The following is a 144179-nucleotide window of genomic DNA, read 5'->3' as shown; positions in this document are numbered from 1 at the left end:
CAATGAATATTTTAAAAATTTTAAGCATTTTTTTTTTACTTTTTTAGATGCACCTTACTTAGATGTATCTAAAAAATAAAATATTTGTAAAAAAATATTTTAAAAAATTAACAAATACGAAAAAATACGAAAAATATACTAAATTTTCGTTTTTTTTTTTTTGTATTTTTGGTATTTATTGAATTTTTAAAAGATTTTTTCAAAAAAAATTATACTTTTTATGTGTATTTTATGTTAAGTATGTCTAAATTTTTTTAAAAAAATTGCTTAAAATATTTAAAAAATTTAGTTAAAAAAATACGAAAAACAAGAAAGCAAAATTTTCTGAAAACTATTTTTAGAAAAACAAAACCAAACAATTTTTGTCATCAATCACAAAATGTATAACCATATCATCAATTGACGTAACAAAAATATTTAAAATTTTAGAAATAATGGTTTAAGATGTTCTAAATAAGTGCACTTTTTTACTTTTTATAATAAAAAAAAATGTGTAGAAAAATAGAGAGGATATATTGATTGATATGACTCAAATAAATACATTTATGCAAAAAAATGCACTTATATAGGCTAACCTAAATCAGGTCGCAAAGTTTTGTAACATAAAACACAAAATACGTAACCACATCACTAATTGGCTTAACAAAAGTGTTCAAAATTATTAGAAACCAAGTCACAAAATTTCGTAACATCAGTTACAAATTGCATAACTATCTACTAATTGGCATAACAAAAACATCTAAATTTTTTAAAAATCACATATTTCATAACCAACTCACAAAATTTGATAATATCAACCACAAAATGCATAACTGCACCACCAATTGGCATAATAGAAATAATCAAACTTTTTAGAAATCACAAATTTCGTTACCAACCCATAAAGTTTCGTAATATCAATCACAAAATGCTTAAAAATGCTACTAATTGATGTAACAAAAATGTCTAAAATTTTTAGAAGGCACAAATATCGTAATCAATCAACAAAGTTTCGAAACAACAATCCTAAAATAAGTAACCAACCACTAAAAAATCTTAGAATCACCAATCAAGATTTCTCATGATACAAAGAAAACAAAATGAAATAATAATCATTCAATAATTTAATCAATGACTTGAAGCCATGGAATAGAAAACAAGAGTCAAAGAAGATAAACCGGTAGAGCGAAAGGAAATGCAAGAGAGAGGGAGATGGGACAAGCTTACAACTTTTGAAAGGGACGTCGGAGGTGGTGCCATTTCCATTTTAGAATGGGTGGTGGTGGCGAGGGCAGTACACCAATATAGCAATGGTAGCAGTGGTGGTGGTGGTGTAGTAATAACGGTTGTTTGGTTGATAGAGTAGAGAAGGTAGTTTTGGTGAGAGATAAGAAGAGACTAGATAAATTTGGATATATAATTTGAAATATAGGGCCAAAATGTTTTTTTTTTAAAAATTTTTCCATTTAAATGTAACGGTATGGAGCAAATTGATCATGATTTAAATAGGTGATGGGGTAAATTGATAATATCAAAAGTTCAGGTATGAAATTGATCAAAAAGGTATAGCTTTGGGAGGAGGGGAGGAGGGAAAGGAAATTTCCTCGACAGGCTGGGCTATAACTCTGTATCACAAGTAGGAATGGCCATGGGGAAGGTTTGTTATCCCCCACCCCCGCCCCCGTCCCTACCCCTGCCCCCATCCCCGCTTTCAAACCCCACTGCCGCCCTTACCCCCACTACGAGTGGAAATTTTGAATCTCATCTCTACCCCCACGGATACTTGCGGATGCCCGACCACATTTCAAATAGCCAAAAAAATTGAGAACCATTTAAATCCTTAACACATTAAATAATTTCTCTTGTCTCAATATATATAAACAGTGAGACTTTTAGGATTATTATTTGTTTATATTTAAATAGAACCACAAACTTTTAATATTCCTTTTTTTATCTAATTATATTTTATTTATATCTTATTAATTATATCGGGTCAGGTTTGGATCAGGGGAGGCGATACCCGCCCCCGCCCCCTCCCCCGCCCCACTCCACCTCCGTTGTGGCGACCAAAATATAATCCACTCCCGTCCCACATAAGTGTCAAGTCGGGAAAAAATTTTCCCATTCGAGCGGGGTATGGGCGAACCCCCGCAGATCGGATTAAAATAGTCATCCCTAATCACAAGCCTTGCTCAAATATTAATGGGACACACACTAGTAGTTATATATACCAAAAATAATTTTCCAACAATTCTATAAAACATATGTGTGTATGTACAAATTGACAATAACAAACCTTTCAAATCAAAACTAGGCCAAAGGTTTGTGTATGTATGACATATTAATGTGAAACAGCTAGAGTTTCAAGATAGATGCATTTAGTAGATAGATAAATATCACCATCAATATGGTTGAAATAGCCAAAGAGAGCAGTGACGAGCTCAAAGATCTAGTACAGAGACACAGGAGTCAAGAGAGGCAATCGAGTTGAAAGAGTAAGAATCCAGCAAAGAAGAACTATCAACGTTGGTCGTTTGATAATCTGAATGAGAAATAAAGAGAGCTCAGGCACAACTAGGACAATCGAAAGAAAGAACATAGAAAGAAAAGAAGAAAAGTTGAAAAAAAAATTAGGAGGAAAACGATTAGTAGAACAAAATAAAATCACGTTGTAGATAAAAATTTTCAACATATTTTTTATTAAAATTTTGTTAAATTATTTATATATATGTCTATATGTGAATTATGTATATAGATATTTTAAACAGCATATTACTATGTCTATTATATTAGTAGAGATATTATGACTAAAAATAAATCTGAAATAGAGATATGTGATCAAAATTAGTTATGAGATATGTGTGTAGTGGTTATGAGATATATGATGTTGGTTATGATAAAAATAGTATGATTATGAGCTAAAAAGTATTGGTTATAAGATATGTGATTAGTGGTTATGAGCAAAAATGATGTGGTTATGAGTCAAAAAGTGTTGGTTATGAGTCAAGGAGGGGGTATTGGTTATGAGATGTGATTATGAGGTATATAATTAATAATTCTGAGATATGTGATTAATGATTATGAGATATTTGATGTTGATTATGATTAAAGTGGTGTGATTATGAGCCAAAGGGTATTAGTTATGAGATATATGATTACTAATTATGAGATATGTGATATTGGTTATGCTCAAATTGGTATGGCTATGAGTCAATAGGCGTTGGTTATGAGATATGTGATTAATGGTTATAATATATGTGATATGGGTTATGAACCAAATGATGTTGCTTATGAGATGTGGTTATGAGTCCAAGGATGTTGGTTATAAGATATGTGATTAGTGATTATAAAATATGTGATGTTGGTTATGAGCCGAATGGTGTGGTTATGAGGCAAAAGGTGTTAGTTATGAGAGGTGATTATGAGATATGTGATTAGTGATTATGAGATATATAATCAAAGTCGGCCTTAGGCATAGGCCCACTAGGCTATGGCTTAGGGCCCCTCAAAAAAAGGGCTCCATCCTATTACAGTTTAGTGTAATACATTAGGTATGTTTTAAGTCCAAAAAAAAAAAATTAATGAAGACCCAAACTAACTTAAAATAATTTGACCTATTAAAAAATTAAAAGGCTCATTCTCTCTCCCCATCTAATTCATAATCCTAACTCTTAAGTCAATAAACCAATTGAAGTACTCAATCATCTGCAGTTGATGGCAAATTGTTTCCCAAATTCATGGGTTGCTTATAGGATACTTTCGACTATTATGGTTACAGTTGTATCGGGGGAAAAAGGCTTTTCAAAGTTGAAAATGATCAAAAATTACTTTCGATCAACCATGTCACAAAAAAGATTGAATGTATTAGTATTGTTATCCATTGAAAATGACTTTGCAAAAAAAAAAAAAAAAACTAGATTATGTAAGTATGATTGATTTATTTGCTTCTAAAAATGCAAGAAGAGTAAGGATCAAGTAATACTTATTAATTGTTGTAATGTAATGCTAAGTATTTTTTGTGACTTTGACACAAATCTTTTATCCTTTACCTTAAAAAAAAAAATTCATTGAACGAAAAAAATATATATGTGAAAGGCTCCGAATGATTTAGTGATATTTATTAATTGATTATCGGTTTTGGACCCTGGAAATCTCAGGGCCAGGCCTGTATATGATACTGGTTATAAGCCAAATGGTTTTTTTTATGAGATGTGATCATGAGATATGTTGTGGTGAATCATAAGTTATGATCAATTTAATTTTAGCTATGAACAAATATAATTTTAACTCATAACTATAAAAAGTGACCTATTAACGGGCCATTTTTAATGATGTAGCTCAATTTTAATCATTCATTTTCTATATACCATACATTGTTTGAAGAGAATGTACTATGGTATGGGCAACGTTTTGATGTGCGCATAGGATGAGTGTACACCACCATATGAAGACTAAACGATTTGAAAGTATAATATAAAGACTAAAAGATTTTTTTTTTTTTTTTTAAAAAAAAAATTAAACTATATTCAGTTTGAAAAATAATGCACAAAATTAGATCGAAATGACCAAAACAAACAATTGCAACATCAAAGGAACATAAGAAGTCCTCTTTATATTATTAGTCTTCAAAGCAATGAAGATAAAATTTTCGAATATACCAAAAATAGATCAAGTTAATGAGTGCTCTAAGAGTCTATTTGATTGAGCGAATTATAGGATACGATAAAGATTATTAATTGATGGAACTCATATTCCAGTGTGTAATTGTAGTTTTTGTTATTCAAATTAAATTGGAAAATGTTTGATAGCTCAACTTTTTGTGGCTCAAATGGCTCAAATTTGTCAAAACGACGTCGTTTTACACTCAAAATCTGTCAAAACGACGTCGTTTTGACAGATTTGAGCCATTTGAGCCACAAAAATTTGAGCTACCTAGCATTGTCGAATTAAATTTTGATAGATATTATATCCAACAAAATTGATAGATTTTTTAATCCTACAACTAATAATACAAAATGAATATATTATTGGAAGTATATATTTTCATATTCATTATAAAACAAACTTGAACAAGAAAAAAATAATTATCTCACTAATTTAGCTGAATAATCAATCTTATAGTAATCACATGGATTATTGGCAATACCAATAAAAGTGAAATCATTTGTCATATTATAATGCTTCAAAGGTGTTTTTTTTTTTTTTTTTCTTTTTTGAACTGTAAATATGGGGTGCGCCTTAGAGAAATCATTGCACACCCTAAGCTCAGGATTTTGGCTCCGATTTACCCCAACTCATAAGAAAAGACCCACCACCACTGAAGTAATAATGGACCTCACCTTCCATCAACAACTTAAGCCCATAGTTTGAAAGGGGTATGAACACGGTGCCCGAAGGCGAAACCAGCATGTGCACCCCGAGGAAATTGACCCCGTATCATGAGCGTAGAAGGCAAGTGCCTAATCCACGTTACCACCACCGCCGGTGGTGCTTCAAAGGTAATTGGAAAAGGAAATTACTCGAAAAATCTATGCAAAGGGTGGAAAAATCATAACATTGATTTGTGGTATGGACCACTTAAAATAACGTGACCATTACGCTGAATATGTTTTCATCGTGTCATCCATACAATGAAAGATGATAATGGGTGGGGATTGGGGAATTGAATGACCTTATCCAAGATGATAACGGGGATTGGGGGGAATTAAATGTCTCCACACAGCACAATAGTCTAGTGCTCGTAAACTTGACACTGATATTTTTTTTAATGTTGGAATTGTCTCCCATTGCTGTTGTGGATTTTCATCGTACCATCCACACGATTTGTGCAAGATGATAATGGGTGGGGATGGGGGAATTGAATGTCCTCCATATCATAGTCTGGTACTCGTGAAATTGACATAGATTTTTTTTTTTTTTTTTTTTTTTTTTGAGGTTGGAATTGTCTGCCATCGTTGTTGTGGATTGAATACTGCAATTAAGGCGAGATTATATTTTGTTCCTGGGGCAAATGCACCTAATACCCGAAAGGGTCAAGTAATAAATAATAAAAACTAATACTTCAAAATCATTAAATAATCACTCACAATTCATACCACTAAACCACCACTAATGATGTGGCAGTGAGTCCTACCCACTGCCACAGTGTGTGCTGTGCTCTTTTTTTTTTAGCCTGGCTTTGGTCCAGTCCATCATCGGACTAGACCGTGCTATTGGGCCCGTGAGGGCCCACCACGGGTCCCATTTTGAAAATATAAATCGTGCAATGTGTAGAACTTGTCGAGTACTATATCTTGTGAAAAATCACGTTGATCGGATATCGATAGCTATGTGATCAAAATAGTTTTTTATCAACAGTTAATTTATTCACCGTCCATTTTTTTTATACAAAACTGATTTGATCACATAGCTATCGATATCCGATCAACGTAATTTTTCACATGCATATTATACTCGACGAGTTCTACACATTAAACGGTTCAGATTTTCAAAACAGAACCCGTGGTGAGCCCTCATGAGCCCAACAGTACGGTCCAGTCCGATGGCAGACTGGACCAAAGCCAGACCCTTTTTTTTTCTTCTTTTTCTTTTTTTTCTTTCATTTTCCACCTCATTAGTGGTGGTTTAGTGGTACCAAATTAGTGGTACCAATCACTACTATTTTAATATATACTAGGTTGGTTGGCACGGGCAAGTTGGTACAATTTTTTTTAATTATTTTAAGATAGTATTTTTTGATAAAAATATAGTGGAATGATTAGTAGAGGTTAAAAAAGTATGATTATATAATATTTATTCCTTTAGGTCGTGTTTGTTTAGGCGGACATGTGCCTGAAATTGGACTAATAGTCTAATAAAATTATTAATTCGATGTTTGGTTAAAAAATTAAAATACGGACTAACAATCTATCCGGATATAGTATCCCACATATGATGGACTATTTAATCTCACATAGGGGGTGAGTTATAAATTGGAGGACTAAGTCAAAGTCTGGACTAACTTATCAAATGACCATAATATATTGGATGTCTCATATCCTATCCATTCCAATCCTCTTAAACAAATATCGGATTGGATAATATTTTATTAATTTCTCCTTATAATTCTAACTCAATCCAAATATAGGATAAAATACATAATCCAAAAGATTCATAGTCCTAGGACTATTAGTCATGGAAATGCTAATTCAACCTAATCCAATCCGCCCAAATAAACATAGCTTTAGAGATTAACATTATCCATATATATATATATATATATACATATATATATATATATATATATTTATTTAGTTATTTATAATAAGAATGCAAATATATAGAAATAGTAATAACAATTTAAACTAATAGTTGTTATGATTTCTAATTTTATTTTTTATTTATATGTAAAACATGACAAATTTCACAAATAATTTTTAATGATTTCTAAAATTTATGTTACATGAGATTTTATTTGTTAATATTTTAATTGTGTCATCTAAAATAGTTAATTCTCATAAAATTAGAAACTCGTAGTTTAGTTTGTCAAAAGGGTCAAATCTAAGATTTTTCTTTGAAATTTCCCTACAAATAATTACAAAATTATGGGAAAAAAACACATGCCTATTCGATTTTATTTTTTAAATTGGTGTTTAGATGAATTTTTGTTTATTTTGTAGTGAATTAGGCCCGTGCAAGGCACAACGACTAGTTTTGGATTTTATTTTATTATTATTATTATTATTGGTTAATTTGATTTTTTGGGAGAGATTGAAGAAGAATAATTTAATTTCAATTCAGTGGTAGTTAGCCATCATTTCAATTAATTAAATATTATTTGAAATTATTATTATGAAAAAGATTTTGCTTTCTAGTAGAAAATTAAATAAATTAAATCATTAATATTATAAGGTTCGTGAAACATATTATCTATTTAAAAAAATAAACTTAATTGGACATGTGTAACTCTATAATTAGGTCCTAATTGTTCGTTTTGGCAAAATTAATTTAACTTTCATCATTGGAATTACTATTAAGATTAGATGATTTGAGAAAAAAATTGACTCATAATTTACCATATCATTATGAGTAAATTGTAATACTTAAATTGTAACTCTCCAACATTATTCAAACAAAAATATGTAAAAAAAAAATTTGAATATCACCACAAGTTGCGAATACCACCCCATAATGCACAAAGTCACAACATATAAGACCATCTCCAACGTTGCATCGGACTCAGCATCAAATTTGAATTTGATGAAAAAAGTCACATTTTTCCTCTCCAATGATTTCACCAAACTGATATCAAACTGAGAATGAAACAAAAATTTCATCAAACTAAGAATATGCGTAAGGTTTCACCATTTTATTGTGCAGGAACGTTGGAGGTGAGGCCACCGGTCAACCGGCTCCTTTCATATAAGTAGGTTCAAACAGGGTCCACAAGGTTCAAATAGGTTAAAAAAAAAAAATTCTTCGCCATATCGGTCGACCGGCCGGTCGTCCCACCGGTTATCCCCAGTCAGTATTATTTTGATGCAACCGTTGGAGGAGATAATACCAAATTGTAAAAATCATCAGATTTGATAAAAAAAAAAGTTCACCGTTAAAGATGCTCTAATAGTAGTTTTTGGTTAAATTACTTCTTTGTCTGTTTTGTATTAACACTATTACAGCTTATATGTTAGTACGGCTCGTTGTAATTTTGTTTGTTTTTCAAGGTGTTTTTTTCATAAAGTTTTGATGGCTTTAATTATTTAAACAGTAATGCTACAGAGCCCGAATATAGGGGCTCGAATTTGGCTCGAAATTAGGGGAAGAAGAAGGAGGAGGAGGAAGAGAAGAAGAACTCAACTGGAGGGGCCAACAAAATCGGGCGGAGGTGGAGGTGGAGGTGGAGGTGGAGGCGGAGGCGGCGGTGGGCGGAGGCAGAGGTGGAGACGGGGCTGCGATGCCGACGAACGACGAGGGACGAGCTGCGAGATCGGCCGACGAGCTGGGACGCCGACGGGCTGCGATGCCGACGACGACCTGCGTTCTCGCTCTCGCTCTCGCTCTCGCCTCTGTGTTCTTCTCTCTCTTGCCTCTGCAACAAAGAAGAAGAAAGAAAAGGAAGAAAAGAAAGAAAAGAAAAAGAAGAAAAAAAAAATCAAAACCCAAAACGACGTCGTTTTGGGTTTTGAGCCAAATTCGAGCCACTAATTTCGGGCCCTCAAACATTATTCTTATTTAAATTTACTAATTTAACCGTACTGCTTGCTTGATGTGATCTCATCATTATATCTCAATCATCATCCATGCCAGTGCCATTTCATACCATGCCAATTAAGTATTGGCAAATTTGCTATTTTCTTTTTTAGATTTATTTATTACTAGCCTATCACCCGTGCTATGCACAAAATAATAATAGATATTTATATTTATTTTAGATTTTTTTAATGTACAAATTATATTTTTTATAAAAATAATTTAACAATCTTATCACTAACCATAACGTATGGGAGAAGTTGAAAAGGGTACTACAGTAACTATATATGAATTTTATCTATAATTATTTGTATGAGGAGATTTTAATTGCTGATCAAGGAATTGTATCAATAAATACAGGCATGTAGAAAGATATGTGGATTGAAAAAAGTTAATAGATGCTGATCAGAGAGATTTTGACCAAATCAATAAATGCTGAATTTTTTTTAATAAAAAATTTAGAAATTTCATATTGGGATATTGAAACTCCCACAGGCCTTGGGGGTTAAAAATCTCATTTTGCTTAATATATAGTACTAGCCTATCACCCATGCTATGCACGGGATAATTATAGATATTTATATTTGTGTTAGATTTTTTTAATATATAAATTGTGTTTTTTAAGATTTTTTATAAAAATAATTTAACAATCTTATCACTAACCATAGTGTATGGGAGAAGTTGAAAAGGGTACTGCAGTAACTACACACGGGTTGTATTTATAATTATTTGTATGAGGAGATTTTAAATGCTGATTAGGAAATTTTGACCAAATCAATAAATGCAGGCATGTAGAAAGACATATGGATTGAAAAAAGTTAATAAATACTGATCAGTGAATTTTGACCAAATCAATAAATGCTGAGTTTTTTTTCTTTTTTAATAAAAAATTTAGAAAATTCAGATTGGGATATTAGAGCTCTCACAGGCTTTGGGGTTAAAAATTTCCTTTTGCTCAATATATAGTATAGATAGTTTTTAGGTTAATTACACTTTTTACTTTTATAGTTTAATTCAAATTTTACTTTGGCCTGTATAATTTTAATTTACATAATTTAACCCTACACTGTAAATCAGTTTTAATTTGGTCATTCCGTACAAATTTTTATTAATTTTTTTTTAACATGTATACACTTGACAAATGTTACAAAATTATTAATCTTAGGGCTGATTTGAGAAGATGGCTAAAAGCCAAAAGCCAAATTTTAACCTATTTTTGGTCATATCACTTCTCTAATTTTTTACACGTTTGTTTTTCAAAAGAAGTCAAAAATTCAACTTTTAATCATCTTTCCAAATTAACCCTTAATCTTAATTGAAACTAGATTTAAAGTATAAAAATTAAATTGTTCAATTTTAAAACAATAAAGACAAAAGTGAAACTTAAATCAAATTGAATAGGTTAAAAGTATAATTAAACCTATTTTTATATATGTATACTTTTTAAAGCAATAACTATTTTCTCTCTCTGGGTTAAATAACATTTATCCTCTACATGAAATCGAGTAGAAATTTAGAAAAAAGAAAGAAAAATGCAATGAAAATACAAATTAATTTTTTCTCTACATTTTTCACTTTGTTCTTTATCTGTTGAATCACTTCCCAAATCTATCTATCATTTAAAAACAACCTTACATAATTATATATTGCATTAGTTGATTCTTTTATCTTGTATCTACATATATAAGCGGTGCTATGGGATGGAAGGCTTGCTTTTTTGTACCGTTTTTACCCTTCTATTTTGTTGAGGGTCAACATTGTTTTGTTAGGAATGGGTCCAGATTCTGTCAATGAATATTAAGGGTGTAACTTGGACGGGTTGAAAAGTTGTCCAAACTCAATTCAAGTTGTACTGAGATCTACTCAGGCCTACTTAAGGCCTAATTGTAACCCGAAGTTGCATGTTCAAACTCGACCCGAGTTAAACTAAAATTGACCGAGTTGCAAGAATTGTATTTTTTTTTTTTTGCAGTTACATTATTAAATAATTAAAATTTGACTCTATTTACATTTTTTTTTATATATATAGAAAATCATTAATACCATCAAAACAAATAATTTATATAATATAAGAGAGATACTGCTATAGTAGTTTTTACAATTTATGAGTGAAAATTAAAAAAAAAAGAGTAAAGATTTTATGTTATTTATATATATAATATATATTCAATATGATTTAATAATCTAAATTACTTTAATATCATGTAATAGCTAATAATTTATATATATATATATTTATTTAATATTTTTTTATATCTATATACGTATAATTCAGGCTTCGAATTATTCGGATTATTTGATGTCTTTGCTCAAATCTATCTAAATTTAATTTAAACTTTTAAATTTTTGTTTAAATCTATATCGAATTTAAAAATATCTTATTTAAATTTAAAAAAAATTTAAACTAAATTCAAATTATTCAGGCCGAATCCGCCTAAATTACACCCCCACAAGCAAGCAAAGGAGCAATAAAATCAAGTTGCAGAAGCTGAAATTTTCGTCATAGTGGTATTCGCCCTTTATGTATAGGGGTAGAAATGGGTGGACCCATCTACGATATGATGTTTATTATTTTTTTTTGTTTTTTTTTTTCGCTAAAATTAAGACTATGCAGTCGTGTGTCACTTTTCAACATTGAAATTTGGGACAATGTAGAGAGGTTGTTGAGGAATTTACAAAATTGAAATATGGGACAATGTGTATGAGATGACATGGGATGGTTGTAATGAAATAATAATGGTAGCGAGCAAAGGGGCAATGAGGTAATTTCGGCAAGACTGAAAATTTCATCCACCGGTATTCATGCTTTATATATAGGAAGGATATATATATACTATTTATTATATATACATATATATTTTTGAAACATTTAACATTATAGATTGGGAAAATTGGCCTAAGGTCCCTCCTCTACTTTTGATATGAGGAGAGGTCCTTTATAATATGTTTTGATGGCTAAGGTCCCTCAAATTTATTTTAGGTTATAAAGTACCTAAATTACCCTTCCTTTATAACATAAATTTGTTTGAATATTATATGGTTGAGTTAACTGATACATTTTGGAAATCGAATTTGAAGGGGAGATTTTGTTGGAGTTTTCGTCGGAGATTTCAATGGAGATTTTATGGTGGAGATTTCTTCGGAGATTTCAGTGGAGTTGACGAGAAAGATTGCTACGATCGTGTAGATTTTGTTGGAGATTTCGTCGGAGATTTCAGTGGTGTGATAGTGTATTGATCGCGTAGATTTTCAGTGGAGTTGAATCAGGTTTGTTTTCGATGGAGATAGCACGTGCATTTTGATATTTGTTTTGAATTTTTGTGTAGAGAGAGGCCAGCTTGATAGAGTTGATTTTTATTTTTGGAATTAATTTTTTATTATTTGTTTTTTAATCAATTTGAAAGAGTGTTGACAGTGTGTTGATCGCGTAGGTTTTTGAGTTGAGTTGAATTAGGTTTGTTTTCGATTTAGATTCCAAATGTATTTTTATTTTTGTTTAGAGAGAGGCCAGCTTGATAGAGTTGATTTTTATTTTTTGAATTAATTTTTCATTCTTTGTTTTTTTGATCAATTTCAGATAGTGTTGACAGTGTAGGTGATTTTGATGTTTAGAGTTCATTTTTGGTGCTCTGTTTTTTATCAACATGCTGATGAATTATAGTTGTGTTCTATGTTTTTTCAAACCAGAGAAATTTCATTTTCTGCACTATTGTTTGTGTAGTCCAGAGGAAATTATAAGTGCATATGGACATATTATTAGAAGTTTGTAATGGCGATAGAATATGAGAAAGTGAATGTAAGTTCATAAATTTTTCTATACTTGTATTTGTAGTTCAGAGAAAATTGTAAGTTTGTTACTCACTTTCAGTTTGTAGTTCAGAGAAAAGTATTTTTCTGGACTTGTATTCTATGTGATTTTTTTTCTATAATTGTGTTTAATTGTTAGCAGTAAATTTCTCTGTGATTCATTAAGTTTCTGTGATTTTGTTTTTTATCATCTTGAAGGTGAATATCAGTTTGTAGATGTCTTTGGAGTTTTATTTTAAGTTCAGAGAAAATTATAATTTTTAGAAATTTCTCTGGACATTTATGTTGTTATTGTGAAGTGTTTGTGTGATTTTTTTTGTTGTTTTTTGTTTCAGTTTTAATGGACAGTGCAGTGTTGTTGCTGTGCAAATATGGGAATGATACTATTGTCATTAATGTTTCATGCGAATTGAATTTTGAGGAATTGGTTGGCATTTTGTGTAAAACATGGGAGAATTTGAAACCTGAGACTGTGTATTTCATATTCTATTTTGGGCCATCCGAATTGTATGGTTCGAAATAATATTGATTTTCTGAATATGTTGAGGGTTGTTTGTGCACGCGGTGTTGATATAGTTGATGTTTCAGTTAGTAGATGTAGTACTTCTGATGAAGAGGATGAAGTGGGGTCTAATTGGGTAGATGTTGTGGATGGTGAGTGTGATAGGCTGGTGGATGTTGAAAGGAATTCACTCTCTAAGTTTTGTTCTCACCAAGAAAAGGTGTTATTGTCGGCTAGTTGGCGGAATAATATTACGAGTGTTGGACAAAAGTTTGAGGGTGGTGTGGTTGAGTTCCGTACTTTTTTATGCAAGTATGCTATTGAGGTTGGTTTTCAGTTTACGTATGTTAAAAATGACAAGCTGAGGGTTACGGCAGAATGTGCATATAAGGAATCAAGGGGATGTATGTGGCGTGTACATGCTTCTGTTGAAAAAACAAATGGGTTCTTCTACATAAGGACTTTGAACAATGAACATACGTGTGGTGTGGCGGTTCGTACGAGTAAACATTCGAGGATGACTTCCAGCTTGGTTTCTGGGCTGATACTTGAAGAGGTAAGTGCAAAACCTTTAACTCGTCCAGTGGATGTTGTGAAAGGAATGAAAGACAAGTATGGGGTCTCAATTAGTTATAACTGTGGTTGGTTGAGTGTTGAGAAAGCAAAATGTAGTACATATGGGGATTCTTGCTTGTCATTTGATCAATTACGGTGGTATTTTGATGAGGCATTGAAGAACAATCCAGGGAGTCGTTTTGAGTTAGATTTTGAAGATAACAAGCGTTTCAAAAGAGTGTTTGTGGCTTTTCATGCATGCATTGCTGGTTTCAAATATTGTCGGTCATTGCTTTTTCTTGATGGAACATTTTTGAAAGGACGATACAAAGGAGTTATGCTTGCTGCAACGAGGAAAGATGGGAATGAAGGTAATTGTAAATATATCTATTTTTATCTAAGTATGTGAATTTTCTATACATGTAGGAATTGAGTGAATGTGAATTTTCTCTGGTTTTGGCCACTGTGTGGATTTTCTATTGTTGTGGCCACTGTGAGAATTTTCAATGGATTTTTGTCAGTGTATGAATTTTCTCTGGATGTTGTCATTGTGTGAATTGTATCTGTAGGTGGTCACTAAGTGAATTTTCTCTGTATATTATGATTGTGTGAATTTTCTCTGTAGCTGGTCACTAAGTCAATTTTCTCTGGATGTTGCCAATGTGTGAATTTTCTCTGGATGTTGGCAGTGTCAAACTTCTCTTGTTGTTTTATTGTTCTATTTTTCTCTGTTGTTTTGTAGGTGGTCACTAAGTGAATTTTCTCTGTATATTATGATTGTGTGAATTTTCTCTGTAGCTGGTCACTTATTCAATTTTCTCTGGATGTTGCCAATGTGTGAATTTTCTCTGGATGTTTATTGTTCTATTTTTCTCTGCATGTGTGTACCTAATATGCTTGTTCCTATTTGTTTTGTAGGTTTTTTTCCTGTAGCTTTTGCTGTTGTTGATGCTGAGAATAAAGACAATTGGTGTTGGTTTCTTGAACATTTATATGGAGTATTAGGATCAGAAAGGGTGATAAGTTTCATATCAGATCGACATTGTGGAATTGTGGAGGGAATTGCTAGGTTTTTCCCTAACTGCTTTCATGGATTTTGTCTGGAACATCTAAAGAGAAATTTGAGGGATAAGTTGTCATGTGGAAACACAAATTTGGTTAGGGAGACGATTGTGTCCAAGTTTTCAGAATGTGCATATGCTCCAACAAAGGCATCATTTCATTTCAAGTTAAATGAGTTAAAAAGTGAGGGAGGAGACATTGTGAGTGTTTTCTTGAGAAGTTTACCATATGAAAATCAGAGTGATGCATATTTTGCAGGGAAACGTTATGGTGAGATGTATTCAAATGTTGCTGAGTCATTCAATTCATGGATACGAGAAGCTCGGCACTTGCCAATAACAAATTTGGTGGACATGATACGGTTGCAAATCATGAATATGAGGTCTGATAGGAGGCTGCTCTCTAGTAAATGGAATAAAATTTTGTGTCCTCGTATGGATAGTGTGTTGGAGAAGTCTTTTTTGGACGGGAGGACATGGAATGTGAGTTTATCATCTGATAATGTCTTTGAAGTGCATTGTTTTCCTTCGGTTATGGTTGATCTTGGGTTGAGAACTTGTTCATGTCGAAAATGGGAAATAAATGGGTATCCATGTCAACATGCTGTTGCTGCAATTTTTAGGAGTGGAAAGAATTTGAATTCATTTGTTGAACCATTTTTTCATGCTGATATGTATCGTCAAGCATACTCCTTTTCGATTGGCCCAGTTCCAACTGTTGAAAAACCTGTGTGTAGCATTGAAGATGCTATGATTTTACCTCCATTGAGCAAAAGACCTGCTGGGAGGCCGAAGAAGAACAGAATTGCTTCTACTGGAGAGTTTAAAAGGGTGATTAAGTGTAGTCGTTGTGAGAGTATTGGTCACCATAATAAGAGGACATGCAAGGAACCTTTGTTAAATAGTTGAGGATTATACATTTTATTGATGGAATAATACGTTTGATGATTACTTTGTGTATTTTGTTTTGTGAAATTTATTTTTTGGACAGTGTATATAATAATATCAATCAAATTCATCCAGAGAAATTTTTCAATATGAGTTAAAGTGTGTTTGTTGATATATACTATAGGCAGTGGGTTTGTAGTACCTGTAAAATTCATCCAGAGAAATTTTCCTATGGCAGAGAAAATTCTGTGTGTTGTGTTTTGAAGCTTCATATTCATCCACATAAATTTGACAATGGCAGACTAAAGTACTGTGTGGATTGTGTTTTTTCAATTTGATAATTGTTTTGTACTAACACAGTGCATTAGAGATTGAATGATCATATAGGCACCTTCTTTGGTGAGATATGAGTTAAATTTATCTGTAAATTTCTGGTAGCTTCATATCAGTCATTTCAAGAAATGTGCACAGCAGACAGAGAATTCAAAAAATTTCTCTGAGTTGAGAATTTCTCTGGACCAGGAAAGAATTTCTCTGGACTCACTTGAACTCAGAAATTTGTGTCAAAGCCAGAGAAATTTTCATCCAGAGAAATTTTTCACCAACAGAGAAAACTATATGGGCATTGTGGTCTGAAATTTGAAATTCATGCAATGAAATTTTCCAGTGGCAGATAAAATTATTGTGTGCTTTGTGTTTTGTTGAGTTTGATGATTGTTTTGTACCAACACAAAGTTTTACAGATTACATGATCATATAGGCATCCCCTTGGGACGATACAAGTTAAATTTCTCTGTGAATTTCTGGTAGTTTATACCAGAGAAATTTCTGCAGACAATTTTCTCTGGTAGACAATTGTTGAAATTTACATTAGTCGAAATAAAAAAAAAAAAAATGAAATTTAGATTAGTCAAGAAAGGATATATACATATACGTCAAGGATCATCATTCCTTCAATGTATGAACAAGAAAGGATATATACATATATGTGAGACAATTTTCTCTGTGTGGATATGTACATTGTCTTCCTTTCACTAGTTTCACTATTACATTTGTGGTTCTTCTGGGGGTATTTCAAGTGGTTCAGTCCATGACCTGCCAACTTCGGTCACAAATCTCTCTATGAGTTCTGCCCTCATCAACCTTATCTCTTGTGTGGATAATTTGGATTTGATAGGTTCATGCTTGCTATATTGTTTCATTATATAGCAGACAAAGAGGCCACAATCCAGACTGCATACAAATTATAGGTATGGTTAGTTTTAAGAAACATGCAACAGAAATTATCTTATTTATAGATGTATGAAACTTACGAATCGCTTTCTTGTTGTGGAGCATTGTTGACATACTCAAAGTCATAACTTGTGTTTTGTGAGTTAATTAATTTGAAAGAGGGTTGTGATTGAGCGTCTCTTTCAAGACAAGCTTTCAGAAAATTCTCCACGTAATCTTGCTGCAAAAAAATAATTTTTATATAAGAGAGAAATTTACGGACAAGTCAATGGGATTCTATGAAAATTATCATCACATAAAGATGATGATGGATCAGAGAAATTTGCACTCGTTACCAATTGTTTTGCATCTTTGACATATTTGTCTTCTGCATCATCCCTCCTTGGCCTCAATGAGTTGTAGAACCTCCATAAATTGTCTTGTTTGTCCAGGACAAGCAAGGTCCAGTGATTTCCATGTGTGGACTTCTCATTACCTCCAGTATTTATTGGGAAATGGAGGAACCTATAGTTCCTCCATGCTGTTTCAATATGCTTGTCAAATAAGGACACTCGAAAACTTTGATTTTCTGTCATGTTGATGAAATTCTGTGCTCAGAGAAAATCAAAAAATGGTTTTGTTAGTGACACAACTGACTTCAAGAAGTATATTAAGAAGAGAAAGTAGAAAGTAAATTCCAGAGAAAATCAAATAAAATAGTAGTAACATACTAAGCACATGGATGTGAAAAAAAATGAGGTTGGTTGTTGTTTCTCTCTGATTTGGTCAGCCAAAAGGATCTCTCCATAGCCATCAATGACCTGAAAAATATGATTTATAATTGTAATATTTGTTTTATAAAGGCTGATGGAACATTGCAGAGAAATGTTGATGAAAGGGAAAGACTTACATTGTTGGCAATTTCTTTTTGCTTTATGAGGTTTCCAATGTCTTCAAAGGTAATGATATTCAACTCACTTGTCCAAATTAAAGCTCTACAAGATGACAAAGAAGGGATTGAATTGTTGTTAATGCAACATAAGTTTGTAATTTGTTGTTTGTTATGTTCTATTTTGTTTGTTGTACTTACTCAAGCCCAGACACATTTGATATGTGCTGCAAGATGTCTTTTATATGATCTTTTATCAATCTTGAAATGGGAAGAGTTTGTGGAAAGACCCAAGATTTTGTGATGTTTATAGGTTGAGGCAAGACGTATGCATCAGCATCAAGCACTTCTTTGTCCTTTGTGCTTTGCTCAACTTGTTTTGCAGCTTGTTTTGAAGCTCTAGTCACTTTCGCAACTTTCAGATATTGGAATTCTGGATCATGCTGCTTTTCCTTCCTTTCTTTTGCCTTTAAATTTTTTATCATTGAGGTTGGATCTTTTTTGACTATAGGCAGTGAAAATATTAGGAAAAGTGAAATTTCTCTGAAGCAACAGATGATATTTCAATATGTAAATTTATTTAATTCAATATTTTGTAGTTACCATAGAGTTTCTTCTTTTGTTTCGGTTGTTGTTTGTGTGGGATTTGCTCTTGTTGGGTTGTTGGTTGTTGTTCCAGTTGCATTTCAACTATACACAGTGAAAATCAAACAAGCCCCAAAAATGGAATAAGAAAATATACAGAGAAATGAAATGAGCAGTAGAAATATAACTAATGTGTTGAGAGAGATATAACTTCCAGAGAAAATTACCAATGACAGAGAAAATTATAATAAATAGAAATTTCTCTGAGTTATGATGGCACAAGGACATAACTTTTTGTGGCTCAAGATTTTCACTGACCTTGTGGTTGAAGTTGTGTTGGTGTTCGGTATGGTTGTGTTGCTAGTTGGACAGATAGTTCTTGAACTTGTTCATGCAATTTGGCATTTTCAGTTTCAAGCTCCGAATTTGAACACCTCAACTGTTGAATTGTTTTTGCATCGTCTGCTTTTTCAACCTCCAACATCCTTAGTTTCATTCGGATTGTGCTTTCTTTTTCTTGAAGTTCTGAGTTATGTGATGTCAGGATTCTTATTGAAATATCCTTTTCAGCAAGTAATTCCATCCAATTTCTGTCTTCTTCTTTTTTAGATTGAGACAGTGCCTTCAGTCTTTGACGTAGATCAGCAATTTGGGCATCCTTTGATTCCTCAAATTCTTCAGGCTGATGCATTGTTGAGCCACAAATGCCATCATGTTGTTGGTCCATCTGCTCATTATTTTCTTCTTCATCACTTTCATCCTTGTTCTCTTCTTCTTGTTCATCTTCATCTTCATCTTCTTGTTCACTTTCTTTCTGTTCATTTTCTTCTTCATCACTTTCTTCATCATGTTGTTGGTCCATCTGCTCATTATTTTCTTCTTCATCACTTTCTTCATCATTTTCTTTCTGTTCATTTTGTTCTTTGTCTTCTGGTTCTATTTCTTCACTTTCTTTGGTGGTTTCTTCTTCTGTGCTGCTTGCTTGATGTTCTTGTCCATTGCTGGTTTCTTTGGTGGTTTCTTCTTCTTTTTGTTCATTCCCTCCATCTTCAGATGGATCTTGTAATTTCTCCTTGAATATGACAATTGCCTTTTTTAATTCTTTCTTCGTCTTTTTGCCAAGACAAAACTCCTCAGATGGGTTTTTGACTAGCTGCTTGTTATCAATCTGTAACAGGAGTCTCTTTTATTAGAGAAATGTTACAAAATTCACTCAGAGAAAAAATTCAAATAAGGAAAATAAAATTCATTTAAATGATACTAATTGGAAACAAACTTCAGAGAAAATTGTATTGGGCCAGAGAAAATTAGAGGCATGGAGTTAATTGTATGGGGCAGAGAAAATTATGAAACAGTGAAATAAACAGTGTTTATAAGTTAATGTTTTACTATATTTGTGTCAGAGAAATTTGAATTCCAGTGAAAATTCATTAGAAGGGTAAAAATAAACAGTGTTAATCAAAGATGCAAGGCACACAAGTTATGGGCAGAGAAAATTACACACAAGGAGATAAAATTTGATGGGCCAGAGAAAATTATGTGACAAAGAACATAATTCAGATATTAGAGAAAATGAATCAGGGCATATAAGTTAATGTGTTACAATTGTGGTCAGAGAAATTTGGATGGGAGAGAAAATTGATTACAATGGCAGAAATAGACCAGTGGTTAACAAAGAAGAAAACAGAAATTGATATTTCAGAGAAAATTAATCTTAATCAATCAATGCATAAGGAGGGAAACAAAGCAGTAGTCAGAGAAATTTTTGAAATTTCACTGAGATTTCGGTAGCAATAGGAATCTAACCTGTCGAGGTGCAAGAGAGTGGACTGGTGTCTTCTGCAGCTGTTTCGTCAAGGTTTGAAGGTTCCACTTGGCACATCTTGGGAAGTCTGTTGTGTTACTGTCTTCTGAGTCAATGATAGTTGCATGTTCACATAGCCAATACTGTGACGAAAATGAAAGTAAATAAAATTTTGTAAACGCACAAATTTGTAAGTATGATAACTGCAAATTTGAATGGATATTATACTTACCAGCAATGCAATGACACACCCCGTAACTTTTTCTGGAGTTCTATGCAATGCCATGATAGAATCAATCAATGTTGATGTGATTGCTTCCGGCCAATCATACTGTTTCATTGATTCAAGAGGTTCCACATACTTTATAAAAACCCAACCTATTGAATTCCCACTTGTTGCAAAAAATAGGGTGAGACACAAGTACAATGTAACAATGATTGCTACATCTTTGAAGTCAGTTGGTTGCTTGCCTTTCATTGCTTTGACCAAGGCATTTTTAAGAACAGGACCAGTGAGCCTTGTGTCCTTTTGGAATCTTCTCCTGAGGAATGCAGATTTTGGCTTTTTAGAGTATCTTAATGACATGGCTCCTTTACCTCCTTCCAAACCAAAAATCAAGGTCATGTCATTTGTTGTAAAGGTCAGGTTCTTCTTCCCAACTGTGAATGCTTTTGTTTTTTCATTGTAACATTGGATTATGGCAACTACATCATCATCGGATTTCCTAGATTTCTTTGGATCCATCCTTCCAGTGGTTAGAGCTTGAATCAAATACCAGAATGGGGTCTTTTGAAGCTCTAGAAGATGTTTTGAACTGAATTTAAGTGTTTGAAAGAAGGAGACGACAGATGAGAGGTTGGATCGGTATTGAATGCTGTAGTGAGCTCTCTTTCTGTGGAGTTTAACAGGTTTTTTCCCCCTTGAGCTTGAGTCTTTTGAAGTTGGGGTACTCATCTGGATGCTAGTTGCTTCATCAGCTTGGACTTGTGTGTTTTGGGAAGGAGTTTGTGGTGTTTTATTGCTGGTTTTTGATCTTAGATGATAAGAGGACTGAGAGAGTTGTTCTTGCTTCCTTGGTGTTTCTAGTGTTTTGCTGCTGGTTTTTGATCCTAGTGCATAAGAAGACTGAGACAGTTTCTGTTTTTTGCTTGGTGTTTCCGGTGTTTCGCTGCCTTTACGTTTTGCCATTTCTAGACAATGATTAAAGCATAGAGATGTCAACATTAAATCCCAGAGAAAAATGGAAATGTCAGAGAAAATTACAGATAAGGGAGAAAATTGGAGATGCCAGAGAAAATTACAGATAAGGGAAAATTACAGAAAATTTGACATGTCAGAGAAAATCAACTCAGCATCATAAACATGGGAGAGAAATTTTCAATAATTGTTTAAATTACAGATAGAAGTAAACATACCAGAGAAAATGAATGATAGAAAAAAGTAAACATGGCAAGTGAAAGAAAATTTGCATTCCACAATTAGCAAAGATAAAATAAACAAAGTAATGTAAACATGGCACTGAGAAGTATACCATATTGAAATCAAGAATTGAACAAAATAAACATACCAGAGAAAAATGCACATTCTGGAAAAAATTACACATTCTTGAGGAAATTTCCATTCCAGAGAAAATTTCAATTCATAATATTAAAATGCAAGAAAAATTTACATACACAAGCAGAGAAAATTAACCATGATAGAGACACTCAATGGAGGAAAGTGGTGCGATGTGGTCAGAGAAAATTATAAATACCAGAGAAACTTAGACAGGGGCAAGAGTGTTATTGACATTGCAGAGAAGGATACATATTCCAGAGAAATTTACAAAGCAGAGAAATTCAGAGACAAAATGACAAAACATATTCAAGAATAAGATTATAATTTAGAGAAATAACTTTTTCTCAAAGTACATATGGCAGAGAAAATTCCAAGAAGAAACATTCATTCCAGTCCACAATATTAAAATTCCAGAGAAAATTTAAAATGACAAAGACACAAGGGAGGAAAGTGGTGCGATGTGGTCAGAGAAAATTGTAAATACCAGAGAAACTTAAGACAGAGGCAAGAGTGTAATTGACATTGCAGAGAAGGATACATATTCCAGAGAAATTTACAAAGCAGAGAAATTCAGATACAAAATGACAGAAACATATTCAAGAATAAGATCAAAATTCAGAGAAATAACTTTTTCTCATAGTACATATGACAGAGAAAATTCCAAGAAGAAACGTTCATTCCAGAGAAAATTATAAATACCAGAGAAACTTAAGACACAGGCAAGAGTGTAATTGACATTGCAGAGAAGGATACATATTCCAGAGAAATTTACAAAGCAGAGAAATTCAGATACAAAATGACAGTAACATATTCAAGAATAAGATCAAAATTCAGAGAAATAACTTTTTCTCAAAGTACATATGGCAGAGAAAATTCCAAGAAGAAACATTCATTCCAGTCCACAATATTAAAATTCCAGAAAAAATTTAAAATGACAAAGACACAAGGGAGGAAAGTGATGTGATGTGGTCAGAGAAAATTATAAATACCAGAGAAACTTAAGACAGAGGCAAGAAAGCAATAGACATTCTAGATTAAGATAGACATTGCAATTAAAAATACATATTACAGAGAAATTTACGGAGCAGGAAATTTTATAGACAGAATTACAGAAACATGTTCAAGAATAAGATAAAAACACAAAAAATTGTTGTGAAAATAAACTTGCCAGAGAAAATTGAAAGAAGAAAATTACATTAATCAAAAATCAGAGAAATTCAAATGCCATAGAAATTTACAGATAAAATCAAACAAACATGTTGAAGAATAAGTTCAAAATACACAGAAATAAATTTTTTCAAATGCAGGTAGCTTTTTATTACGAAATTGAAACCCTAATTTATGAAAGGTTATTATAAAATGCTATTAACTGTGTTTTCAGAGAAAATCTAGTTGTATTGTAGAAAAACTGACCAGAGTTAGGATGAAACTTGAATGATGAGCTGATATGGTCCGCGATGAAGATGCGACGTGACGAAGATGGACTGAGATGATGATGAGCAGTGAAAACGAAGCTTTAACGTAGGTCAGAGAAATTTGTGAGGAAGGAATGGGAATGATTTTTGGAGAGGATAACGAAGCTGTAATGTCGATGGTGCAGATGATATTGAAACCCTAATTCTGCTGGTCTCCTGTTCGTGAAGATGCTGGATGTTTGGAATGTAACTGAGACGTCGGAATGAGTTTGGTTCTGTGTTGATTTTGGCGAGGGTATTTTGGTCCACAAAATAATTAAAAACGCGCGCCAAGTTGTTTCAGGGACGTGAGGCATCACTATCTTTTTGTGTGTCCTTTAGCCTCTAAATTGTTATTATTAGGGACCTTAAAAAAAAATCCCCTTATAGATTTAGGTAGGAATTTATTTAGATTTAATTAAAAAATCACTAATATATGATAATCCATTAAAAATTAGTGTAAGATATGGACTAAAAGCTCCAATTGGCATCATGTCACTAACTTGTTATCTAAATAATAGCTATAAATGAAGAATGAGAACGTTTTTTTAAGGTTTTTTATCCAGATTATCTCTTTGGTAGTGGTTTTTTTTTTTTTAAGATGGTCTCTTTTGATAGTGTTTGATAACCTAAAATATAAATTAAAAATTAAGAAAATTTTAAATGATAAAAAATTATTTAATTTTGATTTATAAATATTTATAAGACAAATTACACTGGTGGTCTCTACATTTTGCCCGTTGTTTTATTTTGATTCTTACACTTTCAATTGGTACAATTTTGACCCTTAGTTTTAAATTTTGTTTCAATTTGATCCAATTGATAATATCCTTAATGTTTTTGACAGAAAATAATCACTGAATTAGTTGAGGTTAACTAACTGAGGTTAGTAAATTTATAATTTTACTCTAAAATATATGACACATGTACTTATATACATATTTTTCATAAAAATATGCTAAGAGTTATAATTAATTAGACCAAGTTGAAACAAAATCATAAACTCGCGGTCAAAATCGAGTCAGTTAAAATTATATATACCAAAATGACACAAGGACTAACATACAGAGATTACTATCACAATTTATCCATACTTGTATATATATATATATATATATATTAATATATCCCGTTATAACGTCACAACCGTCGTCATGGGCACCACCACCATCATCATCACCATCACTGCCATCCACCACCCTTTTTAATGACCATCACCTTCATTACTATTGTCAACATTACCACAAGCACAACCATGATTTCACTATCATCACCGTAGTTGCCACTATCATTACGACCATCATAACAACTACAACCCTTCACCTCTACCCTCTACGACCATTACCATAACCACAACCATCATTACACCACTTCTGCCATCCTCTTTTTATCTCCACTGCATTACTACTCGACTATCGCAACAACTACTATCTCTTTATCTCCACCACCACTATTATTCATTCAATAGTCACCATTGTTGCATCTACCATCACCATCAACCTACCATTACCATTACCATTACCAACTCATTATCACAATATAAAATTAAAAATTATAATTATAATTATAATTTAAAATAATAATTTTCAAATTTAATGTTATTCATATAGATCAATATATTTTAATTCGGCACTTAAATTTTGATCCAACGAATTTTCAATTTTAAAAAATTCAACATTCAAATTTCATGCTAAATTTTTAATTTTTAATTTTTAATTTTATCAACCACCACCTCCCTTTCCCTCATTGTCAGTAATGAATAGAGAAAAAAAAGACAATTTTGGCAAATCCCAAAGGGCAATAAATAAATAAATAAATAATAAGATAAATTACAAATACACCTTCTAAAGTATACTTAAAATATGAATTGTCTCTTACGATTTAAAAAATTACAAATATCCCCTTGTAAGAATTTTTTTATTAAACAGAATAAACTGAAAAAATAAAATTCCTAACTACTCTCCTATACAATAATAAAATTACTTGAATTATTAATTGAAATAATTTCTGACATTATTAAAAATTATTAATTAACTTGATAATTTATTGATAAAATTTATTATAAAATTAAAAATTTGAAAAGATGAAATGTAATTTCTAAAATTACAAAAATAATTTATATTTGAAATAAATCTGAAAAAGTATACCTAAATAAAAATACCCACCGAATATTCAAACCTTTAATTGCTTGTGAACCCTAGAATTAAGGGGAAATTATTAAATGTTTTCGGAGTACCACGTGTTTATATTCCTTAATCAATTATCATTCAATATATTTTTTCATGTGTTTTAAACATTGAACACAATACCACATACTCACATTCTCTACCAATCACAATATTATAAAATATTACATATTTATATTCTGAAATTACTGAATAATTATCCAAAATCAAGATAAGTATTTAATATTCCGTGATGCTGCTGCCTGCAAATTGTTAAGTAAATCTGAAGAGGCATACCTAAATAAAAATACCCACCTACCGAATATTCAAACCTTTAATTGCTTGTGAACCTAGAATCAAAATAAGTGTCGGTGTGTTATATAAATATATTTTTTAACTTTTTATTTTTTTAGTCATATTATTCTTATATTTTTTTGTATTTAAAAAAAAAAACACTTATTTAAATCATTGTAACCCGTGCCAGCAAATTGAAAATTGTAATCGATTTGATACAATCGATAAAAAAAAAGCTTAAATAGTACACATTAATATATATTTAGGAGGAAAAAACTTGAGTATATATTTAATTTTTGGCATAGTGCATAAAGTGGTTGTCCCGAGACTTATACCCATAATCTCAAGATTATTAGACCTGGATTTGCAGGTTTAACACAGTCGTTATTTGAGTAAAAATAATCACCGAATTGTTCATGTTAGTTTTATTATTTTGAGTACTGATACAAATTGCTTCTCCCGTTAAACCACACCGAACCGCACCGATTGAAGTTTGGTTTTGTTTAAGGGGTTTTTTTTTTAAGGTCCTTGATCTTATGATTTTATAGCATAAAGGACATCAAATATTTTTATGATGTCTAAGGTCCATCAACAATATTTTCATAATGTCTAAGGTCCCTCAACCTTGATCCAGAGAAATTTCAGTCCAGAGAAAATTGGTCCAGAGAAATTTCAGTCCAGAGAAAATTGGTCCAGAGAAATTTCAGTCCAGAGAAAATTAGTGCAGAGAAATTTCAGTCCAGAGAAAATTGGTCCAGAGAAATTTCAGTCCAAATTTCTCTGGAAAATCTAATTATTCTCAGAATTTTATGCAGAGGGAGCCACACATACACCATGCATATTTTTGGTGAATGTTTGTGCACTGATAATCAAGAAATGTCTTTTTTATCTTGAAGAAGTTTACGAATGATTTTTTTTTGTTTCCCCTTCCCTTTTATCACTTGATGCAAGTTCTTCCCAATTCCTAAGAAAAAACAATGTATTGGCTGTAAATTCAAAATTCTTTCTACCATTGTGTTTCGTATACAATTCGTGGCCTTTATATTTCCGCTTCAGTCTTCCATTAATGGGAGAGTTCTGCAACTTCTTCAGCGCCGAATCATGACCATTGTCATCATCTCACGTCACAGAGAAAATTGGTCCAGAGAAATTCTGGGAAGAATTTCTCTGGACCAACCCTAATAAAATTTAGTTCAAAAATCAAAGAATTTCTCTGGTTTCAACCTAGAGAAAATTCAATTCAAAAACCAGAGAATTTCTCTGGTTTCAACTTCAAATGAAAAAAAAAAAATTCAATTCACAATTTGCAACCTGGAATGCTTAATTTGAAACCCAGAGAATTTCTCTGGACTAGCATTGCTATTGCTTGTGGTGAACCCAACACAACTGCAATTGTTCCAGCACTTTTCCATACAATCGCTAATGCTTAAGCCCGAATTATCGTCACGGTCACTGGATTCGGCCGAGTTGGAAGTGAAGGCTCGGAGCAATAATGAGATGAAAAGGACTTTTACTTGACTACTTTGCCTCTTGTAGAACACAGAGATGCTGTGGTTTTGAACTCCAGGTTTATCTTCTTGTTCGACATCTTCATCAACCTCTATATCAGTAACTAAACAGCACAAATGCTGCACAAACTTTATTACCAAGAAACAACAACAATACCAAAAGCACACATATACAAGAACACATCATTTGTGTAGTTGACAGATATAATACAAGCTGTAGAAGGGGAAATTGAATCAGTTAGACTCAACTAGTCAGAGAAAATTCGATCTAGAGACTCTAGACGAATTTTCTCTGGACTTCACAGAGAAATTCTAGTTTACAGAGATTTTCTCTGGTCCAATTTTCTCTGAACTTCACATTTCACAGAGAATTTCTCTGGTCGAATTTTCTCTGGACTTCACAGAGAAATTCCTCTTCCATTTCTTGTTCTTTTGCATCTTGATTCCCAGATTGATCATCACACTTGTTCATTGTAAGGTGCAAATCTAAAGCATTAGGGACAGAAGAGTAGGGAAAGTGTATGAAATAGACTGTAAAAGCTTGACGGAATAGTAGGGAAAACAGGGGATGATGAATTAAAATGAAATTAAAGGGGTTCAAGAACTTGAAACCCTAGAATGAGAAAGTGTATGAAAGAGGAGGAGGAAGAGGAACCTCGTTGATTATCGCCCTACATGTCCACAATTCCACTTCTTGGAGACCAATTAAGCATTCGACGAACGATGAGAGTGATGATTCATCGCCGATTGCATAGCAGCTTCGCAATTGGAGTTTCTTGAGCTGTTTACAACTCCTCCAGAGCCAACTGAGGCCGTAATCGCAGTGTTGAATCCCGGACAAACCTAGGGTTTCTAATTGAAGTTTGGTTTCGGAGTTTCCGATCATTGAATCGGTCAAATTGAGTTTGTGTAAATCGAATTGTCCAGTGTTGAAGACGATCGAGAGGTCTTTTAGTGAGTGGAAAGAGATGAGCCAGTGAAACTTTCATCTGATATATGTTTAGGGACCTTAGACATCAAAAAATAATTTTGTGGATCTCTTCCATTACGAAAAGTGGAAGATGGACCCTAGACCGATTTTAATTGGTTTAGAACCTTTCAAATTTGAACCACTTTTTAATATATTCACTAATTTATATAAAAATATTGAATTAGTTGTTTGTCCACCACTTTAAGCATATAAAATCTATCCATTTAATAAATATTTTTCAATTCCTAGATTAACGAAAATACAAACAAATTTTTTTTTTAAAAATACTAAAACTTCTAGAATAATGAGTCAGAATTAAGATTATATATAATAAGAATTTACAAACTTTAGAATATAAAAATGATAAGGTTACTTAATTAAGTTAATAATTTATTATACTCATTAATATCATTATATTATATATATATATATATATTAAATGTAATATATGTTAAAATAATCGGTTTCGATTTAATTTGGTACAGAAGGTAATTGAATCAATACTAAATCAAAAAAAATAAAAAAAATCCAAATTTAAAAATCATAAAGATTAATTTTTATTAAAAAATAGATAAAATATAATCATTTCAATTTGATTCAATTGATTTGATCGTTTTTAAAATTTTTCTTATTGATAATTCACATTATTTCAGATGGCACATGTATGGTGGCAGAGAAAATCCACTCTTCTAGTAGTATTGTTATTGACCTGACAATTGCATTGTTTCAGATGGCACGTGTATGGTGGCAGAGAAATCCACTCTTCTAAGTAGTTACTGTTATTGACCTAACATGGATATGGAAAATTACCAGCACTCCCTTCAGCTTGCCTAAAATATAAATCATCATTATAATTCTAAAATTTATACTTTACTCTTGTCTATCTTTTTTATAACAATTGCATTATTTCAGATGGCACATGTATGGTCGCAGAGAAATCCACTCTTCTAAGTAGTTATTGTTATTGACCCAACATGGATATGAGAAATTACCAACACCCATCAGTTCGCCTAAAATATAAATCATCATTATAATTCTAAAATTTATACTTTACTCTTGTCTATCTTTTTTATGACAATTGCATTATTTCAGATGGCACATGTATGGTGGCAGAGAAAATCCACTTTTCTAGTAGTATTGTTATTGACCTGACAATTGCATTATTTCAGATGGCACATGTATGGTGGCAGAGAAACCACTCTTCCAAGCAGTTATTGTTATTGACCTAGCATGGATATGGAAAATTACCAACACTCCCTTCAGTTTGCCTAAAATATAAATCATCATTATAATTCTAAAATTTATACTTTACTCTTGTCTATCTTTTTTATGATTAATATTACGTATCATTAAATAAATATATAAAAACTTTCATAAAATTAATTTAATAATGATTGCATAACATATAATAAAACACTACAAATTAATTCAAGAGTTGAGAATTTTTATAAATTTTTTTTTAAATAAATAAATTATAAAAAAAAATTGATTCAGTGTCATGGAGCAAGTCATAGTAGGCCACAACAATCAAATTGCAATACAAATCGATGGGTATATTACACTTTGTATCCTTATACTTTACATCAAATCTCACTTTAACTCGTACACATGAAATCATGACAGTCAATCTCCTATACTACGAAATGAGAGTAAAAGAGAAAAATCATTCATGCTTTCCACTAATACACTTTGCCCTACGTGATAAGTATATGGGAGTTAAATAATACAATATATATATATATATATATGTTTGTATGGTAAAAATTAGGATGAAAAGGCAAGAATGTAGAGTTTTTGAAATTCAAAAAAAAAAAAAAAAAATACGACAAAGAAATCAAAGAAAAATAAAGATGAATAGATAGATGACTATATTATCGTGAAAAGCAGGGTTTCGTGATTCCAATTTATGCAAAATCTTGGTTCATCTTCTTAATTGTTCACAATCTGCATTTTCTTTTAACCTAATACAGTCATATTTTGATATAAATTTTGAGATAAAGTGTGTATTAGTGAAAAATATAAATGATTTTCCTTTCTTACCCTCATGTCGTAGTCATATTCTTATCATATGACTAGATTCTGTTAAAGATTTAACAATTGAATAACAGAAAAAGAGACATTGACACTTGTATAGGGATTAAAGTGAGATTTGACCAAAAGTATCGGAGGTTGACTGTCACAATTTCATGTACATGCACTAAAGTAGGATGTAACGCCCCAAAATAACTTAACACAATCAGGTACATCCACCAACATCCATTAAGGAATAATATCAAATCTCCAACATCTACATCATTAATCAATAAGGTTTGTACAAAAGTCCCATATGCGAATTATACATTCAAGGGTATGGAAATACATGAATCTATAGCATGTAGAACATCAAATCCCAAAATAAATAAAATGCCCTTAAGGGCTTACATGTTTCAAGGCTTAAGCCCGGTTACACAAAAATGGTTTCACGAACCCATACATTTATAGCCCTTGGCTAGCAAAATAAATCACAACAAAAATAGAGTCATTTACTCCTCACAAAATATGTCCACGCCTTCAACTCAGCGGGATCACCACATCTTTTATTGCACCAAAATCCCATAGGGGTGAGTGTAAACCCTAGTAGAGAAATACTTAACAAAGTATATACATTTTGTACAAGCCTCATAAAAAGAAATACATATGTCATGCAATGCTTCTGACATGAAAATCACATTGTCATCTTCTAAAAATCCTTTATACTGAATGATATCTTGATGTCTTAAAAAGAAATACACAAATTATCAATTTAATTCGGGAGGGGGGGGGGGGGAGAAGGGGTAAACACAACTCAGGTAATCCCTAGGTTAGTGTCTGCAAGTAAGCAAAACTAGCTCTACCAATACCCCACGTTACCGGTTGCTAACCGGAAGGGAAGTGGTACATCCTCCGTGCGTGTTTTCGGTCTTTCACCCCGAACACTCAGGCCAACTTAACCAATTTTATCTACACCTCTTATTCGGATTTACCAATGTATTTACCCCAAAACATTTCAATAATAAATAGATAAATAAATTATTATAAACTTCTTTTCTCAATGCAAGTTTCCAAACTTGAATCAAAACATGTGATAACCGATTGAATGGATGAGCAAAGCAACAAATACCATTCCAACAATAATTTTTTCTCCATATTCAAAATACTTCAACAATAATCCCACGAGAATCAAAACCCCCATTTCTCCTTTCCATGCCATTTCACAAATAGCCACATATTTATCTAATTTTATCGATAATAGCAATATTTCTTTATTTCTTATTTCCCTCAACATTTTAGCCCTCACAAGACTACACCAACACTAAACAACAACTACAACATTCACAATTCTCATGCCCCATGAAAATCATCACTTAGTACATAACAATAATAAAAGAGTTCTAATCCTTTACTCATTTTGGCCCATAAAATAACTTATTAACAATGTCAATCACAAACACCTTTACAACTTTTGAAAGCCCAATTTCAAGGTTTTTCTCAACCACACCACACACACACACCAATCTTTTCAAAAAATTTCCTCAAAATCATTTCTCCCTAGCCAATGTAATTTAAAACGCTCAAGAAAATTATGTCATGGAAAATGAGGAGCAAAACCCCTCCTAAACTGCCCACATTGTTGAGCCAACCATTAATACTCAATATTTACAAGAGAAATTCCAAAATCAACAATAAATCTTGCAAAATATATATATGACTCAAGGGAAGTCCCTACCTCATGTTTGACGGGGAGATTTGATGAAACCCTAGAATTGGAAGTTGTAGAAATTCGATCTCCACCGTATAAGGTGAAGTTGTTGCTTTGCTCTCTAAGATTTTGTGTAAAAGATAGATCAAAATTCAATGGATTGCAAGAAATCAAAGGTTCTTGGTGTTTGATAAGAGTTTTTAGAGAGAATGAGGAGCAAAAGTGTTTTTAAAGTGAGAATGAAGGGTTAAAAGTGACACACACTCAGCCAAAAGAGAGAAAAAAAAAACGGAGTTCTTCGATCCAGCCTGTCTCGCACGTGCGGCACTCCTCCCCCGTACTAGCCTCTGTACCTGCATATAATGTAGTGTGAAACCCAGAATTTCCCCCAGATTCCTGCATGTGCGGCCTCACCTCCTGCACGTGTGGCTGTAGACGTCCCCGAACGCCCGGGAGGATGGGTCCCGTTCTGTTCATATTGGGGTTCACTACAGTTCGGACTCTTAAATTGTCACGGTGCTAAATCTGAACCAAAGAGTCCAAATCCGGCAAATCGTTTTGAGAAAACAGATTTTGAAAGAACTGCCAAACATGGACTGCTTTGCCATATACAGAGTCGCCACCTAAATATTTTATTTTGGGGGAATTTAGGAAACCCTGACTCATTGCCTAAGGCCACGTGTCTGTCATCACCAAAGTTGCCTCGGCTCGGGAACTTGGGTACGATTGGGGAAGGTCACTTCGTGAGCACCCTCGCTCGCCCGATCAAAGATCGGCCTCTACTAACTATGATAGCTATTTTTGAAAACATTATGCGTTCTTATTCCGGTTATTAGCCTAGATTTACTATGTGATGCGCACAGCATACAAGTATAGACTGAGTCGCCTGAATTAGAACAAAACATGTGATGTTTGTTTATTTGAAAATGGTTTGATGGTGCTACCTGCAAGTAGGCTAAGACGTAGATTTGCCACCCTCGGGTGGGCTTAAAAACATGATTTTGCCACTATCTAGTGGGCTTAAAAAAACTCACAGTCAACGAATTGTTCCAATTCAAATAACCCAACCTTCACCCACAAGCATTCAGGCAGATATATCATATAAGCAATTAGCCTCATGGTAAGCATGCTATCATGGCAGTCACTCACACACATGCAAGGATGCTAAAGCATAAAACTTACCGAGTACTCCAAGCCAAAACAAAAGCTATTTAGAAATCCATGCATGATCCTAATTATATAGAAATGCCTAATGCAACACATGCAAAAATGTAACTAAGATAGGCTCGGCTATTCTAAAGATGGCATGTGAAATGCTACACCTAACATGTATTCAACTTGGAATTGAGATACAAATGCAGTTAGTATGATGCGCCGAGCCCGGTGCATGCAAGACAGATGAAATGAATGCAAACATGCTATCATACTGTATGCTAATTGAAACATGCCCTAATCTAACCATCATAAGCTGGTAAATAAAAGGGAGAAAGACGTGGGGTTGGAAGACATACATCACACACACGCACACTTATTACAACATTGCCTTCGCGCAGAGGGTCCGAATAAATAATATACAGTCCCAAATGAATAATTACAGTCCAAATATGTACAAAACCCTAATTAATTAACAAATTAAATTGGGAAAGCAATAAATTGGCATGTAAGCCAGGGACTATCTCAAATCTGCTCCGGATGATGAATGATGCATGTTCGGGTTGCCTTGTGCGGAGAATCCCTCGCGATGCCCCGGTTTGCCTCTGTTTACAATTGTTCTTGGAATGCGTGTCAAGCTCCAGAAGGCTGTCGATTTCTGATTTGCTGCAACAGAGAGCAACAAAGGGGCATGGCAAAGTATTTTCACATATGTATGCATGACTACACTTCAGGGAGTGTGGTCCTCGATCTTCGTGCCACCAATCACGCATATCGATGCATGATGGCCGAGGAGTCGAATTGCACGACTCAATATGAAATGAATGCACATATAAACACAACAAGACCTAAACTCCATCATGGATTATTCGGAGTGTCGGTGACTGGGAATTGAGACACGTTCCGTCACTCGAAGTACGAAACGTCCCTCGTTTCCCGTGCTCGGGCTAACTCCTATCCCAAATGCAATGCAATATGCATGACATGCATGAATGCAATTCTAACATGCAACCTAGCATACACAATGCTATGAAATGGCATACACGATGCACGAGGTAACATGGCATACACAATACGCTAACATACAACTTAGAATACACAATGCTATGAAATGGAACGGCATACATAATGCACAATGGACTTACACTAATATGAGTGGACCTCAGCCACACTCACATTAGTAGCCATTAGATGAAAATGAGACACTCGAAATGCGTGCACACATGCACGCGAACCGAGTAAGCCTAAGGCATCAAATGAAACTCTACCCAAAGCATGGCAAGGCATGGAACATGATATGCAAACATGCAAATTTCAGCGCTGGAATATGATACAAAACAGCCCCGAAACATGGAAACATGGCACCCGATGCATGGAACGAACCCCGAAATTCGAAACTAGGCACATGGAATGACTTACAGCTATACAAAGCATGCATTATTTGATCATGAAGCATGAAGACAGATGCAAGACAGTCCCAAAAAATGAATATTTCCATTTTATAACAAGCCTAAAAAATGAACACAAATAGGGCTAATCTATCATGCAAAAATGGCCCTAAAAGAGAGATTAAACACAAGGGACAGCAGCTGACCCCAAATGGCAAAGATCCCTTCAAAAAAGTTGAAGAGAGGCTCAAAAAAAGGCACTTTATAGTTTACATCAAGCCATGAAAATAATCACAAATAAGGCCAAACTATCATGCAAGAAAAGGCCTAAAAGACGGGTAAAGAGACAAGTGGTAGTTTTTGTTCTCAAACAGAGGAGAGCCCTTCAACAAAGTTGAAGAGAGGCTCAAAAAAAGATATTTCACAATTTATGAAAAAGTCCAAAACAGCTCACAAATAAGCCTAAAATACTATGCAAAAATTGGCCTAAAAGAGAGATAAAGAGGCAAGTGATAGAAGGAGACCTCAAACCGAGGAGAGCCCTTCAACAATGTTGAAGAGGGGCTCAAAAAAGTTATTTTATAATTTATGACCAAGTTCAAAACAACTCACAAATAAGCCTAAAATACTATGCAAAAATTGGCCTAAAAGAGAGATAAAGAGGCAAGTGGTAGTAGGAGACCTCAAACAGCAGGAGATCTTTGATCAAACATGAAAAGAAGCTCAAAATATAACTATTTCCAGTTTGGGTCGGAGCTCAAAAATGCAAGCAACAATGGCTAAGAAAGCATGCAAAATAGAGCTAAAAGAGAGGGAAATGAGACTTACCCTTGAAGACCAAACTTCAGCAGCTCTTAGACCAAATTTCTGAGCTCTCAACCTCTTCAAAACAGTCCCAAAATGCTGGAATGGAGGATGGAGGCCTTGTCCTATGGGTTGGTGTGTAAATGGCCAAGAACCAAGGTTCACTACAACAAAAAAGGTCTATGGTGACAGAAACGCGTGACGAAAAAATAATTCGTCTCCAAATATACATGTTTTAGTGATGAAAATAAGATTTCGCCTCCAATTGTACTATTTTTAGAGACGAAAACCAAATTTTGTCACCAAATGCTTAAAATTAAATAAAACAATAGCTGACGAAAATTTTATTCGTCTCTAAATTTTATTTTTCGTCACAAAACAATTTCCCGCCCTTGGAAAATTTGGTGGAAGATTTGGCGCCATTTTGGAGATGAAATTTGTCGTCACCATTGTAAAAAAATTTAGAGAGGAAATAATTTCGTCTCCAAATGTATTATTTTTAGAGAGAAAAACCAAATTTCGTCACCAAATGCTTAAAATCAATAAAAAAATACAAGAAATCTAGGCTATTGTGACAAAATTTGGTGACGAATTTTTTTTTGTCATAAAATTTAAGCCAAAGATGGCGAAATATTAATTTTGTCGTTTGTTTTAATTTTTCTCAAAAGTATAGGAGACGAAAACAAAATTTCGTGTGCAAAAATGAGGCGCCAATTTCATTTGCATTGGCGCGAATTATTTTAGCTCATTGGAGACGAATATTTTTGTCACAAAATATTTTTTTTTTTGTGACAAGCGTAATTCGTCGCCAATAAATTCCATACCTATTAAACGATGTCGTTGCATATTTCCATTTATTAGGCGACAAATATATTTTTGTCTGGGAAAGATAAGTTATGGAAGACGAAAATATTTCGTCACCAATAAACACTCCATCATGCAGACAATATCATTTCATCTTTCTATTAAATAGGCGACAAATATATTTTTGTTTCAGAAGAATAAGTTGTGGGAGACGAAAATATTTCGTCACTAATAAATTCTAATTGATTGCGTGACGAATATATTTTTCATCTCATAAAGTTCAGTTGTGGAAGACAAAAATATTTCATCACCAATAATAAATTCTTTGTTCTGGTATTGAAGGATACAAAAATATTTTATCACTAATCATTTCTCTTTATTAAAATACCATGGTTTTGTGTTTCGAAGCATTGAAACGGTGACCCCAAGAGATACACTCTGACGCTTATCACTCATTTTCATGTACACGGACCTTGAAGTCGTGACCCAAGAAGACACTTTCAACAAACCCTCATTTCTCTCTCGCACTTGAGTCTACTCCTTTCTCACAAGTATTGAAGTCGTGACTCAAGAAGACACTCTATAAACCATTTCTTCTATTTCGCGCAAAAGCCCCTCTCTTCTGTCTCACACTTAAGCCCTTCATGCATGCCAGCATTGAAGCTATTATCCAATAAGGCACCCTATGTACGCAAGCACTTTTTCTCATTGTCTGAACCAACTCTGCCCTTTCCGTCTAGAACACCCATTTCAAAAAAATCAAAGGTCAAAACCTCTCTCCACAAAAAAAAAAAAAAGATAATTAATGTAGCTATTTTTTGTGAGAAAAAATACAGAGAAACAAATAATAAAAAATTTGTAATTTTCAAAATTAATAGAAAACATTATCTTGCTTAGTATGGAGTTTTCAATAATTAATTTTTAAAATTTGGTGATAAAATTTATTTTCATTTTAGAATGTAACCCAAACATGACCAAATATTACTTTTGTCGTTTCTTTTAATTCTTCTCAAAACTGTAGGAGACGAAAAAATAAATTCATCAGAAAAAAAGAGGCTCCAATTTTTTTTTCTTGTTGGCGCCAATTATTTTAGCTCATTGGAGACGAACATTTTTGTTACAAATTTTAAAGTTTTTTGCGACAAAAGGAATTCGTCACCAATAAATTCGAAACTTATTAGACGATGTCGTTTCATTTTCTTATTTATTTGGTGACAAATATATTTTTTGGCTGGGAAGGATAAGTTATGGGAGACAAAAATATTTCGTCACCAATAAACTCTTCATGCTCATTTTATCTTTCTGTTAATTAGGCGACAAATATATTTTTGTCTCGGAAGGATATGTTTTGGGAGACGAAAATATTTCGTCGTTAATAAATTCTCCATGTGTCGTGTTGCATTTTGAGTGATTGTGCGACGAATATATTTTCGTCTCATAAGGTTAAGTTGAAGGAGACGAAAATATTTCATCACCAATAAATTCTCCATCCCCACACAACGTTGTTTTTGTATTTTTGTTGATTAGGAAACGAACATATGAGTTTGAGACGAAAATATTTTATCACTAATTATTTCTCTTTATTAAAATATCGTCAGAAACTAAGAGATCACTATCACCTTAATCACTTACTTTCACACACACACAAATACTAAAGTCGTGACCCGAAAAGACACTCTCTACAAACCCTCATTTCTATCTCGCACTTGAGTCTCCTCTCTTACAAGTATTGAAGCTGTGACTCAAGAAAACAATCCACTACAAGAAAACTGGGTATATGAGACGGAACTATTTGCAACGGCACACTTGCCGTCTCAAAAAGTCACTTTTTGTGAAGGCAGAAAATGCCGTCTCAAAAAAGCAGAGTATTTGCGACGGCACCATTTGTCATCTCAAAAAAGCAGAGCATTTGCGACGGCACTATTTGCCGTCTCAAAAAATGAGAGTATTTGCGATGGTATTTTCTGCCGTCGCAAATACTCTCATTTTTTGAGACGGCAAATAGTGCCGTTGCAAATGCTCTGCTTTTTTGAGACGGCAAATGGTGCCGTCGCAAATACTCTGCTTTTTTGAGACGGCATTTTCTGCCGTCACAAAAAGTGGCTTTCGTGTTTTTTTTTAGTGAATATTTTTAAAATTTTAAATATTTTTTTTAGATGTACCTTACTTAGATGTATCTAAAAAATAAAAAATTTATGAAAAAATATTTTTAAAAATTAATAAATACATAAAAATACAAAAAAAATGTATTGAATTATGGTATTTTTTTTGTATTTTTGGTATTTAGTGAATTTTTAAAAGATTTTGGTGATTGTGGTTTTGAGATAGCTTCATATATATACAGTCACAAAATGGTTTAAATAAATTCAACGGTATTTTTCTGTCGCAAAAAAAGTTAAAAAAAACAATGTCGTCTTACTATTTTGATATAACATTTCTCTTTTCATTCATTTTTTCATCTTCCTGTCTCTCTGTCTCTATCTCTATCTCTCTCTCTTCTCTTTATCTCTTTTCATTCATTTCTCTCTATCTCTATCTCTCTCTCTTTCTATGTCTGCCTGTTTCTCTCTCTCTCTCTCATTTTCTCTCTATGTCTCTCGCCTATCTCTCTCCTCTCTATCTGTCTCATATGTTTTCTCTCTCTGTCTCTCTCGCTCATCTCTCTTATCTCTATTTCTCTCATTTCTTTTTTTTTTCTCTCTCTTTTATCTTTCTATCTCTCTCGCTCATTTCTCTTCTCTTTCTGTCTCTTTCTTTTTCTGTGTCTCTCTCTCGCTCATCTCTTTTTGCTCTATTTCTCTCTTTTTTTGTCTATCTCTCGCTCATCTCTTGTTTCTCTCTCTTTTTCTATCTTTCCATCTCTCTCTTTTTCTCTCTCTCTCTATCTCTCTCTCCCTATCTCTCTCTCACTCATCACTCTTCTCTCTCTCTGTGTCTACTTGTCTATTTGTCTATTTCTCCCTCACTATGTTCGCCTTGCTCACTCTCTTACTCCTATCTTCTCTATTTATGAGCTCCTTCTCGATTTATCGATCCACTATAAGAAAATACACTTTTAGCAACCACTTTGTCTATCTCTCTCTCTCGCTCATCACTCTATCTCTGTGTCTCTCTCTCTCTCTATTTCTCTTCTTTATCTGTCTCTCACAAAATTAAAATATTTAAATATTTAAAATATTTAAAAAATTGATTTGAATTAAGTTTGAACAGAGTTTTGAATTATCTGTCTTCTTTATTTATTGAGCTCCCTATCGATTTATCGATCCACTACAAGAAAATGCACTTTTAGCGACCACTTTGTCTCTTTCTCGCTCATCACTCTGTCTCTCTATCTCTTTTCTCTATTCATCTCTCACTCATCTTTCTCTCTCACTACCCATCTTCTCTACCACATTTACCACTACTGCAAATGCCATTCAACTACCACCACTCTTCTCTTTCTCTCTCTCACTTATCACTCTTATTTCTCTGTCTGTTTGTCTATCTATCTGTTTGTCTGTGTCTTTCGTTCATCTTTCTTCTCTCTATCTCTCTCATTTGTCTTCTCTCTATGTCTCTCTCGCTCATCTCTCTTCTTTCTATCTCTCTTATCTCTTTTCTCTCTCTGTCTCTCTCGCTCATCTCTCTTCTCTCTATCTCTCTATTTTTCTATTCTCTCTATCGTTCATCTCTTTTCGCTCTCTTTCTATATGTCTCTCTCATCTCTTGTTTATCTCTATTTTTCTATATGTCTCTCTCTATCTATTTCTCTCTCTGTCTCTCTGTCTCTCTCTCTATATCTCTTTCTCTCTTTATCTCTCTCTCGCTCATCACTCTGTCTTTCTCTCTCTCCTCTATCTGTCTCTCACTCATTTCTCTCTCTAACCACCCATCTTCTCTACCACCTTCGCCACTACTGCAAACACCATTCCACCACCACCATTACTTCTACTGTAGCCACTTCACCTCTACGACTACCATTACTACTACTATCGCCACCACTCCACTACTACCACTACCACTACTACTACCATTACTCGCTCTATTTCTCGCTCTGGAACTTCTATTCTCAGAATGAGGGACGAAGAGAGGCATTAATTTCTCTTCCCAGACAACTTGCTCTCCATGTAATTTCTCTTTCCATTTTCTTTTCAAAATGTTGTTTTTTACATTTTCCTTTTTTAATTAATATCTTCTTCTATAAAATCTGGTTTTGATTGGTCTCATTTCCTATTAATTTTTTATTTTTTAGATTCTCAAACATTTTTGATTATGCTTAGAATGAGTGGTTTGAAAAAATATTGGATAAAAAATAAATAAAAATTTAATTGCAATTGCATTTGATGCATGTTTCATTTAATGTTATTTTTCATTTATTTGATTTGATTTAATTTTTTTTGATTAATTATTAATGTGGAACCCATTTTATTAATTAATAATTATGTTTGTAATATGATTGAATTTTCAGTATCATTTGGATGTTTGCAGAGGAAACAATTGAAGATTTACAATTTTGGGTAGGTGAAGATGGAGGGTATGGTGAAGAAATATCAGCAAAAATTTAGAAAAGTGAAAGAAGAGATGAGTCGATGGGATGAACTTCAATCTAGGTTGCTTTCCCAGTTCCGGAACTCATCTTTTAAAATTCAGAGGTTACATGCCCCTTCTAATTCACCACAACATACTTATAATATGAAATAGCTTATGAATTGTTCTTCATATTATAATTTGTGTTTTGTTTTTTGTTTTTGTTTGATTACAGGTTATCCAAAATCCCAAGAACTATGGTGCCTTGAAATGTATTGCTGGCATTGAAGATTTGGTCTTGAGAAAGCAGATGGAATCTTTGGAATCTATCTTGCTTTCCATGAATCAGACTCTGTAAGTTTTTGGGTTTCTATCTTTTGCTCTGTGCAATTTGTTGAGAAAATCTTGGATAAGAAAAAAAATCTCAACTTTTGAACTTATGATGATTATTTTTTTTATATTTTGGTAAAGCGAGCATTGCATTATCTTGCTTTCCATGAATAAGACTCTGTAAGTTATTGGGTTTCTATCTTTTGCTTTGTGCAATTTATTGAGAAAATTTTGGATAAGAAAAAAAAATCGCAACTTTTGAACTTATGGTGATGATTTTGTTTATATTTTGTGAAAGTAAGCATAGCAAGTTGGGATTGGGGCTTTTAGTTTTAGCATTTTTTTTTGAAATGATAGGAACAAAATTTTTAATGGTTGCATACTCTCCTTGAAGGCTTTGTCAATGGAGAAATGATTTAATGCTCTCAAATCAACTCTTGAATAAAATCGTCATTGTTTTTAGAGAGTAGATGTATTTCACGATATGTGATACATTTCAAATATTTTATGTATTCTTGATCATGATAATGTTGATCATATTGTTTTGCAACCAAGAGCGATTTTGCTCATTGACTTCTGAAGTACTCAAGTTATTGGGTTCATCGACAAATGTATGAATTTTTTAGTTTATTGTGAACTATTCCAGGGAAGAGTTTCATGGTATCGTTTTCTTTCTCAATAAAATTCTTTGTGATGGTAGACAGCTGGTTAAAGCAGGATCTATTCAGGCAGCCCCAAAACAGCTACAACAACGAATTGGTATAAAACCATCTCTAGTAGATTGTCTGGATGGGCTAAGCCTTATTTACGAGATGCACCAATCAGAGTATGGAAACTACTCACTACTCAGTGTCTTACATTTTCCCCCTCCCCACTGCAAGTAGGAATTTAGGATGGCTATGGGTAGTTTTTGGGTAGGCAGAACATTGAGTTGAAACAAAGACTTTTGTATTCTTTTGTTTTAGTTAAATTGATTTGGATTCAGTGCACATTTATGCTTAAAAAGTCATTTCATATTCTTTTCTCCATTCCTGGATTGTTGCTAGTATGGGTTGCACATCACTTAAATTGAGAAATTTAATTGATTTTTTTATAACATTCATCACATGCACTACTACTATCTCATTGTTCATAACCTCTATTTATTTCATGCCAGCGAGAGACTAGGGTTTCTTTCTTCTCATTCCACCATCTATTCTCAATGGAGTATGTTTTGTTTTGTTTTTTTAGTGTGCTATATCTTGAATTTTTATCACTGCGGTGGCAGTGATCTAGGTGCTCTCCAGCAACTCTTGGTTGATCAACCAAACATCCCCAAAGAGGAAGGTATGCAGACTATTTAATAACGAAGCAATGAAAATTATATAAAACCATAACTGAACTGAACTTCAGTGTCAAGAATGTCCACGAGTTGGAATATCAATAGCAAAAGATTATGTAACTCTGTTTGCAAGAAACAATTCAGATTTAAAGCCATCATGAAATTGATTAAATTGAGAAATAAACTAAAAGATATGGGAAGTAAGATAATCATAAGAAATGGGGATGAAACAAAAGAATAAACTGATGTACTACTTTCCATGGTCCACTAGTGGAACTCTAGGCTTGACATTGAGTCTGTTAAGATTACATCAGTTCATCTAGTATTATGACAATAAAATCAGGTGAAGTCAAAGTTCGTGATTTTGAAAATTATCAAACCTAGAAAATCTCGATATGTTGGATTGAGTTTTTGCTTCAATTACCTTTTTGTATTCATAATTTCTTGGATTGTTTTTAGCAATTCATTTGAGTTGGGAAACTTTATAGCAACTTGATTTAATGACTAGAAATTTGATTTGTCCCACTATGCTGATTCCTAGAGAATTTTCTTGGCCTACGGGTTTCTATACATATAAAACAACTGGTTCCAGTTATAATTTGCATATCACCTATGCTGGCCTTTGTTGAAATTTGTCATTAAAGCTGAGGAACTATGTAGTTATTTTCTTCTTGTTCCCTCCACAACCCCCCCCCACCAAAATAAACTTTTTTTTAACCTCCTATTTGGATCCATACAACAAACGCCGTGCGTATATGGGGGTACCATTTTATTCTGGGGTGTGTCGTACGTGTTCATATGGTGTTTGTTGTGTAGATCCACGTAGGTGAAAAAAATGGTGAAATTTATCTGGTGACAAATATCTTTTTTTTTTTTTTATTTAACTGCAGTCTTTAGCACCATCTTACTGTTAATTGATTTTCTGCAAATTCACAATATTTCTCATCTAATTGCTATGTTTTCGTTGCAGTGCAATCCATATTTGATATCGTGTTTGCTGAAGAAATATGTTGATCTTCTGCTTCTTGATGATCACAAATCTTGGTTGAAGAGACAAAGTTTTATTTTAATGATGCCTATAAACTACACTAGATGTACAAATTTCATGTTGGCTTTTTGCCAAACCAGGAAATTGTAAAGGTTGAGAGAGGAAGACAATAAGTAGACCATGATTTTGTGTTCACTGGCTGCCCAACTACATAATGACGGCAACCTGTATTCAGTGAGTGAGTCAGTAACTAGTATTAGATTAGAGAGTAGTATAGTATAGTGTAACTTACCCTAAAACTTTTCTCCATAGTCACAGATCCATACCCACCATAGCTTCCCACCTGCCCTACAGCTACCATTCCAGGTGATGAAGATGAAGATGGCAATGGAACCGCTGCAAAATCACACACACCACCAAACTAATATTAAAAATAAAAAATTAAAAAAAATTAAAAATATCAAATTACATTTTTTTTTTCTGGGTGTCAAAATTAGTGGGTTAGTTAATTAGTTAGTAGTAAGTTAAATTACTACTTATAAACATTCGATGCTTCACCATAAATTCAAACTCAGAATCTCCCCCAATTTATTTCTTAGAAATCAAGAGTATAATCACTTGAATGTTTGAAAAAAAAAAAAATGAAACCCAAGGATCTCAACTACTTGACCTAAACTTAAGTTCTTCATAAAACTATCAATTGATCCATATCAAAAATAGAAAATAGTTTAGTCTTTAGCATAATTTGAACAAAGTGACAAATGTAAAGCAATAAATATATACATATTGTAAGTACATCTACAAAAGCATTTTGTTTATGCCCATTATTCAATATTCTACCTAAGTATGTAATGTGATAGGGGATGGGTAGTGGCAGAAGAAAGATCGGTCTTTAGGTCTGATGTGTGGGGATAGTTTCTTCGTTCTTCGGTACCTTATTTTTTCTTTTGTTCACATCCCTAGTTATTTTCTTGTTTACTTTAGGCCTTGAGTGTGGGTTTTTAATGGGGTTGATGCTGGATGTCTTACCTGTGGCTCCTTTTGGTTACATAATAGTATATATGTTGAGCAACAGTGGACTTACTTCTTGTGAGTTAGAATATCTGCAAGGAGACATCAAATGGACCGGAATCTCAATTGAAGGGATGTTCATCCATCATTCATTTCGTGCTGGATTCTATTACCTTCAGGAAGGCTCCTAATATGCTTTACTGTGACATTTCTTCCTTTCAGCCAATGGAAATTTATGCTGATAACGAGGCGAAATTGACCCTTCATGGTCTTGTACAGGTATTGCTTTGGAAGTTTGGTTTTTGGTCTTTGCCTTATTTTTAACCATTATCTTACCTCTCAATTTTAGGTGTTCCTCTTTTGTTAGGTTTTCCCCTTTTCTGACATTTGTGGTCGTTAGTTCTTCCTTAACTTCATCTCTGTGAAGATGCTGAGCATTTTTTACTTCCATCCGATCAGGCTGAGGATCTCCTTCACCGTTTTTTGATTTTCTTAGTGCTCCACCCAAGGTGATACTCTTCTTTGACTCTAGTAATTTCGCTATCAGTAGCCGTTGTCTTGGAGCTCATTTTCCCCAATCAATGGTTTTGTCAAACGTTTAACTATTCTGTATTTTTTTTATATTTATTTTGTGCAGTTGTGGAAAGTGTTTGCCTTTTGAGCTTCTCATGTGGCATTGTGCTTGAGTTTATTTGATTATAGTTTTGTTGTTACTAATGCAGGTAATATTATCGCCAGATGCAGATCCACCAGTTGTCAGAATAATGGATTGCAAGTACGACATGCACTCACAAACATTCTTCGGCTTTCTTTTTTTAATGGTGGATGCACTTTGATGCTTCGATAAAATCCTACTCTGAGATCACGTTGATATTAATTTCTTGATGGATACATATTACATTCTACTAATATGGGACTAATCTTCAGAAAATTTCATGGTGCATATTTTATGAAGATTTATGTGATCTTCACATTATTATTGCAATTGACTAATTTACTTTAGGCTACTATTTTGGACAATTGCATATAGTTAAGGGCATTGAAAAACAAACATTAAATTTAAGGCTTGGGGGTGAGACAATGGTTGAAAATATAGATGTCGAAGTTGATGTTCTATCCCTTACCTATATTTTCTATGTTGCTTATCTGTCTTGTGAATGGTTAGACTTGATGGACTAGTTATTGTTGGATTTTTGGTGGAATTGATCGAGTTATAACTTTTGGATATTTTGTGGATATTTCACTATTTTATTATATTAGGATGAAATTATTTGTAATGATGAATGGATATCTTCATTTTGTTAATTCGTAAATGTGTTGATAACAAGTTAGGTTAAGTTGTGATGGAATTGTTTTATTCAACAGGTTTCAACATGAATAGGGTCATATTTGTGGAATTAAAATTTAGATTTTGATAAAATAGGTATATAATGTGGAAAAAAATATTATGGAATTATTGACAAAATTTTTCATCCCTAAAGAAGGTTTTTTTGTCTCTTATTTAGCTTAGGTGGATGATTAATTTTGTCATGAATTCTTTATTTCGTCGCTAAATGAATTTGTCATGACAAAAAATATTGTCACATTTTGTCACTATTACCCTCAATGTGTGACGAATTTTTTTTGACATTATTTCATTATTTTTAATGATGAATTTGTTTTTTGTCTCTATTGGTAGCTTCTTTGACAAAAAATTTTCGTCTTCGTTTATATTAAACGTGACAAAATTATTTTGTCACCATTTCTTATATTTATGACAAAATACTTTTGTCTCTAATTTCTCCTTTAATGAGAAAATATTTTGTCGCTAATTACTTCCAAGTATGTTCCTAACAGAGTGTATTGGAGACAAAAGAATTCGTCACAAATTTATCATTTTTAATGATGAATTTGTTTTTGTCTCTATTCGTAGCTTCTTTGACAAATTTTTTTTGTCTTCGTTTATATTAAACGTGTCAAAATTATTTCGTCTCTATTTCTTATATTTATGACAAAATACTTTTGTCTCTAATTTCTTCCTTTAATGACAAAATATTTTGTCGCTAATTACTTACAAGTATGTTCCCAACAGAGTGTATTGGAGACAAAAAAATTCGTCACAAATTTATCGTTTTTAATGATGAATTTGTTTTTGTCTCTATTGGTAGCTTCTTTGACAAAAAATTTTCGTTTTTATTTATATTAAACGTGACAAAATTATTTCATCTCTATTTCTTATATTTATGACGAAATACTTTTGTCTTTAATTTCTCCTTTAATGACAAAATATTTTGTCGCTAATTACTTACAAGTATGTTCCTAACAAAGTGTATTGGAGACAAAAAAATTCGTCATAAATTTATCATTTTCAATGACAATTTTTTTTTTTCATCTCTAAGACCCTTTAGCGACGACCCTTTGGCGACAAAACGGGTGACGAAAAATGTTCGTTGTAATTAGTTTGGGTGACGAAATATATACATTTTGGGACAAATTTGTTTCGTCTTTAAATCCCAAATTTGTTGTAGTGGGTGTTTTAAGTCTTGGAAGAGATGGAGAGGGAGGATTGTATGCAATGGCCTTAAACAATTTTTGTAACCCTTCAAAATGGAGCTGGGGTGCTGGTTTTAAAGAGGGAGAGAGGCAAGGAATGGGGGGGAAAAACAAATTCAAATTTTCCCCCCAAAAGGCAGCCCCTCGGATACAGGATCTGGGGGGAAACAAATTGCACAGCTGGAATACACTTAGAGAGAGGATCATGGCCGGCCAGGTTCAAAAGGTTCAGGTGGTCGGCCGGCCACCCCCCATGGCCGGCCGACCAGGGGTCAAAAGGGTCAATGAAGATTGCTGGTCGGCCACCTCAAAAAGGTGGTCTCCCATGTGTGCACAACACAACTATGCGGTCAAAATCCAGAAAAAGTGAACCAGAAGAGAGAAAAGACCATTTTTTAGAGGGGTTCAAAAGGGTCAGGCACAATTACTGGTCGGCCACCAAATATTGGTGGCCTCCCAGGTGTGTACAACACAAATATGGGGTTTAGGGTTCAAGAAAGTGGCCCCGGGGTGGTCAACATTAGCTTTCAAGTGAGAAAAACGGGCGTTGGAGAGCGATGAAGAAATAAAGCTGGCTTTTCAGAACAATTGCTGGCCTTCCGCCCTCCTACAAGCTTCCTAACAATGAAAATAAGGTCTCCACCAAAAATGAACCAAAACGGATGCAAAGCGAAGGTTCGGGGACCAAAACACGCGGCCTGGGGGCCCCGAAAATAGGCTGTTAAGCACCGGAGGTGGCGTTCGACCACGAAGTTGGTCTCTCGGGCCATAGTGTTCCTCAAAAGGGAGGAATAAGGTGTATGCCAAAAATCGGAGCAAACGGAGGTGGTTAGGCGGTCTCGAACCGAGGCACACGGCCGTCGGCTCCGAAAAATCGGAAACCGGGCTCCAAACGGGAAAAAATGGCCTACGACCACGAAACGTAGCCTATGGCCACTGAGAGATGATCTACGAGACCATTCCCTCCCTTCAGGAAAAGAAAACAGAGAAAACAGAGCCTGGTTCGCAAACCGAGGCAAGGCACGAAAGAGTCCAGAAATCCGGAGGCAAGGCTTGCAGCCGGGACTCTGAAACTTCTGAACGAGCACAATATACAATATCACCGAGCGCTCAATCAGTGACGTCTGAGTCTTAAGGTCGGTCAAAAATGGGGTGTCTACAGCGGCCCAAGGCCTCGCACGTGCGGCTTAGCCCCTAGTCTTGAAAAATTCCAGCTTAAGTGAAAAACCCCCTGGATTCAGCATCAAACCTCCCGAAACAAGTGGGACTCAGAATTGAAGTTAAGAGAGACGAAAACCGAGAGATAGATTTCAAAAAGTGTTGAACCTGACACGTACAAAATAAAGTAGGGCGGTTTACGTACCCGGTCGTCACAACCTCCCCACCATAGGAAATTTCGCCCCCGAAATTTGATTGAACTACCCAAACAAGATAAAGACGCCAAGTGGTCAAAACCATGCGAGATATTTTTTGCAAATCACAATATCTATTTCCAATCAAAATTCGTTATTCTCATCATAGTTTCCACACATCTAGTCTCAAGGCTAACAATAACGGTTCATAATATCATATAAGCATGAAATATTTAGATCAAAAACAATGGCCACACATATCAATCTCATACTTAAAACAACAATACTTATAATAACACGTAGTTAATAATCTTAATGTGTTTCCTTCAACACTAAGGAATATTACAATTTAAAATCACTTAAGCATTCACAAACAAATCCAGATACTTGGATCGGACCTTAGCTTCCCATTCTCAAGTTGCCTCCTCAACCCTATGGTGCCTCCACAACACCTTTACTAACGGTATAGTTTTGCCTCGTAGCACTTGCTCCCGAGTGTCTAGTATTTGAACTGGCCACTTTTCGTAAGGAGCATCCTCATCTACCTCCAATTTAACCCAATCAAGCACGTGAGAAGGGTCGGGTTCATACTTCCTAAGCATAGACATATGGAACATATTATGAACCCTCGAAAGTTGTAGCGGTAAAGCCAACCGATACGCCAACTCCCCGATTCTCTCTAATATCTCGAAAGGCCCAATAAACCTCGGAGACAACTTACTACTCTTACCGAATCTCATCAAACCCCACCTAGGTGAGATCTTGAGGAAAACATGGTTACTCACTTCGAAAGATAAAGGCTGTCTCCTCTTATCGGCATAACTTTTCTGTCGGCTTTGGGCCGCAGCTAACCTCTTCAGAATGAGTGCAACTTTCTCGGCTGTCTCCCTAACAACTTCCGGACCCGACAACGGTGCATCTCCCACCTCTGCCCAACAAATTAGTGATCTATAACGTCGGTCATACAAGGCCTCAAACGGTGCCATCTCGATGCTAGCTTGGTAACTATTGTTATAGGCAAACTCAATCAATGGTAAATGCCTCTCCCAAGACCCCTTGAAATCTAGGACATAAGCTTTAAGCATGTCCTCTAAAATCTGGATGGTACGCTCAGATTGCCCATCGGTTTAAGGGTAGTAAGCGGTGGTCAACTTAGTTCCCAATGCCTCTTGAAGGCTTTGCCACAACCGGGCAGTAAAGTGAGGATTCCTATCCGATATAATGGTTACAGGAACTCCATGAAGTCGAACTATCTCTCTAATGTACAACTCTACCAAGTGTTCAACTGAGTCGCCGGTACGCATTGGAATGAAATGCGTAGACTTAGTCAACCTATCAACAATCACCCAAATGGCATCATTGCCCCGTTGTGTTCTAGGAAGCCCAACTACGAAATCCATGGTAACGTGCTCCCATTTTCACTCGGCTATCAGTAAGGGTTGTAACAAACCCACTGGTCTTTGGCGTTCGGCTTTCACTTGTTGACAAGTAAGGCACTTCGACACAAAGGATATGACATCCCGCTTCATACCCCTCTACCAAAACTGACGGCTAAGATCACGATACATTTTGGTGCCTCCCAGGTGTACCGCAAGGCGTGAGTGATGGAACTCCTGAAGCACTTCCTCTCTATAAGGTTCTGGTACAAACAAACGGTCAAGGAATCGCATACTCTGATCCGAGTGGATGTTCAAACCCTTCTCTTCTTTCCCGTTGGAGATTCTATCACGGATTGACTCTACTTCACGGTCTCCTTGTTGTGCCTCTATAATTTTACTAATCAAGATAGGTTGAGCACTCAAAGTAAACAAAATTGCACCCTCTTCAGACTCACCCAAGTGCAATTCAAACTTGCCGATGTCACCCAACCCATTCCTGAATGGCCACACTCAGATGATAGTGTAACTCAAAGTCATAATCCTCTAAAAAAATCATCCACATCCGTTGGCGTAAATTCAAGTCTTTTTGGGAAAACAAATACTTTAGACTCTTATGATCGGAGAAAACCTCAAACTTCTCGCCATATAAATAATGCCTCCAAATTTTCAAGGCAAACACTACTGCCACTAACTCCAAGTCGTGAGTAGGGTAATTCTTCTCATGAGTCGTCAATTGCTGTGAACCGTAAGCTACCACCTTTTCCCCTTGCATCAAGACACAACCAAGTCCATCCCGAGATACATCACAATAAACGGTGTAAACCAAACCACTTTCCAGAATTATCAACACCGGTGCGGTAGTCAATCTAGTCTTAAGATCTTGGAACGACTTCTCACAAGCCTCACTCCACACAAACTTAACCCCCTTTCTTGTCAATCTAATCAAAGGCGCATCGAGTTTAGAAAAGTCCCTTACAAAGCGTCGATAATACCCCGCAAATCCCAAGAAACTCTATATTTTTGGGTTGTTCCCAATCTTGAACAACATCTATCTTTGAAGAGTCTATAGTTACCCCCTCTCTTGACACTACATGACCCAAAAACTTTACCTCGGTAAGCCAAAACTCGCATTTCTCAAATTTGGCATACAACTGGTGCTCCCTAAGCAAGTCAAGTACTACCCTCATGTGAGCCTTATGTTTCTCCTCGGAGGTTGAGTAAATTAAGATGTCATCCACAAAGACGACCACAAAATAAACCAAGTATTCTCTAAAAATTCGGTTCATCAAGTCCATAAAAGAAGTCGGTGCATTAGTCAACCCAAAAGGCATTACAAGGAATTCATAATGGCCATAACACGTACAATAGGCCATTTTCTGGATGTCCTCCTCCCAGACTCTCAACTGATGGTACCCCGAACTCAAATCTATCTTTGAAAAGCAACAAAACCCTCTAAGTTGGTCAAACAAGTCATCTATTCTGGGTAAGAGATACTAGTTCTTGACGGTAACCCGATTCAACTTGCGGTAATCAATACACAACCGTAACGACCTATCCTTCTTCTTCACAAAGAGAGCCGGCGCTCCCCAAGGAAATGTACTAGGGCGTATGAAACCCTTGTCTAAAAGCTCTTGGAGTTGACTCTTCAACTTATGCAACTCCGCGGGAGCAAATCTATAAGGTGCCATGGAAATTGGTACCATTCCAAGCACTAAGTCAATGGTGAACTCGATCTCCTGGTGAGGTGACAAACTAGTAAGATCCTCGGGAAATACGTCTGGGTATTCGCAAACTACCCTTGGCATCTCAACACGAGTCCCGTCACTCTCACTATCCAAGAGCATAGCAAGAAGGCCACTAAGCTCATTTTTACGAAGACAACCAATCGATGCCTAGAATGACATCAAAACTCGACATGTCTAGCAACACAAAAGCAAACGGAAGTCAATGCCCGGCAACCTCTATCTCACAACCACGATACCCCTGATCTAAGTCAACTGTACCCCCAACTGGTGACTCTACTCTAAACGGAGACGTTAACCGTGCCATCCTTAATTCCAATGCAGATGCAAATGCAGTAGATATGAATGAATGAGACGCACCCATATCTATCAACACATTAGCCAAAGAATTGCATACAACAAAAATACCTCTCACAACTAAGGATCTCGGCAACTGCTCTGGTGTAGTAACAGTATACACACACCCTTGTGGCCTCTAATCAACCTGCTCATCTCTCAGAGCATAGGCCTGCTGCACTGACCGAGCCAAAGTGGCTCCCTGATTAGCTCGCGAAGTCTGGACTGAGTGAGCCTACTAGTGGCTCTGAGTCTGCCTCGACCCTGATGCGCCAGATGCGCCTCCCAACTACGGGCAAGCTCTCTTCATGTACCCTGATTAACCACATTGATAGCAAGTAGGCCCCTGCCCCCTACTTTGAGACTGACTCTGAGATTGGTTAGGTGGTGGTGGTGGCAACATCTGCTGTTCTCCTCTTTTCTGCGGACATGCAAAGGCCTTGTGACCTAGTTGGCCACATTTGAAACAAGAAAAGCCACCTGGTGCACTCTTCCCCGAGCTCGCACTAGGCAAGGGAAAGGTGGATTTAGACTGCTGTGGTTGGGACTGGGATGAAAATGTGTTTCTGCTCTTCTTGTTGGGCCTATAGTCCCCCTGTGACTCTTGACCCCTCGACCTTGACCCTCGGATTCTCTCATCCTTGGCCTCCACAGTAATCTCTACGTGGGCCGCTGCTTCCACAAGTTAGTCATAATTTTGGATCATGCTTCCGGCAACCTTGAACAAGATTTTGGTCCTTAGCTTCTTCTCAAACTCAATGCAACGACGCTCTTCCATTGCTACCAATTCCGGTGCAAATCGGGACAAACTAGACAAAGTCGCTTCGAACTCGGCCACGGACATGTTGAGTTACTTAAGGTCCTGGAATTCGTGCCTCAACCTCTCCGTAGTGGGAGGTAGGTACCTGTCTTAGAAAGCCACCACAAATGCTTCTCATGTCAGTTCTATTCGGCCTTTGGCGTATTTCCACCATTGGACCGCATCTCCCTTGAGATAGTAACTCGCAAGAGTCACTCTAAGCTCATTGTCTTCGATGTGAAGCATCCCAAATGTCTTCACTGTCTGTTCAAGCCACTCATCCACTTTCTTAGGCTCAGGACGACTATGGAACTCATCCAGTTTGGCCCGCAAAAACTCCCTAGTGAGAAAGCTCACCCTTGTATCTATGGTGTTCTCTATAGCTTGGTTCTCCACCCTTAGCAGGTTCATCGACTCCCTCAAAGCCCCTGTCATTTCTCGGGCTAGGGCCCTCATTGCGGCTTGACTCGCTTGTCTCGAAATTTCCGCTTGCCCTCCTTGCTCGGCCATATTAGCTTGGCCCAACCCTTCCTCTTGCACCGAAACCTCATAGACGGGTACCTTGTGCACACCCCGGCGAGCCCTGCCACGCCTTCCACCTCTACTACCTCTTCCGTCACGGGTTTGACCCCTTCCTGACATTCTAATTAGGAATAAGATAAACAACTTAGCACATAATCTCAAATGTGCTCGTGAATCCTCTCACTCGTTTGAATATAACAATTCTATACAATTTCTATCGTACAACAATTCAATTCACTCCACATAAACACTTAGTCACATAAGCACAAACGGATTATTCTTCTGTGATGAGATTCATCCTATGAAAAACCAAGAATTCTTAATAGAATGAGTATTGATCAGGTACCCTTCTAATAAGACCTCAAGGAATTTAATAGGCATAAATAACATCCCAAAAGTCCAATCTCATACCCATATAGTTACATAAGCATGTTATCACATAATCATGAAAAACAAAACATTTCCTAATCATGCGAAATGAACTCACAGTGGCAAAACAACCACTTCTCGCGAGCCCCAAATATTCAAACCCAGTAGCTCTGATACCAAGTTGTAACGCCCCAAAATAACTCAACACAATAAAGTACATCCACCAACATCCATTAAGGAATAATAGCAAATCTCCAACCTCTACATCATTAATCAATAAGGTTTGTACAAAAGTCCCACATGCGAATTATACATTCAAGGGTATAGAAATACATGAATCTATAGCATGTAGAACATCAAATCTCAAAATAAATAAAATGCCCTTAAGGGCTTAGATGTTCCAAGGCTTAAGCCCGGTTACACAAAAATGGTTTCACAAATCCATACATTTATAGCCCTTAGCTAGCAAAATAAATCACAACAAAAATAAAGTCATTTACTACTCACAAAATATGTGCACGCCCTCAACTCGGCGGGATCACCACATCTTTTCCTGCACCAAAATTCCATAGGGGTGAGCATAAAGCTCAGTAGAGAAATCCATAACAAAGTGTATACATTTTGTACAAGCCTCATAAAAAGAAATACATATGCCATGCTATGCTTCTGACGTGAAAAATCACATTGTCATCTTTTGAAAATCTTTTATGCTCAATGATATCTTGATGTCTCAAAAAGAAATCACAAACTATCAATTTAATGCGCGCGCCGGGGGGGGGAGGGAGGGGAGGGAAGGGGGGAGGGGCAGTAAATACGACTCAGGTAATCCCTAGGTTGGTGTCTGCAAGTAGGCATAACTAGCTCTACCAATATCCCACTTTACCGTTTGCTAACCGAAAAGAAAGTGGTACCTCCTCTGTGCGTGTTTTCGGTCTTTCACCCTAGACACTCAGGCCAACTTAACTAATTTCATCTACACCTCCTATCTGGATTTACCAACGTATTTACTCCAAAAAATTTCAATAATAAATAAAAAAAATTATTATAAACTTCTTTTCTCAATGTAAGTTTCCAAACTAGAATCAAAACATGTGATAACCGATTGAATGGATGAGCAAAGCAACAAATACCATTGCAACAATATTTATTTCTCCATGTTCAAAATACTTCAACAATAATCCCATGAGAATCAAAACCCCCATTTCTCCTTTCCATGCCATTTCACAAATAGCCACATATTTATCTAATTTTATCGATAATAGCAATATTTCTTTATTTCCTATTTCCCTCAACATTTTAGCCCTTACAAGACTACACCAACACTAAACAACAACTACAACATTCACAATTCTCATGCCCCATGAAAATCATCATTTAGTACATAACAATAATAAAAGGGTTCTCATCCTTTACTCATTTTGGCCCATAAAATAACTTATTAACAATGTCAATCACAAACACCTTTACAACTTTTGAAAGCCCCAATTTCAAGGTTTTTGTCAACCACACCACACACACACACCAATCTTTTGAAAGAATTTCCTCAAAATCATTTCTCCCTAGCCAATGTAATTTAAAACCCTCAAGAAAATTATGTCATGGAAAATGAGGAGCAAAACCCCTCCCAAACTACTCACATTGTTGAGCCAACCATCCATACTCAATATTTACAAGAGAAATTCAAAAATCAACAACAAATCTTGGAAAATATATATATGACTCAAAGGAAGTCCCTACCTCATGTTTGATGGAGAGATTTGATGAAACCCTAGAATTAGAAATTGTAGAAATTCAATCTCCACAATACAAGATGAAGTTCTTGCTTTGCTCTCCAAGATTTTGTGTAAAAGATGGATCAAAACTCAATGGATTGCAAGAAATCAAAGGTTCTTGGCGTTTGATAAGAGTTTTTAGAGAGAATGAGGAGCAAAAGTGTTTTTAGAGTGAGAATGAAGGGTTAAAAGTGACACACACTCAGCCAAAAGAGAGAGAAAAAAAAAACAGAGTTCTCGGATCCTGCATGTCCCGCACGTGCGGAGCTTGCTTCCCGCACGTGCGACATTGATCCCGCACGTGCGGTACTTCTCCCCCGCACTAGCCTCCGCACCTGCATATAATGCAATGTGCAGCCTAGAATTTCCCCCAGATTCCCGCACGTGCGGCTCAGCCCCTAGTCCAGAAAAATTCCAGCGTAAGTGTAAAACCCCCCGGATTCAACGTCATGCCTCCCGAAACAAGTGGGACTCAGAATTGAAGTGAAGAGAGATGAAAACTGAGAGATAGATTTCAAAAAGTGTTGGACCTGACACGCACAAAATAAAGTAGGGGGGTTTACGTACCCGATCATCACATAGGATTTGACCAAAAGTGCAGGGCATTGGCTGTTATGATTTCATGTGTACAGGTCAAAATGAGATTTGATACAAAGTGCAGGAGTGCACAATGTAATTTACCCCGAACCAATTTAACTTGCTGTATATAGTGTGCAACAATGTTGCACGGTCAATTGAGCTCATTACAAGACTCATTTCAATAATTCAAATCGTTTACTTTTTAAAGTATATCGAGTAAAATATATTTGTAAAAAAATCAAGTTGATCGGATATCGAAGTCTTTTCATCAAATTATATTTGTATTTAGTTTCAAATACAAATGTCATTTGATGAAAAGATTAACAATGTCCGATTGATTTAATTTTCTAAAAATATATTTTACTCGATTTTTTAAAAAGTAAAATATATAGATTATCAAAATAGATCATGTAATGAGCACAATAGGCCACCCCAAACCATTTCTTCCTTTGTCATGCTAAATTATTATCAAGAAAGAAAGTGGAAGGAAAGTAACTTTAAAAAATTGTTAAAAACTTTATGAAAGTTGATTAATATTTGTTGAAATATTTTTAAAATATTTAAACATTGTTTTGGATTTTTGAGTTTTTCAAAACTTTCATTCTTATATTTTTTATTACCTTACGAAGTCTTGTCCCACATAGGAAAGAGAGGGCAAACAATTTCTTATCATGATCGGGTGGTTAAAATGCTACAAAATACAATCAAATGGTTAGGTTTCAAATTGTTAATAGTTTATGACTATTATTAATGACTATTTTATTCAAAATCAAAAGGAGAGACGTGACGGTTAGGAACAATCATGTTCTGATCTATATAAAGATCCGATTAGACATTCAGAAATAACCAAAAAAATTCAAACTCTCCCTATTTTCTCAAGGCTTTCTATAAGACAATCTATTATTCTTTATCTTGTTCCAAACTTGTTCTATTTCGTGCATAAATGAAGGTATTTGGGATAATTTTCATTAAGTGCAAAATGCAAATTGACAGACAATTTTGGTTGGATTTCATTATATCCTAAAGACGATTTTCTGTCGCCACTATTTATGGGAGCAAATAACATCTTAAAGATAACGACGTTTATAACATGTCTTGAAGTGATTTTCTCTTTTGTTCTTGACATCATTGCCATACCTATTAACACTATTGTCAATGATTCGAGTTGGTGGTTTTTTAGCCTTTTGTACGATTATTTTTGAGTCAATTATGAACTCTCATAACAAATTCGAGTGCGTCTTGAGCAATTCACACCATGATTGAGCGAATCAAAAAAAGGAAAAAGAACAAGTACCAAAAATTGGAGAACAACCACCTTCGCTAATTATTACATTAACGTTGTGTTTGATTAGAAGACTTGAGAAAGGATTTAGAAAAGAAAAATAACAAATGTAAGTGAAATGTGAATAAAATATATTTATATTTCACATAATTTCACACATTTTTTCTCTTCCCATTTCTAAATTCTTTCCCAAATCACTCAACCAAACACAACATAAGTTGTGTTGGGTTTTTTTCACTATCGAGTAATTACCACTCCTATTAGTCCTAAAGTGGAACCGTGGCATGTGAACGTGGGCTCCAAACCATGGAAAATTATTCAATATTTCTGAAGTACTATGTGTCTATACTTCTTAATTAATTATCATTTAATATGTCCCATCATGTTCTCCTATCACCCAACATAATATCTCACCTATATACACCTTCTCTACCAATTACAATACTATAGAATACCACGTATTTATATTTTGGAATTACTGAATAATTACCCACAAACCAATGGATGGGACGAATTTGTCTACCATTTAGTAAATTAGACTGGGCCAAGTCAGCTCCAATCATGCATCCGTTACTACTATTTTAATAATCAAAGACCACAATATGAGCATGCTGAATTATTAATAGAATTTAATGAATGCACTTTAAAACTAACACATAGAATGATGGCTGAGGATATGTATGTATGTATGTGTTTCAATGCTTGAGGAATTTAGAAAGCATGTATGTATGTGTTTGTTTCAATGCTAGAGGAATTTCGAGAGAAGACAAGAAAGAACGAAAGGCCAGAGCAGTCATAGACATCATTTTTTTTTTTATCAGCAAAGAAGTGGTGAAAAATAACATATATTACATATGAGATTACGTCAATAAAGGAGGAGGTAATGAATTAGGCCTACCCTAATTAGTCACTATGACTTTTTAAGGGTTTAGTCTTTTAGGGGTGGTCGTGGGTTTAACTCTCTTTTGGGGGAGTTGAATTAAAGTGTAAACACTTGGTGCTTCGTAAAAGTGAGGAGGTTAACTACATACGTACTAATATAATAATTAACAACTGACTTTCAACGATTAAAAAAAAATAAAAACAAAAGAAAAGAAAGTGCAAAAATTATCAAAGCAAAGCAATGCGATCCCAATTAAATTTACACCAAGAAGAATGTCACTAGCACAACCTTAAAGGTTGGTGAAAAACCAACAAGAAGCAAATTAAAAAGCAACCAAAAGGCTTACAAGCAACCAAACACCTATGCAGCTGACAGTGAAGTCACCAATTTGCCATTCCAATACAGCCAAACTAGTAGCTGCAACAATCACACACCCCTCCGTCTCTCCTCCGTCTCTGCTCCTAGATTTTGTTCTTGCTGCATAATTTTACTTCTTGTAGGTCGTAAATAATGGCCCCGTTTAATAGAGTTGCTGTCAAATTTGGTACAGCTGTGGAATTATAAATTTAAAAAACAGAATAGTGTTTGGTAAATAAGCTGTAAAATAATTTTTTACTGTGTAATTGTCATTTTTATCCTCATGAACATAACGATTGTTATTTTTTCATTCTCTTCAGTTTTAATTTTTTTTAAAAAATTATTTCATTAATGAAAGTTAATATAATTAATATCAATTAATATAAAAATTGATACATTTCATTACAACAATTGTTATTTAATTTTTTTTATTTCATTTAATAAAAGTTATTTCATTTTTATTCATTAATATCAATTAGCAACAATTTTTTTTATTTATTTATTACAATACCAAATATAAAATTCTTTTAATAGAAGTTATTTAATTGAAATAAATTTATATTACTATTAATTGTGAAATAAATTTATATCAATCTTTTCTTTTTCTCCTTATTTTCTTTTCTCTTCTTTTTTTTTCTTCTTCTCTTCTTTCTTTGTTAATTTTGTTTAATTTATTAATTCATTAAAATTAATACCAATTAATATTCATGTTCTAATTCATATTAATGTTGTGTTTTTTTTACATATTATTTGTTATTTAATATAAAAATTGTTATTATATATATATATATATATTTTTTTTTTCATTATATATTATTTGGTATTTTTAATATAAAAATTGTTTTAGTGTGATTTAATATAAAAATTGTTATTTTATATATATATTTTTTATCTTAATGTTGGGTATAGACTGGAGATGGCTCGCCGTCGCCGTCACCGTCGATGACCTAGCCACCGTCAAAACAACGCTGGAGATGCAAAAGAGAGAGAGAGAGAGAGAGAAAGAGAGAGAGATCACGGAGAGAGAAAAGAAGAGAGAGAGAGCTCTGGTTTGACCATATCGTGACCAAAACCCTAGCCTAGTTGTCCGACCAGATCGCGAAGAGAGAGAGTTCTGGTTCGTTGAGAGCTTTAGTTCTCTAACTAGATTGCGATGCTCCGGTTAGGGTTTCAGATCGCGATGGCAATGGTGAAGGAGAGAGAGTTTCAGATCGTGAGAGAGAGAGAGAGAGAGAAGAGAGATCGTGAGAGAGAGTGAAAAGATAGCGAAGAGAGAGAACTCTGGTTTGCCTCCGCCAAAAATCACTATCGCCGGAAATCTCTACCGGAAATCGCCTCTGTCTCTCTCTCTCAAGTGAGCAATGAACTGTGTTTTGTGAAATGGGATTTATATAGTTGGGTTTTTAGTAATAGTTGGGTATTGACGAGGGCATTTAAGTAATTTTAGCCTCCCCCCTCCCCCCCACACTAGCTACGCGCTTAAGTCGAAATCTTAAGCACTCCCTGGCTAGTTTTTTGAGATAAGCTGAAAAATAGCTTGATTTAAGTTATAAGCTGGTTAACTTAAGCTGCACCAAACACAATATTTTAGTTTAAATTAAGTTAAAAACTAAAATAGGTAGCTTATAAGTAATACCAAACATGCCCAATGTCATTAACGGAATAGCTCAAGGAGGGGCATGAAGCTTTGATCCACATTGTAATCCTTTGATAGTTTCACACAACCTTAAAATCCAGCTGTCACTACACCAAAATTGGGCTTTAGCGGCGGTTTTTTACCGCCGTTAAAGGCTGTAAAACCGCCGTTAAAGCCTTTAACGGTGGTATTAACGGCGGTTTTGTTACCGCCGTTTATGCGCGTGTCGGAAAAAGTACAACCGTCGTAAAAAGGTAAATTACCGTCGTTAAAAGTCGACCAAAAACGGCGGTATATAGGACCAAAAACGGCAGTTTTTTACCGCCGTAAATAGGTTCAAATTTTTCAAAAAATAATTTTTTCTTCTTGCACTCCCCAAGTCTTGAACCCTCAATCTCTCATCCACCCACACTAACCACTCTACCATAGCCACTCTTTATGAAATATATTTCCTAAATAAATATTTAAACATTACTTTTACTTTATTGTAGATGGTTTCGCCGGAGCACGCCGGAGTTTCGCCGGCAAAAACCGCCGTCATTAACGGCGGTAATGATTGGGCATTAGCGGCGGTTTTGTTACCGCCGTTAAAAGTGGGCATTAACGGCGGTTTTTTTAACGACGGTAACGAAACCGCCGTTAATGATACCTTTAACGACGGTTTTCGTTACTGCCGTTAAAAAAATCGCCGTTAATGCCCTGCTTTAGTGTAGTGTGTGAGTCATTAAAATATTGTCATTTCTATGTTTCCAAATGGACTAGAGCACATCCAAGGAGATGGCTTTCCCGATCATCTTCTCCTTTTTTTAAAGTTTAGTACCAGCCCACCAATGAAATAAGCTATTCAAAACCCAGGCATTGCCCATTGCAAGCCTCACCATCTCATGATATTGGACCAAATCTGCCAAACAAATGGATTTTCCCTCTAACTCCCACATTCCCACACGTTAATGATACATATCTTTTCCATCTCCCTATAATTCTTTTCTATTCTTTGAGAATTACAAGGTTTTTTTTTTTTTTACACAATTAATTAGGTAATTCCTAATGATGATTTTGGTCAACCACTCGTGAAATCTATCTATCTATTTATATAAAGGGAGGCTTGAGATGGTGTTGATACGTAATATCACAAGAAATGTTAGGACTCAAAATTAAGACCTTGAGCCTGGTATCTTACCACTTGAGGGATACATAATATGTGTGGCTTTAAATCAAAATAAAAATTTATATTTTTTAGATTTAACAGTATACTTATCGGGTTAACACACTCGGACACACACCACTAGTATATAAATTGCTAGCAATCACCCGTGCGATGCACGAGATTTTAGAAAATCAATAATCATTATAAAAAAAAATTGCTATTTTGTTGTATTCTCTAATATGGATAAAATAATTTTTTTCAAGCAACAGGAGATATTACATTAATCATTCCACACAGTATAATGAATTAAAATAAAATTAATTTTAATTCTTATTATATTCAGTTAGTGGTTAAAAAGTTTTACATGTTTTTTTTTTTTTAATTTTAAGCATAAATAATAGGTTTGAAAATATATTAAAGTTGAACAGACAACCATAAATAATAAAATTGTTTTAATTTTTTTTTAAAAACCTAACATTTGCATTTGCTCAAATTCTAAATCTGCATAAAAAGACATTTTAAAAAAAGAAGAAATTTGTGACTTAGGTATCAAAAGAAATGGGTTCATAAAAATTAATTTAATCATGAGTTATTTTAATGATTAAATTTAAAGTATAAACTCATATTCAAATAAATTCTGATGCTCTCTTCACTTCCAATCTAACATCTATGCCCAAAAAAATTAAACGCAAATAGTCAATAAGTGAGAGAGTCACAAATTAGTAATAGTAGCACTTCAAAAAAAGAATGAAATTTCAATTAAATGACGCTTTATTAGTAAAAAAAAGAAAGAAATAAAAAAAATAAAGATTATAGGGAAAAAAAAGGAAAAGAAACAAAAACAAAAACAAAATTTAAAGAAGAATAAAATAATAATATCCATTTACATAAATTTCCTTTCCCACACATGCAAAAGCTCATGTAAGCACATATTTCAAATATAAAGTAGATACAATTGAAAGGGAAAAAAAAAAAAACTTTTGACTTAACTTTAATGCAAGATTTTTTAGGTACCGTGAAGGGAGTTGAAAATGTCTCAATTGTAATTGTGAGTTTTTTTTCCTTTTAATTTTCAATCTCTTGTTCGTGGCTTCTTTTGCAAAAATTTGTTTTTATATGGAAAAGATTTAGTTTAGGCAAAAGATATACTTAAAATTCTATCATATTTGAAATTTATGTAGATAATTAGTTGATGATTTTAAAAGATAAAATATTAAGTTCAACTTGAAGATAAATTTTGATAACATTAAGTTGAAATATATGGATATTCTACGATGGATACAACTCCTCATCAATAAGTGGAGGGTGTTTGGCATTGTTGGACCTTGATCTGGGCCCATGGTGATGGCTTAAATCATTCAATGTGTAAAACCCATTGAGTACATCATCTCTACAAAAAATCACGTTGATCGAATATCGATAACCACTTGATTAAACCATATATTTATCACAATTTATTTTGAAAATTCCATTTGCAAATTATATTGAAATGTGATTTGATGATGTGATCTGATCAAGTGGTTATCGATATCTGATTAATGTGATTTTTTGAAGAAATGATGTACTCAACGTGTTCTACACATTAATGGCTTGGATAATTGTCATGGGCTCGGATTAGGGCCACCAATACCGAACATCATCCTCTAGTTATTGGAGAGGAGTTGAGACAATCAAGTTCAAATAGAAAAAAAAAATCAAAATTTCAAATTAGATTGGTTTAGATAAACTTTGAAGATTTTTAAAATTCAAAATTAAATATTGAGAGGCAAAATAAAGATTTTAATTGAATAGATAGAGATCAAATTTATTAATTTTATTTATTTACATATTTGATTTTTATAATTTTTGTTATGTTTATTTTAAATAAAATTAGAAATTAAGAAAATGAGTAAAGGAGACTCTAGAGAATGCCATCTAGAAAAAGGAAAAATTACCAAGAAGTTTTCTTTGAAAAACATGTAGTCTATTTAGTTCCATAACTTTTTGTTGTATCAAAAAGTCCAATAACGTTATTCTTCTTCTCTGCCTTTCTTCTTCTATGGCCTTCTTCTCTTTGTGATTTATGGCAATCATTGACGAGTAACCATATCTTGCTTCTTCTCTTTCTCTTTCTCTTTTTGATATATAATCACCGACGACCAACGACTACCATCGATTGGGATTCACCGGCAACCACCGACGGCCGATTCCTTACTTCACCGACGGTAACAAAGATATGTTTCTGACGAAGAAGATCAAGAAGATGAGTAGATCTGACTAGATCTGAACAAAAAATAGTTGCCGGAGTACAATCCTCTCTCTATATCTGCCTCTCTCCTTCGATCTCTTATTTTTTTTTACATTTTCTCTGCTATACACTTTTCTTTTTCTGTTCTAATGGAGAAAATTTTCAAGTTCTGAACAAATTGTTTTCGAGTTTTAGTTACAGGCAATGAAAACTGTAAAATTTTGCAGTTTTAAATTTTTTTGGTGCTGGAATGAATCATGGTTTAAAACTATAAAATTTTACAGTTTCAAAATTTTTTGGTGCTAGATTGAATCATTGTATAAAACTGTAAAATTTTGCAGTTTAATAACATTCTCTAGAACTTTAAAATTTTGCAGTTTCATAACATGTTTTTCAGTTTGATTAATAAAGATAAATGTTTAATAGATTTTTTTTTTTGAAACTGTAACATTTTACAGTTTGAAATCTTATTTTTCAGTTTGATCAATATTGGAGATTATTTGCTTAAACCTTACAAAAATTGAAAAATAACATATGTTTTCCCCATTGTTGCTGTTTTTTGTCGTTCTATTTTTTTTTTCTTTTAGTTTATCAATATTTAGCACATTTTCCTATATTTTTTCGCTCTAATTTCTTCATTTATTCTCTCTTTTTTTTTTTCCCGGCAATATTGTGCACATTCCGGTAAGTCTCCAATGATGTTCTTAACGTCCAGTGAACGTTCTGAACATTCCGGCGACTTCCATTAATGTTAATAACACTCCGGTGAACTTTCGGCAATACTCCGACGACTTCCCAGTGATACTCCGGTGACTTCCTGGTGATGTTGAACATTCCGACGAGTCTCCGGTGATCGTCGACGGAAGTCCGACGATAGTAGGATGTAACAACGGCTGTAAATTTAAAAAAAAATAAATAGGATTTTTTGGTAACAATTAAAAATATATAGGACTAATTGGTACAAGTGTTTTGTTTGGGGATTAGATAGGTCTTGAACTTTGTATATGAGACTTATTGGTAAGTTCCCATTAGAAAAAAGGGTGTTTGAGAATTTAATATTAAGAGTATGGAAGTTTCTCAAGTTCTGCACTACATTCTTATAATATACTAGCGGTTACCACACGCATTCTAATAAATATAAATATAAATAAAATAAAACATTTATCATATATTGTGTGTTAGTTAAGTGGTAAGAGTCTTATTCATTTGACAAAAGTCTGAGGTTCAAATCACTTTATAATGGTACTAGCGGCTGGACACACGCGATGCGTGTGCAAACTCATTTGAAGTTATAATACAAAATTGACATTTTTTAAAATAATATACATATATATAATTATGTGTAATGTAACATTTGATATTAATATAGTTGATATTTGATATTTGATATTTGATAAATAATATATATATATATATATATTAAAATATGTACAAATCTTTATAAAGAAAGGCACACATGAAATTAAGGAAACAAACAAATCAATTTTTTGGAAACATAATAAACCCACAAACACAAATTTTGATAAAAAAAAGAAAAATAAAAGTCAATTTTTTTATTTTTATAACTCGATAACATAATGAAACATTTCATTTTATAGAAAGTATAATTAACAGTATTACATAAAATGACAAATACAAAAATACAAATCCAAGGCACTTAGAGCACTGAATATTTTTTAAGAACACTGAATATTTTTTAAAAACACACACAATTAAGTAACAAACAAACCAAATTTTTAAAAACTAAATTTATACACAAAAAATAAACAAATAATTGAAAAAGTAAAACAGGAAAAAAAAAAAAACCCAAAGTGTTTAAGTCTAAGTCTAAGTCTAATCTAAAAAATTTCACACATACATGGTGCCAAATTATTCAAAGAAGCCTGCATAAATATGAATTAAGACCCAAAAAATTAATTTAATGAAAATACAAAAAACACTGATTTTTTTTTTTTTTCAAAAATACACACATACAATTAAGAACACTGATTTTTTTATTTTATTTTTTCGAAACACACAGACAATGAAACTTTTTAATGAAGAAAAAAAAATACATAATAGTGTTCTCACAAAAGTAAACAAACAAACAAATCAAATTATAAAAAAACTGAATTTATACACAAAAAGAAACAATAGCTTAAAAAGTGAAATAAGAAAAAATCCAAAACTATTTAAGTAACTTGCATATAGGTGTCAAAGTGTTTAATTAAAAACACTTACAAATATTAAGAACCTAAAAATTAATTTAATGAAAATATAGAAAAAACCCCTTTTTTTTTTCAAAAACATACACACACAAAATTATGAGTACTGATTTTTTTTTTTTTTCCAAAAACACACAATGAAACTTTTTAATGAAGAAAAAAAAATATATTATAATGTTCTCAATCAATATATTTTTTTCTCCAAAGAACCTAATTACATAATGAAACTTTTTATTGAAGAAAATAAAAATATAATTAACAATACTACACTTACAATGTAGGATAAGCAATAGATATATATTTCAGATAAAGAGAACCATAAGATTGCAATGTTCTTGAATAGTATTTCTCCCAAAAAAAAGGAAAGAAAAAAAATCATTGAACAGTACATCTTGACTGGTTGTTTGTGCTATTGTTTCCATTCCCTATTGAACAGTTATTTATGCTTTGGCCATTGAGAGGCTCTGTTTGGATCAATAATTTAAGGGAGGGATTTGTGATGAGAAGAAACAAAAATGACGAAAAAAATGACTAAAATAGAAGTTAAATCTCTATTTGAATATTGGATTGGTTGTAAAAAATAAATAAATAATTAAATAAATAAACGAACACTGAATTTTATTTTAAATAACAAACACACAAAATTAAGTAAACAAACAAATTTAATTTTAAAATACTAAATTTATACAAAAAAAACAAGCAAAAGCTTAGCAATAATATACTTACAGTGTTAGATGATTAGTCCATAAGATTGAATGTAGTTAATTAGTCTTTCTTCACCAAATAAAAGGAAAAAGGAAAAAGTTGTTTGAATAGTTGAAAAGCATTTTCCCAAAAGAGAAGGAAAAGTTTGTGAATAGAGGGGGAACTCAGAAAATGGCTACCAGTAGCAGTTGTTTTGTAAATGTGGAACTGCAGCATTTTGTGAAACGTAGGTAGTGGAGGTTATTCAGTTTGTGAATTTGTAACATAAGAAACAAAGGTTTCAAGACACTATAAGAAGTGTTCACTTTATAATAGTATAGATATGTGTAGGCGGTTATGAATTTCATCATGTCTTGCGTCAATTTATATTCTCACCTTAGCTTTGAATAATTTCTATTTTCAACTTTTTATTGCTGTAGTATTGGTACCGTTTGTTGAGTTCTAACTAGTTATTGTGTGTGTTAGCTATGACAACAATGAGAACACCGTTTATGAGGTGGTGTCGGTGGTGGTGGTTGATGGCGGTCATGGTAGTAGTTGCATTTACGTCAGAGTCGGCCATGTCAGATTCAGAAATCAATCTTCTGAACAAAGGTTGCAGTCAGTACAACGCAACAAATCTCTCGAATTTTTTTAGCAACCTGAACGCGACATTCTCAGACCTGAGGAGTCAGATATCGAGCCAAAACAAAAAGTTTGCAACAGCGCAGAAGGCAAGGACATCGGACCCTGTCTATGCCATGGTTCAGTGCAGGGACTACCTTTCTGTGGCCGACTGCGTGTCCTGTTTGGATGCTGCTGTCTCTCAGATTCGCAACTGCTCCGCCGCCAACGGTGCTCGTGTCATTTATGATGGCTGCTTCCTCAGGTTAGGCTTCCACACATCAGATCACATTTCCCCCACCTTACAAATTTCTCATCTTTTCATAGTTTGGAGAGTAGAATTGTGTCAAATTCCGTCTTTTCTTAATTAACTCTCTCAATTAAATTTTCATTCAATTAAGCCCCCTCAATGGTTATCATAAAAATTTCATATTTTTATGAATAATTTCATCTGGTAAATATTATTATGGACAAAAATATTATTTTTTTCACACGAAGGAGTTGTTTGGGATGACCTAAATAAGTGTACTTTTTGTCTTTTTACGAAAAGATGTGCAGAAAAGTAAAAAGGTGATGTGATGAAAAAAAGATAAAAAGATTGATTATTTTAATGTTGCCAAACTTGGCCTAATATTTTAACTAAAGATGAAATTTTTTAACATTGGCACGTTAATATGATATTAATTTGATATGGATAGAAAATGACACGATATGATAATACGAAAAATAAACAAGTTAGATTTGCTTTGAGATTACCCAAAACATATTAAATATATATACATATATCATCAATTTTAAGCTGTAACTGATCGTGAGGCAATACTTTATTTATTTATTTTTACTTCAAAATATGAACATCACTGTTATGTTACGCCCGCAAGGCCTATCATGAATCTTGTTTCAATTATTGAAACAATTCATTTTGTAGAGTTTTTCATTTATATCATTTACGGAAAAAATTAAGTTTATGTTAAGCCCGTATGGCCTACCATGAATCTCATTTCGATTATTGAAACAATTCATTTTGTAGAGGCTTTCATATATATTATTTACGGAAAAAATTAAGTTCATTTGATAATCTTAACGTTTTTATTTTATTGTATTTGTCTTTTAAAAATGAATCATTAATATATTTTTTAAATTCGAATATCTATTTTTTTTTTAAAAAAGTGACAAAATGAAAATATTATGATTATCAGATTCAATTATTTTTTTTTAAGAAATGATACACACAAAAAATCTCACAAAATGAATGATTTTGATTATCGAAATATGACCTATGGTAACCTCCATAAATCCTAACATAACCATCAAATTTAGATTTTAAACCTTAGAAAATTCCTATGCTTTTAATTAAAGGGAAATTATTATTTAGTGTAGATGTAGAAAAAAAAAAAAATACACAATAATGATAAACTTATTGATATTAATAATTAAGATTTTAAACTATTTTATATATTTATAAATATTTTTTAAAAATTGCAATTCTCCCTTAATTAAATGGTGAGGCTGGTCCCACGCCTTACCGTGGCTGTCCATCCATCTATGTTTTCGTGAAGGAATTCGAATGAGATTCAACTTAACGGAGAAAAGTATTAATTTAGCTATACAATTGATATTTTTAGTTAAATATTAAAATTTTTGATATGATAGGAATCAAATACGGATCGAAAATGATATAATATAATAATACTGAAAAAATAAATAATTTTAGTTTATTTTGAGATAATGCAAAAATGAATCCGAAACATATTAAAAAAAGGATTGGATTCCTGTAGTCCACACTGGAGGGTCTTGCCTCGGCCTATGAGACTCACCATAGGTTCTATTTTAATTATTTGAACTGTTATTTATTTTTATTTTTTTATAGCAAACGTAATAAATTAATTAAGTTACGATTATTAAATGACTTATTCTTTTTACGACAAATTATGACAATAGTCCTTATACTTTGGTGTTTGCGTCATTTTAGTTCATTTAATTTCAATTGACTCGATTTTGACATTAAATTTATGATTTTGTTTCAATTTAATTCAATTACAACTCTTATTATTGTTTTTATATAAAAAATATGTATATAAATATCATATATAATATTTTCAAGGATAAAATTATAAACTTATCATCTTTGGAACAAATTGGACCACCGCACCAGCATGAAAACTTTCAGATAAGTCCCACATACTCTCATGTAAAAGTTTTATGCATTTTGTGTACATATCTCATGTGCATCGATGCAATATTTCATTTTCCAAAAATATTTAAAGAGGATATGTAAGCAAAGCCACCCACTCCAAAACCACATAAAAAAGGGGACCGTTAGCATTATTGATGTCTATAATTGATAGGAGAAAAATTATTTTGTTCCTTAAATTATCATTCAAAAATCAATTTAACAAATTACTTTTACATCTAAACTACTTGATTTTAGATCAATTTTACCCTATCATTAGTTGCCATTTATAATTAAACGGAAGTTGTTGACGTAGTACTAAAATTTTGTTTGTAATTTCATTTTACCCCTAAAACTGTCTCTAAAATATGAATTAGACTCTCAAATTTCATTTTATTCAGAGTTTTAATTAATATTTTGAGAATAGTTTGGGAGGAAAAATAAAATTTCAAATAAAGTTTAGAGGCCATAACAATAACTTCTGTTTAATTATAAACGGCAATTGACAATGGGAGTAATACTAATACAAAATTGAATAGCTTAAGTATAAAATTGATATAATTAAAAGAGTAGTGAATTGATTTTTTAGTGATAATTTAGGGTACAAAATGATATTTTCTCTAATTGATATGCTTGATGTAGGAATCAATGATAGAATTTTGAAAAATAATATACAAGTCTACTTTTCAAACTTACTTTCTAGACTTAATGACGTATAAAAGAGATGATTAGTTACTGATTAGAGAAGATATAAGAGAGATAATTACCTTAAATATTCTAATTAATTGTCACATTATTGAGTTTGTAAAGTGAATTTACTTTTTGGGCTAGAATAGCAACGCCCTATAATTTTTACTATTTCATTAATTGGATGTGCAATTGCATTTTCATTTTATCATAAATAGTATAATACACGTGCAATGCACAAACAAATTTATAGATGTTTGTAGATTCGTTCTTTTTCTTTTTTCTGTTTTTTTTTTCCCTAAATCAATATTATATAATAAAAAATATAAATTATTATTATTTAAATTGTGTTTGAATCTAGATTTATGTAAGAATTTGTCGAGAAAGACAAAAACATGAGAAAAATGTAAAGAAAGGGGAATGGAGTTTCATTCATATTTTCCCACTGATTTCTTTTTCTCTATAAGTTTCTTCACAAATCTTATATTCAAACACAACTTTGAGTATAAATAATCTCAATTAATAAATTATATTTACTGTGAGAGCCCAAAATGGGTTTGTCCGGGTTGGTAGCTTCATTTTGTTCTTCTTTAGAAAAGGCTTTAAGCTAGTTAGGAGGAGTTAATCAACTTATTAAGTGGGCTGTGGATGCCTCTTAGACCGATGTGGGACAAACCCATTTCGGGCTCCTACATAAGTCCCGTTGACTAGCTCCAAATGCCACGAGACTTACATTGGAGGAAATTCCCACAGATGGCGCCAAATGAGGCAGCCAACCCAACCCCACTAGCACAATATTGTTCGTTTTGGCCAGAGCCTCACAGTTTTGTTCTTCTTTAGAAAAAGGCCTCATGCTAGTTAGGAAGAGTTAGGCAACTTATTAAGTGGGTTGTGGATGCCTCTCAGATCGATGTGAGACAAAACCATTTCGGGCTCCTACATTTACATATTGAGAATTTTAAGTCTCATAATTTATTTACAATGACATGGTAAGAAAATTTGGTCTTACATAATTAAATTATTGACAAATCAAAATTTGATACATAATTTAGTACGGCATTGTAGGTATTATTGTAAAACTTGTTTTGTGTGTATCAATCTTTTTCCCTTATGTATTATATTAATATTCAACAAATATATTAGTAGAGTTAAACCAATTGATGTTTGACATTAGCATCACCTATCTTAATAATTTTTGTTACATTTCAAAAGTTATAATTTTTTTAGACTAATTAATGTTCAGTGCAAACATTAATATGGAAGAACAATCTAGCCATTGTGAATTTATTTATATAGGTAGATTGTGTCAACAATATTGAAAAGAAATACATATGTTCTCATATGAGAAAATTTGGATTTAAAAATAAAGACAAATTACATTGATGGTCCCTTAAATTTGCCTCTTGTATAGATTTCATCCATATAATTTTATTTGTATCGATTTTGATCTTGAATTTTTTTATGTTATGTCAATTTAATTCAATTTCTTTTCATTTTGGAATATTTTTTGTATCAATTATTGGGATTAGTGTGCTTGATAGATGTTAGGTTTTTGGATATGTGTCATTGGATTATAATTGTCTTATTTAATATATTTATTTTATATTTGTAATTAATCTCTTATAGAATGGCTGAATCACAATGAATAATGTAAGATGTCCTTTTCTGTGAAAGACTTATAATTGTATTATTAATTTATATATATCAAAAAAATAAAATCAACAATATGAATCAATAAAATAAAAAAAAAATAAAAAAAGCCTTACATACATAGAAAACTGCACGCCCAAAAAAAAAAAAAAAAGAAAAAAAAAAGAAAAAAAAGGTACACAGTTAAAAAAAGAAAAAGAAAAGAAGAAGCTTGCACTCAACTCCTAAAACAAAGATAGTTAAATACTTATATCTTTATTATTAATTTAGTAAAAAAAAAAAAGTACACAGTTAAAAAAAGAAAGTTACACGAAAACAAAAATCTTAAATATATATATATATATATGTATATATATTCAACTAAGTTTGGACTATTAGCTTAAAAAATAAGACTAAGGCCTCGTTTGAGGAAAATGTAATTTAGTAATTTTTTGGCTATTTAGTTAAAATATAAGTTAAAAAAAAATTAGTATGTTTGGGATAATTTTTTGGTTTTTTACGAAAAGATGTGCAAAACGTAGAGAGAAAAGAGAATATTTGACTTTTTGGTATAAGTTGTTGACTTTTTGACTAATTTAATAACTTTTTAACTTTTTAGCTAAGAGGGTGGGTTCCCAAACGAGGCCTAACCTTTGCAATATTACATTTGGAGAGAGTTGGCCAAAAAAATCAAATAGAAAAAAAAAATGAATCACATAGAATCAGAAATTTACGAGAAAAAAAAAACAAAAGAAAAAGGTTTGAACTATTAGCAAAGATAGGAGAGAGAAAGAGACAAACATTTACACTATTACACGAGAGAGTTATCTGACTTTGGAAAAATATTGAGTATGGGATACACCATAGGGTTTTCAAAATTTCAAGTTTTATGTTGTTTTGATTGTTTTGATTAATATTCAGTGTGTTTGGTTTTAGTTTTTTGAAAATTGAGTATTTTATTTTTCGTGTTTTTTTGGTTTTTAGTAAATATTTTTAAAATTTTAAGAAATTTTTATACTTTTTTATATGCACCTTACTTAGATGTGTCTAAATAGTAAAATATTTATGAAAAAATATTTTAAAAATTAATAAATACACAAAAATACGAAAAATGTACTAAATTTTTATTTTTTTTCGTATTTTTGGTATTTAGTGAATTTTTTAAAGATTTTTTTCACAAATATTATACTTTTTAAGTTTATTTATGTTAGGTGTGTCTAAAAATTAAAAAAAAAATTGATTAAAATATTAAAAAATTCATTGAAAAAAAAATACAGAAAATAAAAGAGTAAAATTTTTTAGAAAGTGTTTTTTAAAACCAAAATCAAACAAGCTGAATTATTTGTGGAAAGATTAAGGGTGAGTCATCATATTGTTTTGAATTTTAAAATTCAACATTATTAGTTGAATCGTTTTGTTCAGTATTATTTTTAAAAAATGTGAGAGAGACTTAGGATATTGGTTTGAATTTTGAAATTCGAAATCATAAATAATCAAGGCATTTCATATTTTTTTTTAAGTTTAATTAACTAACCAATGGAATTTTTTCTTTACATTTTAAACTATAAAAATCAAGAAGTTTTGTTTACGAACTTGGCCACATCTCTTCCCATTAGAGAGCTCATTTCCCGCAATATATATATACGGTCTTGCTACAGACCCCCACTGGGGGTCGACCCCCAGTGAGGTGGCAGCCCCCCATTGGTCCAAATCACAAAAAAAAAAAAAAAAAAATATAGATAGATATGGACAAATCAAGTGATTCTAGAAGCCTCATTGTATCCATTAGGTCAACTATGATGAAATGTATAACGGATCTGGAGAGGAGAGTTTAGTATTGGTGGGCTCCAATTCGAACATGTGTCCATAATTTAAATCGTGGAATTTGTAAAATTCGTCAAGCACATTATTCATGCAAAAAATTATGTTAATTGTATATTGATAACTATTTGATCACATCGTATTTTTGTCTTAATTTAATTGGAAAATTATATTTGAAATTATTTTGAAAATGTGATCTGATGAAATAGTTATTAATATCCAATTAACATGATTTTTTTAAGAAATAATATACTCAACGAATTCTACATATTGAACAATTTGAATTATCGACATGGACTCGAATTTTGTTGATTGGATATTGATAACCACTTGATCAGGTTGTATTTTTGTTGTAATTTACTTGGAAAATTATATTTGAAATTATTTTGAAAATGTGATCTGATCAAATGATTATCAATATCTAATCAATGTGATTTTTGTAAAGAATGATGTACCCGCCAAATTCTACATATTGAACAATTTAAATTATCGACATGGGCTCGAATTAAGGCCTACCAATGCTGAACTCTCCTCTCCAATTACTGAAAAGGAGCAAGGTCCATTTTATAATGAAAAATAGCTTGTAGCTCGAAAAGTGAGAGACTCGATTGGCCCGAATCGTAAAACGACGTTGTTTTGCAAATTTTTTTTTTCTTTCTTCTTTCTCTTTTGTATCTGAAACGGGGAGGGAGGAAGAGACAGAGAGTGAGAGAAAGCGAGAGAAGAGAGAAGAAAGAGAGGGAGGGCGATGCGACGATGGCGTGCGAGACGGTGATGGACGGTGATGGGCGACGATGGACGGTGATGGGCGACAGTGGGTGCGAGATCTGTTTGGTTTTTTTTTTTTTTTTTTTTTTGATTTTGAAAATCTGTGTTTGATGATGATGATGTTGTGTAGATCTGTGTTTGATTTTGAAAATCTGTGTTTAATTTTGATTTGTTTGGTTTGTTGTGGTAGATCTGTGTGTTGTGTTTGATGATGATAATGATGATGATGGTGTTGATGATGTTGTGTCCCCTCCCCTGCTCCATCTCTTCTTCTTCTTTCTTCTTTCTTCTTCTTTCTTCTTCATCCTCTCTCGGTTTCAGAACAGAGAGAAGAAAAAAAAAAAGAAAAAAAAAAAAGCAAAACGACGTTGTTTTGCGATTCGAGTCATTTCGAGCCTCAACTTTTTTGAGTTACAAAACGGGATTATTTTATAATATGCCTTCTTAATTAAGTTTATGAATGTGTACGGCATACACAGCTTGATTTGTTTAATTAGTTTGATTTGATCACCGTTAAAAATGAAAAAAAAATAATTAGTTTGATTTAACTCTTCAAAGAAAATAATATATATAAATCCACTCTTTAGACTAAATTAAGTTAGAAAGTTATTTTAGATATTATAATAGATTGTCATATCACTAAATTTGAAAAAGTAATGGTATCATTCTTTGTTTAATTACGTGTGGTTTTTCTGTACCCTACCCACAATCCATGTGAATTTTCTAGACTAGTAACTTTAATAATAAAAAATAAAAACCAAATTGCGCTTAATACATCACACGTATGTAACCTTAATCCTTAATAAAAAGTCTAACTAGTCCCTAGGCATGGGAGGCTCCCCAATATGGATGGAATTCAACAATTTCAAGCTCAAGAATGGAATTCCTATTCACCAAGGATCCTCTAGAGTGAAATTTCCTTAAAGTTTCCTAGAGTGCTCCATTGTGTGGTTGAGATTTACTGGCAAATCACATCAGAAAAATTGATGTGACTTGCCAATAAATCTCAACCATACAATGGAGCACTCTAGGAAACTTTAGGAAAAAATCACTCTAGAGGATCCTTGCTCCTATTCCTATTAGCCTAGAATGAATAAGGAAAAGTGAGAAAGAATTGTAATTTTGGCATTTTAATTAAAAATTTGATAACATCATCATATTCTATCTTATATATTAACGGTAGACTAAAAGCAGGAAGGCAACTACAATGCAAATGTAAAATATAACGGAGACTAGTGTAATTATCACATATTATTAGGTCAACTATATAATTAGAAAAAATTATATCGTAGTCCTCATACTTTAATTCTTATAGTATTTTGATTCTTGTAATTTTAATTGGTTCAATTTTAACCCTTAATTTTTTACTTTGTCTAAAAATTGATCCAATTAATTTAAATTGTTAGCATTTTTATATATATTTTTTTATGACAAATACACACATAAACATCATACATCATGCTTTTAATGACAATTGTAAACTTGAGCAATTCAATGACTTAATTTCAACCAACTTAGTGATTATTTTTCATAAAATAAAATAATAATAATAATAATAATAAAGAACTAACAGATTTATCGATTTGATCAAACTAAGACAAAATTTAAAATTAAAGATCAAAATTGAGCCAATTAAAGAGTATGGACCAAAATGACACAAACAACAAAATACAGGGACTGCTGATATAATTTATGCATATATTTATTTATTTTTGTGTGTGTGTTTGTAAGCAACTTCTTTGCAAATATAAATTTCTAATTATATATATATATATATATTGTTAAGGTATGAAAGCAACGGCTTCTATGACCAAGGCACTCTCCCTGGAAATGTCGGTGTATGTGGCAATAGGACTGTATCCCAGGCTACGGCTTTTGACACAGCTGTGCAAGGACTGTTAACTAATCTTAAAATCGCAACGCCAAAGATAAATGGATTTTTTGCAGCGACAAAGAGTGAAGTGGTTAGCGGCAGTACAACCGTGTATGCGGTGTCACAATGTGCAGAAACAATAAGTGAGAGCAGTTGCCAAGATTGCTTGACAGTGGCATCTGTCAACATACAAAGTTGTCCTCCTAATGCAGAGGGTAGAGCTGTTGATGCCGGTTGTTTTCTTAGATACTCGGATACTGCCTTCTTTGCTGATAACCAGACAACTAATGTCAGCCCCTTTCTTGGAGGAGGTAAGACCTCTTCCCTCTGTACAATAAAATTAAAAAAAAAAAATGAAGATAGAGAAACACAATGAATTAGTCAATTTTTGTATTGTGCAGGAGGAGGCTCAAGCAAGAAGAATGCCATTATTGGAGGAGTAGTTGGAGGTGGAGGTGGTCTTTTGCTTATAGTTGCGATGATATTATGGCATCGACTATCAAGAAAGTCAAAGTTAGCTCCAAGAGGTAAATCAATATTTACAAATAGCAAAGTGTACCAAAATAATCCTGGTCCAAAATTATTTTAAGTTTGATGACTTTTTTAGAGGCGTAGTGAAACATATTTTTCCCATGAGGCGCTTGAATTCCACCAAGTTCAAGCTCGTTTAATCTCTCCTTGACCATCAAGTATTGAATCTTAACCCATCTTGTTAAATGCAAGCCCAGTACTATGTCTAGTAAGAACAACTCCTACAAAGAAGCTCCGGCTTCCATGCCACAAGTGGACTATGCATCTATAACTGCATCCCGCGTGGGTCATGTCGCTTCATGGCACCAAACTCGCCCTTGAGAAAGGCATCCACCCAACTGAGGTCCATGTCAATCAAGGCGTGAAGAAACTAAGAACTTCTTTTATTATTTAATTTTCAGAATAATCCAGAGAATGAATTACAATGCTGTATTTATAAACTTGTAAGTAAGTACTAGTTTGTTACAATGGAGTGATAGTTATAACTAAATGGATGAGGTGGAAGTAACTTCGAGAAGCTTCTTTCCACAGCTGGAATAACAGAATTAGTTAGAGCAGTTTTTCCTTGCAGCAGCAGTTGTACCAGAATCTGTTGAAGCAACAGTGGTACTACTAGCAGTTGAAGCATCAGTGGTATTGCTCTGTAGCTCAGTATCTTCAATAGTCCCCTGCAAGCTGATGGGGCAATCAAGAACCATGAGCTTGGACTTGAGATATTGAAACCGAGAGACGCTGACAGGTTTAGTAAACAGATCAGCAAGCTGATCCATAGTTGGAATGTATTGCAACTGAAATTGCTTAGCCAAAACCTTATCTCGGACAAAATGACAATCGATTTCGATATGCTTGGAACGTGAGTGGAACACGGGATTGGAAGCTAGAGCTATTGCAGAGAGGTTATCACACCAGAGTATGGGTGTAGTAGGGGAAGAAATTCTCATTTCAGTGAGTAGCATGGAAATCCAACTTAACTCAGCAGCGGTATTGGCTAAAGCTCTATATTCAGCTTCAGTGGAGGAGCGAGAGACTGTGGCCTGCTTTTTGGCAGACCAAGAGACCAAATTGGACCCTAAGAAAACACAGTAACCAGTCGTTGATTTTCTATCAAGAACATCTCCTGCCCAATTGGAATCGGAATACCCATGCACATCAAAAGTACTGGAGGAGAAAGACAAGCCATGAGTGACGGTGCCTTGAACATATCTAAGAATTCTCTTCACGGCAGCAAAATGTCCAATGGTAGGGGCATGCATATGTTGACAAGCCTGGTTAACAGAGAGAGACAGATCTGGTCTGGTAATGGTGAGATGTTGTAAGGCACCAACAATACTTCTATAAAGAGCTGGATCAGAAAATGGTAAAGCAGCATTTGGAGGAACACTAGGCTTGATTGAAATAGGTGAAGGGCAAGACTTACAAGATGACAAGCCAGCTTTAAGCAGAATTTCTTTGGCATATTTAGACTGAGATAATAGATATCCTGAGCTGGTAGGCTGGACTGAAATACCAAGAAAATAAGCGATGTCACCCAATTCCTTCATGGAGAACACGCTGTGCATCTTTGTAATGAGAGATTGAATATGAGAAGAGCTATCACCAGTGATCAAGATGTCATCTACATAAACCAACAGATAAGTGACTGAAGTGGATGTCTTTTGAATGAATAAAGAAGAATCACTCTTGCTATTAATGAAGCCTTGAGACAACAAGTATTGAGAAAATGTGGAATACCAAGCGCGTGGTGCCTGTTTCAACCCATATAATGCCTTGTGTAGTTTACATACTTGATTAGGTGAAGAAGAATTTGCAAAACCTGGAGGCTGAAGCATGAATACTTCTTCGTCAAGACGGCCATGGAGAAATGCATTGGAAATGTCTAACTGTTTAAGTGACCACTGATAGTGAAGAGCAAGACAAAGTAAGATTCGGATAGTGGGTTGCTTAGCCACTGGACTGAAAGTCTCATGAAAATCTATACCCTCTTGCTGCAGGTACCCTTTAGCAACCAAGCGTGCCTTATACCTTGCAATAGTGCCATCAGAATTTCGTTTAATCTTGAAAATCCATTTACAGCCGATGGCAATTTTGTTAGATGGAAGAGACACTAAAGGCCATGTATGTTGTTGTTGAAGAGCAGTCAATTCATCAAGCATAGCTTGATGCCAAACAGGAGACAGCAAAGCTTCTCTGTAAGGAGGTTCAGTAGTAGTGTAGGAAACTGAGGCTAGGACAGAGGAAGCAAGCAAATAGTGAGGAGGAACAGTAGCAGCAGATTTGGATCTGGTAATCATAGGATGCTGATTAGACTGAGAAGGAGGTAGAGGAGGTAACTCAATAGAAATAGACTGAATAGGAACTACAGGTGTGGGTAAAGAAGAAGGAGGAACTGCAGAAACTGGGACAGAAGGAACTGCAGAATCTGAGACTGCAGAATTTGGGACTGAAGTAGGAACAACAGAAACTGGGACAGAAGGAACTGCAGAATCTGGGACTGCAGAATTTGGGACTGCAGTAGCGAGAATCTGAGAACCAGTAGAAGAAGAGAAAGAAGGCCAGAAAAAAGAATGAATCTCAGGTAATGTGGTTGGTAAAGATGTTGAAGAGGATTGAGGAGATATAGAAGAAGGCAGATGAGCAAAGGGAAACACGTGCTCATTAAAGACCACATGTCGAGACAGATAGACTCTACCAGTGAGTGGGTCAAGACATCGATATCCTTTAGCAAAAGGATGATAGCCCAGAAAAACACAGGACACAGATTTAGGATGTAGCTTGAGAGGCTGATAAGGCTTAAGCCAAGGGAAGCATTGACAACCAAATATACGAAAATAAGAGTAATCAGGAGTGTATTGAAAAAGCTTTTCAAATGGAGATTGATGTCCAAGATTAGAAGAGGGAAGTCTATTAATAAGAAAAGTAGAAATAACAACAGCATCAAACCAGTATTGTAAAGGCACAGATGCATGATGAAGAAGTGCAGTAGCAGTTTCAGTAATATGCCGATGTTTTCGCTCAGCAATACCATTCTGAAAAGGAGTGTGAGGACAAGAGTGTTGGTGAATAACACCTTGAGTACTCAAGAAGGTCTTCATTTTATTAGTAAAATATTCAGATCCACCATCAGTTCGCAGAATTTTTAATGAAGTATGAAATTGGTTTTCAATATAAGCCTTGAATTCTATGAACTTGTCACATACTTCACTTTTATAAGATAATGGAAAAAGCCAGGTAAATCGACTAAAGTCATCCACAAAAGTAAGTAGTATTTATAACCAGATGTAGAAGAATATGGCCCCCATACATCACTATGGATAAGAGAAAGAGGAGCATTTACAGTAGTATTAGACAATTGAAACGGAAGTCTATGACTTTTAGCTATGCAACAATCAGTACAAGCAGAGTCCATTTTATTATGGGAAACTTTCAACAATGGTTTCAGATGATTATACTTCACTAAGGAAGGATGACCTAATCTATTATGCCAAATAGAGGAGAAACAGATGTCTGTGATGTAGTAAAGTAAGAATGATGGGCAGCCGGCTGCATGGATGAAGAAGGAGAGTAAAAATGGTATAGACCATTAGTACTAGAACCCTGATGAAGAATTCTCCTCGAATCCTTGTCCTGAATCACAAATTTAGAATCATCAAAGGTAATGAGGCAATTATTGTCCTTAGTAAATTTGTGAACAGACAAAAGATTAGAGGAAATGGACGGTGTATGTAAAACATGATTCAAACGAAAAGAACAATGAGGTGTAGGAAGCAGTCCCTTACCAGTGTTGTGAATGGGAACTGTAGTTCCATTACCTACTGTGATTTGATCAGAACCTTGATAAGGCTGTGTGTGACTGAGATGATGAAGATCATGTGTGATATGATCTGTAGCAGCAGAGTCTAAGTACCAAGGCGTGTGAGGAGTAGCAGTTGCTGATTGAGTTGCAGCAACAAAGGCTCGGGAGTTGAACTCAGAAGGATGTTGAGAACTAGAGGAAGACTGATACTGAGAATCCATCCGATACCAGCAGTCTAATGCAGAGTGACCAGAATTGCCACAAATCTGACAAGTTATAGATTGACCCCTGCTGGGAGAAAAACCTCTGTGATCAGAAAAGTTCCTTGAATTGGTGAAATTAGAGCCAGATCTACCACTACCGCGAGGATTGCCTCTAGAAGAGTGACCACCTCTATTGCCTCTGTAAGAATGACCTCTGAAGCCAGAAGAACGACCTTTGAGATTAGCATTGAAAGAACCGCGAACTGAAGAACATGCCATAGTAGGTTCAGAAGACAGTTTCTGAAGTTTGGAGTCCATATGAACAGCTTCAGACAGAAGAAGAGCAGTCAATTCTTCCATGCGAATTGACTCTGATCTGGCTCGAATGGTAGTCTTGAAGGCATCATACTCATCAGGAAGACCATTCAAGGTAAGCAAAACAAGATCTTCATCATCTATAAATGAAGAAACAAGAGCCAATTGACTGACCAAGTCTTTGATCTTGGAAAGATAATTCTCCATCGAATCTGTTTTCTTAGAAATGCTGTTTAATTTGTTCTTCAACTGGTGAACATGAGATCGAGAAAGTGAAGTGAATTGCTTATGTAGAGCAGTCCAGATCTCAGCACAGCTATGAAGATGAAGAACAGAGGAATAGATTGCAGGTGACAAAGTTGCAGTAATGCAACTGAGCAGGTGTGCATCGATAAGCTTCCATTGCAGGTATTCAGGATTGTCTTTCTCTGAACCAGAAGAATCTGTTATTCTCGATTGTGGACATGGTATAGTTCCATCAACAAATCCAAGAAGACTAGTAGCAATGAGTATATTCTGCACTTGATTTTTCCATATCAGAAAGTTGGATGCATCAAGCTTGATAGTGATGAATGAAGAGAAGTTCGAAATCAGTAATGAGAGATTTGGAGGAAGTGAGGTTGAAGCCATGAGAGAAGATAACAAAGGAGTAGAAGGAACCATGGATCAACTCGTAAGAGAGAGCATGCTCTGATACCATGAAGAAACTAAGAACTTCTTTTATTATTTAATTTTCAGAATAATCCAGAGAATGAATTACAATGCTGTATTTATAAACTTGTAAGTAAGTACTAGTTTGTTACAATGGAGTGATAGTTATAACTAAATGGATGAGGTGGAAGTAACTTCGAGAAGCTTCTTTCCACAGCTGGAATAACAGAATTAGTTAGAGCAATTTTTCCTTGCAGCAGCAGTTGTACCAGAATCTGTTGAAGCAACAGTGGTACTGCTAGCAGTTGAAGCATCAGTGGTATTGCTCTGTAGCTCAGTATCTTCAATAAGGCGTCCCGTGTCAGTGTTGTCCATAATTGACCCAACACACTATTGCCTAACTATGTACCAATGTAGAACCCTCAATCTAGCTGACTAGGTTTCCCTCTCTTGAGTTGGGTCTCTTGTTGCACCTATCTCGAATAACCATAGATGAGTGAGGTCGCATGTACAGCCATAACTCAAATCCTCATGCATGCATTGACATGGTAAACCATCCACCAAGGGTCATTGTGCACCTGAAGTGTTGCACTAGCATGTAATATGAACATGACAATGTATGTCCATATCCCACTATTAGCATTTTGCCTTCCCATAAGCTTGCACAATGTGCCTCACTGATGGAAATGTTTCATGCCATTCAAATGATCACACACATATTGTCACTAAATCGCTAGGTAGGCTACATGACCCTCGCATTCAAGGTAGAATCCAAGCCAATGTTCATGAATTAGCACACAAGGCCTTAATAATGGTGCCTCGATACCCCAATCCGTTCAATCTAAGACGACACCACAATATGTTATAACGAGCGGCATAACGAGTGCATGCCTAAACTTCCCGCTAGAATATGACGCAGAGTGTCGACACCCATGCTCCTCGATGACACTGTCCATGGGGTTCTCGAACCCATATGGAGACTAACGACAACTCTTAATAGTATGTCAGAGGCTTACCCTTTGGTTGCCCAAAGGATGTCCATTTGAAACGCATCATAGGTTAGGAAGGCAAGCTGAAGTACATCATGCCTCCTCATAATAGCATCTTAAGTCATTTGCATTGGGACAAGGAAACATCCTACATGTTTGAGGAGTCTTAATGAATAATCCAATAATTCCTAATAAATTTTAATAATAGGAATTTATGAAAATGCCACTAAAGGATTTCTTGACACCCACCCACTAGGATATTACGTGTGTTGGACTATTTGGGGCCAACCCATCCTGTTGGGATGTCATGCCACATGCAAGAGTTGTGAGATGAAGTCAAATTGTCAGCTCGTGACATTCACCTCCATTCCAATCATCAACATCCTCGTTAATGTAGCCCATCAGCGACCTTTGCATTGCATTTGTACTGGCTCGTCTAACCTCCATGTCGACAACTGCTGCAGAGTGTTTGGCCATAGAATCTCTGTAACTCATGGACAAACAAGGCAAAGGCCAAAAGTACTAGTAGATGTGAAATGACACATGCTTAGAATAGTTTGAGATTTGGCCGAGACATGAAAAATGGCGTCACGATCAATACAATCACTTCAGCATGGTGTACAATGGATTTTAGTCGAATTTCACTAATTAGGCCACCAATTGTGCGATTTTGCCATTTTAGGAAATATTCGTTTCTTTAATTACTTGGTCTAAACGAATCTTTTTAAGACTAGTTTTTTTGCAACATGTTTAGTTTTTATTATATTTTCAAGATTTGAGCTTAACTCAAATCTTTCTATTTTTTGAAAATTTCATGTTCTCTTTGATTTAAGCTCGATTAGCAAACATTGCCCTTTTAATTTATTTCCTATTGTCATTAGACATTTCCTCTCACTATAAATAGGAGTTGTAAGCCTTAGGGAAAATCAGATTATTTTGGAGAATTAATATATTTCAAGAGAGAATATATCTTTTATTCAAATTTGTGGTTGTTCTTTGTGTTTAGTTTTCATCCCTTACAATTCCCTACATTAACAGCCTAACACCAACACCCAAACTCCTTTTGGCCAAATAAACACATATCATTTTAGATGCACTGCGTCCAACTAAGACTACTCCCAGTTTGATGAACACCTCCCATCCTGAAGCTCTACTCCTGAGCAGATGAACTCACAAACCGTTTCCTCCAAATCAAGCAAGTAACTCAAAATGACACTCCTTCCTGGATGCAGATCCAACCTAAAAAAAATTTTCTAAGTTAATTTCATGCTTACTCCAAACAATGCTCCTCCTGAGGAAAGCATGTCGAGTCGTGGCATCTGTTCTCCTCTTTAGCAGAGCCGATGTCCCCATCAACCTTGCCCTACCAACTGTGTAATGCTCCACCTGAAAGGAAACTGCACACACTTTGCACGAGGAAGTTGCAGCGCGATACCATCTCTCACTCAAAGGTGTCGATGGTCCCATCGACTATAACCATTCAATGCATGTCATGGCACGACATTCTCCCACATTTAAGAAAGCAATGCCCTCACTGACCATGCACAAACCAACTTTGGGATTCCCACCCAAAGAAAATGATGTGTGACGCGATATCTCTCCTCCTCTCCAAGGACGACGATGCCACCATCGACCATGCTAACCAATCGAAGTGTGATTCACCTCTAGAAAATGTGTGGCTCAAATGACAATCATCCTTACCTGATGGAATCACAAGGCCCTCTCAGCTTGACATCTATCTTCCAGGCCTACTGGCAAGATGATGTCCCTCAATGTCATTCATGGTAAGTGCTCTCAAAGCACAAATGAAGCCCACCGGCTTAACCCACAAGGCGCGCTCCCCTTGGCACCGAAGTCATCTTGACTTTACCATCTCGCTACATGGTTGTCCTCCTAACAACAGTGACATGCATATTCACCCCAACTCTTTGCAGTCGGCATGCACTCTACAAGATACAAATGACCCTTAAATTAGGATCAACCCAACTACATGTAATTGCTGACCAAACAAAGCACACATGTAGAACTGACATCCTCCAATTTGGTAGAGACATCCTTCCACCAGAAAAAAACCAATGATAGTGCCATATGCACAAGCTAGACTACCAACCATTTTGCCATCTTCATGATGCAAACAAGTAGTTTGCAAAGCCCACTATGCACGTCTCCCATCTTCACCCACACTGTGGTAGCAACCCACTTAGCCAACAATACAACCCAATTGCTGAACCGTGCTTGAGACGAAGCAAATGCAACACCTAAGTATCAATTCGTTACCACAAAGTGCCTTATTGATGAACAAGCTCACACCAAGTTCACAACATAGAAAGGCATCCTCACACAAGTACAACCAACATTTACACAACTACTGAGTAGCTCAACATAAGTACAACTAAGCTACTTAACAAAGGCATCTCTTCTGATATTTCAAGAAACACGAATACCCTAAAATCAACCGAAGGAGCACTCAACCCAAAGAAAATCGCAATGTCTTCCATTGAACTATGCAACCACATAACTGATCTTGTTATAGAGTCTAGGATGCAATGCCAACACATTTTCCACTTTGAAGCTCCAATGCATTACTCCTTCAAACAAAGGCATCGGGGTTCACGGATAAGGGATATATCAACATTAAGCACACACATCCACTCTAGAAAATGCCCATAAAGATGTAACACCAATTGTGATTGCAACTGTGCCAAAGCTGATATGATTTGCGCCCACAAAATCATTTTAACTTCACCACCAACTGTGTCATAGCTGACATAAATCTTACGGTAGCAATGTTGTAGTAGATACCAACTATTATAGAGTTGATATCATTTTCAACAAAGCACACAAGTTATCTTTGGCTCTAAAATCCCAACTATAATCAAAGCTGCCAATAAGTACATATATTTTTTTTCTTTGAAGCTCACACATTCTAACTCTTTACAACTATGAACAGAGCTGCCATGAAGTTCTACCAAGTTTTCTAGGCTCTAATACCAACTATTATTAGAGCTTAACTTGAAACTTGCTATGTTTTCTGACTCTGATACCAACTGTTATCAAAGCTAAACGTGAAGCTTGTTACATTTTCTGGCTCTAATACCAACTTCGAGAATAAATTTGGAGTTCGTGTTTCTTTGGTTATTTTTTGAGAAATGTGGACGTAGTTTTAATGATATTTACGGACATAATTTGTCAATGTCAATTTTTTCCTATTCGGTTAACTTGAAATTGAGATTTTAGAAACAAAAATTTAAGTATAAAATCACTTTTTTAAGGAAGAAATGTTTTTGTTGCTAAAAGTGTAATTATTGTATTTTTAGCAATGAAATTTGATATTTAGTGATGACGTACTATTTTTTTTAGACCAAATTTTTTGTCTAAAAAAATAAATCTTTTTTTGGAGGACTAAATTTTTTTTTGTATTTATTAACGACATTTTTAAAATTTTGACGTTAAAATCATTTTTTTGACTTTTTAAATGACCCTTTTAGTGACTATGCTCGTGACAATAAGAATTGATCCCGAAATATTTTTTTATAATAAATTTTTACATTTGAAGACAATTTTAGTCCATAAAACTTTTACTGTTGTAGTGACACTATTTGCCAAATTTATGGCATTGGTTAAGATGAGTCATTTATTGCTTTTCTTTTCAAAACAATTGAACTAGAATGTAACCGTATGACACTGGCTTCCAATTCTAATGGATCATTCTAGAATACACACTTTTAAAATGAAGTGTACTATGAGTAAGTTATAACATTTGTGATATTGATTATTCCAAATATTATAATTAAATCCTCATAACCAAACACAACATAAGATAAATAATCACAATGAGTCATAAATAAATACTACAAATGTTATAATTAGAACATATGGTGTGTAATATAGAATTTTCCCTAATTTCTAAACCATGTTTGCCACTTCCTTTTCAGTCTTCTATTATTTACTTCCAAAACCCTTTTATGAATTAAAAGCTTTATCTTCATTCTGTTTTCATTTTAGAACTTTTGCTGATCTGATATGAAATGTGAATTACCTCTATAACAGGTAACATATTAGGGGCATCAGAGCTGCAAGGACTAGTGATTTACAGTTACAAAGATTTGAAATCTGCAACAAAAAATTTTAGTGAAGAAACTAAACTAGGAGAAGGAGGTTTTGGTGATGTATACAAGGTAAGATTAATTTCATATATTATGCATCCCAAAACCAAATCCATCATTTTCACTTTTTTTTCCAATTTTTTTGATTCATAAATTGAATGTTATGTTGCATATTTATATTCTTAATCTCACCATTAAGTCATTGAACAGGGCACTCTTGAAAATGGAAATATAATTGCAGTGAAGAAACTAGCTATAAGCTCGAGTAGAGCAAAGGCAGGTTTCGAAAGTGAAGTGAAGATTATTAGTAATGTTCATCACCGAAATCTGATCCGACTTCTAGGGTGTAGCAACAGAGGACCAGATCTACTACTTGTGTATAAGTACATGGCAAATGGAAGCCTTGATAGGTTCTTATATGGTAAAAAAAATATAAAAATAATAAAAAAGAAAAAATTGAGAAGACATTGAATTTATTTTTCTTATATATTAATTTCTACTTCATGTAGGAAAGTTTCACATTCTTAACAGGTGAAAAAAGAGGTGCCTTGAACTGGAAACAACGGTTTGACATAATATTTGGGATAGCCCGGGGTCTTGCCTATCTTCATGAGCAATTCCATGTTTGCATCATTCATCGAGATATAAAATCTAGCAATATTCTACTAGATGATGATTTCCTACCCAAAATAGCTGATTTTGGACTGGTAAGGCTTCTACCTGAGGATCAGAGTCATCTTAGCACCGGATTTGCCGGGACATTGTAAGTTGGAAGCCAACTATTTCCTAGTTTATTAATCCCTATGTTCATAAGCCTTGTATTTCATGGGTATATATGTTAGAAAGAAAAGGAAAAAAAAATGGCATTCATTTGTTGTGTGCATACCGAATCCCGCACTACATGAAAGTGGATTGGAGCTCCGCAACTGAAATGGGCTATTCTGGAACTGGGGACTTGCAACACAGAACACCGCCAAGGTTGCCCAGCCAAGATTGGCAGGAAAACCTCTCCGGCATGGGGATGAGTGATCAGAGAAGATGAAGGGCTCTCTCTAGGTGTAAAGAGAAGGAAAGAAAGAGTGTTTAAGTTGTGTTGAGTTCAACCAAGTGGAGTTAAGTTATCTTCAGTGTGAAGAGAGTGAGGCTTATATAGAATAGTTTACTTGTTGCCCAAGATGGTTTCATGGAGCTTTGGTGCCTCAAGGCTTCCTTTAACATTGCTCAAGGTTGGGGACTGGAAGGTAGTTAACTATGGATACATGTGCTTATTGTAACCATGCATATAACAAATCACATTCCTTTTGCTATTTGTTTTTGTGATTTCCCGAGGGGGGGACCAGCTGAGGTGGCAACTTGCACATATATGTGTTCGTAGCTTCCACGTTTTCCTAAGAGGTTCCCTTAGCTCGGTACCGATGTGCCTTGGCTCAGCCTTTTATAAGTTTGCTTGTAGAGATGGGTTGATCCATTTCGATATCGGTGTTTGGGATCGGCCCACTTCGGTTCTGATGATGGGTTTGGTTCATTAGTTTGGTCCATGAATTAGGTCCAGCAGCTCAGCCTAGCCCAACATCACGGTTGGACTGGCCTTTCCGTTGCATGTTGGGCCCAAGTACTTGAGGACTTTGGAAGATCGTTCTTCATGGAGATGGGCTTAATAGACTGGCCCACATACTCATCTGGCCCATTTGGGTTTGGGTTTAGTGGATTGGACCGGTCCAAGGCTTGGATCCGACCCATTTATATTTTGTCCCTTCATTTGCCCCCTAGCTCCTGCTAAGGTTCCCCTTGGGGGAAGCTACTGTTTAATATCCCAACCATTGCATTGTTTCGGTTTTGCTATAGTTCGGCCTTGGTGGCAGTTTAAGTCTTGACACACGCGCTCTGCATGCGTCATTGCATAGTGACATGTGGCAATGTGGTGTTGGTGTGTAGAAGTAGCACACCACTTCTTGCAAAAGGATGTGATTTGTACCATCACGCCGATCAAGGGTTATAAATACCCTAGGGTTGTCTTTTCAACCTCTCCATTTGCTCCAAAGTTTTGAAATCCCAAAAACCTTTTCATTCTTCTTCCTTTGGTTCTGACAGTGCTTTACTCCGATGCTTGCTGCCATTGCTGTGGGGTTCTAGACGCATTTGTCTTCCTTCAATTCCAATATCCAAGACCTTCCTTCTTCGTCATTCTTCATCAAATCACTTTAAGTTCTTCTAAACCTCTTCTTTTCTTTTACTTTTCGGTCTTTATCGCCATTATTGGCCTTCACTCCACTATTTTTGACGGTTCGTGTTATTTCTCTACCCTTCTGTTAGTGTGGATTTGGCTTTGTTAGTCAAGGTTATGGGTAAGTTTCATGCTTTAGTTGACACCCCTAAGGCAATGACACTGTTTCATCACGACCATGGCATTCTAGATGACGTTACCCTTACGTTGGCTACAGTTAATGCTAAGCGTATGGGTACGAGAAATACTTTTGCGTTTTCGGTCATTGCCATTGTTAAAGAAGGGGTTTGGTTCCCTTTGGACCCATTGGTCCGTCGTTTTCTGCAATAAGTTCACCTTTTCCTAATGCAAGTTTCTATGAATCTGTTCCGCATTGTTTGCGGCGTCTCCACCCTGAGCAGGCGGTTAGGCTTGAACCTAGATGTTTGGGACATCTTAGGCTACTATACATAACAAAGACCATATTATTTACTACCTTCGTGTTCGTTCTATTGACTCCCATTTTGTCACTAGTTTGCCTGATTTTGACAAGCATAACGATGACTTCTTGCCAGTTAGGGAGAACTAGAAGTTCCCTGTAGGAACGGAGATCCAGTCCGAAAGAATGCCCCAAAAAAATGGTTATCCAGGTTTGAATCCTCTGTCTTTGTATTTCAGTCCTTGTATTTTCAATATATGTTCTGTTTGAATGCTATGGGAATGTTGTTTCTTGTTCCTGCAGAGTCTTCCTACTACCAAAGTAGATCAACTTATCAAAATACTAAAGAAATTAATGTCGCACTATGGTACAAAAATAGATCTGCCCCTAAGCTATTGGATTACCAAACTACCTACCGAACTACCATTCCCAAGAAGGCGAAACTTGTTGCATCTTTGCTCGATTTTGACATTGAAACTAATACACCTCTTGCCCCTTTGATTACCAACTGTCGACGTACCCGTAGTCAATCTACTAAGAGGACCCCTTCTCTTTCCCCCAGTTTCGCAGGAGGCAGATATATGTCAAAGAGAAAGGTGCTTGTAGACTTGGAGGCCACCTTTGGCTCCTCTTCGGCGCTGGAGACTCTCGTAGTCAAAGCTGAGCTGAAGAGTCTAATGGAGGTAAAATTAGAAATGAGGGCAGCTAGCCCTTCTGTTTCTGTTCCTGAATCCGATGCCTAACTGCTGAAAAGGAAAAAAAGAGAAGGAGAGAAACCGGTAAGGCTAAGGCTGGTGAGGCTTCTGGGGAGCCTATCATTGATGAATCCTTTAAACAGTAGGAACCGCCCATGCTGCACTAGGGCAAGCCCATTTTGACTTAACTAAGATATTTTGTGTTTCCAGTGGACATGGCAGACCACAATGGACCCCGCGACATCCCTATTTTGAAGGGAACCCTATAAATGATGACTATTATAAGTACCATAGTAATTCCTTTTCTATTATTTCTTCTCTGTACCATTTCCTTTCCTTGATGCCTTTTGTTGCTGCAGTGTATTCAAAAGATGCACCTATTTATCACCATACTGAGGCATTAAAGAAGGTCATACCGGAGGTCATGATGAGTTCTGAAAGGTTAATGGTGAGTCTGGAGGCTGATAAGGAGGGTCGTAAAGCTGCAGAGATGGAGGTCTTTCGATTGAACAAGGTTGTTACTTCTACTAAGAAATCTAAGGATGATGTTGTTGATACCCAACCCAAGTTTGAAGGAAAGGTTGCCGAGTAAGAGGCTTTTATTGCTGTGATGGCCGCCGAGCGCTCAACTTTGAAAGCTAAGTATAAGCAACAAGGTTGGGATGAGGTTGATGATGCTTATAAGAAAGAGGTACTAGTTCTGCTTGACAAGTTTTTTTCTTAAAGTATGTACGAGAGCCCTAACTGCTGCCAAGGTTTTTGAGGAGTCCCCTTTATTCCAAGACGTCCCTATTCCTTAAAAATCCTCAAGCCTGAAAGCTGCTACAACACCTGCTACTTTCTAGTCAAAGATCTCCACAGGTAATAGTTCTGCCAACAAGACTCTAGAGAGTGATACTGCTAATAAGCCAATGAATGCTGAGGAATGTGAGAACCCAGAGATTGAAGTTGTAGAGGAGGTGGTTAAGAAAGCTCCTGTTTCCTAAGATGTTGAAGCTACCTTTGCTTCTCCCCTCAAAGATGATTCGAATAAGATTGTGAACCCTGCCTCTGGGATTCCCCCTTGTGATGAAAGTTGAAGTGATCCTTGAGACAATTTAAGTTTTTTACATTTTGGTTTTTCTTCTTTTTTGTTTTCTACTACACTGGAGCTTATTCTTTTTAACGAGTTACCCCCTTATGATCGCTAAGACAATTTCTCCTTTTTGGCTAATGTTTGTGAGGCCAGTTGTGCCTTTGTTGGATGATGATATTTTTCCTTTGATTTTGCAATCTGGTGCTTTTTGCTTCTATGTCTAAGTATGTTCTGCACTCTTTGCCCCCGACTGAGCACTGTTAGGACCTCTGGGCCGAATAGTTGCTCGATCTGGTTATTCGATATGTTTCATGACTGTGCTTGTCTTGTAATCGAAGGAGAGTGTCTTACTTAGGTCCAAGTTAGTTCTTACAAAGCAATTGTTTGCCCCTGCCTGCAGCTAAGTAAGACTTGCACTGAAAATTGTTGAAGTTTGTTCCAACTTTGATAGTATGAATGCTTTTGAATGTAGCAATATCATAAAGGAGTGACTTACTCAAGTGCAGGTTTGTTTTGAAAAAGCAATTGTTTGCCCCCAACCTGGAGCTGGAAGGCTGCTCCTGAAAGATTTATCCAAGTCTATTCCAACTCAGTTTGCATGAAACAGTACTGAAGTATTGAATTTTGATGTACTTGTACTTAAGAAAGAGTCATTTGTGACTTTGAAAATACTGCGATTTTGGAGGAAATAATCTTGTTGAAAAATTTGTTAGTGCGGTTTCCACCAAGCAAATCCACTTGGCTAAGTTCCATTTGGTTGCCATACATAATTCCACCAAACAATTCTACTTAGCATGTCTGAGTGCAAACCAAACTCAAATTACGTTCGGTCGTCCCGAAGCTAATTTTGTTCGGTCAAATCTGAAGCTAATTTTGTTTGGTCATCCCAAAACTAATTATGTTCGGTTAAAACTGAAGCTATTTTCCGTTTAGTTAATACCGAAGCTAATTCCAAAAGTCATTTCTTGACTTTGCTAAAATCCGTTCATTCCCAATAAAGCTTTTTTTGAGAGTTTTTGCTAACTCTGTCTTAGTCCAAACCATCTTTAGTTTGAACTATGCCCCCAAAACTTGGATCTTAAGAGGTTGTGTTAATTATTAATTAGTTCTGGCCTTAAGGCTGCCCATGTGCTGGAAACAAAAGTTCAAGGAAGTGTTGAAACTTTTTCCTTTAAACAAAAGAGAAATGCCATTACGCTTGATAAATATTTAGGAAGACATACTAGTGATAGTACTTATTGAGATTTACTACATTCCAGGGTCGGGGTATGGATTTGCCCTTGAGATCTTCCAGATACTATGCTCCATTTCCAACAACAATTGTAACCTTGTAGGGCCCCTTCCAGTTGGGACCTAATTTTCCTTCGCCAGTCACCCTTTTATGGTCTATAACTTTCCTCAGAACCAATTCGCCAGGAGTAAATTGTCTTGGGAGGACCTTTTTGTTGAAACTCTTGATGAACTGTTGTTGATAGATTGCAAGTCTTCAATGTTGATTCTCTTCAGTCTTTTACCATGTCCAGTGCCTGAGGGATGGCTTCTTCGTTACTTGTGTCTTCAAACAGTTCTGATTGGATAGTTGGGAGACTGACTTCCAGTGGAATAACAACCTCCATTCTATAGGTTAGGAGGTTTAGCGTTGTGCCGTTGTCTGATAGGCCCACAACACATGGGCCAACTCTTCAATCCATTTCCCTTTTGCACTTTCAAGCCACTTCTTTACACCATTAATGATGGTCTTGTTTGACGACTCTACCTGCCCATTGCTCTATGGGTAGCCCAGAGAGAAGTTCCGATATTCAATCTTGAGATTGGTACAGAACTTCTTGAAAATTTTCCCATCAAGCTATATTCCATTGTCTAGAATCAGTACCTTTGGTACGCCGAAACGGACCACGACATTTCTCATGATGAACCACTTTGTGTCTTCTTCCTTGGCATTTGCCAATGCTTCCACTTCCTTTCACTTGGTGAGTTAGTCGGCTATAGCGACAAAGAATCTTCTATTCCCAGTCCCCTATGCTAGAGGTCCGACAATGTCCAAGCCCCACTAAGCAAAGGGCCAAGGAATGATGAACGAAGTGAGAGCTTTGGCTAACTAATGGATTAGAGGAGCGAAGCTCTGGCATTTGTCACATTTCTAAACATATTGTTGTGCGTCTCTCTATATCTGTGGCCACCAGTACCCATGAGTTAGAGCACGGTGCGCTAGCGACCTTCCACCAATGTGGCTTCTACAAATCCCATCGTGAATTTCATAGAGAACATTCTCGACTAGATTTGGATACACACATAGTAGATAGGGGCCAAGGTGGGAGCATCAATACAATTTCCCAAATGGTGAGATCCAAAACCAAGCTGATTGATGTCAAACTTTGTTAGCCTTTTTCTTGTCTTCGGGAAGAGTGTCAAATCTCAGAAAAACATGTATTAGGTCCATCCAGCTCGATTCTAAGTTCATATAGAGGACCAAATCCAGAGACGCAATGCTTGGTTCCAGCACAAACTTAGAATGGTATCCACAGATAAGCCGAGGCAACATGGCTATTTTTATCTTGATTGATTCGTTCCATTCGCATAGACTAAAATTTCTTGATTAAATCTTTGGCTTTGTTTGCATATATGGTCATTCTTTCGTCTCTTGCTTCGTAGATCCTAGTGAGTTGGTTGACAACCAACTTAGAATCGCTGAAAACCAGGAGCTCATTTACGCTGAAGTGTTCAGCACTGCGTAAACCAGCCAGTAGTGCTTCGTATTTTGCCTTATTGTTAGAGGCTTTTCATCCAAGGTTCAGAGCTTGTTCCTAGATGAATCCCTCTAGAAAGAGATGAGTACGAACCCTATCCCAGAGCTTCGGTTATTGGATGATCCATCAATGTAGAGTTTCCAGATGTCTCCAACGAAGAGTTTTCATGCTTCTAAAGCACATTGTTTTCCCAGTTCGGTGGTGCGTAGCACCAGTATCCAGCTAGTGTTTGGGTGTATGATGCTCGAGGCGAAGGCAAATTTTGTGGCAAAATCCACCCAGACCTGGGCCTTGATTACTATTCTGGTCTGACATATTAAATGTCAAACTCACCAAGCTCAACTGCCCATTTCGTCGTTCAACTCGTGAAATCGGCTTGACCGAAGATAGATCTGAATGGGAACTCGGTAAAGACATTGATGGTATGAACCTGGAAGTAGTGTTGCAGTTTCCTTGATATAATGAGAAAAGTGTAAGCCAATTTCTCTATTGGTAGGTACCGTGTCTCGGCATCCAAAAGAATTTTGCTGACTTAGTACACCAGCCTCTGTTCCTTTTCCACTTCTTTAATCAGTACCGTGCTTATAGTATGGTTTGAAATTGCCAGATATAGATATAATTCTTTCCCTCGTTCTAAAGTGGAAAAAAAAAGTGGTGAACTGAGGTACTTTTTGAGGTTCTGCAATGCCTCGGTGCACTCAGGCCTCATTCGAAAGTAGCATTTTTCCTGAAGAGCTTGAAGAAAGGCTTCATTCAGTCTGAGTACCTGCTGATGAACCAGTTCATCATTGCCGTCATTCCAGCCAATTTCTGAAGTTCTTTAGCCTTCTTCTGTATTTCAATCTCTTGTATTACTTTGATCTTATTTGGGTTCGCTTCGATTCCTCTGCGAGTAACCATGTAACCAAAGACCTTCTATGTTCCTACCCCAAAAGTGCATTTTGAGGCATTGAGTCGAAATTGATGGGTTTTTAATATGCTGAAAACTTCCTTTAGATTGGTAAGGTGGTTTGTTGTGAGCTCGTGTTTGACCACCGTATCGTTTATATATGTTTTCATAGTTCGTTCGAGCTGATCCTTAAACATCCAAACCACCATCCGCTGGTAAGTCGCTTTGGCGTTTTTAAGGCCGAACGACATTACCTTGTAATAGTAAGTTACTTTGGGAGTGATAAATGTTGTTTTCCCTTGATCTGGGCTAAACAAAGGTATCTAATGGTAGCCACTGTAGGCGTCCAAGAAGCGTATCGCTCGTGTCTGCCGTTGAATCGATGAGTTGATCTATACGTGGTAAGGACAAGCTATCTTTCAGACACGCTTTGTTGAGGCAGGTGAAATCGACACAGACTCTCTACTTGCCGTTCTTCTTCTTCTTCACTACAATTGTATTAGACAACCATTATGGGTACTGGACCTCCCAAATTGCCTCCGCTACTAGGAGCTTATCCACATCTGTAATTACTATTTCGGTATGCTCGACTGAGGATCTTCTGCTCTTCTGCACAACGGGTCGAGCTAAAGGATTGACATTGAGTTTGTGGCAGGCAAATTCAAGATCTAGGCCAGGAATGTCGTACGCTGACCATGCAAATACTTCTATATTTTCCCTCAACAAATCGAGCAACTGAATTTTCTCATCAGCACCCAGTGAGGTACCGATAAGAAAGTATTTCTCAGGGTCACCTTCTTCTACCAAAACTTTATTTAGGTTTTCCACTATCTTTTCAACTGGAACTCCCCTAACATCTGTTAGTACAGGCTGATTTGCTACCTCAACTGTCTGAACCCTATTATAGAGCTGTTTGCTCTTCATGGCAGCCATGAAATAGTGCTTTGACGCAACTTGGTCCTTCATGATTTGTTTTACTCCATGCTTCGTTGAGAAGCGGATGAGTTGGTGATAGGTTGATGGAACTGTTTCCATCTGATGAATGGCGTTGTAAGGAGATGGAGTGTTCACAACCAGGAATTCAATATGAAAAGTCCTTATCCCAGCTACAATAAATAATGTTACCCTATCAAGTAGCCATTCGGGCTAGGAATTGAAGCCAACCAGCGGTGCCGTTTCTGGGGTGAGATTCTACTCAATAAGGCCGAGCTTATTGAAAAAATTATAATACAGGATATCTACAGCACTACCCTGATCTACTAGGACTCGTTTCACATCAAATCATTTTTCAATCCTAACAGTAATAATCAATGCATCAGTGTGTGGATGTTAAATTCCTTCTAAATCTTTCTCAGTAAATGAAACGGTACATAAAGGAGATTTACGTTCTGTTCTAATCTTTTTTAGCATTAGACCAACTAACATTACTTGCTGAAGCTGTGCAGCTTTTGCAATTTCGAAGTACTTCCTCTTGCTCGAGATTGGTCGTGATATGGATTACGTTGATAACTAGTCAAGGGAGATGCACGACATTCTGCTGTGGTGGTAGGTTCCTCTGTTCGACCACGGTCATGTTTGGATTAACGTACTCTTGGAGGTGCCCAACAACTACCAAATCCTCCAAATGCTGCTTTAGTGCTTTGCAGTTCTAAGTCATGTGTCCCTATCCTGGTGATAAGTGCACCTTAGCTTCTAGTTGCACCGAGCTGGATCTCTTAACATCTTCAAAGGCCAAACAGAGTATGGTTCCCTCTTGATTTTCTCCATTAGGCAGTAGATAGGTTCCTTAAACAGCGTGATGATTGCTTCATGGGACTTAGATTGTCTACTTCATTTACTACAACTTCCTGGGGTCTCTCTAATCTACTCTTCATCGGTCTCCCAGTTCGGCTGCTTGGTCGATGCTATTTTGATGGAAATTTGATCATCTTCAAGACGAGCATACTGCTTAATTTTGGCTCGTAAATCCTTCAGGGTAGTGGTTGGGCTCTTGGTAAGCAATTGCTTCAACTTACTTTCTGGATGCAAATTGTGCTTGAAAGACATTATTGTCATCTGCTTACTGCAAACGTTCTCCTCCAGTTCATTGATTTCTTTCTAGTACCTCCTTGCATTATTACGCAGTGTTTCTTTTTTCTTCTTCCAGAGGCTAAACAAGGTGTCCAGCTCCTTCAGGATTTTGGTATAAGAAACAAATTTGGCTAGAAATTCTTCCAAGAGCTGTTTCTAGACATAGATCGATCCAATAGGGAGATGATCAAACCATTGGAATCCAGATTCTCCCAGGCTCGATAGAAAAGACCTTACACATCAATGCATGATTTCGGTTCCATAGAGACATCATCTGCCAGTAATGGCTGATGTGTATGAGTGGATCCAATTTCTTATCATACGGTGTGAACTTTGGAGGTGTGAACTTCTTAGGGGGTTCCAAAGCTTCAATGTCTAGAGAGAAGGGATAAAAGACGAGCTGATCCAGCACTCGGTGCTTCCTCTGATGGATAGTCTGATCGAGATGATAAGCCTCTCATTTTCGTTGTTGCTCATTTTCTCTGTTCTCGATCAACTAGGTACGGAGATCCTGAGGATGAAGAGGATACTCTGTCTGCTGGCTTACCGTTTTTTACCTCTTAGCCTTCTTTCGACATGAACCACGGGTGTGGTTACTCGTTGCTTCACTTTGCATTGAAATTGGCTGACTTTGCTGCCTAAAACCATTTCCAGGAACTTCCTTCGCTGGTGGTTCCGATGATGGACTTCTCTAGCGCAGATAAAATGGTTCTGTGTCAGCCTTCTTCTCTATCAGGTAGCCCATTATCTTCTTGAGTTGTGACTTCAGCTCTTGTATTTCCATCACCATGGAATTGATAATATGATCCTTATAAACTTTCTCCAGTAGGAAATGGTGCGAGGAGCCACCAGGAAAGGGCTAGCAGTGCTTAACAAAATATGGAGTCTGGTTGTTGTTTCCGGTCTGCTCCTCCAGAACCGTCGGCAATGCCAGACCCTTATCCTTCGTCTTCTCCGTCGGTGAAGTGTATGCAAATAAAGGAATGTCCTCAGTTCCCATTGCCGGAATCAAATGCAGAACTTAGAAATGAAGTTCCATACTCACCGCACCAATTGTAGATATTGAATCCCAGAAAGTGAATCAAAGCTTCGTAGCTGAAATAAACTATGCAGGAACTGGGGACCTACAACACAAAACACCGTCAAGGCTGCTAGGCCGAGGTTGGCCAGAAAATTCCTCCGGCGTGGGAATGAGTGATTGAAGAAGATGAAAGGCTCTCTCTAGGTGTAGAAGGAGGAAAAGAAAGAGTGTTTAAGTTGTGTTGACTTCAATCAAGTAGAGTTAAATTACCTTCAATGTGAAGAGAGTGAGGCTTATATAGAATAGTTTACTTGTTGTCGAAGATGGTTTCATAGAACTTTGGTGCCTCAAGGCTTCCTTTAACATTGCTCAAGGTTGGGGACCACAAGGTAGTTAACCGTGGATACATTTGCCCATTGTAACCATGCATATAACATATTGCATTCTCTTTGCTAACTGTTTCTGTGATTCCCAAATGAGCGGACCAACTGAGATGGCAACCTGCATATGCATGTGTTCACAGCTTCCACATTTTCTTGAGAGATTCCCTCAACTCGGTACCTATGTGCCTTGGCTCGGCCTGATGGGCTACCCCATTCGGATATCGGTTTATGGGCTCGGCCCACTTTAGTTCTAATAATGAGTTAGGTCCATCAGTTCCATCCATGAATTAGGTCCAGCAGCTCAGCCCAGTCCAACATCACGACTGGACTGGCCTTTTCACTACATGTTGGGCCCAAGTGCTTGAGGACTCGAGAAGATCGTTCTTCATGGAGATCGGTTTAATAGACTAGTCCACATACTCGTTTGGCCTATTTGAGTTTGGGCTTAGTGGATTGGACCGGCTCAAGGCTTGGATTCGACCCGTTTATATTCTGCCCCTTTATGTTGTTAATTTTGAGTTTCATTTTCAACATTATAATCAATGTGTATTCCAAAAATATTATTTGAAATTGTTGTCAATATCAAGTTTCAAATCTCTTAATGGTTTGCAGATATGATATTCCATATCTTTAAAAAGATACGTAAAATGACAACATATATTTCTTACTAATTTTGGATTAATCCTTAACATATACATCCATAATTTTTGTAAGTGATAATGGATTTTTGTGAGTGATAATGGATTAATCCTTAACATATACATACTATTTTGATGCTTAATTGAAATTAAACTAGTGATTGTTTTTATGCAACAAATCTAGTACTGGCAGTTAAATATTTGAAATCATTGAATGATATGCAACAGGGGTTATACAGCACCAGAATATGCCATCCATGGACAATTGTCTGAGAAGGTTGATACTTACAGCTTCGGTATTGTTGTCCTTGAAATCATAAGTGGCCGAAGGTGTAATGAAATGACGGCCGAATCTACTGAATTTCTTCTTGAACAGGTACCTCCACATGAATTTTTCACAATGTTGGCCATTTTCATACAGACTCTTTACATAGAATCTAAGAATAAAACGATGTGGCAATGGCATTCTTGTAATTATGAATCATATTGATGGCCATTTTGATTTCTAATTAATGGAAATAAATGAGGCACATCATTCTATACCGAGTTTTTATATATATAAATTCTATTTATATAGCATTAGTCTAAACTTGATAATAACAAAATAAACATAGAAATTTGTCCAGAAAACTGAACATGATAGTGTAGTGTAGGTATTCATCTTGATCATATCTACACTTTATTTGGACAAATACAGTGTTGCCAACATTGCATTCTGTACAAGTTGACTTGGGGAGTTTTATCTTCTAGTTTCTAGTCTTACTTGACCTAGGTGCTAAGATTTATTGAGATAGTGTGGATCCTAATAAATGCTACTCACTAAGACTTTGCGAAAACGTGGGGGTTTAGAGGGCTTACTACCTACCTAAATTTGGAACAAGAGTATTTTTTGGTATTTCTTTATTACCTATTATCCTAATTTCTATCTATATTTCGTGTAATATTTCTGATCATAGTAAAGCTACAATAACCGTGAATTTAACAATATTTGTGGTTAACCATGTAAATCTTGTATTCTTGTTTTTGCGTATGACACGTGCTTTTATTCTTCTCTATTTCTCATATCTTACCGATCCTAATTAAGTGTTATAGATTCCTAACAAAATTTTCCTTTTTTTTTTTTTTAAATGATGGCTTTTAATAGGCATGGAAGCTGTATGAGGATGGCATGCATTTGAAGTTGGTAGATGAGACCTTGGACGCAAATGAATATAGAGGGGAAGAAGTGAAGAAAGTGATAGAGATTGCTTTGATGTGCACTCAATCACCAGTTTCTACGAGGCCCACAATGTCTGAAGTAGTTGTTTTGCTTGTAAGTGACCGCTCAATGGAGGTCACAAGGCCAACACAGCCTACGTTAATTGACAAAGATAAAAAGGTTCGTAGTGACACAACCACTACCACTAGTTCATCAACATCCAATGCCACTGCATCTTTCACCGAGTTTGCAGGTCGCTAAATAGCTTGCTAATTTTTTCAAAACTATGTATAATGTGTAGCTATTATTCATGATCAATCTTCAAGTTATTTTAGCACCACAACCTTATATTGGAGAACAAGTATACGCATACTTAATTCTTGTAATCATGTTTGCAACACTATTAGGTCTTAGGGTAAAATTTGAGTTTGTTTGAGAAATTCCTACCAAAATTGCAGCCTTTGAAATTATGAAATGACATATGTATATTTCTACACACTTGATGCAGAGTATAAAAGCTCAAGGCTAAATTTAAAGAAACGATGATATTTGGACATTGGCATGATTTCATAGAAAAATTGATAGAAATATTCCATGATTATGTTTCTAGTATTATTAGAGTATTATTTTATAATTATATTTATATGTTCTATGATTTTAAGCTTTGGGGTATTTGGTAATTTGTAGAATTTCTAAATATGGGTTGTGTGTGTCACACATGAGTTGTCTTATAGGTCAAGTTATTTAATTAGTTTTTATTTATATTTCTTATTTGGTCTTAAATTAGTTTTAGAAGTCAAAAATATTATAATAGTTTCTTTTTTTTTGTTATAGTTGGTTTAGGAAGTCTTTTAATTCTATATAAAGTTATGTAATGTTTATAATTCAGTAGAATTGATATTTTAGAAAATTTCGAGAGCTTTTGAAGCTTCTTCATGAATTATGTGATGCCTAGGCCTACCTTCTTCTTTCTTTTTCTTTTCTGTTTCAATTTACTGTTCACAAGTTACTGTTCATAGCATTATGATAGCCCCTAAACAGTGCTAAAATCCTATTTTTTTCATGCTTAAACTATCACATATTTATTACCCTAAACAAATTTTACTTGTCCCTTATATTCTTATTGCAATTGCAGCCATAAAATCCAATTAAAATCAGCCCCAAAAGCCTAGATTTGTTGCTATCTCTAATTGTCCTACATCACTCAACGAATCACATATCGAAGAGAAAATGTAAAAGCTTTTTGTTAGATTTTGTAATTGGTAATCTTTTTTGACAAAACTCTTTTTAGTTGTAATTTTATTCGCTCTTTTATTTCAGTAAAGCTATGAGTGTTTAGATGCGAATCCAATCCGAATTGTGCCTATGCAGAGGAGTTTGAAATCTTGATCCTTTCTTGTTTGCCACTTTACTGACTATGTATGAGGCGGACTAAACTTTTGAGAGAATCATTTATACGCTCGAGCAGTGGAGTCTTGGCTCGAGCGATGGGCATGCGTTTTAGTGAGTTCGCTCGAGCGGTCTTCACGGCTCTATTTTTTATAAAGTGTGTCATTCGTTATTTTTAGGGTTTAAGCCATCCAGAATCTTAGAGAGAAAGAAAAGAAAAAGTGTTTTCTATTAGTGGGTGTTTCATGTGTGTTTTCTTTTGTATAGAAGGTGATCGATTGATCAACGAACTACAGATTGTCAAACATCAATAGTTGTTCATATTATTTCATGAACAAAAGATAGCGGTGTTCTTCGGTGGATTCCAAAGAACTTGGGCTTGAAGCTTTGATGGATTTCGGAGTGGCTCATCGTCGTTGATTCGACATCAGTGTTGTGGATTCAACGTTGGGCAAACAATTTTGAGGTGAAGACCGTGATGGAAGAAGCATGTCAAGATCAGTTCACTTCAGGCGTAGATTTACTAGGTAATTGATGATACACATGTGTAATTCTTTTTTGTCTTTTTAGTGGATTGTTTTGTGACTTTGGCCCATGATTTTTTTTGTCACAGTTAAAAGTGCTTCAATTGTGATTTTTTCACATTGAATCGTGTTGATTTGACTTTGATTATTTGATTGAGATTGTTATTCATTATTTAAATTGAAACATAATCACAAATCAATATCTCAGTGATTTCAAATTTTTTCACTTCTCTTTTGACATGCTGCGGAAAATATGCATAATGAGGTTTAGTATAAAAAATGCATAGTATTAGTTTTATGTATGTCTGCTTAAAAAAATATATAAATTGATTAAACTGGTCGAGTCAAACCAAACTAACCAATTTTCTCTAATTTTTATTAAATACAGTTTGCTACAGTTTTGGTTTCCGTTGAGGGTAGTGTTTAAGTGAGTAACCCCTCAAGAGTTGCACATCACATGCAGTCTTATTTATAATAAATTGATCTTGACCATTGATTTTTTTAATGTTAAAATAAATCTACATGTTCAACCGCTTACGTACGCATTTATGTAGAAACTTACACATTTTTGTGAAAACTTACTTATTTGTGTGTTGTTCAAAATTTTTAAGAACAAACTTACACAAATTTTGTGTTAAGTTACGCATTTTTTTGAGACAACTTACATGAATTTGCAAAAACTTATGCATTTTTGTAAAATCAAAGTTCTATCAAAGACTTACTCGTATTTGTGTTCACTTATGCATTTTTTTGAAATCACTTATGTGAGTTGTGAAAATTTGCGTATTTTTATGTTGTTCTAAATTTTAACAAACTTATGCGAATTTTTTGTTAACTTACATATTTGTATGAAATCACTTACGTGAGTTGTTAAAATTTACGTATTTTTTTAAAATCAAAGTTTTCTTCAATGACTTACTCGTATTTGTGTTTACTTACGTATTTTTGTGAAATCACTTATGTGAGTTGTGAAAGCTTACACATTTTTGTGTAGTTCTAAATTTTTATGAACAAACTAATGCGAATTTTGTGTTAACATACACATTTTTGTGAAATCAAAGTTTTCTCGAACGACTTACTCGTATTTGCTTTCACTTATTCATTTTTGTGAAATCTCTTACGTAAGTTGTGAAAACTTAAACATTTTTGTGAAATCAAAATTTTCTGCAACGACTTATTCTTATTTGTATTCACTTACGTATTTTTACGAAATCACTTACTTGATTTGTGAAAATTTATGTATTTTTGTATTGTTCAAAATTTTTAGGAACAAACTTATGTGAATTTTGTGTTAATTTACATATTTTTGTGAAATCACTTACGTGAATTGTGAAAACTTGTGTAGTTTTTTAAAATCAAAGTTTTCTCCAACGACTTACTCGTATTTGTGTTCACATATACATTTTTGTGTTATTTTAAAATTTTATTAACAAAATTACGTGAATTTTGTATTAATTTATGAATTTTGTGAAATCACTTACATGGGTTGTAAAAGTTTATGCATTTTTGTGAAATCAAAGTTTTCTCTAACGAATTACTGGTGTTTGTGTTCACTTACATATTTTTGTGAAATCACTTACGTGAGTCATGAAAATTTGCGTATTTTTGTGAAATCAAAATTTCCTCCAATGACTTATTCATATTTGTATTCACTATTCTAAGTTTTGTGACACAACTTATGTGACTTTCTAAAAATATGCGCAATTTTGCAAAAATAAAAGTATTCTACAGAGATTTACTCGTATTTGTGATCACCTACATATTTTTTGGAAAATCGCTTACGTAAGTTGTAAAGACTTACGCAATTATAGATGGTGATGTGAACTAGGTTAAAAGCTAGTTTTTGGGCTTTTTGACTTTTCTGGAAAAAAAAAGGTGTAAAAAAGTAAAAAAAACTAATGCGACCGAAAAAAAGCTAAAATGCTAAAAAGATAGCTTTTAGCCAGGTTTCCACAACAAGCCTTTGTGAAATAAAAGTGTTTGTGATTACTTATGTCAGTTGTGAAAACTAAGGCATTTTTGTGTTGTTGAAAAATTTAAAAACAAACTTATGCGTAATTTTGAATTAACCACCATGAGTTTTACGACAAACTTATATGATTTTGTGAAAACTTACGCAATTTTGTGAAATAAAAATATTCTCGAAAGACTTACTCATATTTGTGATCACTAACATATTTTTTGAAAAATCACTTACGTAAATAGCGAAGACTTACGCAATTTTGTGAACTAAAAGTATTTTCGAAAAACTTACTCGTATTTGTGACCACTTAAGTATTTTTTGAAAAATCACTTACGTAAATTTTGAAAAGTTACGCATTTTTTTGTTATTCAAAATTTTGATGAACAAACTTACACGTCATTTTGTGTTAATTACCCTGAGTTTTGTGACACAACTAGGGTGACTTTGTGAAAACTTACGTAATTTTGTAAAATAAAAATGTTCTCCAAATACTATTTTTTATTTGTGCTCACATACGTATTGTTTGGAAAATCACTTAGGTAATTCATGAGGACTTACGCAATTTTGTGAAAAAAAACATTTACTTGTATTTGTGCTTACATACATATTTTTTGAAAAATCAATTAGGCAAGTCGTGAAGACTTGCGCAATTTTATAAAATAGAAGTGTTCTCCAAAGATTTACTCATATTTGTAATCACTTACATATTTTTTTAGAAAATCAATTACGTCAGTTGTGAAAACTTGCGTATTTTTGTGAAATATTAGTGTTCTCCAAAGACTTACTCATATTTGTGATCACTTATGCAATTTTTGAAAAAACACTTACGTTAGTTGTGAAAACTTACGCAATTTTGTATTGTTAAAAATTTTTAGAAACAAAATTACGTGTCATGTTGTGTCAACTAACTTGAATTTTGTGACACAACTTACGTGACTTTGTAAAAACTTATGCAATTTTGTAAATTAAAGGTGTTCTTCAACGACTTATTCATATTTGTGATCAGTTATGCATTTTTTTTTTTTTTTGCAATCATTTATGTAAGTTGTGAAAACTTTCGTAATTTTCTGAAATAAAAGTTTACTCCAAAAACTTACTTGCATTTGCGATCACTTACGTATTTTTTGGTAAATCATTTACATAAATTCTAAACACTTGCGTAATTTTTTGAAATAAAAGTGTTCTATAAAGACTTACTCTTATTTGTGATCACTTACGTATATTTTGGACAATCACTTACATCAATTGTGAAAACGTACGTAATTTTGTGAAATAAAAGTATTCTGCAAGGACTAACTCGGTTTTATGATTACTTACGCATTTTTTGGTATATCACTTACTTAAGTTGTGAATACTTAGATCATAGGATAATTGGGTTATGGACCCTTTTCTCTCTCTTGTCTGTCAAACATTGGCTCTCTCTCTCTCTAAAAACCTCCTCCCCAGGCCTCCTTCGGGCCAGCCGGCCGCCGCCTTTGGCTATGGTGGTTGGATGGCCTTAGCTTTTTCCGTCGTTCGTCTTTTTTTTTTTTTTTTTTTAATAAACTTGTTTCTCCCATGATTTTTCTACCTAGGTGTGTTTTGTAATAGCTGGAGGTGTGTGCTGCGGTAGTTCGTATTTTTGACGTCCAGGATCTTCACTCGAGCGCTCTTGTGCGAGTTGGAGCTTGAGGGGTGTTCACTGGTTTAGATTTTTGGAGTAGTATCGATGCTCTGGTTAGGTGTGTACTCAATCTTTCCCCTCCCAAACACACATTAATGTGTACTAATTGGGCTTTATTTTTTTTATCGATGCTCTGGTTAGGCGATCCATATCTGTCTGGTTTTTATTCGTGCACTCCTTTCGGGTGAGAGTTTGAGGGGTGAACTTCTTCCAAATGTATGGTGATATCACAGCGGTTGGTAGGTGTTTTGGTCGGGTTTTGGATCTGCAGTGGGTGTCAAAAAGTAGAAGAACTTGGGTGTGCGAAAGAAGAAGATCATTGCAGCAGGGGAGAGGCAGTGGGTGTGAGAAAGAAGAAGAACTTGGGTCTTGGAGTTGCAGCGGGTGTGAGAAAGAAGAAGAACTTGGGGGTGTGAAAGAAGAAGAGGCTTAGGTGGAGGGTGTGAACTTGGGTTTTGGTGAGAAAGAAGAAGAACTTGGGTCTTGGTTCTGCAGTGGGTCTTGGAGTTGCAGCGGGTGTAAGAAAGAAGAAGAACTTTGGGGTATGAAAGAAGAAGCAGAGGCGTAGGTGGAGGGTGTGAACGTGGGTCTTGGTGCTGCTGTCCGGTGTTGGCTTGGAGTTTCACTCGGTCGGAGAGTTTTTCTCGGCATGGCGTGGTGTGGGCAGCAGAGGCGTAGGTGGTGTAGGCTGCAGCAGCAGAGGTGTAGGTAGTGTGGGCTGCAACAGAGGTGGGGTGTGCATAGGGTGTTAGCATAGGCGTGGGTCTTGTGGGGTTGTAATCAGGTGCAGCTTGGGTGTTTTGTTGGGTTGATCTTGTGGGGTTTCATGTTTTTATTTTATAGTTAAGTCCTTCTTAACTTTTTTGTTTAAAAAAAAAAAAATTTGTGAGGCCAAGGGGTTAGTTGTATGGATGTGAGTAGCAGTAGTAGGGGTATTTTTATACTTTTCGAATCTCTCTCGATGCATGTCATCTTCCTATACCTTTAATTTCATGCTGTTAATGAAATTTTTCTTTGCTGATCAAAAAAAAAAAAAAGTTGTGAATACTTACGTAATTTTTAGAAATGAAAGTGTTGTCCAAAAACTTACTCGTATTTGTGATCCGTCGCGCATATTTTGGAAATCACTTACTTGAGTTGTGAAAACTTACATAATTTTGTGAAATAAAAGAGTTCTTCATGGACTTACTCGTATTTGTGATCACCTATATATTTTTTGAGAAATTAGTTCCGTCAATTGTGAAAACTTACATATTTTTGTGTTGTTCAAAATGTTTAGGAACAAATTGATGTGTCATTCGCTATTAACTAACCTTAGTTTTGCGACACAATTTACACGACTTTGTAAAAATTACGCAATTTTGTGAAATAAAAGTGTTTTCCAATGACTTACTCATATTTGAGATCATTCACGTATTGTTTGAAAAATCACTTGCGTAAGTTGTGAAGATTTACATAATTTTGTGAAATAAAAATGTTCTACAAAGATTTACTCGTATTTGTGATCGCTTACGCACTTTTTGGGAAATCAGTTGCATGAGTTGCGAAAACTTATGCATTTTTATGTTGCTGACAATTTTTAGGAACAAATGTACGCGTCATTCTATGTTAACTACCCTAAGTTTTGTGTCGCAACTTACGTAAGTTGTGAACACTTATGTAATTTTATGAAATAAAAGTGTTCTTCAAGGACTTATTTGTATTTGTGATCATTTACGTATTTTTTGGGAAATCATTTACGTAAGTTGTGGAAACTTACGCAATTTTGTGAAATAAAAGTATTCTCCATGGACTTACTCGTATTTGTGATCACTTGCGTATTTTTTGAGAAATCAATTACGTCAGTTGTGAAAACTTATGCATTTTTGTGTTGTTCAAAATTATTTGGGACAAACTTACGCTTCATTTTCTACTAACCTGAGTTTTGTGACACAATTTACGTGACATTGTGAAACTGATACAATTTTGTGAAATAAAAATGTTCTCCATGGACTTGCTTATATTTGTGATCACTTACGCATTTTTAGGGAAATCAGTTATGTCAGTTGTGAAAATTTACGCATTTTTGTGTTGTTCAAAATTTTTAAAAAGAAACTTACACATCATTTTTTGTTAACTAACCTAAGTTTTGTGACACAACTTACATGATATTGTGAAACTTATGCAATTTTGTAAAATAAAAGTGTTCTACAATGACTTACTCGTATTTGTAATCATTTACGTATTTGTTGTAAAATCACTTACATAAGTCGTGAAGACTTACGCAATTTTGTACAATAAAAGTGTTCTGTAAACACTTACTCGTATTTACGATCACTTATGCAATTTTTTGGGAAATTAGTTGTGTTAGTTGTGAAAACTTATGCATTTTTTGTGTTGTTAAAAATTTTTAGGAATAAATTTACGCGTCATTTTGTGTTAACTACCTTGAGTTTTTTGTTACAACTTACGTAAGTTGTGAATACTTATGTAATTTTGTGAAATAAAAGTATTCTCTAAGGGCTTACTTATATTTGTGATTACTTACGTATTGCTCGGGAAATCATTTACGTAAGTTACGAAAACTTACGCAATTTTGTAAAATAACAGTATTCTCTAAGTACTTACTCGTGCTTGTGATCATTTATGTATTTTTTGAGAAATCGCTTATATTAGTTGTGAAAACTTACATATTTTTGTATTGTTGAATATTTTTATGAACAAACTTACTCGTTATTCTGTGTTAACTACTCTGAGTTTTGTGTCACAACTTACGTAAGTTTTGAAAACTTACACATTTTTCTAAAAATTTATGCAATTTTGTGAGAAATAAAAGCGGTCTCCAACGACTTACTCGTATTTGTGATTACTTATGCATTTTTTAGGAAATCATCTATATAAGTTGTAAAAACTAACGTAATTTTGTGAAATAAAAGTGTTCTCTAAGTACTTAGTCATGTTTGTGATCATTTACGTATTTTTTGAGAAATCACTTACGTCAGCTGTGAAAACTTATATACTTTTGTGTTGTTGAATATTTTTAAGAACAAATTTACTTGTTATTCAATGCTAACTACCGTGAGTTTTGTGTCATAACTTACGTAAGTTGTGAATATTTACGTAATTTTGTAAAAACTTAGGCAATTTTATAAGAAATAAACGTGTTTTCCAACGACTTATTCGTATCTGTAATCACTTATGTATTTTTTGAGAAATCATTTATGTCAGTTGTTAAAACTTACTCTATTTTGTGATATAAAAATGCCCTTCAAAGACTTATTCGTATTTGCAATTACTTACGTATTGTTCGGGTAATAACTTATGTTAGTTGTGAAAACTTACACATTTTTATGTTGTTCAAAATTTTTAGTGACAAACTTACGCAAATTTTGTGTTCACTTACACATTTTTGTGAAATCCAAGTTTTCACCATTGACTTTATTTGTGTTCACTTACCCAGTTTTGTGTAATCACCTACGTGGTTTGTGAAAACTTATGCGTTTTTGTGTTGCTCTAAATTTTTGACATCAAACTTACAAATTTTTTTGAAAACTTACGCAGTTTTGTGAAATCACTTATGTGATTTGCGAAACTTACGCATTTTTGCGAAATCAAAGTTTGCTTCTCGAGACTTACTCATATTTGTGTTCACTTACGCATTTTTGTAAAATGACTTATGTGATTTATGAAAATTTACGCATTTTTGGTTGTTTTAAATTTTTGGAAACAAATTTACTCATTTTTGTGTTCACCTACGCATTTTTGTGAAATGACTTATATGGTTTGTGAAAACCTATGCATTTTATGTTGATCTTAACTTTTTGGGAACAGACTTATGCGTTTTTGTGTTCACTTACGCATTTTTGAGAAATCACTTACGTGATTTATGAAAATTTACGCATTTGTGTTGTTTTAAATTTTTGAGAACAAACTTATGTATTTTTGTAAAATAACTTACGTGGTTCTGTAGACACCCCATTTTTGACCGACCTTAAGACTCAGACGTCACTGATTGAACACTCGGTGATATTGCATATTGCGCTCGTTCAGAAGTTTCAAAGTCCCGGCTGCAAGCCTTGCCTCTGGACTTCCGAACTCTTTTGTGCCTTGCCTCGGTTTGCGAACCAGGCTCTTTTTTCTCTGTTTTCTCTTCCCGAAGGGAGGGAGAGGTCTCGTAGATCATCTCTCAGTGGCTGTAGGCTACGTTTCGTGGTCGTAGGCCTTTTTGCCCGTTTGGAGCCCGGTTTCCGATTTTCGGAGCCGTCGGCCGTGTGCCTCGGTTCGGAACCGCCTAACCACCTCCGTTTGCTCTATTTTTCGGTACACATCTTATTTACTCCCTTTTGGGGGACACTGTGGCTCGAGAGACCAACTTCGTGGTCGAACGCCACCTTCGGTGCTTAACAGCCTGTTTTCAAGGCCCCAGGCCGCGCGTTTCGGACCCCGAGCCTCCGTTTTGCATCCGTTTTGGTTCATTTTTGGTGGAGACCTTATTTTCATTGTTAGAAAGCTTGTAGGAGGATGGGAGGCCAGCAATTGTTCTGAAAAGCCAGCTTTATTTCTTCATCACTCTCCGACGCCCGTTTTCCTCACTTGAAAGCCAATGTTGACCACCCCGTGGCCACTTTCTTGAACCCTAAACCCCATATTTGTGTTGTACACACCTGGGAGGCCACCAATATTTGGTGGCCGACCAGTAATTGTGCCTGACCCTTTTGAACCCCTCTAAAAAATGGATTTTTCTCTCTCCTGGTTCACATTCTCCGGGTTTCAACCACATAGTTGTGTTGTGCACACATGGGAGGCTACCTTTTTGAGGTGGTCGACCGGCAATTATCCTTGACCCCTTTGACCCTTGGTCGGCCGGCCATGGTGGGTGGCCGGCCGGCCCCCTAAACCTTCTGAACCTGGCCGGCCATGACCCTCTCACCTGGTTCCTTACGGCTGCACCCTCTGTTTCCCCCCAGATCCTGTATCCGAGGGGGGTTCTTTTGGGGGGAAAATTTGAATTTGATTTTCCCCCCTTTTCTCCACTCCTCTCCTCTATAAAACCAGACCCTCAGCTCCTTTTTGGGGGGTTACAAAAACTTGTTTGGAGCTCTTGCATTCAACCTCTCTCTCTCTCTACTCCAAGCACCAAAACCCCTTAAGTTCTACACCATTTACCATACATCTCATAGCACAAGGCCTCCATCCCTCATTCCAACAACTTGAAGCTTCTTTCCAGAGGTGAAGAGCTCCCGAACTTGGCCCAAAAGTTGTTAAAGCTTGGTTCTACAAGGGTAAGTCCTCATCTCATATTTTCTTGCCTTATTTTGCTTTGTATCTAAGCCATACTTGCTAGCTTTTTTGGGCTCCGACCCAAACTATAAATAGTCATATTTTGAGCCCCTTTTCATGTTTGATCAAGGACCTCCTGCTGTTTGAGGTCTTCTACTACCACTTGCCTCTTTATCTCTCTTTTAGGACAATTTTTGCATAGTATTTTAGGCTTATTTGTGAGTTGTTTTGGACTTGGTCATAAACTGTAAAATATCTTGTTTTGAGCCCCTCTTCAACATTGTTGAAGGGCTCTCCTCTGTTTGAGGCCAGCAGCTATCACTTGCCTTTTTAACTCTCTTTAGGCCTATTTTTGCATAGTATTTTAGGCTTATTTGTGAGCTGTTTTGGACTTTTCCATAAACTGTGAAATATCTTTTTTTGAGCCCCTCTTCAACATTGTTGAAGGGCTCTCCTATTTTTGGAAACAGAAGCTGCCACTTGTCTCTTTACCCATTTTTTAGGCCTTTTCTTGCATGATAGTTTGGCCTTATTTGTGATTATTTTCGTGGCTTGATATAAACTGTAAAGTGCCTTGTTCTGAGCCCCTCTTCAACTTTGTTGAAGGGATCTTTGCCATTTTGGGTCAGATGCTGTCCCTTGTGTTTAATCTCTCTTTTAGGGCAATTTTTTGCATGATAGATTAGCCCTATTTGTGTTCATATTTGAGGCTTGTTATAGACTGGAAATATGCATGTTTTGGGATTGTCTTGCATCTGTCTTCATGCTTCATGATCAAATAATGCATGCTTTGTATAGCTGTAAGTCATTCCATGTGCCTAGTTTCGAGTTTCGGGTTTCATCTCATGCATCGGGTTCCATCTTTCCATGTTTCGGGACTGTTTAGCATCATATTTCAGTGCTAAAATTACATGCTTTGTATGCCACATTTCATGCCTTGCCATGCCTTGTTAGAGTTGCATACTATGCCTTAGGTTCGGTCCTCGATTTGCGTGCATGCGTGCACGTATTTCGAGAGTCTCGTTTTTCATCTAATGGCTACTGATATGAGTGTGGCTGAGGTCCACTCATGTTGGTGTAAGTCCATTATGTATTGTGTATGCCATTTCGATTCATAGCATTGCGTATGTTAGGTTGTATGTTAGAGCATTGTGTATGCCTTGTTACATCATGCATTGTGTATGCCATCTCATAGCATTGTGCATGCTAGGTTGTATATTAATTGCATTCATTCATGTCATGCATATTACATTGTGTTTGGGATAGGAGTTAGCCCGAGCACGGGAAACGAGGGACGTTTCATACTTCGAGTGACAAAACGTGTCTCAATTCTCAGTCACCGACACTCTAGATTATCCATGATGGAGTTTAGGTCTTGTTGTGTTTATATGTGCATTCATTTCATATCGAGTCGTGCAATTTGACTCCTCAGCCATCATGCATCGAGATGCGTGATTAGTGGCACGAGGATCGAGGACTACACTCCTCGAAGAGTAGTCATGCATACATATGTGAAAATACTTTGCCATGCTCCTTTGTTGCTCTCTGTTGCAGCAAATCAAAAATCGACACCCTTCCGGAGCTTGGCACGCATTCCAAGAATAATTGTAAACAGAGGCAAACCGGGGCATCGCAAGGGATTCTCCGCACAAGGCAACCCGAGCATGCATCATTCATCATTTGGAACAGAGCTGAGGCGGTCCATGGATTTGCGTGCCAATTTATTGGTTTCCTAGATTAATTTGTTAATTAATTAGGATTCTGTATTTATTCGGGACTGTATTATCTATTCATTTGGGACTGTATTATTTATTCGGACCCTCTGCGCGAGGGCAATGTTGTAATAAGTGTGTGTGTGTGTGTGATGTATGTCTTCCAACCCCACGTCTTTCTCCCTTTTATTTACCCGCTTATGATGGTTATATTAGGGCATGTTTCAATTAGTATACAGTATGATAGCATGTTTGCATTTATTTCATATGTCTTGCATGCACCGGGCTCGGCGCATCGTACTAACTGCATTGTATTTTCAATTCCAAGTTGAATACATGTTAGCTGTAGCATTTCATATGCCATGTCTAGAATAGCCGAGCCTGCTATAGTTGCACTTTTACATGTGTTGCATTAGGCATTTTTGTATAATTAGGATTATGCATGGATTTCTAATTAGTTTCTGTTTTGGCTTGGAGTACTCGGTAAGTTTTATGCTTTAGCATCCTTGCATGCGTGTGAGTGACTGCCATGATAGCATGCTTACCATGAGACTATATGCTTATGTGATATATCTGCCTGAATGCCTGTGGGTGAAGGTTGGGTTATTTGGATTGGAACAATTCATTAATTGTGAGTTTTAAAGCCCACTAGATAGTGGCAAAATCATGTTTTTCTAAGCCCACCCGAGGGTGGCAAATCCACGTCTTAGCCTACTTGCGGGTAGCACCATCAAACCATTTTCAAAATAAACAAACATGAAACATTTTGTTCAAATTCAGGCGATCCAGTCTATACTTGTATGTTGTGCGCATCACATAGTAAATCTAGGCTAATAACCGGAATAAGAACGCATAATGTTTTCAAAAATAGATATCATGGTTAGTAGAAGCCGATCTTTAATCGGGCGAGCAGGGGTGCTCATGAAGTGACCTTCCCCAATCGTACCCAAGTTCCCGAGCCGAGGCAACTTTGGTGATGATGGACACGTGGCCTTAGGCAAACGAGTCAGGGTTTCCTAAATTTTCCCAAAATAAAACATTTAGGTGGCGACTCTGTATCTGGCAAAGCAGTCCATGTTTGGCACTTCTTTCAAAATCTGTTTTCTCAAAACGATTTGCCGGATTTGGACTCTTTGGTTCAGATTAAGAACCGTGACAATTTGAGAGTCCGAACTGTAGTGACCCCAATAATGAACAGAACGGGACTCACCCTCCCGGGGCGTTTGGGGATGTCTACAGGTTCGTAAAAACTTACATATTTTGTGTTGATCTTAACTTTTTAGAAACAAACTTAAGCGTTTTTGTGTTCAGTTACACATTTTTATGAAATCACTTACGTGATTTGTGAAAACTTACGTATTTTGTGTTATTCTAAATTTTTAGGAGCAACCTTATGTTTTTTGTGAAAATTTATGCATTTTTGTGAAATGACTTACGTGATTTGTGAAAACTTACGCATACTTGTATTGTTTTAAATTTTTTGGAACAAACTTACGCGGTATTGTGTTCACTTACGCATTTTTGTGAAATGACATACGTGATTTGTGAAAACTTACACATTTTGTGTTGATCTTAACTTTTTGGAACAAACTTACGCGTTTTCGTATTCACTTATGCATTTTTATGATATCATTTACGTAATTTGTGAAAATTTACGCATTTTGTGTTGTCCTAAATTTTTCAAAACGAAGTTATGCATTTTGTGAAAATTTACTCATTTTTATCAAATCACTTACGTGATTTGTGAAAACTTACACATATTTGTGTTGTTTTAAATTTTTTGGAACAAACTTAAGAGTTTTTGTGTTCATTTACGTATTTTTATGAAATCACTTACTTGATTTATGAAAACTTATATATATTTGTGTTGTTCTAAATTTTGCAGAACAAACTTACATAATTTTGTGAAAATTTACGTATTTCTATGAAATCACTTACGCGATTTGTAAAACTTACGTATATTTGTGTTATTCTAAATTTTTAGAAATAAACTTACTCATTTTTGTGTTCACTTATGTATTTTTGTGAAATCACTTCCTTGGTTTGTGGAAATTTACACATATTTATATTATTCTAAATTTTGAAAACGAACTTACACTTTTTTTGTGAAAACTTATGCATTTCTATGAAATCACTTACGTGATTTGTGAAAACTTATAAATATTTGTATTTTTCTAATTCGCTCAATACAACATATAAGAGTTTTGGAAACTAAATTTTTTGATCTCTAAAAACAAAAATTTTGTTGCAAAAGATATTTAGAGACTAATTTCTATTGTCACGGGGATAGTCGCTAAAAAGTCATCCCAAAAAGTCAAAAATAAGACTTTTAGTGACATAATTTTGAAAATGTCACTAATAAATACACTTTTAGAGACAAAATAATTTGGTCACAAAATGCTTTAATTTTTTAGACAAAAAATTTGGCTCCAAAAAAAAATAATTCGTCACTAATGTTCGATTTTCGTTGCTGAAAATATAATAATGACACTTTTCGAAACAAAAATATTTTATCCCTAAAAAATAATTGTCCCTAAATTTTGGTCTCTAGAATTTTAATTTTTTGTATTGGCTTACGCATGTTTGTTAAATAACTTACAGGAGTTATTAAAATTTACGCATTTTTGTATTGTTCTAAATTTTAAGAATAAACTTATGCATTTTTATAAAAATATGTATTTTTATAAAAATAATTGCACGTATATAATTTATTATATTATTTTAATATATTTACTTGTAAGTTGACCTGCCTAGTAGGCCAACAATGTATAAGTTATAATACAAAAATGTATACGTTCAAATCCAAACTTATATAATTCAAACAATAAAAACTATAAAAAAAAAAATTCATATATGACTTATATATGGTATGTAAGGCACACTTAAAAATTACCCTAATGGATTTAAGCTTTAAAAGTTGTACTATATAGTCTCTCACACGCCAAATCACAATCTTAAAAGTGGAAAATTGACAAATTTTATTTGGCATTGCCATCTTAAAACACGCGTAAAAAATGTATAATTAGCTTTAGTAAATATGTTGAATACTGGATGCGATGGGACATTTCAATATGATGTATATTTTCCATATCAAATAGCATCATGTAAGCCACATTACACCAATATGTCTAAATGAAAGAATCAAATGTGTCACTATTTTAATTAATCCAAATACCACTTCAGTATTTTTTAAAAGGTAAACGCTTTGGTTCTATACGATGTTGTTGATTGGTTGTTCATTAAAAGCAATTGGATAAATTACAAATATATTCTTGAAATTTGATTAAAATATAAATCGTTTCTTATAATTCTAAAAATTACATTCCACCATCTGAAGTTTCTAATTTCATAGCAAATCGCCTTTTTTATTAATAAATCATCAAGCCAATTAATAGTTTTTAGTGATATTAAAAATATTTTTTAATCAATAATTTAGGTAATTTCATTATTGTATATGAGAGAAATTATGAATTTCAGTATTTTAGTTAATTTTGTTAAATAAAAAATTCTAATAAAGAGTACTTGTAATTTTCTAAATCATATAGGACAATTTGTACTTTAAGCAAAATTTAAAGAGTGTATTGTAATTTACCCAAAATAATTCAATGTCAAAATGACCAAATCGATTAAAGCACTAGGCAGAAGAGGTGCTTGCCAAGGGCCAAGTAGAGGAAGGCCCCACTTTTGAATATGGGGAATTACATGCAGGCGGGAGAAGGAAAAAAAAAAATTATAAATACATGAGAGTGTAAGTGTATTTGTGGTATAGTACAAATGAAAGACTATGGGAATCTAAGTGCCACTTGCATCTCTTTATATATTAATAATTTATTTTCTCTTCTCTTACCTACATATAATTTTCCATTAAATATATTCGCAGTATATAATGTGTTTATATATACATAAAATAAAATAAAAAAACCATCAATCAAGACAAATCTTGATGATAAAGAAAGTAGCACAAAAATTCATTTTGCGAGGGGTTGTTTGGTTTTTGTGATAGGCTAAACAATCACAAAAGGACAAAAAAAAGTCAAAAAATCACAAAGGACAAAAATCACAAAAAGACAAAAAAAAATTTGCCATTCTAAAGCCAAAAAGCCAAACAAGAATACCAAACGACCAAAAAAGTTCCAGGCTAAAAAAGTCAAAAAAGCCAAAAAGCCAACTAAAAAAGTCATTGCCAAACGAGCACTAAGTAACAAATGTTCAAAACAACCTCTCCCTCTTTCAGAAAAAGCAGTTTTCAAGACATATAAAATCTTCCTCAAAAGTCAAAATTTTGTTAGTAACATTGTGTTTAGTTAGGGAATTTGATAAGAGATTTGAAAAGAAAAAGAAAAAAGATAAGTGAAATATAAATAAAATATTCCCCCATTTCACCTAGTTTCATACACATTTTTCCTTTTCCTTTTCAAATCCCTCCCAAATTCTCCTAACCAAATATAAGAGTTTTTTGCTACAATTATAAAATTGTCACAAAGATGTCGCCAAAGCCTTGCAACTAAAGGTTTTGGCAACAATTTCTAGAATTTCGTCACCAAAGATTTAATTTTGTTCCAAAAAAAGAAATATTTTGTTTTAACTTCAGCATATTAGTAACAAGTTACTTTGTCAGGAATTCTCATCTTTAGGGAACTTTTTGGTGACAATTTAAAATTTTGATTTGTTAATTTATAATAACAATCTCTGTCACGCTCCCATAATAATACAATAAAGATAACTCATATGCAGAATAAATATGAGAAATAACATACTTTCATATATCAAAGTTCACTATTTAACAACTAGTTAAATGCCATGTAGGCTTACATGTTTCCAAGTTATTGCTTGGTTACACAAATTGAGTCTCGCTTATTACATCCACTACAAGAATTTTCACTTTTGGCGACTAAATTTTTAGTTGCCAAAAGTCAATTTTTAGTCGCCGATGGGCTTTAGCGACTAAATTTTTTGGTCGCAAAATTAGTAGCCGAAGAGTAGTCGGGAAAGCTAATTGGGGACTAAACTTAATTTAGTCGCCAAATGTATTCATTTGGCGACTAAATATTTAGTCGCAAATAGGTTGGAAAATTAATTAAATAATACATTTTTGCCGATCAATTTTTTTGTCGCCAAAAGCCAATGATTTACTCGTAGAAAATTTTTTAGCTACTAAATTTTTTAGTCGCCTAAAGAAAATACTAGTGTTTTGGCTACTAAAATTTTAGTCGCCTAAAGTCCATCTTTTTTGGCTACTAAAATTTTAGTAGGCAAATACTATTTCTTTTGGCTACTAAAAATTTAGTCGCCTAAACTTCCACATTTTTGGCTACTAAAAATTTAGTCACCAAAAGTATTTTTATTCTTCAACTTTTGTTTTTAGCTACAAAATATTTTAGTCGCCAAATGTTTGATTTTCTTTTGGCTACAAAACTTTTAGTACCCAAATGTTTGATTTTCTTTTGGTTACAAAACATTTAGTAGCCAAATGGTTGTTTTTCTTTTGCCTACAAAAAATTTAGTAGCCAAAGGTTTGATTTTCTTTTGGCTAGAAAATATTTAGTAGCCAAATGGTTGTTTTCTTTTGCCTACAAAAAATTTAGTAGCCAAATGTTTGATTTTCTTTTGGCTACAAAACTTTTAGTAGCCAAATGTTTTTTTTTTTTCCTTTTTTTTTTTGCTACAAAACGTTTAGTCGGCAAAAACATGATACTATATTTTATTGCAAATATTATAATGTGTCCATAACCTATCTGTATTCCATGCAACCTGTAATACGTATATAAATAAAATGATACATAAACTATCAAGCATTCCACAATCTGCATCCGTATACAAAAAATAAATTAGTTTAACTGTCCAAGTACATACAAACCAACTATTGTCCAAACTAAAATAATAATTCCATACAACATATAGAATCATACAAAAAGTAAAGCTCTCCATATACAAAAATTACATTTACTATACATTGTGAAATGATCATTTGACATGGTACAAATTACCATCGTAATCTGTACCATGACAAAAGTTGATGTATGTACCAAGCCAAAAGTACATCTATGTACCACGACAAAAAATCATATATTTGTACGGCGACAAAAGGTGATCTATCTACCATGCCAGTAATTATCTGTTCGTTGCCAAAAGTTTTTTGTATCAGTAATAGTTAACTGCACAAAAGCCGGAGATGACAAAAGTATTATATTAATTCTATACAAAAGTACAATTTCTTCTCCATACACCAAAATATCTCTGGAAGTCCACGCAACAAAGTCATCTACAAAAAACAAAAAACAAAAAAAAAATAGAATTGGACCCAAAAATGCCCAACTTCATGAATGAATTTGGCAACAAGTGACAAATAAAAATAAGTGAGAAGCAACCTTCCATGATGAATCAATTATCAGTGAGTCTACAGTCTTTCTAAAGTCTTTTGCTATAAGGAACATTGCTAAATGCAGAACAATCATTACTAAATCTTTCGTTAGTAACATAAAGCTAACGTAACAATCTTCTATTTGTATGCAACATGTATCCAAATTCTGTGGCTAAACCAATATCAAAGCCCAATGTGAATAGAAAGTACTCTTTTTATCAACTTCCTCATTATTTGTTTGCAAAAGGCACTTGAATCATTAGATTGGATATAAAACCGTCGCTGCTTATTAATGTATGTCGTGCCATTTCAGAAAGGATATTAGAACATGTGATAAAAATAATAACAAAAATAAATTTCAATCATAAAAGGAAATATGTAGAAATATATGTTGTGTAAAATCCAAATTTTTATGTGTAGAATTATTTTTGGATAAAGTAGTAATTAAATTAATTTATATGGGTCATTTTAGTAACATCAAGGAATTAGTTATGAGGTGGTTTTTTTTTTAAATTTTTATTACTTAGATGGTTAAGTTTGTAATTTTGGGAGATTGGGTTATAGGCCCACTTGGGCTTTAGGTCTTGGAAACATAGAAGCACAAACAAATAGAGGTAGTGATGTTGTTGTGGCTGCTGCGGCAGATCTAGCAATAGAAAAAAAAAAAAAAAAAAAAAAAAGAAGAAGAAGAAGAAGAAGTAAAGAAAAGAAAGAAGATTCATAGATTGGTGACTTTGATCTAATCATCTCTTGGAGGTAAGATTTGTTTTTATGGTACTCCTAACTATTTCTTTAGACATAGTATCTTGTATGTTGATTGGGTGTATGTATTTTGGGGTTTTGGAATTTACTTGTAGACTATAGGATTAGATTAGTACATTATAAAGAAAAGAATGATAGATGCATCATGGTAATCAATAATAATTGTTTATGTGGTATAATATTTTATTAGGTTTGTGAGATTGAGGTGGATCTTGGTAATTTGAGATTAGCTTGGGAAATATTATTTTAGCTATTTGAGGTAAGTAACCCTCTATCACTGTTGGTTTATTTTTAATCCTATCGAATCGTTTAAAATCATAAATATTTATTCGTAGCTTTCCTGTTCTCTTAAAATAAAATATGGGTCAAGTATAAAACAACATTGAATATTATTATGAAAATTATTTGAATATTCAGTGAAGCTATTCTGAAAATTATACTAAACGTTTATTCTGAAAATATCGAATGTTTTATTTAAAATTTGTGTATTGTGTGAATTTTGAACATCACTCTAGTCTGACTATGATTTGGACCCTAGCCAGTGGGGGTTATTTATTGGCACAGAAACTAGTTTCTTTTGGGGCTTTACCACCGGCCTATGTGTGGTTCTGGGCCTTGTCACGGGCTATGTGACCGTAGTCAATAAGACTTGGGTTTTGTGAATCAAATCATTGAACCATCTGAATATCGAACCATCAATTTGAACAATGAATTACTTTGAATTATCTTGTTGGCTTTTCATTTAAAATGTATTGTACATTGTTTATTTTTAGCTATGAAACCATCTTACAAAATAATTGCTCATTTATTGAACTGTAGAAAAATTTATATTTATTGATTATCGATTGATTTATTTATTTTTAATACTTGATCCAGCTGGCAGTGATGGTTGGTTATTTACTAGGCTGTCTAGCTTACCCTTATTTTATTTTTTTCAGATTCTGAAGAGTAGAGCTGCGCGGGATTTTTTTTACATATGGGAGTGCCGAGAGTAGGACTATGATTTAAGTACTTGGATTATTTGTTTTGTTAATGGATTTTATTAGTGGACTTGGTGGATAATTTCATATGATAAGAATAATCAATTTTTTTATGGATTTTAGTATTATGATAATTAAGGATTTGATTGGAGAATTTTACATTGTTAGTTATGTATTGGACTCTTAGCCTTGCATGTTCACTTAAATGAGTGTGCGGCGTTGTCACGAAGCTTGGGACGTGACAATTTAGTGGTATCAGAGCCAGGTTGTAATTTTTAAAGGCTAGTATAAAATAGTGGTGAGATTGGGTAGATATAGGATTGGGAACGCTTATAATTTGATATAATGTTATTTTTATTTACTTGTTATAGGGACTTGAGAATAGAATAAGATGAGATTTTATTATTGATGCATTTAGGTTGCAATGGAACATGAGGAGACATTGGCAAATATGGCTAGGAATACACGCCAGGGTCAAACGAATCGACGGACTGGTAATAGCAATCAACGAGGGAATGTGACTAATAATGATAGTGGTTCTCAAGCAGTCGGAGGAAATCAGGGGCAAGAGTTGGGACACCAAGAACAAGCTGCCATCCCCAATCCAATTGAAATGGTTCAACTGCTTCAAACGTTGGCCGGGGTGGTGCAACAACAAACCACCATAGGGAATAACTTGACTAGACTTATGGAGCAACAACAGCGGATGCAGCCAGGTGTTGGGCCATAACCAAGGCCACGTTGTAGCATTACCGAGTTTAAGAAGATAGCTTTGGCATTTGACGGAGCCACAGACCCTTTGGAGGTTGAAAAATGGTTGAAAGAAATGGAGAAGTTGTTTCCTGTTTTTGAGTGTACGGATGATCAGAAGGTGACCTATGCTACGTTTATGCTACAAGAGATAGCTAATGATTGGTGGCAGATGGAGAAGCGCATACACGAGCATGATGCTAACCCCTATACATGGGAAAGGTTTAAGAAGGCATTCAATGAGAAATACTTCCCTAGGAGTGTTCGTCTACAAAAACAGAGGGAATTTTTGAAGTTAGAGCAAGGGAATAAGACGGTTGCAGAATATGAAGCTGGGTTTACGAAGTTGTCTAAATTTGCATCAGCATTTGAAGCAGATGAGGATAGCAGAGCACGAAAGTTTGAAGGTGGACTAAGAACGAACATTATGCAACAAGTGGTTCCTTTCGAGTTACCTACTTTTGGAGCAGTGTTGAATAAGGCTTTGCTAGTTGAGAGTGGCCTTACCAGAGCCCAAGAAGAGAAAGAAGAGAATTATCAGAAGAGGCCTAGTTCTTCAAACTTCCAAACTAACAATTTGAAGGGCAATGCTAAGAGACAAAACACTTCTTCGGTTGGGAGTTGGGGAAGTCGAACTATGGGTAGTAGTGTTGATAAGAAGAATGATCAGGTACAATGCACTAGGTGTAATGGATTCCATCGGGATAGTGAGTGTCGTTGGAATACTGGGGCTTGTTTCTCTTGCGAGCAACAGGGGCACAGGATAGCTGATTGCCCTAATCGGAAGGGGCATGAGATTGAACAGAAAGCATGGACAAATAAAGGAGCATCAACAGACAAAGGGTCTTCAGGAAGTCAAAAGAAAAATGGAGGTCATAAGCCAAAGACTCAAGGTCGAGTGTACGCACTCACGCAACAAGATGTCCAGACTTCCAACACGGTGGTGTCAGGTACTGTTTTAGTGTCTTCTGTTTATGCACATGTGTTATTTGATTCTGGCGCTACAAATTCATTTGTGTCTATGGGATTTGTTAAGAAACATGGATGGAGATGTGTCTCTAGAGAGATCGACTTATGTGTTGAAACCCCGATAGGAGGGGTTATGGTTGCTGACTTAATTTGCAAATCTCGTGTGGTTAGTATAGATGACAGGAAATTGCTTGTAGACTTAACTATTTTAGATATGCGGGACTTTGACATAATTCTTGGAATGGATTGGTTGGCAACCAATTATGCTTCTGTGGATTGTCGAGGCAAAAGGGTAGTATTTCAGATTCCTAATTAACCAGAATTTTGCTTTGTGGGTAATGGAGTTAACACTCCTCTTTTGGTAATCTCAGCTTTGCAAGCTAGACGGTTGTTAAGGAATGGTTGCGAGGGCTATTTAGCTTCTGTGAGAGATACCCGTGAGACTGAATTGAAGTTAGAGGATATTCTAGTTGTGAAGGAATTTCCCGATGTTTTTCCTGAAGAGTTACCGGGGTTGCCACTAGATAGAGAGATTGAGTTTGCCATTGAATTGATACCTGGCACGGGTCCTATCTCCAAGGCTCCGTATCGGATGGCCCCAGCAGAGTTGAAAGAGTTGAAGGAACAGTTACAAGAGTTACTAGATAAGGGCTTTATTAGGCCTAGTGTTTCTCCTTGGGGTGCGCCCGTTTTATTTGTGAAAAAGAAGGATGGTAGTTTTCGCCTTTGCATTGATTATCGAGAGTTGAACAAGGTGACAATCCGAAATAAATATCCTTTGCCTAGGATAGATGACCTATTTGATCAGTTGCAAGGAGCACAAGTCTTTTCTAAGATTGACCTTCGTTCTGGCTATCACCAGTTGAAGGTTAAGGCAGAAGATATACCTAAGACAGCCTTTCGAACTAGGTATGGGCATTATGAATTTTTAGTGATGCCGTTTGGGTTGACCAATGCACCTGCAGCTTTTATGGATTTAATGAATAGATTAAATCCTTCTTAGATCAGTTTGTGGTAGTTTTTATTGATGACATTCTTGTGTACTCAAAGAGTAAAGAGCAGCATGAAGAACATCTGAGAATAGTGTTGCAGATATTAAGGGAGAAGAAATTATTTGCTAAATTAAAGAAGTGTGAATTTTGGCTGGAGAGTGTATCATTTTTGGGTCATGTGATATCTAAAGATGGGGTGTCTGTTGACCCCAAGAAAGTGGAGGCGGTGGTGGAATGGAATTGGCCTACTAGTGTCACTGAAATTCGTAGCTTCTTGGGTTTAGCAGGATATTATAGAAGGTTCGTTGAGGGATTTTCCCGAATTTCTATGCCTATAACTCGTTTAACACAAAAAGGAGTTAAATTTGAGTGGTCTGATGATTGTGAGAAGAGTTTCCAAGATCTAAAGAGTCGATTGGTGTGTGCTCCAGTACTTATAGTTCCGTCCAGAGATGAAGGTTTTACCATCTATAGTGATGCATCGAAGATGGGCTTGGGTTATGTCCTGATGCAAAATGATAAGGTAGTGGCATACGCGTCTAGGCAGTTGAAGCCATATGAGCAGAATTATCCTACGCATGATTTGGAGTTGGCTGCCGTGGTGTTTGCATTGAAAATCTGGAGGCACTACCTGTATGGGGTGAAATGTGAGATATTCACTGATCATAAAAGTTTGAAGTATATTTTCACTCAAAAAGAATTGAATATGAGGCAAAGGAGATGGTTGGAGCTATTAAAGGACTATGAGTTGACTATCAATTATCATCCAGGAAAAGCTAATGCAGTGGCGGATGCCTTGAGTAGAAAGATCCCGAGTAATTTGGCTACCTTGATCACTGACCAAAAGAATATCTTGGAGGACTTACAGAGGTTGAATATTCAGATTAGATGGCACAACCATGGAGTGCAGTTGGCAAACCTTAGGGTTCAACCCACATTGATTGATAGAATTAAAGATGCTCAAGGAAGAGACTCTCAGTTGCAAAAACTTAAGGCTGAAATGGAAATAGGGCTACAGATGGAATTTTGTATGCATAAAGATGGAACCTTGAGATTTGGAGAGAGGTTGTGTGTGCCTAATGATTTAGAGCTCAAGAGAGAAATCCTAAGAGAAGCTCACAGTTCAGGATATACTGTACATCCAGGAAGCACTAAAATGTATAAAGACTTAAAGAGGAACTTTTGGTGGAATAATATGAAGAGGGAAATTGCTCAGTATGTTGCTCAATGTTTGGTATGTCAACAAGTGAAAGTTGAACATCAGAGACCTGCAGGTAAGTTACAACCTCTTCTTATTCCCGAGTGGAAATGGAAACATATTACCATGGATTTTGTGACGAGGTTGCCTAGGACCCAAGATGGTAACAATGCTATTTGGGTTATTGTTGATCGATTGACCAAATCCGCTTACTTTCTAGCTTTTATGGTATGGTTCTCCTTAGAGAGGTTTGCAAAATTGTATATCAAGGAGATTGTGAAGTTGCATGGTATTCTGGTGACCATAGTGTCTAATAAAGATAGTAGATTTGTATCTATATTTTGGAGGAGTTTGCATACAACTTTGGGTACTAGTTTGAATTTTAGCACGACCTTTCATCCTCAAAACGATGGACAATCAAAGAGAACTATTCAGACTCTTGAAGACATGTTGAAGGCTTATTGATCTTGGAGGTTCTTGGGATGAGCATTTGGCCTTAGTGGAATTCTCTTATAATAACAGTTATCATGCGAGCATTCAGATAGCACCATATGAGGCTTTATATGGACGAAAGTGTAGATCACCTATTTGTTGGGATGATGTAGGTAAAAGGAAGTTGTTAGGGCCTGAGATTGTGCAACAAACAGTGGACAAGATGAATCTTATTAGAGAGCGACTTCGCACGGCACAGAGTAGACAGAAAAGTTATGTAGATAACAGGAGACGTGATTTGGTGTTTGGGGTTGGAGACCATGTATTCCTTAAGGTGTCTCCTATGAAAGGAGTAATGAGGTTTGGTGTTCGTGGTAAATTGAGTCCTAGATTTGTTGGGCCATTTGAGGTTTTAGATCGAATTGGTGAGGTAGCTTACAGACTTGCCCTACCACCTCCACTAGTTGGAGTTCATAATGTTTTTCATGTCTCAATGTTAAGGAAGTATATACCGGATCCTAGTCATGTGATTGATCATGCACCGTTGCAGTTTAAGGAGGATTTGACATATGAGGAACACCCTATACGAATTGCTGATAGGAGGGAACAGGTTTTGAGGCGTCGAGTCATTCACTATGTTAAGGTTCAATGGAGTAATCACTCGGAAAGAGAAGCTACTTGGGAACTTGAGGATGAAATGAGGCAAAAGTATCCCCAACTTTTTGAGACTCCATGTATGTCAAATTTCGAGGACAAAATTTCTTTTAAGTGGGGAAGAATGTAAAATCCAAATTTTTATGTGTAGAATTATTTTTGGATAAAGTAGTAATTAAATTAATTTATATGGGTCATTTTAGTAACATCAAGGAATTAGTTATGAGGTGGTTTTTTTTAAAATTTTTATTACTTAGATAGTTAAGTTTGTAATTTTGGGAGATTGGGTTATAGGCCCACTTGGGTTTTAGGTCTTGGAAACATAGAAGCACAAATAAATAGAGGTAGTGATGTTGTTGTGGCTGCTGCGGCAGATCTAGCAATAGAAAAAAAAAAAAAAAGAAGAAGAAGAAGAAGAAGAAGTAAAGAAAAGAAAGAAGATTCATAGATTGGTGACTTTGATCTAATCATCTCTTGGAGGTAAGATTTGTTTTTATGGTACTCCTAACTATTTCTTTAGACATAGTATCTTGTATGTTGATTGGGTGTATGTATTTTGGGGTTTTGGAATTTACTTGTAGACTATAGGATTAGATTAGTACATTATAAAGAAAAGAATGATAGAAGCATCATGGTGATCAATAATAATTGTTTATGTGGTATAATATTTTATTAGGTTTGTGAGATTGAGGTGGATCTTGGTAATTTGAGATTAGCTTGGGAAATATTATTTTAGCTATTTGAGGTAAGTAACCCTCTATCACTGTTGGTTTATTTTTAATCCTATCGAATCATTTAAAATCATAAATATTTATTCGTAGCTTTCCTGTTCTCTTAAAATAAAATATGGGTCAAGTATAAAACAACATCGAATATTATTATGAAAATTATTTGAATATTCGGTGAAACTATTCTGAAAATTATACTAAACGTTTATTCTGAAAATATCGAATGTTTATTTAAAATTTGTGTATTGTGTGAATTTTGAACATCACTCTAGTCTAATTTGGACCCTAGCCAGTGGGGGTTATTTATTAGCACAGAAACTAGTTTCTTTTGGGGCTTTACCACCGGCCTATGTGTGGTTCTGGGCCTTGTCACGGGCTATGTGACCGTAGTCAATAAGACTTGGGTTTTGTGAATCAAATCATTGAACCATCTGAATATCGAACCATCGATTTGAACAATGAATTACTTTGAATTATCTTGTTGGCTTTTCATTTAAAATGTATTGTACATTGTTTATTTTTAGCTATGAAACCATCTTACAAAATAATTGTTCATTTATTGAACTGTAGAAAAATTTATATTTATTGATTATCGATTTATTTATTTATTTTTAATACTTGATCCAGCTGGCAGTGATGGTTGGTTATTTACTAGGCTGTCTAGCTTACCCTTATTTTATTTTTTTCAGATTCTGAAGAGTAGAGCTGCGCGGGATTTTTTTTACATATGGGAGTGCCTAGAGTAGGACTATGATTTAAGTACTTGGATTATTTGTTTTGTTAATGGATTTTATTAGTGGACTTGGTGGATAATTTCATATGATAAGAATAATCAATTTTTTTTATGGATTTTAGTATTATGATAATTAAGGATTTGATTGGAGTATTTTACATTGTTAGTTATGTGTTGGACTCTTAGCCTTGTATGCTCACTTAAATGAGTGTGCGGCGTTGTCACGGAGCTTGGGACATGACATGTTGAGACACCTATAAGTGGTTCATCAAAGAAAGAATACTTGATATCTCATGACGCACATGGCCTCAGAAACACCATGAGCATGTTTCATGCTTGTATGAAAGCTTAAATATAATATAACATACGTGTGTACGTTCAAAAAATTAGCAAGTTTAAAACAAGGTGTAAACTGAGTTCATATTGGTTTCTGAATATTTTTCCCATAATTTTCCATTACTGTACATCTCCAATACATTCCGTCAGTTGTCACAAGTCCTATTTGTAATGGAGAAGCTGCCCGTGAGAGTCAGACGGAGGTTCGGGGGCTGTTTTGAAGTTTCGCTCTCGAAACGCCCTGTTTTGACTAAGTTTTGGGCGTATTCAGCTCTAAATCCTAACTTACGGGTCCGAATAACATTCCGTCAGTTATCACAAGTCATATTTGGCATGGGGAAGCTGTTCGTGTCGGCCACATGGCGGTTCAAGGGCTGTTTTGAATTTTTGCCCCCGAAACGCCTTTTTTCGACTAAGTTTTGGGCGTATTCGTCTCTAAATCCCAACCTATGGGTCCGAATAACATTCCGTCAGTTGTCACAAGTCCTATTTGGCATGGGGAAGGTGTTCGTATCGGCCACATGGTGGTTCGGGGGCTGTTTTCAATTTCGCCCCCCGAAACGCCCTTTTTCGACTAAGTTTTGGGCGTATTCGGCTCTAAATCCCAACATATGGGTCCGAATAACATTCCGTCAGTTGTAACAAGTCATATTTGGCATATGGAAGCTGTTTGTGTCGGCCACACAGCGGTTCGGGGGCAGTTTTGAAATTTCGCCCCACAAACGCCCTTTGTCGACTATGATTTGGGCGTATTCGGCTCTAAATCCCAACTTATGGATCCGAATAACATTCCGTCAGTTGTCACAAGACCTATTTGTAATGGGGAAGCTGCCCGTGAGAGTCAAACGGAGGTTCGGGGGCTGTTTTGAAGTTTCGCCCTCGAATCGCTCTGTTTCGACTAAGTTTTTGGCGTGTTCGACTCTAAATCCGAACTTACGAGTCCGAATAATATTCTGTCAGTTGTCACAAGTCATATTTGGCATGGGGAAGTTGTTTGTGTCAGCCACACGGTGGTTCAAGGGCTGTTTTAAATTTTCGCTCCCGAAATGCCATTTTTCGACTAAGTTTTGGGCGTATTCGTCTCTAAATCCCAACCTATGGGTCCGAATAACATTCCGTCAGTTCTCACAAGTCTTATTTGGCATGGGGAAGGTGTTCGTGTCGGCCACAAGGCGGTTCAGGGGTTGTTTTCAATTTTCGCCCCCGAAACGCCCTTTTTCGACTAAGTTTTGGGCGTGTTCGACTCTAAATCCCAACATATGGGTCCAAATAACATTCTGGCAGTTGTAACAAGTCATATTTGGCATGGGGAAGGTGTTCGTGTCGGCCACACGGCGGTTCAAGAGCTGTTTTGAATTTTCGCCCCCCAAATGCCCTTTGTCGACTAAGATTTGGGCGTATTCGGATCTAAATCCCAACATATGGTTCCGAATAACATTCCGTTAGTTCTCACAAGTCATATTTGGCATGGGGAAGGTGTTCGTGTCGGCCACACGGCGGTTCAAGGGTTGCTTTAAATTTTCACCCCCGAAAGGCCGTTTTTAGACTAAGTTTTGGCGTATTCGTCTTTAAATCCCAACCTACGGGTCCGAATAACATTCCGTCAGTTGTCACAAGTCATATTTGACATGGGAAAGCTATTCGTGTTGGCCACACGGTGGTTCGGGGGGTTGTTTTGAATTTTCGCCCCGAAACGCCCTTTTTCGACTAAGTTTTGGGCGTATTCGGTTCTAAATCCCAACCTATGGATTCGAATAACATTTTGTCAGTTGTCACATGCCCTATTTGGCATGGGGAAGTTGCCTGTGTCGGCCACATGGCGATTCAGGGATTATTTTGAATTTTTGCCCCCGAAATGCCCTTTTTCGACTAAGTTTTGGGCGTATTCGGTTCTAAATCCCAACCTACAGGTCCAAATAACATTCTGTTAGTTGTCACAAGTCATATTTGGCATGGGGAAGCTGTTCGTGTCGGCCACACGGCGGTTCAGGGGCTGTTTTGAAGTTTCGCCCCTGAAACGTCCTTCTCCGACTAAGTTTTGGGCAAGTGACAACATATCAACTTAATCGATAATATTTAATACTTGCTAGTAGTTTTGATATGGCCACACACATACTCCTGCACAATTTTCATGTCTTGAAACTTATTGTGTTCCAAGAGCTTTGTTAATCCAATAGCTATGTCATAGACCCAAACTAATTTGTACTAAACTAGATCAGCTCAGGTAAACAAGGCCAACAATATTGGATTCAAAACTATTTACAATTCCTAAACCAATATATGTCACGACTTTGACTTCTTTTTTTTCTTTTTTTTTTGGGTCTTTCTACAATAGGTAGGAGGGGAATAGGGGAGGGGGAAGCTTCGTCACATGGAAAGCAAGACTCGAACCCAGGCATCATACCTAGTAAGGGAGTATCTTATTCATTTGGCCAATCCCTGGTAGTACACATGGCTTTCATGAGTTACAAATATGCAATATTGTAAGACTAGGTTACCATCAAGAGATTAATACTTTGATCATGAAAAAATACCCTAATTCAATTCCATCTTCATTGCTGAAGTAATTTATTACTATCTATTTTATGTTCACATAGCTGGAAAAACTATAAGGGTCATAGAAATCCAAGGATTAAACATAATGCCAAGAATATGACCAAAAATGAAGAATGAAGCCAAAAGTTGAAACAAGCACACGGTCCGTGTGAGTCACATGGTGGTTCGGGTGCTGTTTTGAATTTTCGCCCCGAAACGTCCTTTTTCGACTAAGTTTACGGTGTATTCGGCTCTAACTCACAACCTATGGATCTGAATTGCGTTCCGTTAGTTCTCACAAGTCCTATTTGTTATGGCGAAGCTATTCATGTGAACCACACGGTCGTTCGGGGGCTGTTTTGAATTTTTGCCCCCGAAACACCCTTTTCCGAGTAAGTTTAGGGCGTATTCGGCTCTAACTCTCAACCTACATGTGCTAATTACATTTTGTCTATTGTCGTAGGTCCTATTTGTCATGGGAAAACTGGTTGTGACATCCGTACAGTGGTTCGGGGGATGTTTTGCATTTTCACCCCCTTAATGTCATTTTTTGGTTAAGTTTAAGGCATTTTTGGCTCTAACTCCCAACCTAAACGTGCTAATTATATTTCGTCTATTGTCATAGGTCCTATTTGTCACGAGGAAGCTGGTTGTGACATCCGTACGGTGGTTCAGGGGCTGTTTTGCATTTTCGTCCCCTTAATGCCCTTTTTCAATTAAGTTTAAAGTGTTTTCGGCTCTAACTCCCAACCTACACGTGCCAATTACATGTCGTCTGTTGTCACAGGTCCTATTTGTCGTGGGGAAGCTGGTTGTGACATCCGTACGGTGGTTCGGGGGATTTTTTGTATTTTCACTCCCTTAATGCCCTTTTTTCGGTTAAGTTTTAGGCATTTTCGGCTTTAACTTCCAACCTACGCGTGCTAATTACATTCCGTCTATTGTCACAGGTCTTATTTGTCATGGGGAAGCTGGTTGTGATATCCGTACGGTGGTTTGAGGGTTGTTTTGCATTTTCACCCCCTTAATGCCCTTTTTCGGTTAAGTTTAAGCCGTTTTTGGCTCTAACTCCCAACCTACACATGCTAATAGCATTCCGTCTGTTGTCACAGGTCCTATTTGACGTGAGGAAACTGGTTGTGATGTTTTCAGCTCTAACCCCCTTAACGCCTTTTTTTGGTTAAGTTTAATGCTCCTTAGGGATGATCCAAGTTTTATCACATTTTTCCAAACATTTCCAATCTCTACTCATTTTGCAAGATAAACATGTGAATCCAAACTAACTTTCATTCAGGATGCACTACTATAGGTTAATCTTGTCAAATTGTAGTTTCAATAAGATTTCTAGTTCTATCACCATTGATACCATCACCATCATACTACAACTTCCACTAGAATGCCATCAAGAGTACTTTCAAACCACCACAATGCTAGGCAGACACAATAACTGTTTTCCTTCGACTTGTTGTTTGAAAAATTGATATTTTGTATATAAAAAAAAAAAAAATTAAAAAACAACATTTACATCATTTAATGGTGCCAAAAGCATAAAAATCTCAAGTCACAAAGCAAACATTCAATTAACCATCTCTAGCTTTAGAAAATAGTGTTATACTTATATATATATATATAGAGATATAGACATAAAAATTTCCCAACAAGCTATAACCAATAAAATTTGTTTTTTATTTGTATAATGTTCCATACAGTTTATGATTTATGGTTTGTCTAATCAAAGCAAATCATTCTAAATCAATCAAGACAAAGATTCTTCTTAATTACTGAATTGGAATTTTCCAAAACAAACAGTGCCCAAATTAGGTTATTAATTATACATAATTATAGATAGAACAATTTAGCAAAACAGGGAATTTCTTAATAAAACAAAACAAAGCAATTATAGAATAAATTTCAAGAAAACAATCTCCATCCTCAAACAAGAAACATTAAATCAAAAACACAAAAATATAGTAAAATCTCACAAAGTATCAGAGGGTGTATAACATATTAGCATATTCAGATTGTGCTAAACAGTGTGTTTCCAAAAGCAAAAAATAGAAAGAGAAAGAACAATTGTTTTAGGAGTTGTTTGGTTCACTTACATGATCTGATTATCAGTCCAAAGAATACAAAATCTAACAAGCTATCACCGAGCTAACCAGATTCAAAATAGCGAATCCTGATGATGTTGCAGTAAAGAACACAAGGACCTTGCAACTTCAACTTCACTGTTGAATAACCCAAAATACATATACCTGCAAGCAAACATCATAATCTCATAGATAAAAGGGGTCCCTAAGCATTTCTACTTTGAAATTACCATCCTAGATTTTTATCCAGCATGAGAAAAAGCACAATGGCAAGTTCTCAAAAACCAAATCAAAGTTCCTAACACCAACTACCAGGTTTTGTAACTTCTAATATTTACATCTAACAATAAGATCATTTAATTAATTAGTAACAGTTTTGAGTTTAAGGGCACCCACTTCTTCCCAAGGAACTATCCCATTTGAGCCTCCCATAGACCACTTTTGTGCAAGGTCACTCCTCTATATTTTGAGCTCCCCCGAGAGAATCCCGTGCTTTGGTGACGAAGAATGTGCACAAATTCCTCTTTAGTCAGGTTTGTCATCTACTCATTAATTTAAAGACATTTAGCTTGCAACAAATTATTTATGCTTAATAAAGACAAAAAATAAAAAATAAAAAAGTGAACAATATCTTACCATCTATTGCCTACTTGTTTCATATTGTCTTCGTAATCACAAAGTAAAATTGATACTCCAAATCACTCTAAAACATTGAATTCAGACATTAGCCAACTACAACAATTGGGGGGAAAAAAGATAATGACAACAAGAACACAATGGAGATAGATTACCTCATCAAATCATTGCTTTCTAGCCACAACCTGCAACATCATTAACTATTCCTAGTAATCAAGCAAACTAAGAGAGGGAAGGGAAAGAGGGAATTTTGCAGCAGCAGAGGCTATTTTAGGAGGGCTTTTAACCTTTGTTTTGATCCTCAAACATCAAACAATCAACAAGGGAGCAAGGGGAAATGATGAGTGTGGGTGTATATGAGCTTAAACTTGTGTCTTCCATTGATAAAAATAAAACCACAGATCCAAAAGCTTAAACACTCTACAAAATTAATTTCATAACAAAATTATTTTGCCTAATGTAGTATGCCTCTCACTTATACAATTTGTACCTAATTACGCAATCACTCTTATTTACGTGATAAATTGAACCCAATTTGGGCTCCCACCTCTTTCCCAGAGGCACTTCATTATATTAGTTAACAAAAAAAAAAGGTTAACAAATTTCATAAAGAGCAACAACACTAGCATAGCAAGCCACTTATGGATCTAGGGCAAGTTTTATACGATTTGGGGATATTGCAGGCTTGAGAGCGAGAACGAGAACGAGAGAGAGCGCGAGACTGAGAGAAAGAGCGAGATATAACCTGGTATTGCAGTAGTGGCGGTGGTGATTTGCAACGGTGGCGATTTGTGACGGTGGCAATGTGCGACGTTGAATGCTTCCCGGTGGTAAGCGCCTGAGGTGAGATGAGATTTGATGGTGATTGTGTGTGTGTGTGTGTGTGTAAGAGAGAGAGAGAGAGAGAGAGAGAGAGAGAGAGAGAGAGAGAGAGTGCTTTGTATTCCTAAACAGAGGAGAATACCTGGGAGGGCGCCAATAGGTTTTCATTTTCTCACTAAAATTTTGGCAGCTTTGGCGACTAATTTCAAATTTTGTCGACAAAAATGTAAGTATTAACGAGTAAATTATTTAGCCAAATCAACTCAAACGGCGACTAAAATGTTAGTCACCAAAACCCAACCTACAACGACAAAAATTCTTTTTGTCGCTGAAAATAAACTTTTGGCGACCAAAATATTTAGTCGCCAAAGGTTAAAATATAATTTTTTATTTTCTATTCGGCGACTAAATATTTTAGTAGCCAAAACTCAACCTACGGTGACTAAAATTCTTTTTGTCGCTGAAAATAAACTTTTGGCGACCAAAATTTTAGTCGCCAAATGTAAAAAAAATAATGTTTTATTTTTCATTCGGCGACTAACTAGTTTTAGTAGCCAAAACTCAATATACGGTGGCTAAAATTCTTTTTTGTCGCCAATTCTGGCAATTTTTAGCGACTAAATTTTTTTTTGGTCGCTAATAACCAATATACCCCTACTAAAAAAAATTAGTAGCTAAATGTTGTACTTTGGCCGACTAAAAAAAAATTTACTCGCCAATTCCATAGCTTTTGGCGACTAAATTTTTTTAGTCGCTAATTTAGTCGCTAAAGGTGCATTTTGTTGTAGTGATTTTAAGCCCTTGGCTTTACAAATAACAAACATACACACATAAGGCATAATTAAGAAGCTCTTGCTTCCCAAAACTCCATCCACGCTATTATCTTGGAGGAAACATCTCACCTGTACCTGAAAATTGTATTCCCATATATTGTGAGCCAACAGCCTAGTAGAAATAATCTAACACAATTTATAAGGTTTAGCAAAGGTATAAATACCACGTACATAAACAATACCGATCCTGAAACATCCACAAGACCTGCATATCCATATGCCACTAAGACCAACCTTATTCCATTTTCCTTTAATTTCATTTCCAATTCATATATGCTACTCAATTCATGAGTTAAATTCATTATCTTTCAACAATCAAAATGAGACTACAACTCAATGATTTTCCAATTATGCAAAACTCGCATAAACACTTCAAACCTGCCATTTTACGGATATTTCGTCTAAAGGAATCGGCACCCATTTATATATAAAATTTCGGGTCTTTTACCCAGGACACTCCGGCCAACTTGCTTTAAGTGAAGTCTATCCCCTTTCTCCTCCCAAACAAATATACATATGCAATGTATTTATAAACATAATCACATATGGAGTACATCCCCTTTCTTTTCTCAATAAACATACATATATAATGTATCTATAACATGGTCATATTCAATGACACCAACAATGGATTAGCATTAAATCGCCTAATCCTCATGTAATTTCTACAACAATCATAGCTATCCTCCACTGATAGCCCAATGCAATTATTTCTAAAGAGATGTTTAATATCAAAATAAATAGTTTATTCAAAACTTTCATAGGTGAGATAATACATATCCAATATCACCATTTATAATCACATTCTTCTAATTTCACGTTTTCAATGTTAATCCCAATTATTTATGCAAAATAATAATTTAATCAAAATTAGGGCAAAATCCCCATTTCACCAAATATCAAGCCAAACACCAAAATCAACTATTTTGGCACAACATGATCTTATATTCAAGCCTCATACTCGTTTACCTCATATTCATCAAAACGCCTCTTTTCATTTCACACCCAAATCCTAGATTTGTCCAAACCACAACCAAATCTCATCATCTATACACAATAGCAAATAACTAAGCTAAAAACCATATTAGAGTGTAGAAAATCCCTACCTTAAGTGTGAAGAAGAAACAAGTTGAAACCCCAAAATCAACGATGCCTAAACTCAATCTCCACCGCACACAATGTAACCCTCGCCTAGATAACCAACTTTGATAAAGGACTTGGATCTAAATCCCAATGGATTTGGAGAAATCAAAGATCTTGTGAGGTTTTTGGTAGGAAATGTAGAGAGAATGAAAAGGAAATGTTTTTAGAGAGAGAGAGATATACAAAAAGTGACATTCAATCAGCCCAAAGAGAGAAGAAAAGGAAAATTTCGGATCTACGTAACTTCCCGCACCTCCAGCCGCACTTGCCTTTTTATCAGTGTGCTTCAGCCCCCTGCCCTGTTTTCTGCACGTACGGCTATAGACACCCCATTTTTGATCGTCCTCAAGACTTGGACGTCATCGTTTGAACACTCGATGATCATCCATGTTCGTGTTCATTTTGAGTTCTCGGAGGTCTCGGCAGCGCGCCTTGCCTCAAGATCTCTCAACTTGTCTGTTTTGTGCTTGGTTATGGACCAACGACTTGTATTTTTGCTTCTGAGGGGAGAGGGTGGCTTGTTGGCCATCCCCTCAACCCATCGGCCAAGGCATGAAGCCATCGGCCTTGTTTTCTTGCCATCGGCCAAAAGTGTTGGCCGATTGGCACTCTTTTTGGTCGATCGGCCCGTATGTTAGTCGATCGGCCATGTTTTCTGGCCAAACCCTGTTCATCTGTTTTATGCAGACATGCACAATTCACCCCCTCCATACACGTGTATGGAGGGATTTTCCCCTTTGCTTAGCTTCCTCAAGAAGCTTTACTTTTGGTTCTCTATAAGAGAGAACCATCTCCTCCCTCCTCAAGGGTTTAGAAAATTGAGTCTTGAGGGATAGATATACTTTTGTATCTATTCTTCTTTGTTTAGCCTTGTTTTGTACTCAAAAGTGTAGTATTGTCTTACTGTTGTACACAAACACACACTAGAACACCATCCTCTTGGAGCTGAGGTCCCTTGAGGTTGATTTCAGAGTTCTTGGGTTGGTTTGAGCTTGAAAAACCTATTGGAGCTTTGTTCTTGAAGAGGTTCTACAAGGGTGAGCAAACCTGCTTTTAATACCTCATTCTTGCTTAAGCTTTTAGCCCTTCTTGCTTATTGTTTTAAGCTTAGCTCTTAACTAATAAAAGTTATATTTTTACTTTATTTAGACCTTTGTTTAAGGTCACTTTTTGGTTTGGGATTGTTTACTCCCTCTTAGGCCTTGTTTGGCCTTATTTTAGGCCATCCCTTTTGGCTCTTGTTCTTGGCTTTGCATGACGTTTTTACCACTAAAATCCAGAGGATTTTTAGTGGTGGAAAGGTGGTTTTGGAGTCCTAATTGGGAGAGGGTCATCCCCTCTCCTTATTGTCTTGAATGCCAGTATAAATGGTTTATATTGGTAGCATGTTTGCTTACCTTGTTTTAGCTCCATTTCAACAAGTATTTGGTGTTATTTTGCCATGTTTTACCTCTGTCTAAGGTTGGTTTAATGGCTTCTTGCATGCACCATGTACTTGTCTTGTAATCCTCTCTATTGCCTTAACATGCCGCTTGTGTTTAGACCATCATGCTTGCATATTTTGGCTTAACTCAAAGGAACTTTTAGTCATGTTTTGCCATGTTTAAGCTCTATTTGGTGTTATTTTGATCATATATGCAATGCTTTGTATAGCTACCATGCATTCTAGCTTGTTAGCTTTAAGTGTCCAAGTCATTAGCATGCATTACTTGGACCATTTTCATGATTTGGCATCATTCCATATGTGGTTTCAGTCCATGTAGTGTAGCCATACACTTGCATTTGTCATCTTTTCCATGCATTAGGAGGTTGATGTTTTGTACCTTAAGGTTGGGTCATTGTGCATGCCTCCATGATTAGGTGCTTGGGATGCCATCTAAGTGGGGTTTTAGACCTATTTTGACATGCCATATCTAAGTGGGTTTTTCATTGGTCAAGTCATGCCATGTTTGGTTTTGATAGGTGTAGTGTAACACCCCTTTGTAGTCTTGTATGCCTCATGCTTTTGGTGTTGTGTTCTAGCTCGTGTTGGCTAGTTTCGAGCATGTTTTTGGTCTTGTCTTGACCTGCCTTAGGACCGTTTTGAGTGCCCTTGGCCCTTTGGGGCTTACCTTGCATAGCCATGGTTTGAGTCCCTTGGTTAGCCTTAAGCTTTGGGCTTGCTTGCATGCTATACTTGCTTTGTTTGGTTGATTTAGCACCATTCCTCACATATTTTCAGAGCCTATTGCATTGCCACATTCTCATGTTTGTCACACTTTGCTCATGTTTGAGAGTTGTGTCTTGTTGCCTAGCTTATGGGCCAATTGGTATGCATGTTTGTTTTGCATTTTGGTACCATCATTTTAGCACTTTTGGCCACTGATTTGGGCACGTTTAAGAGTTGTCCACTTTAGTTTAAGTCCATCTTTGCATGTTGTTGCATGCTTGACTTGCATGTTGTTGTATGCTTGCTTCATTTTGCATGTTGTTGCATGCCATGTATCTTCACATGTTTAGGTAGTATGCCTATTGCACATTAGTCACATTGCATGATCTAGTTGCAAACTTGTTGCATGCTTGAGTTGTTCGCATCATGCTTGCCTGTTTGCATTGCATTATGTGTGCATCCCTTGCCTCTTGATCAAGCATGATAGAGGTTGGGGCCCCTTATGTCTTTTGTGCATTTCATTTGATATTAAATTGCACACTTGGCTCCTTTGGCATTCATGCATTGAAATGCGTGATTGGTGGTCCGAGGGTCGAGAACTACACATCTTTGAGTCTTAAACATGATAAGGGGTGTAGTTGTGCAGACATTGTCTTGTAAATGTATTGCCATGTGTTTGTCCTCTGCTGCAGCAACAGAAGCTTTTCACAGGAAGAAATGGTCGATCGACCATCTTCAGTGCCAATCGGCAATAAACACTTGGCCGAGAGCCTTATATTTGGTCGATGACCTTCCTATCTTGGTCGATGGCATCATCTCTTGGTCGATGACCTCCTACAGTGTACACAAGATGGTTCAGAAGTGTCACAGAAGTTGACACGATTTTCAGAGGTACAGAGCAATGCAAACAGAGGCAACATGAAGCATGGCGATGGATTTCCAAGCGAAGCCGATCGAGCATGCATTCGTCCCTCTTCCTAAGGCTGTTTTACTGTTTTCATAGCTTAATTAATTTGTTTAATTAGTTAAGGGTTGTGTAATAATTAATTAGCTTGTTAGTTAGTTAATTAGATGATTTGTATTATTCTTTTGGTCCCTTCGTCGAGAGGGCACAATTTTGTAATAAGCGTGGGTGTGTGCGATGCATGTCTTCCAACCTCCATTTCTTTCTCCCTTTTACTTAACCGCTTACGATGGTTAGTCTTAGGGCATATTTCAATTAGCATCCTTATGCTATGCATGTTTGCATCATTCATCTGTATTGTATGCACCGGGCTCGGCGCATCATACTAATTACATCGTATTTCAGCCCCTACTTGAATACATGTATCAAGCTACATCTCATATGTCATTCTTAGGATAGCCGAGCCTATTCTAGTTACATTTTGCACATATTGCATTAGCCATCTTAACATGAATTAGGATCATGCATTGATTACTAACTAGTTCTTTGTTTTGGCTCGGAGTACACTGTAAGTGTTTACGCTTTAGCATACTGCATGTGTGTTATCGATTGCCATGAAAGCATGCTTGCCATGAGGCTAATTGCTTTTATGATATAACTGCCTAAATTCCTGTGGGTGAAGGTTGGATTACTTGAATTGGAACGATTCATTCAAATCTGTGTTTTAGCCTACTTGCGAGTAGCAAACTTAATCGGAAATATTAATTGAAATCCATGTTTTAGCCTACTTGCGAGTAGCAAACTTCAAACCATTTCCAAACAAACGGATATGCGATGCTTTGTTCCAAATTAGGCGATCTAGTCTATACTAGTGTGTTGTGTGCATCACATAGTAATTTTAGCTAATTAACCGGAATAAGAACGCATGTGTTTTTTCAAAAACAAGATATCATGCTTAGAACAGGCCGATCTTTGATCGGGCGAACAAGGGTGCACATAGATGACCTTCCCCTCTCGTACCCAAGTTCCCGAGCCGAGGCAACTTTGGTGATGACGGACACTTGGCCTTAGGCACGAGTCAGGGTTTCCTAAATTCCCCCAAAATAAAATATTTAGGTGGCGACTTTGTATCTAGCAAAGCAGTCCATGTTTGGCACTTCTTTACAAAAATCAGTTTTCCAAAATGATTTGCCGGATTTGGACTCTTTGGTGATTTATCAATCTCACATCACACATTGTGAGATCAGATTAAGAACCGTGACATTGAGTCCGAACTGTAGCATGAAGCCCAAGGGCGCGTCTACAGCGGCCTCATTCCCCGCACGTGCAGCCCTCTCCCGCACTCTAGACCGACCGAACGGACAAGCAACTTTGACCCCCGCCAGGGCGCTGCCCTTAGACCCGCCAAGGGGCGCTACCCCCTGGACCCCCGCGAGCTAGCCAGGCAGCTCGACCCCTAACCGGCCTACTTGAAGTGGCAAAACAAGAAAGAAGGATCGAAACCGGGATCGCTACAACCTTCCCCCCTTAAAGAATTTTGTCCCCGAAATTTCAAATCAAACTACCCGAACAAAAGGGTTTCTAGTGATCAAAGACACGCTATTTCATTTACAATTTAGAACATTAGTTCTTAACCAATTTTCACTAGCACATCACGGTTTCCTCATTAATAACCACCTTCCAAATACTCATAAACATGAAGTCTTCCAAAAAGTAATAATAATCCACAACAACTTCATGCTTAAAATACCAACACGCCTAACAACATGTATTTAACAATTTCAACACGTTTCTCTCAACCACATGGGGGTATTACAACGAAAAGTAACTTAAACATTTTCAAACAAATCCGAATATTTGGAGTGGACTTTCACCTCCCGTTCCCACGTTGCTTCCTCAACCCCATAGTGTCTCCACAACACCTTTACCAATGGTATGGTTTTGCCCCGTAGCACTTGCTCTCGGGTATCTAATATTTGAACCGGTCGTTCTTCGTAAGAGGCATCCTCATCTACCTCCAAGTCAACCCAATCAAGAACATGAGAAGGGTTGGATTCATACTTCCTAAGCATAGATACATGAAATATGTTGTGAACTCCTAAAAATTATGGCGGCAAAGCTAACCGGTATGCCACTTCCCCAATTCGCTCTAAGATTTCAAAAGGCCCAATGAACCTTGGAGATAATTTACCACTCTTACCAAATCTCATCAAACCTCGCCTTGGTGAAATTTTTGGAAACACATGGTCACCATCTTCAAAGGATAAAGGCCGTCTCAACTTATCGTCATGACTCTTTTGTTGGCTTTAGGCCGTAGCTAACCTCTTCCGAATGAGAACAACTTTCTCGATTGTCTCTCTAACAATTTCTGGACCCAGTAACGGTGTATCACCCACGCCGACCCAACAAACCAGTGATCTACAAGGTCGGCCATATAAGGCCTCAAATGGTGCCATCGCAATACTAGCTTAGTAACTATTGTTGTAAGCAAACTCAATCAATGGTAAGTGTCTTTCCCAAGGCCCCTTAAAATCAAGGACACAAGCTCTAAGCATGTCCTCAAAAATCTGAATGTTACGTTCCGACTGGCCATCGGTTTGAGGATGATAAGCGGTGCTAAGAGTCAACTTAGTTCCCAACGCCTCTTGAAGGCTTTGCCATAACCGGGAAGTAAAACGAGGATCCCTATCCAACACAACAATCACAGGGACTCCATGAAGTCGAACTATCTCTCTAATGTACAACTCTACGAAGCGTTCAATCGAGTCGCTGGTGCACATCGGAATGAAATCAGTAGACTTAGTCAACCTATCAACAATCACCCAAATGGCGTCATTGCCTCATTGTGTTCTAGGAAGCCCAACTACAAAATCCTAACACGCTCCCATTTCCACTCGGCTATTGGTAAAGGTTGTAACAAACCCGCTGGTCTCTAATGCTCGGCATTCACTTGTTGACAAGTAAGGCACTTTGATACAAACATAGCCACATCGTTTTTCATACCTCTCCACCAAAATTGGCGACTAAGATGTACTGCAAGGCGCGAATGATGAAACTCTCAGAGTACTTCCTCTCGGCAAGACTCCGGTACAAACAAACGGTCACGGTATTTCACACTTTGGTCGGGATACACAGTCAAACCTCTTTCTACCTTCCTATTGGAAATCTTCTCTCGAAATGACTCCACATCAAAGTCACCCTTTTGCGCTTCCAACACTCGGTTCACAAGTGTAGGTTGTGCGACTACTGAAAACAAAGCTGTAAACTCAACAGACTCGCCCAGATGCAAGTCAAACTCATTAAGAGTACCCAACATTTTCAATTCTCGGATAACGATAGAAGCTACACTGCTAACTAGCTTTCTACTCAAAGCATCGGCCATAACATTGACCTTCTCGGGATGATAATGCAACTCAAAATCATAATCTTCTATGAATTCCATCCACCTCCTCTGTCTCAAATTCAAGTCTTTCTGTGTAAACAGATATTTCAAACTCTTGTGATTAGAGAACACTTTAAATTTCTCACCATACAGATAGTGCCTCCAGATCTTTAAGGCAAATATCACTGCTGCTAACTCTAAGTCATGGGTGTGATAATTTCTCTCATGTGTTTTCAACTGCCATGAGCCATAGGCTACTACTTTACCCTCTTACATCAATACACAACCTAGACCTTCTCGTGAAGCATCACAATAAACTGAATAACCCAAACCCCTCTCCGGTATAATCAATACTAGAGCAGTGGTGAGTCTAATCTTAAGCTCGTGGAACGACTTCTCACAAGTCTCACTCCACACGAATTTGATTTCTTTCCTCGTCAAGTTAGTCAAAAGTGAAGCTAGTTTAGAAAAATCTTTCACAAATCGACGGTAATACCTGGCCAACCCCAAGAAACTACAAATCTCGAAAGCATTCTTAGGTTGTGCCCAATCTTGCATGGCCTCTATCTTGGATGAATCTACAGTCACCCATTCCTTTGATACTACATGCCCTAGGAATTTAACCTCTTCCAACCAAAAGTCACATTTCCCAAATTTAGCATACAGCTTATGGGCTCTAAGTAACTCAAGTACTACTCGTAAATGTCCCTCATGCTCCTCCTCAGAAAGTGAATAAATCAAAATGTTGTCCACAAAGACAACCACAAAACGATCTAAGAATTCACGGAAGATCTGATTCATTAAATCCATAAACACAGCTGGAGCATTAGTTAGCCCAAAAGGCATTACAAGAAACTCATAATGGTCATACCGCGTACGGAATGCCGTTTTCAGGATATCCTCCTTCCTTACTCTCAACTGATAATAACCAGATCTCAAGTTTATCTTAGAGAAACAACAAGACCCCTTCAACTGATCAAACAGATCATCTATACGAGGCATTGGGTACTTATTCTTAATAGTAACCCAGTTCAACTTTCGATAATCAATACAAAGCCGTAATGCTCCATCTTTCTTTTTAACAAAGAGAGCCGGCGCTCCCCAAGGTGAAGTACTAGGGCGAACAAAACCCTTATCTAACAATTCTTGGAGTTGAATCTTCAACTCACTCAATTCAGTAGGTGCAAATCTATATAAAGCCATAGAAACCGGTGCTGTTCCAAGCACTAAGTCAATAGAGAACTCGATCTCTCGGTAAGACGGTAAACTGACAAGATCCTTGGGAAAAACATCCGAGTATCACAAACTACCCTCGGCAATTCAACCCAAATTCCATCACACTCACTACTCATAAAACTAGCAAGGAGATAACTAAGTTCACTCCGCCCATACGAATCATATACCGATGATAAGACTCTATCCACCCGGTCCCCTAAGAAATAAAACCAATCGCCACTCAAGGTACATATAGTAACTTTCTGATGGTAGCAATCTATAACAGCCCGGTATGACGATAACCAGTCCATACCCAATATGACATCAAAACTAAGCATGTCAATCAATACAAATGCAAAAAGTAATCGACGACCAGCAACCTTGATGTCACAACCCCAACATCCCTGTCTTAAAACAGTCTGACCACCAACAGGTGACTCTACACGAATAGAAGATGCTAACTGTGCCAACTCCAAACCCAAAACTGATGCAAACGCATACGAAATAAAAGAATAGAATGCACCCGTATCAATCAACACATTAGCAATTGAATTGCAAAACAAAAAGGTACCTCTCACTACAAAAGGATCAAGTACAAGATCTGGCCCTACAACTGTATACATACGTCCAGTAGGCCTCTGCTCACCCTACTCACCCCTCGGAGTATAAGCCTGATGCACAGACTGAGCCAAAGAGACTCCCTGATTGGCCCTTGAGGCCTCTGCTGACTGTGTTGGCTGGTGACTCTGTGTCTGTCTCGAACCAGACGCACCAGGTGTACCACCCAATTGTGGGCAAAACCTCTTCAAGTGCCCCACCTGCCGGCACTGATAACAAGTGAGTAGCTGGCCTCTTCCCTGACTCTGGCTCTAAAAATGAGCCGAAGATGATGCTGCTTGCTGTCCTCCTTCTCTTTGAGGACAAGCTGGAGACTTATGGCCCAACTGACCACACTTAAAGTAAGTAAAATCTACCTGCCCACCTCTTCTAGAACCTAAACTCGGTATTGGAAAAGTGAACCTCGACTGAGTTCCATGGGACTGCTGAGGGTAGGAACCCCTCTGCCTCTTACTGTCTCCCTGACTATCCTGACTCCTCCTGAAGCCCCTCATCCTTTCATCTTCTGCTTGCATAATAGTTTCAAGGTGGGCTGCAGACTGCACAAGGCGTCCATTATCTCTAATCATGGAACCGGCCACTCGAAACATGAGTCTAGTCCTTAATTTCTTTTCAAACTCCAGACAGCGGCGTTCCTCAGTCG

At 35.4% G+C, this 144179-nt stretch overlaps 4 protein-coding genes across 5 annotated transcripts; 3 read left to right on the top strand and 1 right to left on the bottom strand.

Moving 5' to 3' along the window:
• Positions 1–16897: 16897 nt before the first annotated feature.
• On the bottom strand, positions 16898–23557 carry LOC145798712 (uncharacterized). Its single transcript, XM_082887409.1, has 11 exons — positions 23482–23557; positions 20743–21701; positions 20513–20653; positions 19025–19874; positions 18725–18811; positions 18323–18626; positions 18143–18227; positions 17964–18053; positions 17589–17840; positions 17334–17473; positions 16898–17253 (listed from the first exon to the last, which is right to left on the bottom strand). The coding sequence occupies exons 2-11, from the start codon at positions 21697–21699 to the stop codon at positions 17067–17069; spliced, it is 3093 nt and encodes a 1030-aa protein (XP_082743535.1). The 5' UTR covers positions 21700–21701; positions 23482–23557; the 3' UTR covers positions 16898–17066.
• Positions 23558–40831: 17274 nt separating this feature from the next.
• On the top strand, positions 40832–43496 carry LOC145798716 (uncharacterized protein At5g43822-like). The gene is made up of 5 exons (XM_082887445.1): positions 40832–40963; positions 41067–41185; positions 41808–42041; positions 42429–42487; positions 43453–43496. Exons 1-5 carry the CDS (start codon positions 40832–40834, stop codon positions 43494–43496), a joined length of 588 nt encoding a protein of 195 aa, XP_082743571.1.
• A 22964-nt stretch (positions 43497–66460) lies between these two features.
• Positions 66461–100360, top strand: LOC114272869 (cold-responsive protein kinase 1). Of its 2 annotated transcripts, none has more exons than XM_082887422.1 (9): positions 66461–66530; positions 66770–67172; positions 75772–76169; positions 76260–76385; positions 86391–86518; positions 86657–86867; positions 86978–87209; positions 98835–98982; positions 99751–100360. In XM_082887422.1, exons 1-9 carry the CDS (start codon positions 66476–66478, stop codon positions 100063–100065), a joined length of 2016 nt encoding a protein of 671 aa, XP_082743548.1. In that variant the 5' UTR covers positions 66461–66475; the 3' UTR covers positions 100066–100360. The 2 variants fall into 2 exon arrangements, with proteins under 2 accessions (XP_082743548.1, XP_082743550.1); XM_082887424.1 differs by having other exon boundaries at positions 66528–66543.
• A 20883-nt stretch (positions 100361–121243) lies between these two features.
• LOC145820375 (uncharacterized) lies at positions 121244–125542 on the top strand. The gene is made up of 5 exons (XM_082915782.1): positions 121244–122420; positions 122508–122786; positions 123320–123651; positions 123997–124574; positions 125260–125542. Exons 1-5 carry the CDS (start codon positions 121244–121246, stop codon positions 125540–125542), a joined length of 2649 nt encoding a protein of 882 aa, XP_082771908.1.
• The last annotated feature ends 18637 nt before the right edge of the window (positions 125543–144179 follow it).

The sequence above is a fragment of the Camellia sinensis genome, chromosome 1 (assembly GCF_055761805.1).
Source record: "Camellia sinensis isolate YWXY chromosome 1, ASM5576180v1, whole genome shotgun sequence".
Lineage (NCBI taxonomy): Eukaryota > Viridiplantae > Streptophyta > Magnoliopsida > Ericales > Theaceae > Camellia > Camellia sinensis.
Note: the sequence above shows the minus strand (reverse complement) of the source record. Positions and strands in the feature narration are given on the sequence as shown.

Bases quoted from the DNA above. Each gene is read 5' to 3' on its own strand.
- LOC145820375 (XM_082915782.1), top strand. From the start codon at position 121,244: ATGGAGAAGTTGTTTCCTGTTTTTGAGTGTACGGATGATCAGAAGGTG. The intron at 122,421-122,507 runs GCAAAAGGGTAG...TGGTAATCTCAG, and splicing joins TGCTTCTGTGGATTGTCGAG to CTTTGCAAGCTAGACGGTTG. The intron at 124,575-125,259 runs GTTTGCAAAATT...CTCAATGTTAAG, and splicing joins GTATGGTTCTCCTTAGAGAG to GAAGTATATACCGGATCCTA.
- LOC145798716 (XM_082887445.1), top strand. From the start codon at position 40,832: ATGGAGGGTATGGTGAAGAAATATCAGCAAAAATTTAGAAAAGTGAAA. The intron at 41,186-41,807 runs GTAAGTTTTTGG...GAACTATTCCAG, and splicing joins CTTTCCATGAATCAGACTCT to GGAAGAGTTTCATGGTATCG. The intron at 42,488-43,452 runs GTATGCAGACTA...TTTTCGTTGCAG, and splicing joins AAACATCCCCAAAGAGGAAG to TGCAATCCATATTTGATATC.
- LOC114272869 (XM_082887422.1), top strand. From the start codon at position 66,476: ATGGCTACCAGTAGCAGTTGTTTTGTAAATGTGGAACTGCAGCATTTT. The intron at 86,519-86,656 runs GTAAGATTAATT...GTCATTGAACAG, and splicing joins GTTTTGGTGATGTATACAAG to GGCACTCTTGAAAATGGAAA. The intron at 86,868-86,977 runs GTAAAAAAAATA...CATTCTTAACAG, and splicing joins CCTTGATAGGTTCTTATATG to GTGAAAAAAGAGGTGCCTTG.
- LOC145798712 (XM_082887409.1), bottom strand. From the start codon at position 21,699: ATGGCAAAACGTAAAGGCAGCGAAACACCGGAAACACCAAGCAAAAAA. The intron at 20,654-20,742 runs GTAAGTATAATA...TTTTCGTCACAG, and splicing joins GGTGTGTCATTGCATTGCTG to TATTGGCTATGTGAACATGC. The intron at 17,254-17,333 runs GTAAGTTTCATA...ATTTGTATGCAG, and splicing joins CCACAACAAGAAAGCGATTC to TCTGGATTGTGGCCTCTTTG.